We start from the raw sequence: 126,527 nt of genomic DNA, 5'->3' as shown, positions 1-126,527 counted from the left end.
TGTTTGATGCATTTAAAACTAAACATTGTTAATGAATCGATCTGTTTATGATGAATCTGAGAAAATGTTGTAGAAAACTTCTTGAGATATTACATAAATTAAGATATTCTTTAATGCCCATAAGGTTTAAATACTCAGCGACTCTGTCTTCAGTACTCATATTAAAAGAATGCTTCGTTTCAGTAAAAAATTTCCTTATATTAATTGCAATTTAACCATTTTCACTTTAATTCAAAGCATAAATTCTACGGAAACTTACAGAAAATTAGAGAGATACATATTACGTTATGGCTGAAGGCCTTTATAATATTATGAATGAATTATATGCCTATCAAAATTTGAAGCTTTAAAATATTTTGATGAAGAAGCTATTAAAATAAGAGTTACATAAAATATTTAATTATTAAAATTTTTACGAGCATTAAGATTGGCGAACCGGCTGGTCGCCAAAGGCGGCTAGTTATATATATATATTTATTGGTCTCTAACAGAATTTGGATGGAAAATTAAAAAAAATTATTTCCAAATATTTAATCTATTTTTTTATGAAATTACACAAGTTGGTGCTACTGATATTAGCTGATTTCATTTTCCTAAATTGTTAACTATATGAAATATTGCGTTTGCATGCATGCAAAAATACAGACGACAGACGGAGGCAATTCCAGATTTAATACGGATCTATATTTTGAATACCTAACTTTGTACCAATTTTATTTATTTAGTTCTTTACGTTTTGTGGTATTGTGTTCACTTGTAATTCCACAACAGGACAGACAAGTTAAATATATGCAAATTCGGTCCATTTACCAAATTTTATTAATATAGTTCCAAATATTATCATATTAACTGACAGACAGATGTGATTAATTATTTTTTTTAACACAAGGATATCTCATATTTAAAAAATCGTCAAAATCTCGAGTTCGAATTGTTTGACAATTTCAGTAGTTTTTCTTTGTATATCAAGTAAGTTTATTAGCTTTTAAAATGAAAGTGAAACACGCAATTAAATCTTTAGAAAAGCAATGGAAACTATTTAAATTTCATTGCAGCCCCTAGCTGCTGAGAATAACACACACAAAAAATTGAAAATTTATTGAAATTAGGGGGTTTTGAAAGACAATTAAATTGACTTCATTATAAATATAATTTTTTGACTTTTAAAGTTATGTAAAAAAAAAGTCTTATTTCTGTGGTAGTATTTCTGGATATTATCAACGAGAAACGACATTTTACTTCATTTTTAAGTAATTAAAATGAAAAAAAATTTACATTTTCACTCTCATATGTAAGTGTCAAAATTTGTAGCTGCAGGTCTAACAGTTTGATCTGTGACCAACAAAAGATACACATTCGCTTTTATTGTTAGAAGAGATAAACACGCGAGTAAAATTTTTAAAGATAAGAGATTGGGCATAATAGCAAACAATACAGTAAATATTAGTTTTGAATCTATAAAGTTTTGGTTTTATTTCTACAAATACATTTGGAAAAACCCTTTTTTACAATGAACTTCTGCTTTAACGTTTCATTTGAGTATTGCAAGATTTAATTAGTATATTTGGAGAAGAACTTTAAAAGTAAAAGATTTTTAAAAAGCGTACATCGCAAGTGGAATTAAAAATCTAAGCTGGATTCCAACGATCTGGTACTATGCATGTTGATGCAGTAGGCATGCTATGAATATATTATAATATAATTTAAAGAGGCAGAAGGGGAAAGTTGACTCCATTGAAAGTTGAATCCAATTATGGTTACTTTTTAATTGTGTAACATTTTGCGTAATCCTTTCGCTCCAGATTTAGATAGCTTCCGTTTGATATTTTCCTTCTTACGATATATTTTTGTTATTTCTAAACTTGTTCCTTTCAAGTGACCGCCTGATCACGTGATTTCGAATCTAGATAAGTTTCAACTCAATGTCAGAATTGTTGTTCAAGTAATATTTTATTAAAATTAAAAACAGCATATCAATTCCTTCTTTAAATAGAAATATTTCTATGCTGTAACGGGTTATTTATATATTAATTATAAATTCCTTTGACACAAATATTAATGCTTAGTCATTTTTGTTTTCAGAATAAATTAATTTATGCACATTTAGACTAATGAGATATGCCTTTTCATGTCACGTATTTATATAAAAATGAAACTCGCTTTCTCAATCAATCATACAAATACAGTATTTACTATAATTTTTCTTCTAAAACAATAATGTTAGTATTATACAATTGATGCAAGTTTTAAAGAATAGAAAATATATAAAGTTTGATTCTACAATAAAATATACTTTTGTTATATTATCATATTTACACTGTGTCGTGTGTATTGCGCCTTGTAAATTTTATTTTGCTATATAAAATTAAATATAAAACGTCATGTTATATTTTTAGGTCCTTATTTTAAAAAAAGATGAAAAAATGAAAAAATAAACAAACTAAAATTTATAAATAGAAAGAAAATAAAGTTTAAGCAATTTTTCTTTCAACAAATCTGTTCACAAAATGTATACTGATTTATAATTCTAGTACTAAAATTATATGCCGCATTTCATATATATGTATGTAATGATATTTTAAAATCTAATTTGAATTTTAAGTAATTTCCAAAGTTTTATTTTAATTTAGCCCATATCAAATTCATTCTAAAATGTTCTCTTATTTCCTGATCCAATTCCACTTTTTTATTTAATTAATTCAAAACGAGCTATAAATTGCTGAAGTCGACAAGTTCCCACACTCCGAGGGAACAATAAAACTGTCAAGCTAAGCGAATTCTTTTTAAAAGATGCCTAGATTTCCCTATCGACACGTGTAAAGGAATTCCTATAAAAATCTCACAGTATATAATCATGGGGATAAATATTTCATTAGCTTTTCTTCTTTCCGCTTTTTTGTCGTTCTACGTTGATGTGCCTCGTCGCTTCTGCTTGTACATAAATTATGCCTCCAGAGATGGAATAAAAGCTAAGTTTAAAAATTCGAAAGTGTCTTCTCTCTTCGGTCACAACTCAAAATTATATATATAAACATAATTTTTTGAAAGCAGAAGGCAGTTTTGAAGACAGAAAGACACTTTGAATTTTTAACTTCGTTTTATTTCCATCCCGGGAGGCACAAGCAGCACGGTCAAAGCACCACAAAAGCAGAAGGTAAAAAGAGGAAGAAATTAATTATCCCTGGTCTTATATACCATGAGAATTTTATAGGAAAAATATTTATTCACAGTGCTTATGTACAATGAGATTTCGATAGGGATATATCTACACACGTCGATTTTGATAAGGGAAACCCAGGGATCTTTTAGAAGAATTTGTTTAGATCAGCAATTTTGCATCCCTTCACTCAAAGTATGGGAACCGCTGACGAAACATTTTTACAAAGCTTCAGTTGAATTAATTAAGTAGAAAAGGTGGAATGGGTTAGGAAATAAGAGAATATTTTAAAATGATTTTGATATGGGCTAAATTAAACTGAAAGTGAGGAAATTAATTGTTTAAATTAGATTTTAAAATATCATTACATATATATGATGATGAATTATTATAGCTTTTTTATTTATAAAGATGAACAGAAAAACATATTTCATAGATGAATTGCATAGAAATCCCCAATTTCGATGCAGAAACCTTGCACCAAATTTCATACGTTTAATTCATTCCATATTTGCATTATTGTTTTAATTCTAAAAATAAGTCCATCGACTTTCGGAGAATCCAAAATGCGGAATGTCTTCAAGGTCTCATGATCCAATTGTTTGAATGCAATGCTGTTTTTTCTCATGAATTTTGTTTGCACAAAAAAAAGCAAATTTGTATTTAAAACACCAATTTGCAAATAGAATTGGAGATGCATCTTCAGAATTAAACATGGAATTTGTAAATAGCATAGCTCGTTTCCTCATTAATCCCATTAAACTGTCTGAATCCAACTTGGCATCAGAATACGAACTGTTTTCTATAAAGCCTCAGATTTTCTGAACTTCAGCTCCTTGGGGACGAATGGCGCATATGTGCGTTTGCGTTGGACTCTCCGGGCCGAAAACCGCATCTTGGCGTCTGGCTTTTGGAACAAAATTATTTCTTTTAGATGGCGTTACTAATCCATGATTTTATCAAAAGATTGGTCCCCAGGATTAGTATTTCTCTTTCCGAAATCAAATAACTGTGTTCCGTTAGATTTTTACAAATGTAAACTGAAACGCTTGTTTGGCAATGTAAAGAAAAACATATGCATTTTAAAGCGACCGTTATAATTTATACTTTCAATGGAAATAGGATGTTATTCTAGCAAGGGTTTTATTTTTCACAGTGTCATGGCTACAAAACCGCTTATCTTGTGAGGGGGAAGTTAGTATTTAAATTTATGATTGATCGATCTGTGGGCTTTTATGATATTAGTAGCAAATTATTTACAAATTTCTTTAAGGTAAAATAAGTGATTAAAAACTTAAAATATGCCCAGTTTCCTTGAAGTAAGATTAAAAAAAAAAAATACAAGACATTGCCTATGAATATAAATTGTGCAATGTCGCCTGTCTCGATATTGTTTTGCGTTTCGAAATTTTTCATATGGATTTGAAGCATTAATTCTTACAAATTTTGTGAAATATTTTAAAATTTTAAATGCAAATAATAATTTTTCTTTTGTTTTTATATTTTGCATCAATAATCTAGTGTTACTTTAAGTATTATCGATCATAATGTACTATATATTTTAATTTTTTAGTATTTTAAATATTAAGCATTTTAATTAATATTTTAATAAAGACCGAAAACATGATATCACACATTTATTTTACTGTCACAAATTTAAAAATTGTTTAATTTCTATGCAAAGAGTACTTTTGGCGAATAATTATGTACATTTTTATGAAATGCTCGTTAGGCTTACTGGGGAGAATGTATTCTGGTTTGTTTGTGCACTTCTTCCTGCACGCAAAGGGATTAATTCTGGATATTTTTAAACTAAGGGGCACAACTCGACAAGCTGAGATGGAAGACAAAAACAGGATAGTTAATTAATTAATAAAATAAAGGCAATTTATTAGTTAATTATTAAAAAATGCCAAAATCAAATTCTAAAGACATCAAAAGTTGGTTATTTGATAGATAAAATATAAACAATTTATTTATCAATTATTAAAAGATGATTAAATAAAATTCGAAAAAGATCAAGAAGTATAATTACAGTAATTTATTTCAATATTACTTTAACAGATTTTCCTTTAAGCTGCTGCAGCGGTGGTTTTCCATTAAGGCAAACTAGACAGCTACCCAGAGCTGCTAGGTTGAGAGAGGGCTGCAAGCAGGCCGATTAAAAACTTAATATTCCCAAATGTGAAATAGATAAGTTTTTTTAAAAAATTTAAATTGTGATACAACATCATGTACAAATTGTGTAAACATTTTGATACTATTAACATTTTATCAAATACATTTGGTCATCTTTTCAAATGCTTCATTATGTTCACTAAGTCATTTAAATATCTTTTTTAATTTTTTTGCTTATGTGGATGTCGAAAAACCTGGAGTCAAAATAGATAAATAAAAAACTAATGCATATTCAGAAAATTAATCATAAAAATATTTAAATTAAAGTAATTCATTAGCTTGTTAAAAATGTGAAATTAAAGCGGTCTGTTTATTAAAGGGTCTAGAAACTTGAATTGCATAGGATCGCAAAATTTCTAAATCTTCCACAATGTCCTAGTTCGGGTAACCAAATTTTACTAATAGTATTTCAAGGAAAGGAGAATTCGTCAGAAAAACCTTTTTTAAAAAAATGAAATCCTTTCAGAGCTCTTTTGTTTAACACGATTTATTAAGGATTTTATTTATTAATGTGATTTATTTATATAATCTATTTATTGATTTCTGAATGAAGATATAATACAGGACAATCCATATAAGTTTGATCGTGAATAAAATTATCTTCTATTAATATTCTAGATTTCTAAGAAAAATATTCTAATTCTTACAAAATGTATATAATATTCTACTAGAAATCAAATATTCTAGTTCACATTAATAATCTTCTTATTCTAAGAATATATATTTTAATTCTCATTTTCTCATAATATTTTTAATGCCTTAATTAATTTCTTGATTAATTCTTTAATTAATTTCTTAATTAACTTCTTAATTTCATTAATTAATGTCTTAATTTTAATTAAAAATAGGGACAGCAAAACAAGGCATTATATCCTAAAATTAAAAGAGGAATAAAAGAAATTTTATTAGAAAAAGTATGAAGTTTTAATTACATTTATTAATCAATAGATTTAATATATTGTAACTTCTGCTTGCTAAATATAATATATTTTAACTTCTAATGAATATCTGGAATTCTTCCCGATTTTTTATTAGGTCTTAATTTCAAGAAATATCATTAGATTTTCGATTTTTTTTCTATTTCCTTGCACTAATTAAGTGTATTTAAAAACGTTTTATTTTCTATTATTTTCTGCTCATTAGTTTTTTTAAATGTTTTATAATTCATATTTTATAAATATAGTGGTACCTATACAAATATATGGAAAACTTTTCGAAATGAATTCTGGACGGCACCACTTCTGTAAAATTAATTTTAACTAAATTAATTTATATTAATTGATAGTTAAGAGCTCTAAAATTAATAAAATATTCTATTGTCATTGATACCTCATAATTAAACAAAATTCCAGAACTCTAGTACATGAGAGAGTAAGTAAAAATTTATTACAAAATCCAACCCTTATAAAAATGAAACATGCGAAATGTAAGCTTAAAAAAATTCTCATCTGTTTCTTATTGTGAAATGAACTTTCAGGAATCTTTAATGGCTCAATACTTCCCGCCAACTGGTAACTATTTTTAAAAGCCTAATTCCCCTGATATATGTGAGCTCTCACTCAAATCGAGCTTTAAAAATGCATAATTCGGTTTGTTCTTATACTATCAATTCTTATACTACAATTTATCAATTCCAATTATCGTCCTTTTATCTTCATCTGTGATACAAAAATTTGAAGAGTGCTTTCCGTTGAAGCGAGTTCCCCTTTTCTTGGATGAGGCTTCCAGTAATCAAATTTTGCTAACATAATAACTTTAGTCCATTACATTTAGTCCATAACATTAGAAACCATTTTAAGAAAATTCCTGAATTGCAAAGAAATTTTATTCTTTACATTAGCTCAGATTTTAATAAAAATCTTTTAATTTTAATGAATTTAGGGTTTAATTAATAAAAATAGATTTGTTTTTGTGGATAAGAACCTTTAGAAAAACGTTCTTTTCTTTTAAATAAAATTAACTAAATTTGTACTTCCTAATACTTTTATTCAAGCCTGTGCCCTGTCTATTCTACTCTCCTATTCTGTCTGTCCTCAAACTATGTCATTAAATTTATGGCACATAATATTTTTATAAAAAGAACCTGAGAAGAACAAAAAATATTAAGCTTAAAATGCTATTGTTAGCCCACCTTTAAATATCTTTCAGAAAATGGTAAGCTAGATCCAAACTATCACATTAAAAGAAAAGTATACACATATTTTCCTCACTTTTGCAGTACTAAATTTCTATTGACATATAATCTTTTAATAGTTAACATTTAGTCTCATCGTGAAAATCACGTGATCAGAAAATGCAACGACAGAAATGAATTCAATTTTAAAAGTTTGATAACCATCTTTTATCAGGGAGAGTCGCATTTTTATGTTACAATTTAGTTTTATTTCCAAATCATCAGCTGCCTCGATGTGTATTCGAGATTTTTCTGTCTGTCTTTCCAATCTATCAGAGCTGACCTTGATTCTAAAATATTAACAAAAATCAAAACTACCTAGAAACTTAACGAATTATCTATAACAAACTCCGCCTACGTTCATAGATATGTTGACTTCAATTGCATAAAATAACATTAAATTAAAGACTGAAAAATATATTAATAATATTTTTAAAAGATGAGGAAGCTCTTGTTTTGTAGCATTCACCTTTAAAATAGGTTTACTAAATTTATATACGCAAAATAATGAACTATATACAAAATAAGGACATTAATTTATATTTAAAAAGAATATTTTTCACTTATGTATGGGCTTTTGCGAAAATATTATATGCATTTTTATTTATTTATTATACATTCAATTCACATCCAAAAAAATTCTACATTCTATGTTATGTCTTCTAACATTGGATGACACTTACTATAACGGGTTATCCATATTTTTTTTAAAAAAAATTATTTCTTGTATAAATGAAGCGGTATTCTTGTTTGCATACTTATTAATGTGCACTTGTGTAGTTTTAATAATGGCTACTAAGGCTATTATGTGTTTTTTAGTTTATAGTAGTTAGATAACTGTTCCTCTTTGAAATTACAAGAGAGTTATTTTGAGAAGGACAGCGGACAGAGGACGAGGACAGCATATCAATCGACACCCCCCTTCCAAAACTTCTGCAACACATCAATATTTAGGTATTTTTGAAACTGATCTCAGTTATTCATTAGGAATCGATGAATGGAATTAGAAGGCTCTGCTGCCGTTAACTTGTTCGTTAAATCAGTTAAAAATGAAGACAGAACTAGAAAAAATTCCATCAATTACAAAATGTATAAAGTAATAAGATTTTTGAGAGGGAAAAAACATCCGATAGTTGCTATTCTTCGCAGACTGCGCTATATTTATGGGCTCAGACCAGCCATTCAATACAAATGCACTTCACGATGCAGTTACAAGATGGCTTAGTTTTTGATTAAAAGCGTTTTGATAGGCTTTTCATTTTAAAAGTCGATTATGTCAAAAAGTAAAGAACTGCTGCAATTTTTTTGGTGTATAGAATGAAACTTCTGTTTCCAACTGTGTCTGTCATTAACCAGCAAAATGGACTTGTTTTCTGAATTGCCCTTATAGAAGGAAAAACGAAGTGAAACAAAAGTTTTGTTATTGATGGAATTTTTTGCTATTATAAATCTCTGAATTGTTTTCAAAAAATGAATTGCATAAATTTTTTGAACTGAAAATGCGCGACTCGAAAAATTTTAAATTCCAAATTTTTTTTACTCTTAAATATAGATTTTCAATATTATTTGGGTTCATTTTATTTAAATATTGTTTATCAAGAAATCGCAGTATGTAAAATGAAGGAAACTTATTAATTCAAACGGAAGAAGCAAGGGCAAAATTGATTGAATAACAGATGACTTTCAAAATAATATACAATCTGAGCTGTTGAAAAAAACTGGTTTAAAAATACGAAAAACTGATATAATACAACCCTTATTTTAATATATAAATATTTAAGTTGATTTTTGAATAAATGAAGTATATACAAATTAAAACTGCTGTGTTTTCCTGTTAAAACTAACTACTGTATTTTCCGTGCTACAATCCTGCATTTGGCTGTCCTTGAACCAACATAACGGTTATATTTAGATGCCAATCATTCATTGAAGCTTTTATAATTCTTGAACGCCTTGACCTATTCTCTGACACATTTTACCTTGCTATGCTTCGTCTTTATAAGTTTACCGAAAACAAAGGCCCTCACGAAATCCCAACATAATAAAGATAATATAATACTAGTATTTTTGTAGATATCTAGCTGTCATTGGCATCACGTGTCAGTCTACAAGGATTTGTTTACACTCGTGGCCAACATAATGAAAATTTCATTTGGAGCTTTTATTACATTTGTTTTATCAAACCTTTTCACGTGCAGTCAGTTCCGTTTAGTTATATACCGTAAAAACAAACATGCTGTTAATTCTAAGCGTCTTCTGTAGTTGAACCTAGGTTGTTATTTTTCTGAGCTTCGGAAATTTTCAGATGCTATTTAATATTCGTATTAAGGAAAAGGACGTAGGCATTGACACTCAAAAAATATCTCAATCACATAATAAATGAATTTTTTGGATCGAAAATAGCCTAATAGATTTGATGTTATCCCCTCTCCTTATTTAGAATATTTCAATTATTGTTTTATGCCGAAAAAAGGAAGATAATTTAATATGTAAAAACGTGAGAGAGAAATTTATAAAGGTCAAACCATCCCTGTTTTGCTATTGATGGAGCTAAAAAAAATTAGAATTTTTTTTCTCCTTCTTAATTCTACGTGTCTTGGATATATATTGAAAAAAAAACCGAATCAGATAATTTGGTTTTAGTTATATAAATTAAGCCATTTTAGTAATATTTCCTTCCAATTCATGCATTTTATTCCTTCATTTTATGCATGCTCTAACGTAATAGATTTTATCAAAATGTTTTGGTATTCTTTGATCTGTGAAAGGTAAATTGAAAAGCTCTGTTCTGATAAACATGAAAAAAAAAATTAATTTTAAAATATGTAAAAGGACATCCTGAGGAAATGAAATTTCGGAAAGGAAGATCTTAATTTTGATTTTCTTGAATACGTAATACAGAAGCTAAAAATATTACAATCGTCAAATATTCGACTTCAAGCTTTGGATACATCTTCACCAAAAATAAAAATAAAATTATTTTGGAAATTATGTTAGTTTCCCAGTCAGTCAATCCGTCCAACTCTAAAAGCAGCAAATTAAACACACAACGAGTTAAAAGGATAAAATTTAATAAACAGTTCAAAAATATGAATTTCTATAAAATTCTGAGCAAATTTGAAATGCCTAACTCAATATAGCAACAGAGTAGATGAATGAAACCAAATTTTTAAAAAGTCCATCATAGTCTGAAATATCTGCCAATATGTTTATACACTGGTAAGTGAACAAAATTATTCAAAAATATAATAAAACCAAGCTAATTTAGTATGTGATCATATCGTAACAGTAAAATTTTATATTATTTTCCGATTTTTGCACAAATGGACCGAAAAGAATAGGAGAGTACAGAAGTTTGTACAGAAGTAAAACTTACGCGCTGAACTCACGTTTTACCTGAGTTTTTGGCGTACAGATGATATTAAGATAAGCGTTGTGTCATATTAAAAAAACTATTCGAAAGCAATCCAATAAAACCATTGGAATTTTGGATTCGAAATGGTTTCTAAACATGTAAATTAAGATAATTATACTCCTAACATTTTATAAATCTTTCAAAATCATACACTTATGGAATAATATATTCTGTATTTCATATTAATAATATATTTTGCATTTAAACTCTGATTGTTTCTATGTACTTGCCATTAAATCGATTGGAACTTGTCTGACTGCAGATCGCAAAGATTTGAAATTTATGCTTGTTGATGGCTCAAAAGATATATCGCCAAAAGAGAAATAAACGCTTAAAAGAAATATTTTCTTTTCTTGTGTGTATTTCTCTAAATAAGAATATAATTTAATTTGAATATATCTTCGATTTAGAATCAAAACTCCTTTCGTAAATAAATTTTTTTTCATTAATCAATGAAGCCGCAAAATAATACTAGACAAACTCCGAGGAGGGCTCACCATGTCCCAAAGAGTCCATTGTGAGAAGAAAGTAAATGTAAAAGAAATCAAAAAACAGACAGTAAATAGAAGGTTTAATCAAACACGAATAAGTTTAACATGTCATCAGATGGGTTATTGCCATGACATGGAAATTGATCATCACATTTTCTAAAAGTACTATTCATATTTTTAAATTACAATGAAACAAAGAATAACATTTTTAATGATATCAATTTCATTTCCCTTCAATTTTTCTTTATTTTAATAAATTTTAAAAATTTAATTTCATGCACGATCTATAATAATGTTTTTAATGTTATGATGAAATTCAAACTCAGTTATCAAAATATTTAATCACGTGCTTTGGTCAATATTAAAATTAAGATTAAATGTTGATTTCTTGTGCATTAACTTCGAAATAAAATTTTCACCTCCAATTTTATTTCGTATTGATTCAATTAAATTCATCTTTTTCAATCGTGCCAAAAAACAAGGTAAAACTTTAAAAAAAACTTTAAAAATCAATAACCTAGGTGAATCAGTTGGTCTCCAAAAGCGTCTAATCTATAACCGATGTTATATCGGTTATAGATATGCAACCGATATATATGTAACCGGTTAGTTAGAAAGAAAACTTCTTAAGCTATATTAAATTTGCTGTACTCCGTCATAGTTAAAGTATGATGTAGATTTCATATTGTTGAATTGATTCTTAATTTTCCAATAGTAAATAAAAAGAATTCGATATGTTACACAGTTACATATTGAACAATTGATCTACACCAAGAAATGGTCATTAAAAGAGCTATTAATTGTCCTTTAAGGACAATATTTTTTTCTACTTATCAAATTTAACGACAAAGTGAATCATAGTGCTTGGGAATTGCTATAAAAACTTTATTGGGCATTAAAGCGAATGCATTAAAAATTTTCATGGTTGTTTATTTTGTAAAAGTATTACAATAACGTGAGATCAATAAATAAATTTAAAGAGAAGAAGATGTCACCTGCCCATAATGCGTAGGCTGATGGTTATAAATGCTTCATATAGGCTATAAATCTAATATCAAAATACTCATTCCGATTTTTTATACCATCCATATTATTTCTACGATTGCCTTTCAGTATTTTTTTTATCTGTTTAATCTACACTTACTGAGGCAATAATTTTGGAACTATTTACAGTGCTACTAAGCAGCATAATAAAATAGAACTTCGTTATCAAATTTTTTGGGGTAAATGTTGAAATATAGATAAGCTGTGTACAGTTTTTTAAATATATTAGAGATATTTAGATAAGTACAGTTGGATTATAGATAAACTATCTACTCGATAAGCTCTTCGATTGAGATTTTAGATTCAGAACATATTTGTTAAAAAGTGAGAAAAATTTGAAACGGAGAAGACAAGAAATAATAGGATTGCAATAAAAAAGATTTTGCTGACTGTATTTTTTCCGTACTTCTCATTACTGATATAGCAGTGATCGGCTTTATAAAGAACACACAAGCAATCAGATCTGGAAAATTCTGATTCATTATCGTCTCTTATTTGCTACAATTTTCTCATTGTATCATGTGCATATGGCGTCGCGCTGCCAAATTCTCAGAGCCAGGCTATAATGCTTTTGTTGTTACATCTGAGGATCAGGCTGATAGCAGAGAAATAGAAATTACGATGTTATAATTGATTCTAAAAGGCCTTACATCCACATTATCACATTGGATTTAAAATATAATTCATAAGAGTATTAAGCAAAATGAAAAGTTTTGATACTATCAAATAGTTAGAGCAATACAAATAGTGAGCAAATACAATGGGATAAAGATGAAAATTATGTTAGAAAAGAGAACGAAATTATTTAAAGATCCCTAAAAAGGTTTCGTGCTGTGTTCAGAGTGTCTCTCACTTCCGTGTCTTAATCATTAACGGAGTCTGTACTCATTAAATGAGTGCGGAAATTTTTTTACGAGTGAAGAAAAGAATAAATTGAAGTAGGTACTAATTAGAAGCTCACGTAAATGATCACAAAGCTCACAATACATTACGTTTATAATAATTAGAAGCGATTTCGTGATTTTTAAGTGGATGAAATTTAAAACAGCATTTAGGAGTCGAAGGTTCTCTTGGGAAATAGAGAGAGATGAGGAATTTCGAATGAACAATTCAAAATAGTAGTATATCTTTTCTTTTCAATAATTCTTTCAATTTTAATTGCCGCTTTCCAAGTCTCCAAGAGATTATATTATTAATTATTTAGTTAATAAATTAATTAATTTGATACAATTAATTAATTAATTAATTAAATTATTAAAGTAATCTTGCTGTTTATGTGAATGTTAATACCATATAGCTTTTCCCAGAATTTTATAAAATTTTTAGTTCCTATGCAAATTACGTACCAATGCAATCTTTCAACAAATTCAATTATCTATATCTATACTTATAATAAAGCTCAATGTGTGTGTGTGTGTGTGTGTGTGTGTGTGTGTGTGTGTGTGTGTGTGTGTGTGTGTTGGCGCTCTACAGGCCAGACCGTTTGACATACAGCTACCAAATTTGGTACATGTATACCTTGGAGGTTGGGAATGTGCACCTGGGGTTTCTTTTTTCGAATTTTTAATTAGAATTTTAATTATTAATTAAAAACTAACTTTCCCGCCAAAAAAATCTTCCATTTTCCCCACCGCCAACTTTTCCGCCAAAAAAATCTTCCATTATCCCCAGCGCCAAACGAGAAAGTCTTCAGTTTTTTTTCTCCCAACAGTAATGAGGCTAGGGTTAAAATTTTTCGGCGGATTATTTCAATCGGTTCTGTTTATTTTCTTAATGTTTGATGCATTTAAAATTAAACATTGTTAATGAATCAATCTTTCAGATTCATTCTGAAGTACTTTTGAATTAAAATAAAACAGAATAAAGGAAATTAAAAATTTCTAATCCGCATAGCGTTATCCCAACTGGCATAGAAAAAATCACGTATTTGCGTTACGTAACCGGCGAAGAAAATTCACGCATGCGCATTCTGTTCTGATTGTTGCCATGACAACGTTATCAATGGATGATTTAAATTATTTTTGGGTTAGTTGCATGCTTTTGTAAGTAAATTGTATTTATGTTAGTTATATATTTTTTGTATATGCTTATAGTTTTAAGTACATCGTTTTTTAAGTAGTTTTTTTAAAACCTGTTTTCAACCGTTTATTTTAAACGATTCGTTTTATTTTCTTAGTGTTTGATTCTTTTAAATTTAAACATTGTTAATTAATCGATCTGCTCATAATGAATCTAAGAAAATTTTGTTGACCAACTCTTGAGATATTACATAAATTAAAAAAGATATTCTTTAGTGCCCATAAAGTTTAAACGCTGAGTGACTCTATTTTCAGTAATCAGATTATAAAAAAATGCTTTGTTTCAGTAAAAAATATTATTATATTAATTGAAGATAAATTCTTTCCACTTTAATTTAAAGCATAAATTCTACGGGTGCTAACAGAAAATGAGAGAGATACATATTACGTTATGACTGAAGGCCTTTATAATATTATGAATGAATTATATGATAATCAAAATTTGAAGTTTTAAAATATTTTGATGAAGAAGCTATTAAAGTAGAAATTGCATAAAATATTTAATTATTAAAATTTTAACGAACATTAAGATTGGCGAACCGGCTGGTCGTCAAAGGCGGCTAGTAGAACAATAAATGGAAAGATAGAAATAATGAAGCATTAAATTTGAAAGATATTTAAATAATTTTTTCTCAGATAAATATTTTCTGATGGATTGCAATTAATTTTAAATGCTCCCTAAAATTGGTTCGAGTCAGAGGTAGCTTTACTTCAAATGTTGTTTTTTTCATTTATGTCGAGATTATTCGAATTTAAAATTCATTTAAAATTTCTTCATTTATATTTGATATTTGAATTTAAGTAGCGAATAATCGCATTCATTTATCTATTATCTAAATCGCAAATGATTTATCTATTTAATTTTTGAATTGATGTAACTGGAGATTTCTGTTTTTACTTTTTGGTTTCAGTTTAAGTTAATTTCATTTTTAATTTCAAAATTAACGTTCTCATATCAAAAGCATTAAAAATTAGAGATTTTAAATATTTTATTTGGTTTATAGTGTTCAATCATCTTTCGGTAATAATAGTTTAATACGTTCCACGTTATTTATATAAATTATAAAATAACAATTTGTAAATTTTAAAATTGATTGATAAAATTGGATTATTAAAATTAATAAGCTGAGTAAACCAACTAGAACTGAAGACTCTAGTCAGTAAATATATGCACAGATAACTAAGTTTCAATTTCTAAATATGACAATAAAAGCATTTTTTTCTATGGTATTATTCTTATAAATGATGTTACGTAATCCTCTTAAAATTTATTGGAAATATTGTTCATAAAATATTTTTAAAAAGTCTATATGGAGTTGTGCTCAAAATATTTATGCTTGTAGTATAAGTGCTTCTACGTTCTTTTACGCTTTTGAAAGATAAGTATTCCAGAATTTATTGATATTACATCTAGTGAAGAATTTTATTTTACCTCCTGATACTTATGTTATTTTTTTCCGTTTACGTGAAAGATATTTCATGTTTTATGCAGTCTGACATCAGCTAACAGCTTTCACCTGAACGTTTCATGAAAGAATTGACAAAACCAACTTCCTATTTTAAGTACAACATTTTATCATGAATTGATATCCTTTAGGAAATGATGTCTTCAATAGAAAAATATTAAACGGTTAACATTAGTTCGGGAATATTTCCCCGCCTACGAAGTTCGAAAGTATTAATTTCATATTAAATATTTTGAAAAATATTGGTTGAAAAATAATTGTTTGAAATATTTTTCATAAATTTTTTCAAGTTATATAAAGAATTCAAAATATTTCTTAACATTTCATAACATAACAAAATATTCTTTAACATTTCTCGCTTTTTAAATTTGTATAACATACTTTTATATGACATAATTTTTTCTCAATAGATTCTTTTTTTCACTGATAACATTTTTTATTTCTATATGATATTGATAAATATAAAATATTAAGTGATAATTAGTTTGTTACACATTTACATGAAATAAAATGTTTCACATTTTTAAATGGAAACTAAATTCTAAACTAATAAAAAAATTTCGCGCTGATGTCTATGCAATACTAAAAGAGTTTTCACTGTAGAATTGATCATTGAAATGAATAAAAAAGTGGGACGAATTTTTCATGAAATAGTCATTTTAACTTAGGAAAATACATTAGGTACTCTTCATTTAGTTTGAAGATATATATTAGATAACTAATAAATCGATAAAAAATGATACAAAAACTATTTTTTTATTAATTTAAAGTTTAGTTTCCATTTAAAAATGAAAAAAAATATTTCAGATAGATGTGTAACAAACTAATTATTAATGAATATTTTATATCATTCAAAGATACACGATGTTGGAATAAAAACGCGAAAGTTTTAATTTTCATACATTTATTGTTATGAACTCTTAATTTGACTTTTGCTTTTTATTAAATGAAGGATATATAGAAAATGTAAAAAAAAGGAAGAAAGTGATGCAATCGTTAAAAATTCAATTGCGAGATTTTGGAGAATTTCTCTCTAGACCTCTCTAGAAATTTAAGATTTGTTTAAACCCCAAAAACATATTCGTGGAATTATTTTTCAGTACATTAACACCGAATTTGTATATTTCTATAATATGCTTAGCAATTCCATCAGGAAGAAGTTTGTCTGTCTTGCCATGCTCAAGTGAATAGGATAATTTTAAAAAAATCAAGTTTCTTAGTGGTTATGTTTGGTACATAGGTTTTATCATCAGAATTGTACATCTATCTGAAAATGTGAGTAAAACAAGTTAATGAGTTTACCATATATTTGAACAAATGTCAACGTGGTAATAATTCAAAAACGAAATGTCTTAAATAAATGAAAAGTGGTCCTATACCAAAAATTATGAATGTAAGTCGAATTTTTGCTTCAACTAATCGAAAAGAAAGCTTCCAAAATGCACACACTATTTTCTTCCTTATACTAAAATGCCACATATTATGTTAACATACTTAAACCCTTTCGATCCAATTTTTGCAGGCTTAAAATTTTGAATTCCATGTAAAAATGATTCTTTCTTTAATAATCCATGTAAAAGAAGAATTTATTTACCCCATACGGGATTAAATCAGATTCCGATGCTTTAAAATACTATTGAAAAATATTTGCATTTGATTTAAATAAAAAAAATATTAAAATTTTAGAAAATTTTAATTTAATTTTTAAATAAAAATTCATCGAATTATTTAGAAAATGTTCTAAGATAGATGCGCACTTTTCTCAAGGCATTCTATATTTGATTGTTTTTTATGTGTATGAAAAGGCAATAAAATACCTACAGAAGCATTAAATGCTTAGTTAGCGATTATTTCTTATTATTTTCAAAGATTGTTTATTAAGGTCACCTGCCTTTTATGATTGTATTAAATAATGTATAAGACTTTAAGAACTATGAAAATATTTGTTAGAGATATCTTTTTAAAGCTTTTCCTAAACTGTACCGTGAAAGAGTTTAGAACTAAGCAAACATACATCAAATAGAAATCCCTTATTACTCACAATACGAATGTAGAAAATTGGCCATATATGGCCTAAACCGGTTTCCGATGCCAATAAAAAAGTTATTTTAGAATCTAATAAATTTATTTTTAATTTTATAGCTACATCTAAAATATTTTCCAATATTTTTCTCAATAATATTCTTTTACTCGTGCCAACTTTCGAATCTTAATATACGATCATAAATTGCAACTTTTGAACAATTTCTTAAACAACATGCCTGCATCGACATTTTGAAATAAAGTACCTCTATCTTATATTTATTTTTGCATCAATATATTATTTTGATTTAAATTTAAGCTATAAACTTTTATCTTTAATATTTGAGGGTTGTAAATATGAAAAGAACCATATGAACAAATTTTGTGAATCGAAATGCTTTCCTTCTTCTATGAGACTCCTTTTACTAGTATCCCTCTGTATGTTTTTGTACTGTTGTTCAATCTATAATACATTAATGTGCAAAACTTCCCTTTGGATTGGATTGGTGGAAAAGGATTATTTGTGATCTTTAGAATAAAGATCAACTTAGGAGAAAAAGCATATTTAAATGAATATTGCCGAAGAGTTTGGAATTGATAAAAGTGTTGATTCATGAGCTTGGAAAATTTTTTTATGCAGAGGTACATAGTAAGAAAGATTGGTGGTCAACGGATATAGAAAAACAATAATGACTGACAGTTATATTGCCGTTTTGGCGAAAAAAGACCGAAACTTAACAGCAGGAAACATTGTTCAGAATTTGTGTACAGTATCCAGACAACAGGTGTTCGGGTTTACTACGGTCAGACGATGGCATAAAAGTAGCCTTATCGGCTGGTATTAAGAATGCATCATATCATTAACAGCAGGAGTGCCATTTACAAGAGTGAAACGAACACGTAGACATCTTTTCAATAAAGTCTTGCCCTCTTTATGGATTAAAGTCGTTTTAATTTCACAAATTATTATCTATACCATTTGATATGGAAACGCGTTTTCGTCTCACTAACATTAGAGAAAAAAAGTGTCTTAGATAAAGATCGTCTTAGTGCACTTATATGAGGATGCAAAATGATGGATCACCACTTTTTCGACGGATTTAGTGTACGTTATTTTAATGAAAACGTACGTAATGTACGTACGTTATTTTAATGAAGTTTTCCTCGCCTACGCTCACCGGCGATCCATTGGTCCAGATTTTGTAAGCATGGAAAATAACACATTCCCACACAAGTCTCTTGCTTATCAGGGATTTTCTGAAAACTGAGAATTTCTGTTAAATTAATGAATTAATTAGCTTTCTACCCTGATTTAAATTCAATTGAACATGTTTGGAAAAATTTGGAGAAACATCTGGCGGCACAGTCACGGAGACCAACAGATAACTCATACAAATGCTCATTGAGAGATGGGCACTCTTGACTCAAGAATTAATGTATATTATGGTTTTGAATATGAACAAACGATGCTAAGTAATCATTGTAATTATGGGAGGTAATATCCATTGAAAAGGGACATCCTTTGGTTGTTGTTCTTCTCTGGAATCACGTAATGTCACAATGTTGATTTTGGATCACAGTATTCTGAGATGGTGAACGGAGAGAGCAAGTATTGTAACTCCCTAGTAAATGATAGTTATAGTGATACATTTCAATGCCCATCGGGAATGTCTCCTTACTTCAACAAAGTCACAAGCACTTAACACACGTCAGATCCACTACCCCAATTTAATTTTGAAATCAGATCATATGTTTTATTTACGGGATGCTTGTGTGTCTTAGCACAACAATAAACAATGTACTGTTACGTGTTCGATGAAAAATATATTTATTTTCTACACATAACAGTGACTTCTCGTGAAACTGACTGAATCGTGATGCGTAATCTTTGATAGAAATGTACAAGGTGCGGCAAAAAAACTCGGACAAAGTTATTACATCATAGAATACAAGTTAATTAATTTCTTTTTAATTTTTATTCATTTCTTATTGTCTACCATTTCAATTATAACATATTTTATAATGTATCTTTTAGTTTATGTACTGATTTTTGACCTTTTTACGATGTCAAGCAAAAGATATGCCATTTTAAAGTTGGAAACGAACAGTATGAAGTCGTTCCTTTGCTTAATGTGCCTCGGCAAACAGTTTCTGATACAATCTATCATTTCAAAGAGCTTGGGAATGATAGCTTGGACTGAAGCCTTACAAGGTTCGGAAAGTTCAGCTTCTCATTGAAAAGAACAAACTCGTGCGGCTCAAAAGACGCTGAAAACTTTTAAAATGGGCCGCATGTCCACAATAAGGGATTCCTTTTCACTAATTACCGTCCAAAAGCTCGTAATGCCTAGAACTATTGGATCTGGTCTGTAGACGCACCAAGCGCTTCAGCAATCGTTGAACATCGCAAAAATTCAAAGTCAATCATGGTCAGGGGAGAAATTTGCGAAAGCTGCAAAACATCTCTGGTTTTTGTGGATGAAGGAGCTAAAATAATTCAAAAAGTTTACCAGTAGAACATTATAGAAGCTTTTATATTTTCGTGGGCCAAAACGCACTTCGGCAGTGCAAAGTGGGAGCTTCAACAAGATCTGCATCAGCTCACAGGGCTAAAAAGACAGAAGAGTGATGGGAGAAACATTTTCCGGACTTGATATCATCTAAAGAATGGGCACAATACTCACCAAATCTCAATCCCATGATTAAAGTGTATGGTCCATTTTGAAGTTTAGGGCTTTGCACTAAACGATATAAAAATTTGGACTCTCTAAAGCAATGGCTTCTGCGGGAATGGGATGGATTATAGGAAGAGGATTTGCGACCCATTGCTGAAAATTTCAATGAGCGTTTGCGCCTCTGCATCGCTGCAAAAGCCGGCCACTTAACAATTTAAATTATAATAACAAATAATAATAAGTCTACTCTTATTATAATTTGTTATATTTTGTTAATTTATTTATTTTTAATCAAGTTATATTAAAATTTGTTTGTCCGGGTTTTTCTGCTGTACCCTGTATATCTCTTACATTCTCCTTAAATTTTTCACATTTTCAAAATACTGTAATCTTATTTTGCTTTTCTTTTGATTTTTCTAAAATTACTGATTATTCTAAACTCTCTTAAATGAACTTCTGCAATTCAACTTTTTTTAATGTAAATACACGGCTGAATCAATGACATTTAAAACAATTTTGGGGGAAGTTTCTTGAAAAAATTTAAGAGAAAAGTCTTAAGTTAATATTTAAATTAACGAATGAGCCAGATACAGAGTTTAGTTACTATACGTTACTACATTAGTTAAATTTTTTAATGGTACAAATCAGTGTGTACAATCATTCAATGTTAATAAGCCCCATTTCTACTAGTAAGAAACAGAAGGATTTCTTACTAGATTACTTTCCCAGATTTTTCTGACAAACACCAAAAAAAAAAGTTAATATTATTTTTGACTATTTTATAAGAAAAGCAATGATATGGAGGAACATCTGTTATGGCTAGCAACGACGGAGAAGGAAACAGGAAATTCCAAAAGTTACAAGAGTTCTACTAGATAGTTAAAAGTACAGAAATAAAGAAGAAAGTGACTTTTCAGCTACTGGGGGGTCATAAGATGTGGAAGAGGGTAAAAGTAAATAAACTAAAGAGCTGCAGCAAAAAAGAAATTGACATTAAAGTGCTATAATTGTTAAAAAATATTTTAATTTTAAAAAGCATTAGTTATATATATTAGCTAGCATTACATAAAACAACTGACCATTGACATCTACAAAAGAACGAAAAAACTATTAAACGATCCTTTATAAATAGATATTCAATAATTTTTTTAAGTAGTCCTTAAGTTTCCCTTCAAGACACAAATAAAGCAAATGATATGAAATGGCTATGGAGAAAGTATAACAAATTTATTTTAAAAATTCATACTTTTTTAAAGAGAAACATCTTATGAAGAAAACGTGTATATTAAATTCCTCATTAAGTAAAAATTGATTTGAACAATCGAATTACATCGAAGAGTACCGAATATTATCCTAACCACCCTATTCTTTCAAAACATTAATCAATTATTGATTGATAATTATTCTTTTTAAAAATATTTATGAGAATTTAGAGTCTATAACCTTTTATTAGTAAAGTTTAAATTAATTATGTTTAACCTTAAATAAATCAAAATCTGTGATTTCTTTCTTTTTTTTTTTATAAATTCAAAAGTCAATTTCAAAAATTTCAGAGGTGATGTGAACTAGAGCTAAATAAGCACTGAGATATTCTGTTTTGAAATTAAATAATTGTAGCAAGTCAATAAAAAGCATTAAAAGCACTGTTAGTGTATTGCAGAGGTTGAGGCCAGCTTTTATTTCACTTACAAATACATTAAAAATATTAAAACTTTAACTTTCAACCATTAGGCCAGTATTTAAATATTGTTAAATAATGTAAGCACACACTAGAAGCAAAAAAAATCTTCTTCTTTATTATTTCTAAATTTTAAAGGGTAAACTCCTACTTATTTAAATCAATTTACCAATTGATACTTTACTCCAACTAAATGAAAAACTGGGTAACTATGACAACGAGATTTATAAATGAATTTTTACGCTTAAGTGATTAGTTTCGAAAATTTTTATATACCGATTTAAGAGGTAAAGTCTACTGAATATATTGTCTAAGAAAGGAAAATTATTGTGGTAAAATACTTCAATTTCAGGAAATTCTTTGTAATGTAGTAAAAGCGGTATCTGTTCGCGTCACCTTATTTTAAATATTTGTTAATGCTTATAAATGATGTGGAAATGAAAAGCTACAGAGATCTATCTATAAGGATTACTCTTGTCCCTAGTTTATCAAGAATTTTGTATCCTTTTTATTAAAATTTTCCTAATAATTAATGAAATAAATATCTTTGTACTAAAAATATAGTTTGCAAATAACATTTGCATTGCGATTTTTCTTCTGGCATACTTTAATTCTAATTTCAATTAAGAAAATTTAAGTGTCTAAAATTTTAGAAACAGAACCTTTGCAATAAGGCAAATATAAAATTATAACATTTGCTTTATTGCAAAAGGCACTTTTTTAATATTGCAGCCCTATTTACCTATAAATAAGACAAATATAAAATTCTTTCGGAATACTGCTCTATATTACTTTTAAAAACCTCAATAAATGTAATATTTAATAAAATATGTAATACTTACCCAAGGCTTTTCGATAGTTACGGCATCAACAAAGCTTCTCCTTGTAAGTAGAAATAAAGTTAAATACCTAAGAAAAAAAGATTAATCACTCGTAAATTAATTTATTTTATGTATATAATAACTCATCATCGTCAAATCTTATAATTAAATGAAAAATTAAATATTATGTAGAATTTGACGCTACTTAAAGTTCCTTCAAACGCTAATAGTTTACATCTTAAAATTAAAAGAAGATTTAATTTTTGTGAGTTGATTAGATTTACTCGAATATGTGAATTGATATGATTAATTTCATTTTTGAAGTATAATATTATAAATAACAAATTATAAAAAATTCAGGAAATTATAATTAAATAAAAAAAATGTGCAAAATGATATGTGACAATATAGAAAATGAATTTGTGAATAGCACAGGACATACAAATGAATTTCAGCCTGCTTCAGACGATCATCCATTTGGTTAAACCAAACGTTTTCGCTCAGTTTTCTTCTTTAAATTTGATAATATGATTCGAATAAATATATATGACTGTTTCATGTGTTTTCATTTTCAGCCATATTATTTTTAATACGTTTGTTTGATTCCAGTAATAAACCATTAATAAGCATTTTAAGTTTAATAGCCCATTATAGTATCTTCTAGAAGCATAAACTTAGGACCAGAGATAAAATATTTATTTATCTTCGATACTCTTATCGACAGTTCGGTTACTATGAATCAGAATTCGTGCATTTTTAATCTAAATCACGTTAATGAGGAAATAAAGTAAAAAATCTAGAGCTTTATTTACGATAGATAAACTATCAATTTCTGCAAATTATTTTCATTTTATAAAATGAATATGATAAAACATCTTTCAATGTATGATCGTTCAATGGAATTGTTAACTTATATTAGTTACCTTTGACGACTATTTAGCTCTCTGGGAGTAATGGTTGTGTTTAATTGAAAATAAAACTTTTGTGTCGAAAGATATTCATGGTTAGTTCTACAAAGTATAATTTAAAGTTAAGTTAGATATTTAGCTGTCTTATTTTCAAAAATTTACTCCTGTTTTTTTTATTGTGTGCATGTGTCTTTTTAAAAAAAACCAGATGAATGAAGCTCATAGTCGTCTGAAAAAACTATCCGGATAATCTATTATCAATGTTGTTTCATGCTTTATTTAATTCTTCTATCGTTTTCAGTTATTCCTTATCCGTAATAGAATTCAATGGCACACCACATCTTATGTATATGAATAAGTCCAGTAGCATGCAAGGTGACTTGAAAATTAATTAAAAAAAGTATTAAAGAATAGCAAGTAAAACAATTCAATATATTGGATGTATACTTAACATCTAAAAGAGTTTTTATTATAGGCTGTATATAAAAAAAGAATGAGATAAAATAAGAAAGTAAAACTTTATTACGACAGTGGCAGTAAACATGAAAGAAAAATATTAACTGAATTTTCATTCCAAAACTTTCAACGGGGGAAAAATTACGCGATTACAAAATTGTACAAGCTATGAAAGAAACTTAAAATATATTGAAACAATGGAGAGTATTGTAGAAACATAAAAATATATTTATTTTTTTAATTTTCGAAATGCAGCAAAAAATATCTCGAAAATTAACTGACATCTTTAAAAAAAATATTTTTTTAAATTTCTAATTTTGAAGCTGAAAATGTTAAAATCCTTTTAGCGTATTAATATTTTCTGAAGTTATTAAATAAAAATGTCTATTTAAATTTTAGTTTATTAAAATTCATACTAATTTTTTTAAAAAAACACCCCACGCCATTTACCACTTTTCAAAGCATAGTTATGTCAATATAGTACGAAAAACTCTAAATGTACATTGTGATTCAAATCGGACTCTAAACTCATTCCACACCTCTTGTGGCGTTCTTTTAATTTAATTATTTATCTAACCCTCGCTAGTTCTGCCACCCAAAAGGACGCGAAATACAGGTAAGTTAATTTATTTGATTTGAAAATCAATCAGTTTCAACACTTTTAAAACTGTTATTTAAGAAATATATAATTTACAGGTGATTGTCTAGATTTTATCTAAACTGGAAGTAAATACCGTTGAATTAATGAAACTCTATGTTCACCACACGTTATCGACCACAACTTTTATTTTTGAAGAGGCGCTTATCATTTCACCAATTTGAATGCGTGAACTTCATCTATTGAAAGGATAAATTCCGTATTTGTGACAAAATAATTCATTATAAATGTAACTACTATTCTATTATCGCTAATTCTGTAAATTTTTTTACATAATCAGTCTATCGGAAAATTATCAAAATTTCTTTAAACAGTGACTACTGATTAATATGACAATATATTTGATTCTTGCATATTATGACAGAAGTGTATAAATAACTTCATGCTGACCATAAAAAATTTAACAGTTTTATAAAAAAATTATAATATATATACATTAATAATCTTTCACAATGAAAACAATAAAAATATATATAATATGCATCCAACTGATTAACTCGTTTTAAAAATTAATCTCGTAAGAAACATAAATAAAAGATAGCATTTAGATCTAAGAATTGCTATTTAATTTGGTACAAAACAATCTCATCATACAAAAAGTTCTTTCATATTCCTTACTTAATTAAATAATTACTGAAGAATTATATATTGTTTGAATATATTTCCCTATTATATTTTCCTGTTTATTATTAGTTTTGTGTGTGTGTGTGTCAGAGGCGATAACATATTGCAAAAACAGCGGTTCAATGAGAGATTATGGGTTTTTTTTCCATGAGCTTGATAAATGCTATTGATACTTTTCTATGATACAAAAAAGTAATATAGTAATAAAAGTGTAATTAGTACAACTTTTCAAACATCTTAAAATATAATAGAAACCTTTAAGTGTGATAATGTACTATTATCAGATGCTTTAAGTGTGATAACATACTGTAAACAGATGATTGCCATTCCTAGACAAAACATATTTTGAACAATCTCGTTTGACTTCACTTAAACCGTTAGATACTAAAAAAATATACCTATATCGTAAAATTAACGTACAGACACATTTTTCATTTAACTATTCAAACAACTATATTTAAAAAGTAATTTAGAGAATGATCAATGCAATGCAAATATCTATGTTCATTGTCTTTTAAACATTTAAAAAATTAATGTTTTTCAAAAACACAGAAAACTGACCGTTTTTCTTATATGAACCTTATCAAGTTCAGTGACTAAAAACGACATAGAAATATGAAATATGAAACTTATGAGAAATTTTAATAGAGAATAGAGAAATTTTAATAATGAAATTTAATGACAATTTCATTCTATGAACGATTAATACTGATCATACAGAGTTCAATTAGTGGATGACTTTCTAAAGAAGAAAGCTAAATGATGGCCTTAATAAGATCATTGGGTCTCATTCTCATATAGGATCTATGGATATTTTCAATAAAGCCATTTACGGTATATATTCTCACATACGAAATTCCGGATTGAAAATCCTCTTTTATAGGAATTTGTTGCTCAATGGGATCAATAGCCTCATTTTTAACGCAAATTATAAAGTTATCTGCGATGGCCTAATTTTTTTTATCAGCTGAATGATTCTGAATGTATTAGATGTCTTTCTCTGTGTATTCTTAGTCTTATTTAAATGTTTGAAAAAAAAGTTTAATTTTTTTCTCAGTATTATTTTACAATTAGCTTCTTGACATATTGAATATCTATTATAAAATTTACACGCAAAACGATTCTTGTTCGAGATATCACATGTTTATTGTTTCTAACTTTTTGTTTTAACTAGTTATTTGTGCTCTTCTATTCACATTAAATAAAAAAAATATTTACATTTTCTTATTGAATGTGGATGCAAGTAATGGTGTAAATAAACAATGTTATTATTAGTTATTATGTTTTTAACTTAATAATATTTGTAATATGGCATTCTATTGTCAATTACGACATCCATAATCCAATGACATCTTTCAGAATGTTCTATAGGGCCTGGCCGAGAACAGACAGTAAGCTATTTTAATTTAACAGACACTACTATTAAATTTGGCAGGCAATTACCTACTTCTTGGCAGTAGGTAATAGGTTACTAAAAATAAAGAGTGACGAAGAAAAAATTTTCAAAATTTTAATTCGAATATTTAGTAAAAATGAATCAAAATCTTAATTATTCACAAAAATGTTTGATTATAATAACACTGAATAAATATTGTTCTACTTCTCAAAAATATGAAAAAATAGTTTTTTAGTAGTATTATTTTTTAATTTAAATATATTTTCAAAATTAATCTGTTTAAATTTTTTTCTTTATTTAACTTAATTTTCGCGTGCAACAAAATAGTAAAACTGAATAATCAGTGGAAGAATCTCAATGTTTTTAATGCAACAAAACAAAAATAAGGATTATATATTTCCAATTTATTACTAACTAATGCTTTAAAATAGGAAAAGGTCCTTTTACAAACATTCCTTCCACCATTTATGTGATGTAAAAATCATTGGCAACAGAATGCAATGGCTGATACAATTAAGATTTGAATCAAATCTAAAATATTTGCATAGAATGATGATTCGAATTAGAAGTTCTAATCCCTTTCCTCATATTTTCAATTACCATTGCCACTCGGTCCTACGAAAATATTTTTAAAAATTTATTTTCGTGGATGTTATTATAAATTCATCGAAAGCAAACAATAATTAGATGAACTTCCGAAAACTGAAACAATCAAATAAATCAACATGAGAATCAAATTTATAACATTAGTTTTTTAATCGCAAGGTAGTGTAAATGTAATTTTCTTTTGATAATATAAAAATATACTAGAAATATTCAAAGGTAAGAAAAAAAGTGTAACAACAGTTTAATCATAATCTAAAAATATGTGTAGAAATTTCTCCTAAATTTTATCAAGAGATTCAATGCATTATATCAAGGCAGTTCCTAGTAAGAATCTGTCTAAAAAAATATTTTTTTAAAGTTATTTTCATGGATGTTATTATAAATTCATCGAAAGCAAACAATAATTAGATGAACTTCCGAAAACTGAAACAATCAAATAAATCAACATGAGAATCAAATTTATAACATTAGTTTTTTAATCGCAAGATAGTGTAAATGTAATTTTCTTTTGATAATATAAAAATATACTAGAAATATTCAAAGGTAAGAAAAAAAGTGTAACAACAGTTTAATCATAATCTAAAAATGTGTGTAGAAATTTCTCCTAAATTTTATCAAGAGATTCAATGCATTATATCAAGGCAGTTCCTAGTAAGAATCTGTCTAAAAAAATATTTTTTTAAAGTTATTTTCATGGATGTTATTATAAATTCATCGAAAGCAAACAATAATTAGATGAACTTCCGAAAACTGAAACAATCAAATAAATCAACATGAGAATCAAATTTATAACATTAGTTTTTTAATCGCAAGATAGTGTAAATGTAATTTTCTTTTGATAATATAAAAATATACTAGAAATATTCAAAGGTAAGAAAAAAAATGTAACAACAGTTTAATCATAATCTAAAAATGTGTGTAGAAATTTCTCCGAAATTTTATCAAGAGATTCAATGCATTATATCAAGGCAGTTCCTAGTAAGAATCTGTCTAAAAAAATATTTTTTTAAAGTTATTTTCATGGATGTTATTATAAATTCATCGAAAGCAAACAATAATTAGATGAACTTCCGAAAACTGAAACAATCAAATAAATCAACATGAGAATCAAATTTATAACATTAGTTTTTTAATCGCAAGATAGTGTAAATGTAATTTTCTTTTGATAATATAAAAATATACTAGAAATATTCAAAGGTAAGAAAAAAAATGTAACAACAGTTTAATCATAATCTAAAAATGTGTGTAGAAATTTCTCCTAAATTTTATCAAGAGATTCAATGCATTATATCAAGGCAGTTCCTAGTAAGAATCTGTCTAAAAAAATATTTTTTTAAAGTTATTTTCATGGATGTTATTATAAATTCATCGAAAGCAAACAATAATTAGATGAACTTCCGAAAACTGAAACAATCAAATAAATCAACATGAGAATCAAATTTATAACATTAGTTTTTTAATCGCAAGATAGTGTAAATGTAATTTTCTTTTGATAATATAAAAATATACTAGAAATATTCAAAGGTAAGAAAAAAAAATGTAACAACAGTTTAATCATAATCTAAAAATGTGTGTAGAAATTTCTCCGAAATTTTATCAAGAGATTCAATGCATTATATCAAGGCAGTTCCTAGTAAGAATCTGTCTAAAAAAATATTTTTTTAAAGTTATTTTCATGGATGTTATTATAAATTCATCGAAAGCAAACAATAATTAGATGAACTTCCGAAAACTGAAACAATCAAATAAATCAACATGAGAATCAAATTTATAACATTAGTTTTTTAATCGCAAGATAGTGTAAATGTAATTTTCTTTTGATAATATAAAAATATACTAGAAATATTCAAAGGTAAGAAAAAAAATGTAACAACAGTTTAATCATAATCTAAAAATGTGTGTAGAAATGTCTCCGAAATTTTATCAAGAGATTCAATGCATTATATCAAGGCAGTTCCTAGTAAGAATCTGTCTAAAAATTTTTTTTGTAAATTTATTTAATTTTTGTTATTTTTCATAACTGCGCATCATTCCTTTTCACCAAAACCGAATACCAAAACAATTCTTACTACAGCTGTCAACAATCACAAGAAAAATACGTCCTTTTTAATTCACGTGTCTCTTTGTGTTTAAATAAAACCCTGATACGTATCAGATCAAATAGGCAAAGGCTTTAAAATCACGCAATTGTTTAAAACTCACATTCTGCCAAACATATTTTCCATTTTCTGGACCAAGTTTAAGGTGAGAAAGAGTCATAAAAGGAACATTTAAACTGAGATCGTATAATTTTTACTAAGGATGTTTGTTTGACTTGCAATTCTATTAAATAATACGGTTTTCGTTTTTATATATCGAATGTATGTCATAATTTCAGGAAAAAATGGCGGAGAGTTTAGAAATAGACGGAATATCTCGTAGCACGAATCAGAATATCTGCAGAGCCTGTAGGATTCGGGCGCCTTCCGCTGTTTGTGATGCTTTTATAGATCTACGTGTTATCAGGTTTTAAGGCCGAAGTTCGAAGGTATCTTGAAGAATCCAGTGCTACTTTTACGTCTTGAACAGTTCTTTTCTTTCTAGTGAATTTTGATTTAATTCCTTGGCCATAAAGGTAAATAGAAATGATTTTGGAAGTAATATACTCTAAAATCATAAGGACTTCATATACTAAATTGAAGAGTATGAATGCATGGCATGCAAATGAATTTTGATTCTGGAATAAACGTTTAGTTAACAAATGAGCATCACGCATTGGGAACAAAATATGTATCGCATTAAATAAGTTTCTAGATTTAAAATTTGTTAAATTCTTGAACCTTAAAAAGATTTCTTGAGAATAAAAATCAATACTCTACGCCAGCTACAAAATGAAATATTATTTCAATATTAGCTATTTTATTTCCAAGTTAAACTGCCAATACCTATTTATCTATTTTCACTAAATAATGGATATTATAGCAACTAATACAATGGTGTTGCAAGGATAAATACACTAATCGACCAAAATCTTGTGAAATAATCATTGCATTAATGCTTATTTCCATGGTATTAATGTTTCTAACTGATAATCAGATAGTAAAGGCAGAAATGCGTCTTTTGTATGAAATATTTCTCGTACGGAAAATATTTCTCAAGAATGAATGGGAAGAGTTATTATATAGACTTCTTATTACGTTTTCATTCTACATAAAATTTAAGTAAAGAAGGTCTTCTGAACTCCAAATGATGATGATCAATTGGATAACCACTGATCTTCAAAGGCCTAAATGTAAAGCCAATAGTAAAACAAATAAAGCTAATATTAAATCGTTAATGTTTATAAAAGATGAGACCAGAAATTAAAATAATTTAAAAAAGAATTGTATAAAACGATATGAAAAAGTTAAATAATTAAACAAAAAAAGAATAATATCAATGAAAAAAATTTTTTTTTAAACAGTATAAGCTTTCTTTCAATCCAATTCGATGTTAACAGGATTTTTTTAAATATTTAATACCAATTCTTATATTTAACATGAATTGAATTTTAAATACAATTACTGTTGATCATTTTTTCAGTACATATTGCGTTATTGAATCTCAGAAAATGTTATTGTGTTTTTATTTTTATTTAGGTACCTACAAAGTTATCTGAAAAATCATGATGATATTTGAGGATATTCTAAAAGATGTCGGAGGCTTCGGACCTTACCAAAAATTCCTTATTGTTATTTTTCTGATACCCAGCTCCATAGTCATACCATGGTTCTCCATGAGCTCAATATTTCTGGCTAGCATACCCGACCACTGGTGTTATGTACCAGCAGTTTCTACTTCTAATTTATCCACAGAAACACAAAGACAACTGATAAGTCCACCGCATGATCACCATTGCTCGATGTATGACATCGATTATGCAAGCCTTATGGAATCAAAAAATTATTCCATTGATCCAAACTGGCCTATTAAGGAATGTGCCAATGGCTGGCAATTTGACAAGACGAACTACGACGAAACCTCTGTTTCAAGAGTGAGTTTTTTTTTTTTTTTTAAATATTTAATGCATAAAAACTATCTTAAAAACGTTATTTATTTATTTCTGATACATTTTGTCTATCTTCATAAAAGGAGTTCTGAATACTATGAAGAATGATATTATACTAAAAAGATTGTTCTCATATTTTATGAACATTTTAAATGAATGAAAAATCGTTTGATTTAAAAGAGTTTTGTTTTAATAAAAAAATTAAATTATAACATGTTATAAAATTTATTTAACTATCAAACTCTATTTGTAATTAAAGAATAGATAATAGGTTATGTTGTTTCTTTTTTTCATTTTTAATAGAAATATGCCTGTTTTATTTTTCGAAAATGCTATGGGACCGATGCATCTATAGACAAAATCATTAACAATAAAGGGAAAGAATATAAAATTTGGAATATACTGAAAAAAATATCAACTTTGCATCTAAGAACAAGACGAATTCTGCAAATTCTAAGAAAATAGTTTATTTTCGGTAGAAAGTATTTAACGGAACTGTTGCAAAATTTTAAATTGCCCTAAAGTAGATTTGTAAATAAAAAGAAAAATAATGATTTCAATCTATAAATAAAATTTGCGAATTATCCATATATAATGATATTGCCATTTCACAATATTAGAATATCAGGGCTCAATGAGTACACTTGCTTAATATGTGTTAAAGATTGATTTCCTTTCACCATACAAGGTTATCATAACGCGAATTCTTATGATAAATATCATTTACATATAAAATGCACTTTAGGTAAATAAACAGAAATGACCTTTAAATCACCGCTTAATATTTTTTTAATCATTATTACGTAGAATTCACATCTTTTAGCTGCTTTTAAAAGCTCTTTTTAAATCATAGCTAGAAACCCGAGCCACCCTCACCATACTGAGAGTAAATGAAGGCGCAGTCAAAGAATGTATACCTTTAATAAAGAAATTTGCCAAAATCTAGTGGAGGAAGTATTTTATTTTATGCACATGGTTTTCATGTGATTTCAGTTTAATGTTGGACTGTTAAAGTAATACAAATTAGAATAAAGAAGAAAAGTAAAGAGAAATCTTAAAAATAAAAGCGAAAAGCTAGAAGCTAAATGAATGAAGTTTCAATTCAAGTAGTTACAAAAAAAAACAATTTTTAGAAGCGTGAATAAATTCAACTCATAGTATATATATATCATTGTTTTTTTTTAAATTTCAAATACGTGCAGTCTGAATGAGTTACTGAGAATTCTCCGAAAAAAATGTAATATCAATCTCTTGATTTCAATACATTTTTTTGTTTTTATTGGGAAATATTATTATCGAAGTATAAAGTCTTTGGCGAAAAAAATCAAAAAATATAATCTACTACGTTTGAAGTATTCTTCATGGTTCAACAAACTTGAAATTTTATCTAAGACAAAAGTAATCCGTTTACAATTATAATTTTAAAAGGTAAACTACCTGTGAAGAAAAAAATCCTACCGTACGCAAGCAAATATTTTGAAATAAAGAAAGTTTCGAGTAAAAACTAACATTTTAATGTTATTTGCACAGTTCAAGTTTGAAGAAACTCACATGAATAATAATCTAATCATAATTTTTAATTTACTCGAAACTTTAATTTTCTTCCGTACATTGCTCTCTTTGGAGATTTCATATAATAAAATAACTAAATTCGAAAGGAAATACCGAATAATATATATTATGCATTTGATTTAAGAAGTTATGAACTAGTGAATAAAGTGGCTATAAATATTCAGTGTTCTCAGGAATAATTCTTATGTATATTTTAAAAATTGAATGAAAACTATTTATGTATAAACTCCTCCATAGTAGAGTTTACACATAAACTCCCATACAGCTTCAACTGAATAATGAGTGTACTATATTAATCTATAAAGTAAAATTCTTTTTTTAGAATTCATTTCTTAATTATTTATGTTTTGAACTCAATTTACATCATGAAAGTTTTTATCTATTTAGGAACATGAATTAATTTTAAAAAAATAAACAAAGCGATTCCAGAAGTGACATGTCAAATAAAGAAAAAACTAGTACAAATATAAATTAATATAAGGCAGCAATAATGCAGAAAAAAAATTATTTAGGAGCAAAAGGAAATTACTTGATTTATAAGATTTAATAGTGCGAACTTACCAATTTATCATTCTATTGATAATTAAACAGAAATTATCTCTAAACAAATGAATACCTTAAGGAATAACTTAATGCAAAGAAAAACAAGATAATGTATTCTAAAAATAATGAGAAATTGAAAATGTGAATATATATATATAATTACACAGTATGTTCATGATTTAAGGATTTAATCTCATAACTTTTTATTTATCTGGTTTATTTTTATTTATGTTATTTGAGCCTTAGGATGAAATATTTCATGTTCTGGCATAAATTATTCCATCAAAGGCAAAAAAAGAGTGTAATTTTCTTTCTGATAAAAGAATGATATGGAACCTTTTTTCATTTGATTCTGCTGTTATATTGATAGTTTTTCTTATACGTCTTCTTCGTTTTCAGCGTTTGCTTTGCATTTTGTCTAATTTTCCGAAAATTATTCGTTTTCTTTTCGGAATATTTTTAGTGGAACATGGTTTGCAAAGACGATCATTACAGCAGTCTTGTCCTTAGTTTGATGTTTGTCGGCATAACAGTGGGAACGCCACTCTTTGGCCTCATGTCAGACAGGTATGATCATATAAATAATAAACAAAAATTACGAAATTACATTTGTTTTAAAAGTGGGTACATTTCCAAAAGTCCGCCGATTTCATTATAATTGTGTTAAAAAATCAACTTTAAACTTTTAAATTATTAAACTATTAAATTTAAACTTTACAAATAAAATTTTTTGTTCTAATTACAAACGGAGTGTTTTTTGCAAAGCCTGAATCAACAAACGCGGCAGATAGAAAGATTAAGAAGAAAATCTTTCTTTGAAGATTATACTTTTTTTTAAATCTACAAATAATTACGTGGCTTGAATTTAACATTTAAATAAAAAATTTATAAAACATGAATGGTTAAAAGATTCTTTTTCTTTATTTCAAAATTTGTAAATGCGCATATTTTGAAAGTCAAGTTCTAATAAAGGAATTCTACAAAAGAATATAACATAACAAAGCATTTCATCCATGAAGAAATATATATCAAATAATTTCAACTAATTTCTTTTAATGGAATAAAGCATGTTTCATTTGCTCTTTACTTTCTGCTGTGATGCTAAACTGACGTTCTTTCTAGATTAATAAATGAATCAAAATGTATAAATTATTGTATTTAAATATGTGAAATTAAATTTTTAACAGTTGAATAATTTTTATTGAAAAATTAATCAAGAAAAAAAAACACCACTCTTTTTTTAAATAATTCTTAATATTTTTAAAGACAGAGCCGAATAAATTTCGATAGTTCGCCAGCAGAAATGCATTTATCGCATCTATATTGATATTTTTATGTTGGCTGAATTGTGATTATGAAAACTGAGACATGTGTAAAATGATACTTTTCAATATTTTCTTGCTATGATTGTGTATTATGAATTAATGATTTACATTCTTTTATTATTTGAGTGTCGAAAGTTAGAAAGTTGTAAATCTCGTAAAGTATAGCGAGTAATAGTAACCGTTTTATGAATCAATGAAAAAACTGACGTGTAAAACTAAGAACCTAGCTAAACGAGAACATTTATGAACAATATAAGTTGATGAAATAAGTCTATTGAACTTGAATCAAGCATTACTGTTTTATGAACTTGGATTGATTCTTTATTGTTTTCGTGATTTTTTTTATTATTTATTTATTATTTTTGCGGAAGAAATATTTGATGTAACATTTTATTTCCCTGATAAAATATAACCCCAAAACAGTAAAAATTCGACAAACCGATACAAATTTTTCTACAAAATGAATTATTAATTTTCTTCCTTTTTCTCATAAATGATTGACTCTTCACAAGTTTAAAAGTTATTTAATATTGCTTAAACTTTTATAAAAAAAAAGATAAAAGAATTTTTCAATAAGGTCTATAAACTGTATTTCGGGTTGCAATTTAGGAAAAAGTTAATTTGTACTAAATATAAATGAAACTTGCTATCTAAAAATCGTAGTACCATTATAATAATCCTTTATCCTTCGTTTTTAAATTGATAAGAAAATGATTAAAATACAAATCGTAAATATTCAGATTGCGAAAAATTCCAAATTTCTCTACAAGTAAGCCCTGAATGCTTCTATTAAAATAACTTTTAAACGTTTTTCCCCTTAATAAAGCTTCAGCTATATTTATCTTAAATTATTTTTTTTTCAATTTATTTTAAATAACAAGTGTAACACATATGAATTCGAAGGCATTAAGCAATATCTCAAATTTTCATCTCAAAACTAAAAATAAGCTTTTATGTGGAAATTTTTGTTTAAACATTAAAAATTGGCTGTCTCATATTTATGGAATAAAATATATATGTACGTCCATTTATATCTAACCTTTAAATTCTTTTATACCATGTAATAAAAATCCATTTCATTCATGATTAATGTGGCAGCTTTTACATTCATCTTTGAGTTGGTATCCTCAATTTTCATTCAGTTGGTACAAATAGCTAAAAAATATTTGCATATTTTAAGCCTTCATAACGGTGATTGATTATTGCACAAATATTTTCTTTAAGCCTGAACATTTTTTTTATTGATTTAAACTGCTTGTAAGAAATAAACGCAACCTACATGCAACTTCGTAACTGCAGGAAAAGATGAAATAATAGTCGTGATTAAAACAGAGAAATTGCTGCAATCGTCTGTTTAGATTTTTGAATAACAACAATATTCTATCATATTTGTCAAGATAGATTCAATTTTTTAAAATTCAATCAGATGGAATAATTTAGCTTGCTTCCTTATACAAGTTATGCTCAGAGCAATAAAACTGTATCTATTGCCAGTCACTTGCTGTACTAGACAAAGCTCGCTCGACTATGATTCTACCAGTAGATACAGATAACATGGCCATTCTATAGCACAGAATTGAAATAATTAACTTACCGAAAGCTGTAAATGCTTGAATAATATAGAATTAACCAAGAATATCTTAAGAGCATACTATCTCTCTTGAGATCAAGAGAAGGGCCGGAATAGCACATAAAAGGATAAAACTTTTTAAGAGTAGATGTGTCATTTGAAATTTTGCTTTAAGCGTCATAAAAAAAATTGTTAGATAGATTTGTTTTTCATTTGCAAAGAAAATACTGAGCTAAATACAATGCCATTTTATATACAAACTACTCAAAGTATCATCGAAATCGTCAAATGTATAGTATGGAATAGTGGAAATTGAATCAAAAATAAAAATAGAAACAACTTCCGCCACCAATGGCAAAAGAGGTGCTGTATGCTGTAGAGCAGTAAAATTGTCGTAAAACCTATATAAAGAAACATTTTATGTGGTTGAAAAAAAATTTATTAGTCATTTTAACATAGAAATAAATTTTGAGAATTTCATTTCTTTTTTAATAGTTGACAAATATTTTATATGTTTAGAATAAAGTGCAATCGTTTTACAATTCCACTTTTATTTTTTACAGCTTTGTGTCTTGTATTTCATAAGTTAGTTTACAAAATATGTTTCCTTTGAGTATGTTGTTTGTTATTCTTTAAATGACAATAAATCATTACCGATAGGACTCACGTGCTACAATCTTGCACATTTTTTTTATTTGAATAAATTAGCCTCATTTATATTTTAAATGGTCCCATAATCAAAATTCCTTGGGAATCGAGCGAACAAAAATTTGTGTAATCCATATCATATTGAAAAAACAAATTGCAAATTTTAAAGTGCAAACGTAACTGTTAAAACATTCTATGTTTAAAATATCCATTAAATATTAGATAATCAGGTAAAACGCCCTTTTTCTTTAGTTCAATCTGAAGGACCGAATTTGGGCAATAAATAAGACTGATTTTTCATTTTCTTTTTAAAGATCCCTTTTTTAACTGTTCATATTTTAATGTTTCAGTGTACTCTTTTAACAAAATTAACACTTATTTTTAAAACCTTTTATTAATTTATTTATTTAAACAAGTTCTTGCAGATACAAATGTAATTATGCAAATCCTTTTTTGAGAGACTACTTCTAATATTTTATTTCATTCTTTTATTTTAAGGTGGGGACGGAAACCTACATTCTTGTTGACGGCTTTCGTGATAGCGGTGACTGATATTGGATCAACACTTAGTCCATACTTTGAACTTTATCTTGTGTTGAGAACTCTCAATGGACTCTGCATTACTACAATATACACATTAGCGTTTATTTTACGTAAGTTTTTAATGAAGTAAATTCCATTCCTGTTTATTATTCTTTTAAAATATTTACTGAATTGATTAAAACATTGACTACGGAAAAAGACAATGAAATTAACCTAAAGTTTTGAGCATCTTATCTCATACCACATGATGAATGTGATGTGATATGGTGTGTGTGTGTGTGTGTGTGTGTGTGTGTGTGTGTGTGATAATGATGAGTAAAATGATGCATTCAAGTGATATAAATATTTTTCACTTGTTAATTCTGATGAGAACATTAGCGCCGAAAATAAATATTCAAAGAAACAGATCATGCTAAAAATGGTTTTGAAAACTAAGTTCAAACTGGTTTTTTTTAACTATGTTAATTAAAGGTTTGTGAAAATTTAGATTGGATAAATGCTTCTAATTTGAAACATTGTTTTATAAAAGCATATAAAAAGGTAACGCGTATGTGACACAAGCGTGGTTTACTGAATTAGAAATTAAGTAATTATCTAATGATAGAAAGATTAAACGAAAATTCCGAATTACTTCTTCAACGAAACATTTTAATTTTTATACAGATTAAATGAAATACACACATCTTTGATTAATCTACTGGAAGTTGGATTATCCGGAAAAAGTTTTCGTACAGAGTAGATGCTATCTTTTGAGACATGAATTGTAAACTTATTCACTATTTTCCCTATTTTTCCTCATTATTTTCACCTTGTAATTCATTGTAATTTTTTATTATAAAATTATTAAAATTCTTCATCAAATTTCCCAATGTCACTTTTATAAAATAAAAATTCCATGTATTTAAATAATGCAGAGCACTGAGTAAAAATATTTCTTCTATTACAATTGATACTATGAATGGAAATTAGCAATTTCAGATCTTAAATATTTTTCATTAAAATTCTTTATCCTAAAGCATCAATACATTTAAACATCTAATACAAAAAAAAATATTGCCAAAACTAAACATACCTGATATATGAATAATTTATATAAATAATTCTTTTATAACGATCTTTTTAAATGAATTACACAAATTCTGATATAAGGAAAAGCATTCTGCCATAATGAGATGTATCAATTGAAATCATATTTTAAAAAATTAAATATTTACTTATGTTTGCTATCAGCACAACTCCTCGGTAAGCATAAAAACTGAAATGTTTTATACATATTTCATTTTGGCAAAGCAAATATTTTGACGTAAAAAAATCCTTTAATTAAAGATAATGATAATATTTTTTTCAAGATATCACTTCAATTACATTTTTCATTCTGGTTTATTAAAAAGTAAAGAACCATATCTGTGACAAATGTATTTATGTAACAAATTTGTTTAGAATTATTTTTTTAAATTGTTTAGTTTGCATTCAATTCTATAATTATTTGAAATTTTAAACTGTTCAAAAGCATTAACATGTTATTTTCCTTAACAGTTTTAGAACTGGTCAGTCCTGATATAAGAGCCAGGGTAAACGGTTTAGCAACTACAGCCTGGACAATAGGCATGTGCACGTTGCCACTGATTGCTTGGCTCACACGAAACTGGCTATATCTTAGCATCACCACAACAGCAGCTACATTTTGTCTTCTGCTTTATTGGAGGTTAGTAAAATCCAAAATTTTATTCAATCAGGATATATGAAATTACTTTGAAAATGAAACGTGATCTACATATTAAGAATTATTTCAAGCAATATATCGCTGGCATTTTAATCTCTGATTACTATTAGCTTATCTAATAGCCCTGTCACTTAAATACATAAAAAGCACATATTTACGATCTCTTATTTGTTAATCTATATGAAAGGCTTATATATTCTAGACGTTATCCAGTAACCAATTTCAAAACCATTAGAGGTAGGCATATGGTTCAAATAGGAGAAAATGCTTTAATTGAGATAATAATGAATTTGGTTTAATACCTATGCACTTCAAAAATTCTAATCTTAATAAAGCTGGATTCAGTAGGATGTATGTTCACACTGGGTATTCAATTATATACGATAAGAATTGGTTCGCTCGTTTTCTTAACTTAATTGAAATTACGGAATGCGAAATCTGCTACATATGAAATTTTTAAATCATAATATAATTTAATACTTGCATTCAACTAGCCACCTTTAGAGACCAGCTTATTTGCCTAAAATACTGGCTTTTCCTGCTGTTAAACTCTTAGTATGGAAAGCATTTATTTAAAATAAGAAGGATATAAATTTAATGAAATTTTCTTGCTACAAATTATCCATGTGCAAACTAAAAGGCGTATATACTATGAAATAAATGCTGAACTGTCTGAAAAAAGCAAATTCTTTTATTATATTTAACATTTTCAAAAGAAGAGACTGAACAAAAAACAACAAATTGGTTTGAATTTCATTATAACAATAAAATATATTGCTATAAAAGGCGCTTCAAATTAAATTTTTAAAAAATATTAAATTCAGAAAAAAAATTGTACAGCAATTGCTATTATTAAAAAACTAGTTTTTTTTATTTTGCCATAGTATAAAAATAGCATTTGTGAGATAATAATTTTGGAAAATATAGTTGAAAAACACTAAAAACTTGATTACTTTTAAATTAGCGTATTTTAACGTAACTTTTGATCTTTGCAGAATTGACAATGGATTCACATATGTTTTGAAGAGCACTTACACCAAATTTTATAAAGACCTGGCAAACAGTTCTTTATAAACAACATCTTTATTTATTTAAAAATCATCTTTAAAACACATAATAATTATATGTATATATATTTTTGATTGATTTCTTTGCTATTCCTTAATTTTACAACCATTACTCATGAATAATGTGCATTAGTTAGTTTATAATCAAATCACTTAAAATATTTTTATACTTAGGGTGCTTCCCGAATCTCCAAGTTGGTTAATCTCACAAGGGAGATACGAAGAAGCCCATACTATCTTATCCAAGATAAGCAAGTCTAATTCTAAAACTGTGCATCAAACGGATCATCTTATGGAAGCAATAAAGGTGAACTATTTTTCTCAAATTTGATGACATTTATAATAAAGTTTTTAAAAATTATTTTTGCCTGAGTTTTACTTCCGTATGGAAGCTTTCTTTTATTTTAGATGAATAAACATCTTTTCATTTTCTTCACCTCAGAGCAAACTCCTAAAATTGTTTTTAAAATTAGACAATAACTATGTAGCACGAGCTAAAAAAAAAATGATTGCTCATAAATCAAATATCTTGTCTTACCTACTCGCATTCTTTGCTTTCTAAACTATTTCAACAAGTAATATTTTGCAGGAAAAAATACTTCTTAATCAAAATTGTTGAAAACTGCGCGGAAAAATTTAAGAGTTTCCAGTATTTGAACACGTTATTTTTTTTTCTTAGAACATTTCATTGATGCATCATTATTAAGCAAAAGTCTATCGTGTGCATCTCTAATAACAGAAAAATTCTAAAGTCATATCTTGAATATACGAGAAAATTTCATCTGGATTTAAAAACTTAAATCGTGTTTTCATTCTGTTCACTAGAATTCCTTCTTATTTAATGAATAGTTTACAAACATAAATCTATATATTTTTCTGAATCAAAATATACACATATAATAATTAGAATTCTCTTTGAAATATCCCGAAGTGATGTAAAAGTGCTAAAAGTTATTGTTTTGATTAAATAAATCCTATTTATTTAAATTTTCAGAAATTGGGCGATCAGTTGCAGAATCAACAAAGTGCCGAAGAGAAAGCTTCTCCCTTAGACTTCTTTAAATATCCAAAGTTAAGGATGAGATTTTTACTCATCACGATTTGTTGGTAAATATACTCTCATTACATATGCTTTAAAACTTCATTAACTTAAAAGCTATTCTTTTATAATGGTCAAGTTTTGAAAAGAAAAGTTTGAGGATTGATGAGTTAGATTTTTATCATAAAACTATTTCATTGTTATTTACACACTTTGGAATAGAATTATTTCATCATTTTTACTTCGAAATTTACATAATTAATTCCTTAACTGTCAGAGATTTCATGTTATAAATATGATGCATATAATGATTCTATAATTATGAAGTTCATAACATATTTGACATTAAGTATCAAAAACTTCCTCCTAAAAAAGGTAAGCCAACACTTTTTTTTTTTTTCAAAAAATGTTTTGTTTAGCTATGCTGATGAAAAGTTGCGAGATGTTCAAAAATGTAATGAAGGGAAAATTAATAAAATATCCCATTCTCTCATTAATAAAAGTTTAAAAAAAACAATTATCTGTTTCTCATTATATTTCAGTTTTAAAATTTTTGTCAATCTATTTATTGTAGAATTAGCTATTAAATATTCATCTTCTTTTAAGAGACATTAAAATTATTTTCTTAGAATCTGTCTACACTTTTCGACTGCATATTCCTTAAAAAGTAGCAAAAGTATGGGAAATTATTTCAGTATTCAATTTTCAACTCCTAATCATCACTATAAACTTCATGCATCATCATAAAAAACGAATTACAATAATTCAATATGCAACAAAATATGCACGATTTGCACAACTCAAAATATATAACTTTATTTAGATATTAAAAAAAACTTGGGTTTTTTTTTGTTTATTTATGACAACACATTACACTTAGAATAGCATTTATTAACAAAGAACGAACAGCATGAATAAAGAAGTTAATAAAAACCAAGATACCTTTAAGAAAACATTTCTACTATTAAAACAGAAGTGTGTTAATCTGCCAAGAGCACAAATTCCCAGTTATTCAGTACAATTTATCGATTTTATGACACCTGAAGCATTGAGAAAAATAATTTTGATCCTTGTTGTTTTCGGGATCCTATGTTGATCGGGAATTAGATATCGAATGCCCGTTTTCTTCAATAAATAAGCCTTCCAGTTATCATAAAATGACAAGGAAAAGTAAAATGCCAGCTGAAATTTTTCTTAGCATCAATATGTCTTATTAGTGGAAGTGTATTTATAAAAGTTCCCTTAATTTTCATTATCTATATTCATCCTATTCATTCTTCATTCTTTACCAGAAGATATTCTAATTTTGGAACTTAATATTGCTTTGCGTTAGCATAAATCAAGAAAATCAACGAAATTGGTATTTTTTAGACCTAAATAACGTTATGTTCTGCATATTATAATACCTTATTATGCATAAGTACTGTAATTCATCGATAAAATGTGGCCTGAAGATTGTAATGAAGATCAGGAGCTAAAAATTGCGTAACGAAATAATTTCGCATATTTTTTTGCATGGGATATGACATTAAAAAGTATAGAAATATTTTAATAAAATAAACTTTGTTACTCTTAAGGAAGTAAATAATTTATAGCTAATGCTGTAATAATCAATATACAAAAAAATTTAAATTTTAAATATAATGAAAAACAATTTATTTTCTTCACATTTTGTGGCTTTTTTAATTAAAATTCAAAATTAATTCAATGCAACAATAAATTATAATTTAATATTTATTCTGAAAGTATATTTGTTTCTGAATCTGATTATTATTATGAGAATCCTGTCAGAAGTAACTGCTTACTTACTAAGATATATTTTACGAAAATCAATAATTAATATCTAAATAGATCACTACAGATCTATCAATAAAATTTGCTAACGTTTGCGTGTAAACTTCTAAAATTTTAACTTCGATTTATTTCATCCCGAGATGCATAATTTTTATAAGGAAGAAACGATGATAAAAAGACATCTATTCACATCGCACTACAAGAGCAAAGAGATATAATTTTTTCCCTTTAGTGGTCTTATCATTAAATTCCGATAGGGATTTTGTTGAGACGTGTCGACTTAGGAAAGGGAATATTAGATATCTTTGGAACGCCTGCATAGGCACCAGGAATTCTTTTCCCTTTGCTCGTGGCATGGGGGGGGTGGAATTTTTTAGAGCGCGTTTTGGGAATAATTAAATAAAAAAAAGTGGGATTTTGATCAATTTTAGAATAAAGAAGTATGGACTAATTTAAGATAGAAAAATAGAAAATTAATTGAAAATGAAATTAAAGAAATACTATCATATACATATATATATATATATATATATATATATATATATATATATATTTCTGGATACCATTCATTTATTCCTTGCTTTTCCTGGATTATTTAGTAATAGAATACTAACTATCTTTAATCTTTATATATATTCTGCCCATAATAATAGCAAATCTAAACATGAAGAGGAAAAAAAGATTTCAAAAAGAATGAAAAAAATAATTTACATTAACTTTGATACATTAAGAGTTTCAAACTTAATAAATTTCTGGATGCTAAAGTGCATTCAGAAACTTATTAAGTTTGAAGATTTACATTTGCTTAAATTATAAAATTATAATTGTGAACATTATAAAAATATTAATTTAAGTGTGTACTAGCAGTGTATTTCATATATTGTTTAATGAAATCTCGATTACAGATTGTGTAAAAAAAAGCTATTAAAAAACTAAAAACTTCATAATAAAGAGCATTTTTCTGCCATTAATAAAAACTTTACATTACATTAAAAACAAATTAAGAGAAAGAATAAAAAAAAGTGTAATTACATGCTGTTCTTCATTTAAATCCACTCGCCCGAACTTCGATCTTTCATTGTGCATTAAATTAAAATAAAAAAGTTGATTAAAACGAATTATTAATAAGTAATTAATCTATTATGTATTTCTAAAGGATAAGTGGATGTTTGCCATACTATGGACATCAAGTGAATGCTCGAAATTTGGCTGGAAATGAGTTCCTGAACTTTCTATATCTGTCGGCCGTGGAAATACCAGCAACTCTGTTTGCATGGGCAATGATGGAAAGCATGGGAAGAAAGTGGTGTTCTATTGTTTCTTTCTCATTGGCAACATTTGCTTGTATTCTACCTATGGTGTTTCCAGCAGGTAATTAAAATTTTGGATAATTTTTTGAAATATCTTGTAAAAACAAGAACTTTACTTAACATAGGAATTCAAATATTCAGTTGTTTATAATGCACCGATAACGTATTCAAAATTACAAAATGTTGTATGTTTTCGAGCTATTTTTATCTGGAGAATTCAGATATATATTGATATATATGAAGTCTGGTATTACTGTTCAAAAAGGTTGAGTTTGAATAAATTTAAATATGGATACGACCCTTTACATGAGAACGCGTTCCCTTATATATATTTCTGAAGCGATAGGCTTTTTAAGCTTTTAATGTATGGTAATTAATTTCAAAAGAAAAAGTAGTGTCCGGATTTTTTTTTTTGACAGTTGATTTCGCATTAATTTTATTTATAAAAACATGAGTGTGTGTGGCTTCTGTGATTTTAAAAACAAAAATAAATATACGGAACACAAAATCAATATAACAATTATAATAAATATCTAAAGAATCTTAAAAAAAGAAAAATAAATTCAGAACTCCTTTTTTTTTCTTTTACAAACGATAAAGAGAAAAAGTTTTGAGCAGATCGACATAAATTCGATGAAATTCAATTCAAAATTCACATTTACCAGAAACCATGACGATATCTATAGATGTAATTATCTATAGGTAAAGCGGTTTCCTTTATAATTTATCTGAAAAATTTAAGCAAGAAAAAAATGCTATTTTTATCCAGTAATATAAGCTATTAATTCTCTTTTCAGAAATGGCAATGATTGGAGTTATAGCTGCTTTACTTGCAAAAGCTGGAACTTCTGCAGCTTATATGACAGTATACATCCAAGCACCAGAATTATTTCCAACCAGTCTGAGAGCAGTTGGAATGGGCATGTGTTCTACAATAGGCAGTGGATCAACACTATTAGCACCATATATTGTCTACTTGGTAAGAAATTCATCAGTATTCAAAATATGATTACTTTTTATCCTAAGAAGTAAATTATATGTTTTAAATACCTACGATTTTTGTACTCTGAGATAAATAAAGAAAAAGGATAACAATATAAACGGTTGTGTAAATTTAAAATGTAAATTATTACAATAGAATTCTTATTTCCCCATAATAATCGACTTTATTATTTTTAAAAAAATTTTACTTTCTATTTCTTTGAAAGTTTGCTTCCTTTCTATCAATAAATTACGTACGGTTTGTCAAAAAACCTTCAAAGATAAAGGTTTTCATTCCTTTTGCGGAAAGTAATGTACAATTCCAGGTGAGGGAGCAGAAATGATGCAAATAAACGCTTGACAATTGTATAATTGAATTTTAACAAATTTAAAAAATCCCCATTTTTTAAAGTTTATGAAATTTAATCAATTTTAAAAAGTTATATCTGTCAATATGTCACAATAGAATATATATTTGATCAAAGATTTATCAAATAGTAATACTTGCTTTCACGTAATTCACAATAGTTGCTTAATATATTGAAAACTATTGTATACTATTAAAAACTATAATATGTAATAAACTTGTGTATTGAAAACTATAATATGTAATAAACTTGTGTATTGAAAACTATAATATATTGCAACTCATTTATCGAAAAATTAATAAGAATTTTAAGTTGTTATGAACCATACAGTTAGTTGACAAAAATAATATTATTTCAAAGATATAGATGAAAAATGAAGTAGTGATACTCTATATCATCCATGTCCATGTCTATGTCTATTTTATTTGCATAAGATGATCAAAATATGTTTGCATCAATTATATAATCAGAATACAGTCTATTATAGAGTCAAAGTATCATTCTTACGTTCATTCATGAAGAATGGACGAATATAAAGACGCATGAGACATAACATGTTTCTTTACTGAAGCTTAGTTTGCAGCATTTTTGCCGTCAAAAATAGAAAGAGTTAATGCACCATTTATTAGATATTAATATTAAAAATTATTTTAAAAGATACTTAAAAATACCTCCAATATTACTTTTACGAACCTTCATATGCAAATCATAGTTTAATGTTAACTTAATATATATTTTTCTAGGCAAAATTTGGAGCCAATATACCATTTATATGTTTTGCTGTCATAGCGCTTTGTGGTGTAATTGCGGCTTTGTTTTTGCCCGAAACTCTGGACCAAAAACTTCCTCAAACTGTAACAGATGTAGAAGAATTTGTTTCCAAACGACCATTTTTCGCCTGTGGCAGGTAAGTTTTAGAGAACCAATTACCATTCTGAATTAGATAATTTATAAGGTGTTTTCATTTATATCTAGTGTCGTAGCATTTATTTTACGTTTTCTATTTTACGATTATACTTTTAATAATTCACAAAACCATTCATTAAACATATATTTGTACATTTTATATTTCAAAATTCTGTCGAAATCAATAAAGTTATATGAATGGAATCAATTCATGTGACTTCACAATCATATGAAAACTGCAACATCGAAATATGATATTAAGTGCTGCACTGTGATAGAGCGAGCATGTCTCCGCCACTTAAAATCGTATGCACACTTTGCACAAACTTTTGATTAGAAAAATCTTTATTATTCATTTTTTATTGCTAAAACTTTGAAACTTAAGAAAAGTAAATAACTATTGTATGCAAACATTTTTAAAATTTATATTTAACAATTCCAAATGATTAAAAGAATGGAATGTGAAAATTCGAAAGGAAGTTTTAACCTTGTATAGTACTGAGGTAGTTAAGGTGCAAAGATTTTCCAATACACCATTATATAGGCATTCACAAACAAAAAAAATCCAACAAATAATTTGAGTAAAGCAAACTAAATATATTTCATTCTATTACAAAAAAAAACTTTAATACATTTAACTTAGACTTACTCTGAAAATGACATACACGCGGATATTATTGCGGAAAGTAGAAAACGGTAATACGTAAATAGATGAAGTTTTATGCCTAATGACAAAATAAGAAAAACTCATTTCAAATGCTGATTTAAAAAAATATAGAATTACATCAAAGAAAAAAATTATTATTTCAAACAGTAAACAAATTGTACTAACCATTGCAGTTGTATACTCAAAATTCGATTTCACTCGTGTTCGCTTCTCGTTTATCATATAAGCATAATTTATCGCCCATTGAAAAGAAATGTGCTCATATGGAACGATTTTTTAATAGAATAACGGTTCAATAGTTAATGGGTGTGAGTAAGTGGATGTGACACATATGTATCTTACCTTGAAGGACAGAAACGTGCATCTCGGAGCAATATTTTTGAAATTTTAAATTAAAAATGCAGCTGAATTTTTTTCGTTTTTCCGTGATAATTTCCGAAAATATTATCGCAAGAAAATAAATTTTACATCATTTCAAAATTTTAAAATATTGTCTTTGTAATGATACTAATTTAGCAGTGGCTCAAATATTTTAGGAATTTTGCCAATTATTTAAAAATATTCTTTGTTTATTTTTTTCAACAATAGATTATATTGTTATCCTAAAATTCAAACAATTTCATTGTTTCTTCAAATATTTTAGCCAGTGATTTTCTTCTATTGTTGAAAACTAAATAAGAGAAATTCTGTTTAACATTTGTGCACTTTATAAGAGGAATAAAAAGTACAAAATTTAATACAAAAGATAGATGAACCACATATTTGCACTTTTAAAAGCGTCATGAGACTGGTCACCATTGGAGAGGTTTGCTTATAGAATGAAGAGAACACATGCAAGACAATTGAAATAACATGTCTTTAACGGCTAGCAATTTAACGGAAAGATGGACATGAAAATATATCTAAACGATTTAAGTGGAATTAAATATAAACATTATCTCCAGCAAACCAGTTGGTCGCCAAAGACGACAGGTCAACGAATACAAAACGAAGTTACAGTACCAAGAAATTTAGATCATAGATGAATAAGACAATTAAGTTATTAATAGCATTCTGATATCATGGAATTGGTTTCCATTAGAAAAGTTCATGTACATAATTATCAGAACATGCGTAAAATAATTTCGTGCCTAAAGTTAGTTTGTTGATAGAATAATGGAGTAATAATAATTTCTAATATCTATAAGAAAGTTAAATTAAATTAAATGGAAGCAGTATCCCTGGCGAACCAGCTGATGCTAACGATGACTATAAATATAATAAATTTTCTTGAAATTAGGTTTTTCGTCAGTTTCACAAACAGAGGGAACTACAAGTATATAATTACAATATGATTAAGCTAATCTTAAATTGATAATTAATTAATTTTTGAAAATAGTATATTGGTATCGCAAAGATACAAATGTGAAATATTTTAAAATTTTGATCAGGAAATAAACGAAAAGTTGATATAAAATGCCATCTTTACAAATATGAAGCAAGCTATAAAGTGCAAAGCATTTTGGCTAATATGCTCTTTGCATTTAACAAAAGAATTACGAAAATATGCTACCTTCATTATTTTGATTCATTATGCCGTTTTAGTTTATAATAATCACCTTTGATTTTAGCAATTAGTAAAATATTTAAAATACCTAGAAATATGCATTTATTACTTGCAAAAAAATTGTATGGAAGATAATAATAATTTTTTTAACTTTTTCATCTAGGTTTGAAGATGCTGAGGACCCTGAACCATACCCTCCATTCCAGCCAATTATAGGAGCGAGATCCTCTATTATGAGAAAACGCTGGATTGATCCTATAGAAATCCGATGTGTAACCAAAAGGAACTCAATGGATTCCGTCATGGGAGTTTTTGTTCTTCCAGCGCCAGAAGTCAAAACCCTTCATGTCTGAACACACAGAGCACATTTTGATTTTGTATGCCAACAGAAAAAAGAATTTTGAAGAGCCAAAATATCACAACTGAAATTTGTCTTTTAATGAAATAGTGATCAAATTCTATGATAATGAGACTTCACAACTCTATCCAACTGCCTTTCTCATGCAAATAGACTACTTAAACATTATCAATGCGTTTAGCTGAAATCCTCGTACTAGAATCAAAATATTAAACTATATTGCTCTGAAGTTTGCGTTATGAACTTTTAGGTTCAGAGTAATAAACATTCACCGGATAATGTTGAAGTCTAAGGCAATATCTGTAGTAAATTTTCATCTCAGATGAATAATAAGAATGTAAGCTTCTCGCCTAGTTTTGAATGATTTGATTGTACGCTCAACACGCTCAAAACAAAATATCATTTGGAAAGAAGAAAGAAGAAGGAGTCATTTTCATCGCTTACAGAACTGTTTACAAAAGGCATCGATATTCTCTGTCTCTATTAACAAAGATGTATATTATCTTTTACATCTTTTTTGAACAAACATTCATACTGTATGTATTTTATTATGTGCTGTCTACCCATTTCAAACAAATATGAATATTTGTGTGCATTTTCAATTGATATGGAAGAAGCATTAAATGTGTACAAAGTTTGATGCACCAGCTTCTAGGATTAAGCAAAATTAAATCCCTTAGAATTTAACATGTTTTTATGTTATTCATTCTTCAAAACTAACAGAAATATTTATGAGTTACAATTCTCTGGTACAGAAATGAAAGAATTAATTGCATCAACATAATTCATGTCATTCATTCATTTGCATGTGTCTTCTATTAAATAAAAGAATGCTTAAATTTATGTTTTCAGCATTTATGTTTATTTTGTGTATCAATGTTTTATATTATTCTGAATAATTCTTCCTATTCACACTGTAGGGTATTTTTTTACTTTCATTGTTTTGTCTCGTTATTTGTTAGAGAATGATATCTAAACAACCAATAAATGTTTTTGTGCATTCATTTGAGTTTGTCTCTATAAAGTAATTTAAAGTGGAGAGAATGGGAGAAAAACATCCTACACATTTAAATATATGCTTAAATATAAGTTCTAGCTTTTTTTTTCTTAATATATTTTGCAAGTTAATAAATATAAGTTCTCGGGGGGGGGGGTTGCCAGGATATTTTACAAGTTTATTTTTATTATTAATTTTCTTAGTAATACGATTTTTAATATACTGTATTTGAGCTTAAATATAAATAATAATAATTACAAAACATATTCATTTATAATTTTACATCATGATCTGATGCTCCAAAGGACAAAAATTGCAAAAGATAAAAATTATTTTACTCGTCATATAATCGAGAATTAAAAATCTATTCTTTAATTACGTCTTTTTGTAATGGTCGATGGTCAATGGATTTCATTGATCATTGGGGCTCGTGGAAGATCGTGTTCAAGAGATTGTCCCTCTAAGGATCACTTCTATCATTTGAATACTATTCTGCATTTGGAGTATTAGACTGCACTGATTCCAATATTCCAATTAGACTGCGCCTAATTTTCTCATTAAAGCATTTGCTGGTACACAGAATTTGTGTGTGTGTGTGTGTGTGTGTGTGTGTGTGTGTGTGTGTGTGTGTGTGTGTGTGTGTGTGTGTGTGTGTGTGTGTGTGTGTGTGTGAAAATCTAATTGAATTGAATTCAAACGTGTTTATTTTCACAAAAAAATTCTGTTTTTATCTTTATATTTAATTAACTTCAACAAAAGAAATCTGCTCAAACAAAGAAGCCAACCAAAGAAGAAAAAGAGAAAGTTACTATTACCTGTCAAAAGCGATATAGTAGTTTTCAAAAGTAGATTCATATATATGCTTTTAATGACACATTTAATCAGAGATTTGCTTTTACTATATTTTTGAGATTATCGAATAAATGTACACTATACGCTATCCAACATTATAAAACATATACTACGTATGTTACAGTATTAAATTTCAATTTGATGGCTTGAAATTTCCTCCAGTTAGTTTTAAATGTAAATTTTTCAATTTCTGGCCTAAGTATTCGAAACCATTTTTATAGAGTTTATTTAATGTATTCGCATTATCTAAATTATATAAAATACTTTAACTAACATTTATTAACACATTTCAATAATATACTGATCATAATCTTATTGTAAAATTTATATTTTGCACTTTATGTCATTTTTTTTCTATTCACAGATAGCATTTCTTTACGAGAGGAAAAAAAGCGAATTATTTCTATATTGCAATATTTAATTTGATTGAATTATTATAAGAACAGATTTAAAATTTTAAAAGAACACTCGAAACATTTTGTCCATTTCAAGTTTGTCATTTCGACTAATAAAACAAATTGTATTTTAAATTTCTCAACTACAATCTATTTGAAAAAACTAATTATATAATTTATTAGTTTCTGTAAATTCTTTAGTTAAATGTTAACAAAGTATAAAATTAGCAATAATTATTTTAAAGTTGCAATTATTTTCAATTAATCTGATTTATTTATTTGTTTTCTATAAATGTTAGAATGCTTCTCCTGGATGTAAGAATTCTAGATTTTTTTATCTTACGATTGTCAAAACAAATTTTTTAAAAATTAAATAAAAAAATCTATTTGAAGTTCTTATATTTTTTAAGTGAGAATAAAAACATTGCTTTCAGAACACATTTTGAAAAAAATGATTTCAAGATGCTTTTTCTAAATTAAACTATCGCATAATCTACACAAACTTTCAAAACCGCCAAATATTTTTAAGAACAAATGAAAATTTTGAGTAAAAGTTTTATTGGAATTTTCCTTAAATTAAATCCAAAAATCTTTATTTAGTCTGTTTTAATGAAAGCATAAAAACCTTATATCCAAATATTTTATTAAATAAAGGTGGCTTAATTATTTCTCAAGCAAAAAAAAAATCATTTCTTCTCTAAGAAATGAGCGAATACAATGCATCATTTTATGTCGTAAAAGTTCAAAGAAAATTTGTATTAAATTTGTAACTTAATTTAACATTTCGGTAGTTAAAATATTATTAAAATATAATAAAACCTTTGAATTAATGCTAAAAACTAATCATTTTAACTTTTTGCATCGTATTTTTGTATAAACTTTTGCTCCAAAATTCTATTATGTAAGAAATCTAAGAAAAATCTAAGAAATCTAACCTGTATTCATCCCATAGAACTCTTTCACTCTTCCTCTGTATTCTTCATATTCCATGAACTACTTTTTCTCCTTGTTACATCTTAATTAATTTCAGTGAATTCAAGTTATCATATTTTCACAACAAAACTGAGATCAAGTAGAAGTTTAATATTAAAATTATCGTCTGCATTTTTTCTAGGCAGATTAAAAAACTATTTAAATTTTTTATAGGAAATTAAAGATATCAGAAAATAAAACATAAAATGGTTATTCTTAATATATTCAAACACTTTGTATTCTTTTTCTATTACATAAAAATTTTATCAATGTTCAGTTCTTAAGAAACGCACGAATTTTGTTTTAAAGGAATTTTTATGTTCAAAATTGAATTAATGTCAAGTAAAATAATAAAAATAAAATTATCGTCTGCTGATTTTTATCAGAAAATGTAATTTATAATTTTTAAATATTTTTTCATATTACTAGAAAGTATTTTCAACATTAATATTTATGATATTAAAAAAGTTGATGACTAATGTATAGGTTCTAAAAATTATTCCCCACTATTATAATGTCATTATTTTTCCATTACTAAAGAATTTAAAAAAACTGTAAACAATTATTAGTTAGTACTTCAAATATTTTTAAATCATCTTTAATCTATTAAATCCATACATTTTTTTACTAATATATGCTTTAAATTTAAGTCACAGAGAAGGAGATCTCTTTCTCTGTGATCTAAGTGTCTATATCTTAGATTATTATCTATATTCTTAAATTTTTTTCTAGAATGGCAACGGCATCAAGATAAATGTACTCACAGATATGAGGATATTTATAATAGTTTTTAAATGATTGCATTATTCTAAAAAAAAAAAAAAATCGAGTTTTGATTTTTGTGAACCCGGCACAAGCTAAGAATCCGTTCAGGAGCATACGCCGGAAAACAAACCTCATTCATTCCCTATTCTAAAAAATAATTTAAATTTTGTTTTATGTTCAGTACAATAAAAACAATTAAGTTCGGCCAAAAATACGATTTTTTTTTTTTTTTTTTTAAGCTTAAATTGGTAATCTAGAGTTTTGAAGATAAAATTCGCCTTCGAACAAGGAGCGAAAATGTTACTTTGGGAAAAAAAATTGGTAAATTTTTTTCCAGACCATTGTAAATAAATTAAATGAAAATGTGAATTCTAAAACGGATTCTGAAAAACGATAATAATTTGAATTGTTTATTTCAAATTAACATTTTTAAATGGGAAATTTTGACTTTATTTTTTATTTTTATAAATAAAATATTATTTATCACTTGAGGACAAATAAGATAATGCCTAAATATCTCTATTGGCATTAATAAAAAATTCTTTAAAAATATTAGTTGTTTAGACTGCTTGGCAATAAATTCTATAATATTGAAAAAATGCACTTAATAAAATAATTATTGAAAAAATGTACTTATATAATTAACATTTAAAACATTATTTTTTCATTGCTTTACATATTAGTTTTTCTGGTTTTCGCAATGTTTCATGTCAATTTTTTTTAAATTACAGTCATTATTTACAGCCAATAACGAGCGCATAAGTGAACGTATTTAAAATTTTATAAGTAGAATGTATCAGTCCGAATGTAAATTTATTTATTATACAGAATGATAACGGTTTTGACAAGCTCAAATTTTGTAGCATTATTTATTATAAACAAAAAGAGAAGAAATTAAACAGTTATAAGCAAAACTACTAAAATGAAAACAAAACGATTTTTTTAAAGTAACGTTAACAAAAAAAGAGAGGGGAAATGGACATTTATAAATCAATATTAAACAGAGATAATGATGAAGTGTACAATTAAAATTCTTGCAGAACGGGAAGAAATTTTTAAGTGCTTTTAATTTGGCCGCTATATTATTAACCAAATTTAACCTGCTTTAGTGACAAGCGTGTCTTAATAGGGTACAGATTTGAAATTTCTTTCAAGAGCCTGGAATCGTGGATAATAGAACCTTGAACAATGAAAAATAAAATTTTTAAAACAATTTGAACTATTAGTTTAAAACATCATAACATCTGAATGTTTTAGAACTTTATATTATTAACTTCATATTATTATTTTTTTTTTTCATTATTCTTAATCAAGCAAAAATAATGTGCACACAAAAAATGTATTTAAATTCTTAGAATACGTTTGTATATAAATGCGTATTAATACAGTGAAAAATGTTAATGTAAAACATACTATTTTTAAATTTTTTTTTAATAAAGATTGAAAACTGTGTGGAAATGAAATTGATAGCACTGTGAAGCTAATTTCCTGAATTTTAATGTAGTACAAAAATGGTTTTTAAACAATAATATAATTCTAAATTATTGAGAGAAAATATAACAATTTTCATTAATTTTTTTTATTAAAAGTCTGATTTAAATTTTAAAAATGCTTTCTTAATTAAAATCTATCCAAACCATATAGCTCTAAGTCCAACATTTGCAATGTAAAGCATTGCACACGATTTTTAATCTGGCAGGCTGCATGTTATATTTTATAGATAATAGGTCAGTATATAAATATTTCGTATTAAAAAAGACATTAAAAATTCGTATTAATTTCTTCGGCATGAACATAAAATTCGCACTTAGGAGAAGGGATAATACTGAATTTATGAAATTACTTTTTACGAGGAAACGAATTGCTGAAGAGAATATCATGTTTTGAATTCAAATGTTTATTTTGAAAAGATAAAGATAAAGCATAAATATAAATTTTTTAATGTCCTCAAAGGATGTACGGTAGTTAGGTTTCAAAATATCTGCAAGTGAAAGATTCTGAGTATTCAAGCATTTTGCAATTGTATAATGTGAAGAACATGACACTATAGAATAAGAATTACAAATATGTCTAGATTTTGGATATTTATGATAGCCACACTAAATACAGACATTAGTTTCTTAAAATCTAGTTCATCATAAAAAAATCCACTTATTTTATAAAATGGCATTTCCATCATCTTAACATCGTCTTACAAAATATTTATGTTAATGAATTGCCGAAAAACATTGGGCGTGAATAAATACAATTGAAGCTGGAGAAATTAAAATATTTTGCATTGCAGTCGCAGTTAACTAGATATTCAAGAAGAAAATATTGTTAATAATATTAATAATGCAAATGTAGTAAAATAAAAATTACACAGTCAAACAAACAGTTAATGAATTAAAAAGAGTTTGTTAATTTTATTACAGCAACTTTGCTAGATATGTAAAAAATATTCACCCAAGAATTTAAAGAAATAATAACTAAAAAAATGAAGACAATGTTGTCTTTGAATGTGAATGGAAACGCACTAGCAAATAAATAAAGAAATTGAAAACATGCATTATATTTTTCTAAACATGATTCATAACTTGCATCTGTAAAATATCGCAGACTTGATGCTTTTTGTGTTAAGTTGTATAATCCAAAAAAGTCAAAAATTGCAATAATATCATTAAAGAAAATTAATAAATAAAAAAATAAATTAGTTGAAATGGTAGAAGAGCTACTCGTAATGTGAAATGCGGCATTTCTAAAATGAGCAGCTGAATATAAATTTGATTAATGAAACGCACTTTTAGGAGAGTACAAATGTATTCAAAATGATGTACATGTAATTAAAGATCGATAGTGGGTACTCAATTTTGTAAAAAGGATCAGGATTATCTGAGATCGCAATCGGTTGTTTCTGCAGTCTTATTATTAAAGCATTAGCTTTAATCAAAACGTTTTTATGATATTTAATTCCTTATAAATATTGCTTTATTTTTTTTATTTAAAACAAGTGTTTTTAAGAATGGCAACAAAGCTGTTAATTGGTAAATAAAAAGTTATGTTACACCGTCGCGGCCTTTATGCAAAGGTATGAATTCCTTTTTTTAATTAAATAATATTTAGTTGAAAAATACAATTTACAATGAAAAATTTATCTTTCCATCATATATATTCATTAAATAAATTTATTTTGTTGTTATTTTTTATTTATAAAGTTAATTATACAAAGGTTACCCGATAGCAATAACCTTACTGTGGGTAATCTTACTATACGAAAGACATGATTATTCATAAATCCATATATAAAGGGCAGTTGCACTAAAAAGAGCAACTATCTAAGCAAATCTAATTATCAAATTTTTTGCTCCCTTTAATGCGACTGAAATTAACAGTTAATCATATGTGACACGCTCAAAACAATATGTTAATTTTGGATATTTTTACATCTTTACCTTGTATAACTATTAAATAGTTTTTATTTTTCAGATACAACAACAAAGAAAAGAGTTGAAAAGGTTAAAAGGAAAACGTATGTCATTTGCTGCCATCTTAAGAGATATTGGCGACTTTGGCCCTTACCAGAAAATTCTTTTATTGCTCTTTTTCATACCATGCTTCACCGTAATACCGTTTTTCTCCATGCATGTAATCTTCTTGACAGGCATACCAGATCACTGGTGTTATGTACCAGAAGTAGCAAAATCGAATTTGTCTCTCGTTGTACAGAAAACACTCATAAGTCCACCATCAGACCCACATTGTTCGATGTACGATGTCAACTACACTGAGATTTTAATGTCGGAGGAGTCAGATTATAATGAAAATACACCTACGAAATCTTGTGATAAAGGATGGTATTACGAGAAATCAGAATTTGACGAAACAGCAGTTACAAAAGTAAGATTGCTTCTAGATATAGATAATCTAAAGAACTGACAAAAAGTTTGATTCTGATTTTAAAAATTAATTGTATAAAAATTTTATTATTAGGAGCATGCTTCTTTTATTAAATTGTAAATTCCTTAATTAAATTTATAATTAGATCATTTAGTTTACCAAGTTTCGATGTGCATTCGCTTTGTTATATAAAAAATGTTATTTTGTTATTTTAATTCTTTCGCTATTCTTGCTTAACATTTATTATGTAACATTAGATACTGCATCTGATATCCTAGTCTTCATTGCTTGGTTATCAAGAAATGATATAGTATATATATATATATATATATATCCATAAAAGTGTTTTAATTTCCCTTGGGTTGAGTTGATATGAGAAAAAGCATAAGGCTTCTTGTGATTTCTTGAAATGACCGGTTATATTTCAAGAAATCACAAGAAGCCTTGTGTTTTTTCTCTTATTAACTGAATTTTGTTGAACATAAAAATTTCCTTCAACCTTACATGTATGGCTTAGCTGTGCCATTTGTTCACTGATACGAAAAAGAACAGAATTATACAATTACAAAATTTTTGTAATATTATCTTCAACGATTATTCGTAATAACATCTTGTAATTAGGGAATGGCTATGGATACACCCTATTTATTTAGTTATTTATTCATTTGCGAATAATCTATTTCATACCAGAATGAACTACCAAATCTAGCCAGAAGGAAATAATATCACTTTCATTTAGCATCTGAATTCGCATATGTCGTCAACTTGTGTATTTTAATTAATTACCTGACTGTTATTTAAGTTTCTCTTTTACCTGATACAAACTTTAATTTCCTCAAATTCAATACCTTACCGCAATAAAGTTACATATACCAATTTAAATTTGGGGCCCATTGTGAATACTTGGAACTTTAAGAACAATTCTTCTGCCTGTTGAAATAATTGCTCAAATTTTACTTAGCAATATCATCCTAGAGTTTTAATTTAATTGGGGGGGGGGTAATTTTTAAATAATTCATTTAAAATCCTTTTTTTATTTTAAACATTACAGTCATTCTGATTCAGCATTATCAGAGAAAATTTAATTATTACTTAAACTATTTAGTTTTTTTAATTTCTAATAATTTATTTAAATTATTTGTTAAATCATTTTTATGAGCAAATATGTACACAAATATGTTAGTACATATTTGTTGGTCAATATGGCTGGTACATTGATTGGTATATGGGTAAATCTTTATACATAAAAGAACATACTACACTGCAGAAAGTAGTATTAAAATCTTTTTCGAATTTTCACAGTTCGTGCTTTTAATTACTCAGGACTATTACACCTAAATTTGAAAATCGTTTTGATTCTGAAATCTGCATTTGCAGATATTTTAGGGAGAGAAATATGGCAAATTCAGTTTTTCCCCATAGTTGCAATATATAGTCGAGAAAGTTCATTGAGTAGGTATTACTATATTCTGCTACACTTCCATTACGAATGACTTTCGGAATCCTCAATAGTCAGTAATTCTTTAGAAATCTAAAAAAAAATTTGCAACAAAATATGTAAATATTCTCTGTAAAGATTTTTATAAAATAATTTATTCTATTTCAGTGGAACTTGGTATGCAAAGACGATCATTACGTGCCTCTCATTCTTGCTACTACATTCATTGGAAATTTCATAGGTGCACAGTTCTTCTCATCTTTAGCCAATAAGTAAGAATTTATTTCTCTAGATTTACAATTTGTACTTCATTCGATTTCTGAAATTTTAGCGAGGTCAATATCTTTTCAAATGAAAATGTTTTACGACAATGCCAGTTTAAGCAAATACAAATCTAGAAAATGTTTTCTACAAATTATTGTAAGAAAGGTGTTCTGGTGAGAAAAACTACATTGTACTTATTTATTTGTAGATATTTGAAACGAAAATTTCTCAAATGATAGATTGATAGAAAAAAAAATTCTCTAGTTCTTCATCATTCATAACTAGGAAGCTCTGATCTAGTTAACTGGGATTTTTACTTTCTCGTATATGTAGTATAAAGAAAGTATAGTAACCGTCAAAAAATTCGAATGCGAATTTTGACTAACCTCCCTAAGTTCGAAAAATATATTTTTAGAAAATGTCCGTCTGTCTATCTGCGTCAAAGATTACTCAGAAATGCTTTGAGCTAGGACAGCGTTTCTCAACCCTTCAGTATTCGTGGCCGAGTTTTCAATCATAATTTTCATCTCGTCCCCCCCCCCGCTTACAATAAAAAGTATACAACAATAATGTATATTGAGTATTTTGTATTGTTTTTAAATTATTTTTAACTCACTGCCAAAACAAGAGTAAAAGCGAGCCAACGTTGGCGAGAAACCACATCTGGCATTTTGCAAAGCGGGCAGTGAACAGATGAAGCTAATGAAAGCGGGTAAAATTTAAATATTATGTTTGAAATGAAAGCAAGACAGGGAGATAACGTTAAAAGAATATGGAAGTAGAAAAATTCGTTAATTAAAGCTAACCTAGACGGGGTGAGCTAAATTTAGAAACTGGGAATACATTTTTTCGAATAATAAAAGAAATAAAACAGAAGCATGACTAAACAAAAGAGAAAAAAATAAGCAATGTTTGTGGAAGAGAATCCACACGACCGATGCCGTCTCGAGCATGCGCAGATGTTTTCTCATAAGAAGAAGGGAAATGTTTGATACCGCAAGTTTCAATTCCAGCCAGTCTCATTCGAGTCGATTAAGCGGAAGTAAGCGAGCATTAGACGACAGTCAAGCATCAATAAGTACACAGACGAGCGTGGTTCCGAAAATAAAATCAAGAAAATATTCTAAAGATTGCTTAAATTTTGGATTTACCAGTACTGAAGTAAATGAAGAAGAAAGGCCCCTGTGCATCATTTGCTCAAAAATGTTGATCACAGGCAGCATGAAACCTAATAAACTTAAACGACATTTGGAAACGCTTCATAGTGAGTAAGTCAACAAACCCAGAGAATTCTTCGAATTAAAAGTAGAATCATATAAAAAGCAAAAATCATTTTTTAAAGAAATTTTGTCTATGAATAAAAAATGCTTTAATTGCATCTTACAAAGCTTCATATAAAATAGCCAGATGTAAAAAACCTCACACCATTGGTGAAGAGCTTATTTTGTCAGCAGCAATTGTGATTGTAGAAACTATGTTTGGAGATAATTTTTCAAAACAATTGCAGTCCGTACCTGTTTCAAATGATGCTGTTGCTCGTCGAATTGGTGATATAGCTGAAGATGTACAGTGTCAGCTTTTTTCGAAGTTGCGTGACAAATTGTTTTCAATAGAGCTTGATGAAGCAACAGATAGTAATAAAGATGCTCATTTAATTGCCTATGTTCGATTTTGTGATAATATGTCAGAAGTAGAACTACTTTTCTGCAAACCAATAGTACTCAAAACAACGGCCCTCGCATTATTTGCTATTTTAAAGGATTTTGTGAACGAGGTAAACATAGAATGGAAAAAGTGAGTCGGAATATGCACCGATGGTGCTCATTCAATGTCCGGAAGATTCCAATGTTTACAAGCACTTGTAAAACAAAAATCGCCTCAGTGCGTCTGTACATATTGCATGATCCACAGAGAAGCTTTGGCTTTGAAAGAAATGAGTCCTGGTCAGAATATTGTGTTAACTACAGCTGTAACCGTAGTAAATTATATAAAAATGAGACCCCCTGAAATCGAGAATCTTTGTAAAGTCATGGGTTCAGCACATTCAGCTTTACTATTTTATTGCTAGGCAAGATGGTTATCAGCTAGCTAGTTATTGCTAGGCAAGATGGGAAATTTTTGCAACGTGTTTATGAATTAATAGAAGAAAGCGAAATTTTCCTAGAAGAAGAAAACATACCGGAGGCCGAGAATTTTCGCGATGGTTTATTTGTGATGAAATTGAGCTACTTGGTCGACATATTCGAGTAATTAAATAACTTGAATCTTCAACTCCAATTAGCAAATACACATATGTTGGATAGGAATGATAAAGTCAATGCTTTTTGTGGAAAATTGGAATTGTGGAGTAGAAATTTAAAGCAAAGAAATCTAAAAAGAAAGAATCTAACAAAGAAATCTAAATCTAAAGATTGTACTTAAACTTACAAGGCTGAAGAAGAACATGTAAAAGTTGTTTTTGTAACAACTGAAAATCATCTAGCCATGTTGGCAAAGAATTTTAAAAAGTATTTTCTTGCTGAAGACAAACTGATAGCAAGTTACGAGTGAGTTAGGGATCCATTTCATAAGACTCCTGAAGGACTCTCAATTGATGAGAAAGAAAAATTCACGGCAAGTGGCGAAACTAGACGACAATTTAGTAATAAATCACTATTTGAATTTTGGGCAGGAGTAGAGGATGATTTTAATTGCACTAAAAGCAAGGGCATTTCGCATTCTATTACCATTTTCAACATCCTACCTTTGTGAAACTGTATTTTCTGCTGTGGCTACTTTGAAGACAAAATATAGATCTCTGCAGAACTAATTCTAATATTAAGAACTAATTCTAATAACTATTTCTAATATTAAGCTTTCCTTCGAAAAATTTTTCTCTACAAGACAGGCCCCAGGAAGTCACTAATAATTATTTAATTTGTTTTAATTTAGTATGTTTTGATTAAGTAAGTTGTTTTATTTTAATAAGTTATCAAATATGTCGAAATGTATTTTGTTTTCTATGAGTATGGGTGCTTTCCTTTCAGTCAGCTAATCAATTTTTTTTAAATAATTTTTTTCTTGGATATTCTCGCCCTCCCTCTAGTGTGTTCGCGCCCCCCTAGGGGGTCGCGCCCCACAGGTTGAGAATCGCTGAGCTAGGTGGTTGAAATTTGGTACCCGGTACACTCTCCTCTATGAAGCTATGCATCGCATGATCCTCTATTTACTGTCGTTCATTATAGATAAATATTTAAATTACACTTTCTTTTTTAAATAACCCTTTATTAGAATCATTCAAAAATATTCCTAAGTTAAATCTAAGCGACATTGACGTTTTTAAAATTATAATACATTGAGTCGTCGCTAAATTATTCATTAAAGCATTTTCTTATAATGCATCTATACAAATATGCCGAAGAAAATTCGTGGCTAAAAGAACACAATGTAATGAGGCTGGACAATTTCTTTTAAAATTTAAGAGTTCATTCTTGTAATAAGTCAAAACATTAAGTGCAATCTTGAAAACCATTTTCGAATGTCAATCATATTTCTCTAACGTTAATGCATTTGTTTCTATCTAAAAAGGCTGCAAACATTCCGCAACAAATAACGCAAAAATGAAATAAAATAAAAAATTTACTTTTACATTTGCACATAAGATTAGCGTTTACATTTACATTTACATGTAAATTTAACGTCTTGTTTTTAGACCAAATGCGTCTTGCGCATCTAATTTAAATGGAGCAAATTGTCGCACTATGTGGTATACAACTTATGCTCTTCAAATCTAACTCTTATGATGTGTTCGCATTTTTACATTATTAAATTTGTATTTTACTTTATTACATTTATATTTTATATTATTACATTTACATTTACACGTTAGTAGTGTGATGCCAAATAGATCACCGCCCCCAAAAGGGCTCTAAGGAATATTTTATTAAAATTGGTTTTCACTCAGTAGAGCGTTTTAATTTGTTTTTGAGAATCTCATTAAAAAAATACGAAAATCCAGAAATTGCTGAAATGTAAAATGTAAATATAATAATGTAAAAATCCAGACACATGTAAGATGTTAAATTTCAGGAGGGAAAGTTATATATTACAGAATGCATCATTTTGTTCAGTTTATATTAAATTCACCAAGGCGCATCTAATCTAAAAACAAGACACTTATTACATGATAATGACATCACATTCGCTTAACACCTTTTTTACTGATTCACAGAAATTGAATATTTGTGTTCTTTAAAAATTAAAATCGGCTTCCAAGCAACAGATCTTTCTAGAAAACAATCTTATTTTCCACTCCAAATCTTTTCCATTGTGGACTGAATGATATTTCTAGAAAACTTTTTCTTTCAGGATAGGCCGAATAACTACATTCAAAATAACTGCACTTATTATAACAGTAGCTGATATTGGATCATCTCTCAGCACCACTTTCTGGATGGTCATCTTTCTTCGGATAATACAAGGAACGGCAATATCAACGATTTACTCGACACCTTACGCTTTGCGTGAGTATGATTTCCGTCAGAATATTTCTATCGATAATTTTTAGTTTATTAACCAGATTATGAAAACGAGTATCTATCCAAAGTCTGCATCTAGGGTTCAAAATACTATAACTCTACAACTGTTGATTGCAGAAAAATGTCTTGAAACAGAAGATTGTCAAGTTTCTTTTTACATTGCGTTGAGAGGTAGGTCTCCTAAGAGACCTTTAAATAGTACCTAATCAGATGCCATTTAAAATCGAAGAATACATTGAGGAGATTTTTTTCAGGCACAACATCATCACTGAAATATGTTTAAAAACTATCGGTAATTGATTATTCTTTCAATTACAATCTAACGGAGATGGTTTTGTATTACAACAGATAGAGATGAAGCATCCCTAATTTGTAAGCTAAGCGCATTAGGACTCAATTTTTTTATAATTCAGTCAGGGATACCTCATTTTCTTCTACTAAATATCAGTATTTTTTTTTTTTTTTCGCTTGGGAGTTTGTTAAGGTTAATGTCTATGTCTAATGTTAATTTTTAAACTAGGCAGGCGTATTGGGGCTCAAACTTTTTATAATTCATTCGTGAATACCTCATTTTCTATAACTAAATATCAATAATTTTTGTTTTGTGCTTCGTTAATGTTTATAACAATGACATGGAGACCAACTAGCAAAGGGTTATAAATACCCCTTCAGGGTTATAAATACCCCTTCAGGGTTATAAATATCCCTACAGGGTTATAATACCCCAAAAACATAAAATATTAGTGCGAAAAGACCATCTTTATGCCACTTAAGACAAATATAATTAAAAGGAGAAGGAATAATACAATCACTGGGCGCTCTTTAGCCTTTTCAAACGACTGTTAATGATTAGGAAGAAAATTATTAGGATATAATGTTCTGGGTGCCACTAACTTTCACAACCCAACTGGTTTTCTATACCATTTCTCCTCGTAAATTTGGTTTAAAAGCATGGGTCAAAATTTGAGTCACAATTGATATAAACAAAATTATATCAGTCATGCTCTAGAAGGAAATAGATCGAACTAAAAGCATTAGTTACTGTACCAAAATTTGAGTACAACATGAATCTTTTACAATTTATCCAGCAGCTCTGTGGCGAATTCTAGAAATGAAGGGTTTGTTTGTTTGTTTTTTCAAATTGGTTGGAAAAATTTAAAGCATTCTGTTTCCGCATCATTTGCATTCTTTCTTATTATCCAAGATTTTATAAATATAAAAAATTTGAAGAATATTTTTTAATCAGTCTTCTTTTTCCTGAAAGCAAATAGTTTATGTATTTCCAATTTTTCTCATTATATAACATTGAATACAATTGCATTGAAGGTAGGTGTAATTGTTACGCAGCTTGTATGATCACTAAAGGTATCCACACGCCTAATTAAACACACCGTGAAATGTTAGATTTCAGGAACATAAGTTGTATATTACAGAGTGCATCATTTTGTTTGGTTTAGATTAGATGCGTCTTGGGGCATGTAATCTAAATCACCATCGGTTACTAATAACTATCATTCATAATAATTGAAAATTTTAATACAGTCCAATTTTCTATCAATCTTTTTATTTGGATAATAAATATCATTATTCTTTTTTTTTATTCGACAATAATCAGATTTTTTTATTTTTAGATACAGATATTTATCAGATTTTACTCCATTCTAATTTAGAATTCCTTAAATATTGTTACATCTTATGCTATCTTCCAACCATGAAACAAACCACAAACGATGCTGAAGAATTCTTGGTTTAGAAATAATTTAATTTACAGTAAAAAGTCGCAACTTCAAAAGTGTTCAGAAGTACGCATATATGACTCCAAAAAGTCGCAAAAACACGAATAACTGCACGGACCACAGATTTCGCTGTGTCGCGTTCGATTACTCAACCTATTCTGAAATTGTGGAGCAGCTATACACTTTTATAGCATGGTAATATGAGAGCTCGAACACTCTGAAGGTTTCCTCGTAATCGTGAGTCAAGTTCCAAGATCTCACATATTCCAAATAAATATTTGACCATCTAGTCGCCAAGATGTTGCTAAGTTTCGGGACCTCACATTTTCCAAATAAGTATTTCGTCGTCTAATTGCAGATGCTGTTTTGTCTGAATCACCGTAACTATCATGACACAGCAACAACTCTTTTCTTTTGGACACAAATAGATATTTACTTCCAAATTTAATGACACCAGTTCATGCTCAAATTACATATATCAAGTGCAATGCTCAAATTTAGCATTGGGACCGTTATGTATTTTATATTTTTTGATTGTAATATTAGGACATTGCATAGCATAAGGCATTGTACAATTAAATGCCAGGAGTTATATTTACTGCCACAAGTCTTAACATCAAATAGAAAAATTCTATTTCTTAACATTCCCAGGAAACTTGTGGATCTGTTAAAATGAATTTCATTTAGTTTCGGTATAATTAGATTTGAATCAGTTACTTCCTTAAATATTGATATTTTAAGTTAATAAAGCAACGGAAATTGCATAATGCATCATTTTAGTCGTTAAAAGAACCCTTCCTGGCTCATATCAAGCAATCTAAAAACATTTGATTTAGGACAGAATTTAGTTTTAACCTGTTAACTGAGTATGACGAAATATTTCAATGCGAAACGAGTTGAATATGTTAATTACCCAGTTAACAGGTTAAGTTTTTGCTAGATTATGATAAATGATTGGTAAAAACTTTACTTCATCATTAGTTCTAGAATTGGTGCGCCCTGATCTGAGGACTTGGATGAATGAAGTTTCATCAATATCTTGGACGGCAGGCTTGTGTCTTGTCCCTATGCTCGCATGGATGACTCGGAACTGGGTGGCTCTATCTGGAGTTAATTCAGTCTGCGCTTTTGTTCTTTTCTTATGTTCTCAGTAAGAAAAATATTTTTTAATTATTTCTATAATCGATGACAATTTCAATCAAGTTGAAACCAGTGGGAGTGGTATCCACAAAACATTCTCGTTTACTCTCTAATAAAGATGTTATCCCAGAGAATTCTTACATGTGTAACATTCCCCGTTTCCCAGTACTCATAAGACATTTACAGCCAGCTGTGTAATCACTGTTACTTACTAAACTCCTCGAGATAGCCAGATGGTGGATCTTTTCACCTGAGTGGTCTCGCATCTGTTCATTAGCGACTACAGTGAAAAACCACAAGTGGGAATTCCTCATCCAAGAGATATTGAGATTTCCTTCAAAGCGAAAGGGGTGTCCATACATCTGGATGCTAAATGTTTCTCATTGTGAAAGGTCTATGATAACTCCGTGTTCCAGAATAGTCAGTTATGAAAGGTGCATCACACAAAGGACCTTCCCACGACCGACTGGCGCCGTTGAGAGAGCATATTGCTGAACTTCGATTGGCCGAAAGGGAGCTCAAATGACCAATGTAAATTAAGAGGCGGAGATTGTCGCCGAAATAAAGTGCGGAGATTTTTTTTAGGAGGAGAAGAAATGAATTGCATGGGGACTGTTGGACTACGCCCACGAGTTCGGAGTCCAAGAATCAGCTGAGTTTCAAGAAAATCCTTCGACTTCGACTTTGTGTCTCCTACTACAGGTGTAAATAACTATTTATTTAACCAAGATTAGAACAAGTTGTTCTTTTGTATATATAGGGCTGTAAAATAAAGAATTGTCTGGAAATTCTGCTTCGTTATTTGATCAGTCTAGATCAAGACATTATACATGGCATTGGTGATAATAGTAACGAATATCATCCGTCTAGACCAAAGCGTTTTGGAGTTATCTCTGTCACAGAAAGATAGATGGTCATTTTCCAAAAGTATGTTTTTCGAACTCAGAGAGATCTCAGTGCAGAAGTTTGGAGATGGGGTATCAGCTCAGTTGTTGTCCTCGTCATCTAACCAAGAGTTCTAATCAAAATTACGATGTCCGTCCCAAAATAGCCCTAGCGTTGCTTTAAAATGGGACGTTAATATAACTTTATTAACTTGATATTCATTGAAGATTATTCATAATAATTCAAGCAAAGCAACAACAAAAAAATGACAGAATAATGAATTTTTGCTTTCATTATTTCGCGTTTCTTGTCAATTTCTTCTATTTTGATGTTTTTTAATTCTACAGAATTAATTTTTCATGGAAATTAAACTTAAAACAATTATAGATACATTTGTTTTTCAGAATAATAAACAAGTCTTTATATTGTTAAGCATTGAATTACTCTTCCGAATGGCAAGGGGTAAAAACTTAAGTGCCTGATTCAGCACAAAAATAGTGTTGTATATTTTTACGATTCGGTCCAATATTCTGAACGCAGAAAAAATATTGCGAAGATATAGTAACTATATTGTAGAGTATCTTCTGCTATTTGGAAAGAAAATAATTTTTCAAAGTTGAAATCACATATATATTTTTGTAACTTTAAGATAACTTCACAACTGTAATTTTAGGAGTATTCCAGAATCTCCGTTGTGGTTAATATCTCAGAAGAGGTTTGTGAAAGCCACTGATGTCCTGAAAATGATTGGCAAATTCAACAGAGATTCACTCCCTGAAGATAATCAGTTATTGCAAAGAGTGAAGGTGAGGATACAACTCCTGTAAATAGTTATAGTAAACTGTTATTAACTCTTTCAAATATACGCGGCTAAAAATGAACTTTAGAAGTATAAGATATTATTGCATACAAGAAGCAGAAAGAAAATTATTGTCGATAAGCCGAAAGAAAGGCTAATTTCCAGTTTAAGAATAATTATTTATCAACTTGCATTACATAAAAGTAAAATATTGTAAAAACTTTGGTAAGCTTTTTTGCAAAGTTATTATTATTTTTTTTTAATTTAATGTTCTTATTTTTTGAACAGGTTTCTTTATAAAACAATAAGAATTTGGTTTCTAGGTCTATTTTTTGGGAAGTTACATTGATTTTTATTTTTCACTAGCCGCCTTTGGCGACCAGCCGGTTCGCCAATCTTAATGTTCGTTAACATTTTAATAATTAAATATTTTAGGCAATTCCAACTTTAATAGATTCTTCATCAAAATATTTTAAAACTTCAAATTTTGATAGTCATATAATTCACTCATAATATTATAAAGGCCTTCAGTCATAACGTGATATGTATCTCTCTCATTTTCTGTTACCCCTCGTAGAATTTATGCTTTAAATTAAAGAGTAAATGATTAATCTGCAATTAATATAATAATATTTTTTACTGAAACAAAGCATTTTTTTTAATAATATGATTACTGATAATAGTCACTGAGCGTTTAAACTTTATGGGCACTAAAGAATATCTTTCTTAATTTATGTAATATCGCAAGAATTTGTCAACAAAATTTTCTCAGATTCATCATGAACAGATCGATTAATGAACAATGTTTCATTTTAAATGCATTAAACACTAAGAAATTAAAATGAATCGTTTAAAATAATCGGTCTAAAACAGGTTTATAAAAACTACTTAAAAAACGATGTACTTAAAACTATAAGCATATACAAAAAAATATATAACTAACATAAATACAATTTAATTACAAAAACATGCAACTAACCTAAAAACAATTTAAATCATTGAAAACAGGTTAAAAAAACTACTTTAAAAACGATGTACTTAAAACTATAAGCATATACAAAAAATATATAACTAACATAAATACAATTTACTTACAAAAGCATGCAACTAACCTAAAAATAATTTAAATCATTCGTTGAAAGTGGTTGTCATGACAACAATCAGAACAATGCGCGTGCGTGAATTTTCTTCGCCAGTTAGGTAACGCAAATGCGTGAATTTTTCTACGCCAGTTGGGGTAACGCTATGCAGATTATACATTTTTAATTTCCTTTATTCTGTGTTATTTTAATTCAAAAGTACTTCAGAATGAATCTGAAACATGGATTAATTAACAATGTTTAATTTTAAATGCATAAAACATTAAGAAAATAAACAGAATCGTTTAAAATAATCCACCGAAAAATATTAACCTTAGCCTCATTACTGTTGGGAGAAAAAAGAAACTGAAGCCTTACTCATTTGGCGGTGGGGAAAATGGAAGATTTTTTTTGGCGGAAAAGTTGGCGGTGGGGAAAATGGAAGATTTTTTTGGCGGGAAAGTTAGTTTTTAATTAATAATTAAAATTCTAATTAAAATTTCAAAAAAAGGGACCCCAGGTGCACATTCCCGACCTCTAAGGTATACATGTACCAAATTTGATAGCTGTATGTCAAATGACCTGGCCTGTAGAGCGCCAACACACACACACACACACATTGAGCTTTATTATAAGTATAGATATAGATTTAGATAAGTTTTTAATGTTATTTTGCATCTTCAGATGCATTTCCCCAAATTCTAATCTTAGATAGAATTTTCTTATGAAAAATCTCATAAATGAAACTCTAATTCATATATATATATATATATTTTTTTTTTTTTTTTTTCAAATTTGGTATAATAATACCTCAATATGTTCTGTAGTTCCTGAACTGGAGAATAAGTAAACTGTTCATTTAGAAATATTTTCTAGTACTTTTGTGCTTCACAATGCAAAAAAATTGTGTTATTTATCATTTGAACCCAAATATTTAAAGATTGGATACAAATACAGCTTATTTTTTTAGTTCAGGAACTAGATGATATATTTCTTAAGCTATCTGCTAACTTTTAAGTAAATCATCCGATAAACCTCTCAACTAGAAGATTTTTGCTTTATACCTCTTTTTAACATAAAACCCCTTTTTTTTTCAATTTCTTTTTTAATTGCGACTTAAATGGTATATTTTGGTTTCATAGATCTTTTGTCAATCTTTTTTTATGCAAAATTCAAAAATATAACTATTTTCGAATGTTTTTGAAAAAAATTCACTCCGAACGAAGTCACATACCTTAATTAAAACATGTTGTTGTTTCTGATCCCAGGTGGTATAGCTGGGCTATACTACCAACATGAAATCAAAGATCTCTAAAAAGTCCAAAAACAATAGCGGATCTCTTAAAATCTCAAAAATCGTAAAATTCAAACATTTAAGAATATAATTGGGAGAGGCTTGGTCCGCCTTGCACCTAAGACATTCCTCCTTCCATGTTGGAAGGTGAGGAATTTGGTGTGTCCACTCAAAAAGAGAGAGAGAGCCGTTTGCTGTTTTCTAGAAATATTCAAACGGTGACACCAACCGGGACTCTTACCAAAATATCAAGGGTGAGAAGGTAGGACTCTCCAATGTGCACTAGACTCTATCTTTTTGATAGAGGTAATTAAAACATTCACTATTGAAACAATACAAGGGTCAGTGAAAGAGTATTTCGTATGTTTGGACCGTTGTTGAATGAGAAGTATGACACTTAGATTGGCCACTCTAGATCAAAGAAGGGACATTTGACTCTCGATAAATTTTAGATGGTATATAACATTACCAAATTTTACTATTTTCTTTGGTATTTTCCCACCAGATGTTTCGTTCCGTGGAGGTACATCTCAATTGATTTTAAATTGGACGAGGTTTGGTTTTTGTATGCCCTTAGATCATATGTAAATGGATCTTCTGTGACCTTGGAATTTCAAGTCACATTCCTCCGATCTCTGAGACAAAACTAGGCTACAAGGTCACTGTGGCCTCATGCTACTGATGTTCTTAAGTTGATACAAACAATGGCAATTAAATGAATTGAGAAATATTGTACAAAAACTCAACCCACCGCCGTGAGGAAAGAATTGCATAAGAAAATTACCGCTAAGGCTGGTGACTCAACAATTATATAAGCCTCTGTGACTGGTTTGTCAAGGCATTTGGCTTATATGGCTAATAAGAATATGAAAAAAATGCACCGTCTTACATAATATTTAATTTAGTCTCGTTTCGTGAGATAATTCCGGTTTGAAACCACACGAAGAATATTCTAAGATTAACTTCGACATTTTGAAGCTTCGAGCCATCTTGATATCAACCAAACTTCAAATATTCGAAACTGCTATATTTCTATCTGTCAAAAGATTGACAAATAGCATTTTTTTTCAACAAGTTCCTGAAATTTTATTTTGCTTTGAATTTACTCTTCAGTTTTTGGATACTGATTATAAATTTTCTTAGCTGTGCTCAAGTTAGTTATAAATAGTATTTAATTTAGGATTTTGGAGATGAATATCAGAGAGCTGTGGAAGATCAAACGGTGAACTCTCCTAGAGATTTTTTCATTTACCCTATACTTAGAAAAAGATGTGCTCTTGTTGCTTTGATCTGGTAAGTTACACTGCAAAAACACTACTGCGGTCGAATATATATAACTGATAACAATATTTTTAACCAGAAAAAAAGTATAAAAAATTATTCTTAAACTTCTAATCTTAAAAGATTAATTTGAATTGTGAATAACTGTTTAATTTATAATTGCGGATTTATAATCTGATCGAGGGAATGGAATAATTTTTTAAAATAAATAAAGAAAGAAGTATAATATTATGAAAATCATTGGAATTTCCGAAACAGACTGACGCTTTTTAAACTGGTATTATAAAAAAAAGCGACAACGTTATTTGAATTGTCCATGTAAAAAATTAATGTGTGAAGTCAAAAATGTTAAAAATATTCCTAACTTAGCAAACGTCAACAGTTGGCGACACTTAGGATCAAGTAGCTGTCAATGACAACAAAAACTATTGGAAATCCAATAAAAATAACTTAACGTATAAAACAAATAATTGTATGAGCAGTGGTATCTCACTGAAGTTCCATTGGTGTAGGGGGAAAAGTGAATTCAAGTTATAAGTTAATAAATTCACAGATTTCATTTTTTATTACAATCCTTAATGTCTGGGATTTATTAATCTGGACCAAACAGTTTTGGGCAAGATATGCGCAGGCCTCATCGGAATGGTATGGTCTCTTTCATCGAAACATTATTCAGCAAGAGAACCATAAAAAAACTTTCTCGTTTTTATTCAACAGAGGAATCAAAACTTTCTTTCTTATTCACAAATTAGGCTCTCCACCCCACCCCGTATAAAATTATGGCCCTTGTGGTAAGATCGCAGATACCTTACATGGCATTGTCAAACAATTCTTACGTAATACAGATATTTGTCTTGAATCTAGCATTTTTATTAAATCTATTGGGCGAATATGTATTTTTTCCGACTGATCGAAATTAAAATTTAATTGAAACTACAGTTGTAAAAATTACAAAAACAGTATACCAAATTAATTTGATTTACGTCATTGTGGCTCTGAGTTATTGCGTTAATATGCATGCGAATTACAGAATGTCAAACCTTTGACAGAATTGGTTCGAAATTCGATACAATCTATATTTTAAATGCTAAACATAAGTATCAAATTTTATCTATCAAGCTCTTTGCGTTTTGTATTTATCGAGCTTATCTGTATTCGAGATGAATAGACTTCTTCTGAATGGATTTCGTTCAAAATTTGTTAGTAATCTACAAACTTTCTGTAAAAACGCCATAAATTGAATTTCATCCGTCTTGCTTACAGCGTTTTTGAGTTATCATGTATACCTGCAAACATAATTCCAAAAATTTGTTTTTCGACCTCAGATAGATCTGAAAAGTGAACATTCTTCAACATCTCGATTTCGAATATTTTTGACAATTGCAATGCTTTCTCTATGAGAGAAAATAAAAATGTGTTGTGCGAGCGCTAGGGCTTACTGTCCAATAGTATAGCTGGTAGAATTTATATTTTATCGGAATTGAGATAACAGTGGATATAACAATTGAGATAATTATTCATATAGTCGTGTGTGGTTCATCTAAAGCAAAACTGCATTACTTGATGTTGATGAATTTAACATCTTCTGTGTAATATTCGGTTTTCTGTTCCTGTTTAAATCAGGATATATCAGTTTTATAAAATTGATAAATCCAACATAGGGAGAAAAACTGTTAGAGAATCTGTCTTTCACATATTGCTGAGTCAATAGTCTATATTATTTCGTGCATGATTTTACAAATAGCAAAATTTATATTTCTTTCCCTTCTACATTCCCAAATCTAAAAAATATAGAAGCTCTATTTTAAATTATACTTATGAAACATAGAACATCCTGATTGGTTCGTTATGCTCACAAAGTGATAAAATTAATTGATGCATAAAATTATCGAAAGTCTAATCATCAAGATTTTATTTTAAGATATCTCTAGGAAATAGAGAGGCCAGTTGACCATTAATGACGTATCATGCTTTCAAATGAAATCAATTAAGTGATTATGATTGAGGCTATAATATGATTTTTCCCATTACAAATGTACGATAAAATGTATTTTTGATATTTCTTTCGAAAACTGGGATTGGTAGGAAATAAGCAACCATTCCAGTAGAAGCAAGCGACCTGCGTTTATGTTTAGGTTGTTTGGTTTCCCTTATTGTTTTAAATATATGGTTGACATACGGATATCCCACTAATAATATATATAAATTCTATATTTTAATTGGGAATGTTTGGAAACGAGAAGAATTCTTTAAAAGGCCTTAACAAACTAGTGATTTGCTGGCGTTTAAGAGTACAAGTGCAATTATTTTTCCCCCTCTTCCACGTAGGTTACTGAATAGCGTGCCGTACTTCGGACTCCAGATGAACACAAGGTACCTGGAGGGAAATAAATTCGTCAACTTTTTTTTAGCATCTATCGTGGAAGTGCCAGCTCACTTTGCAACCTGGATTTGTTTGGCACGCTACGGTAGAAGGGGCTGTCTCCTCAGCACATTTGTTACTGCTTCCATTTCATGTTTCTTGCCATTTCCCTTCCAGAGTGAGTGATTTCTTCGTTTCTAATTTCAAACATTTAGCAAAATGCTGCAAGATTTTGCTAAATGTAGCGTTCTTAATAGAGCGCTGTGAAAGTACTTACTTATTATTAAAATGAGTGAATCAAACAAATTTATTACTAGTAAATCTGAATAGAGTTTACATCTTAGACAACATAAATATTTGAAGTCAGGGGCATCTCGTGTATAGGCCCAGACACCAAATTTTTCAATATAAAATTGATCAATTTATTTAATTATGCACTTAATATTTAAACCCTTCATTTACGTTCTAACGTAGTTTACAAACTATTGTTTTAAATTTAATACAAAAAATAAAAATCGCAATGCTTGGAGAGGGAATCACAGCCGTTGATGATGGTAATCTGTGAAGGCGTAACTTTACCCTCATAGTTAGTTTCTCCTTCCTTTGATGCATAGAAGCCAGTTTTCAAAACTGCCTTTCAATACGAAGATAAGTCCAATAAGTATTTGCCTTCAGTTCTTATAATTTATTGAAGGAACAATTCGAAATTTACAACCTTTTTCAACAAAGATTTTTTTTTTTCCAATGCACTTGGTCATTTGCTAACTAACTTTCTGATACCCTTAGAAATAACTGCTTTCGATAAAGCAGCAAACTAATACTGTGCAGACTAACTGCATATAGTTTTTCTGTAAAAAAAAAAATAATAAAGCTACATATTCTAATATATAAAGAAGTGTGCTTATATTATTCAAAACTCAATAGCATTTGAACACAAACTATATAATAGCACAAATCGCAAGGCCTAACAAGGATCGGCTGGTTTAAAACAAACTTCATCGCTGCTGTCCGCCTTTTATAGTCTGGCGACGTAAGCGATTGAAATTTCTGGTTATCCCTTCGTATCTTGAGAACCAAGTTTTAATGACCTCGCACATCCCAAATATGCATTTGGCACCAAATTCCCAAAAACTTCAAAATCGTCACAACGGCATACACTGTCTATTTCAGCATTTGATTGGAGGTAAATCGACGGCCACTTGAAGCAGTTTTTAGTGAATGCATCAAATACACGATAAACTGTAAGGACGAAACCGAAACTATATGTGAGGTGCTCAAGAATTTCGAAATGCAAATTCTGATAAGTATGAGCAATGTAGGCGATATATATATATATATGATTTGGTGTTTGCTCAAGACTTTGAAATGATTAGTCCACATATTATCTCTCTTTTCAGTGCACTAAAATCTTCTGTAAGTTTCATTTCCTTGTACATCTTCATATTCCAAATATAGAAAGCTATCTTTTTTTTTTGGGGGGGGGGGGTCATGAAAACGGGAAGACGAGCAGTCATATTAATTTCCCAACAACGCAAAACGAACTGAAACGAAAACTCTGGAAGCGAAGAAACTGGCGACTTTCAGTATTTGGCGAATGCGCGAAGCATTACAGTATACAAATGATTATAGCTAAAGTGACAGATATTTATTGATACACCTTGAAAAAAGAGCTACTATTGATTGAAATTTTCAATTTCTACAGTTACAGCTTAAATTTTAACTGCAAACAATGTCTCTTCAGCGGGATAAATTTTTCACGATGCTAAAATTTTAAAATAAATAAATGGAGTATTGGTGAATGACAAATAAAAAAAACTGATTTACAATAGTTGTTTTTTATAGCTAAATATCAACTAGTTTTTTCTAACCTAAATTATTTTTCCAATAATTTTAAGCTTATAATCATTGGAAAGTATTAATTGAGAAGTCGCTGTGATATAAAGATTCATTAATTTGTTTCTTATAAAAAAAGTCGCATTGAGAATTAACATTCAGATATTTTTACTGAAATTTTATGGAAATGCTATTTATTTCAAGTAAAGTTTCAGAATTTTTATTAAGTCTGATATAAAACAATATACATAAAAATATTCCAACTTTCAAAAAACGCCTGAAGATATGGTTTATATTTTTTAAGCTCTATTCTTCACTAAGATTTATGAATGTCTATTTCAGCTTATAAAGCGGTTCATGTGCTAGTAACCTTTATTGTAAAAGGCTGCACCAGTTCAGCATACATAACACTTTATATCCAAGGACCAGAACTGTTTCCACTAATTTTGAGAGCAGCTGGAATAGGAATGTGTTGTACAGTTGGATCAATTGGTGGAATTATAGCGCCATATGCGGTTTATTTGGTAAGTATTTAGCTGTTCAAAGATAAATTGAACGAGAAGCCAACCCATATAAATTTATAGACCTCTCCTTCATTTCTCTATGCACGACGTTCTACACTCGATTCAAAAAGAAACCAGAGAGCGTGGTTTCCCCGAAATTTTCTCTTATATTTTTTAATAAATGTATTTATATATTAACCCATGCTTTTGGCGAATAATGGCTAATCAAACATATTAACATGCAATATTTTGCATTTTTATTGGTGATTAATCGCTGAGATACAATTAATAAAAATAACCAAAACACCGAATATGTATTTTGGAAGCCTTTTCTTCGACCAATTAAAATAAAACTATAATTGTAGTCACATACTAAATTTTATATATTTAAGTTATTTCATTTACAAACTTGTGAAAATACAGATCGACAGATTGTCAACTCCTTGATAGATTTGATTCTAAATTTCGTAGGAATTAAACTTTAGATGTTAAATCTCTATGCTAAACTTTATTCTTCTGGCTCTCCTTATTTTATAGCTATCGTATCAATTTAGGGCCGCAGTGGCTTTTTGGTAAGGTTTCGGTTCGAAGCCGGAGGTTTCATTTTCGTTACCCGATTCCACCGAAGAACCGTCATGTAAGCGGATCTTGTGCAGGTTAAATTCGTCTGGGTCAAACGTCCTCCCACTGGTATGGTGTGATGTAGAGAGAGGGTGACAGCTCAGGTGTCGTCCTCGTCATCTGACCGCGGTTCAAAATTACGAAGTCCGTCCCAAAAATAGCCCTAGTGTAGCTTTAAAACGGCACGTTAATATAACTAAACTATCATATCAATTTATAATCAGACAGTTAAATTTTCTCTAAATGGATTTCTTTCACAATTTATCAGAAATCTACAGATTTGGTGCAAAGACCATATGCCAAATTTCATTGTTGGTCAAAACATTTTTGAGCTATCATGTTCACAAATAGACAGACGAACAGAGAGTAAACATTATTCCAAAAATGTATTTTTCGAACTCAAGAAAGTTTTTAACATGTAGATTCGTCAAAATTTCTAGCTCAAATTTTGTGACGATTGTAATACTTTCTCTATATTATACTTCGGAAGCGAGAGAAAAAAATTATAAAAATTTATTGTAATGTTACAAACTTACCAGAGTATTTTTTTGTATTTATTTTACCTGATGAAAATAATATATCTAATTAAAAATTAAGAAATATACATACAATTACATAATTTTTTCTGCCACTAAGCACTAGATAAATTATAATAAAATTTTCAGCAAACTTGCAGATGCCATAATGAAACCAGTATAAGTGATATCCCCAAACCTTTATCTCTAATAAAAGTCTATTCTATTCCCCCGCAAAAAATTCTAGACTTTGGATTAAGACCGCGAATGCCTTGCTTGATTTAGGCGAACGGTAATTGCGAAATATTGATATGTGACGTGAATATTTTTACTAAATCTATCATGTGATCTTTGGCGTTTTTAAGTGATTAATTCCTGGCATGGTATTAATAATAACCAAAAATCGAATTTATGTTTTAGACGCGATTTTTTCCAACTGATTATAGCCAAAATGTGACACGGTATTTATTATAATTGTTGCTACAAAATCACATAGCAAATTTGATATATTTATGCCATTGAAGTTATGTTTATTATCATTTTGAGTTATCACGATTGCATATATACAGATAGACAGACGGACAATGTCTTGTTGCATATGCACAAAAATTGATAAGTATCTACACTATAAATGCTAAATCTGTGTACGGAATTTTATCCATGTACGTTAGTTTGAAAAAATACATTTTTCAAACATCCGGACGGACGGACTTCCTAAGAAGAGATTTTACTCAAAATTTCATAGAATCTACAAATTTGGTGTAAAGACTAAATATCAAATTTCATCCATCCAGCTTAAAAGAGTTTCGAGTTATTATCTATGTCATAAACAGATATACATAATGCTAAAAATATATTTTTCGAATTCAGGGTGTTCTAAAACGTGGAGATTAAACTAAACTAAACTAAACTAAGCTAGCCATAACTAAAAGACACAATATGATCCAAAAATAATGCTACAAGAAAGTTTTTTAAAAGCTTTAAAAAAGAATTAAATTTGTTTGAAATTTTCATGAAAAAAATCGAGCTGTAAAAAAGAATTTCGCATTTTTTTTTTAATTCTTAAAAATAAATTTAATTCCAATGTCTCTCTTGCAGTATAAATACGCCGATTATGCACCATTCCTTGTGTTCTCAGCAGCAATGGCTATAGCTGCCTTTTGTGCCAGTTGCTTGCCAGAAACGGTTGGGAGAAATCTTCCTGTGAGTGCCATCGAAGCTGAAAATTTCGAGAGAGACTGGAAGTATTTTGACTGTGCAGGGTAAGATCGCAAATGATTTCATAGTAATCAAAAATATTCCAAACATCTTTGTAAATCAAGAAGTGAAGGGAAAAAAAAACCAAGCTGAAGTGGTTTCCCTAAAGCTTCCTCGCATACTCTCTAATACTGTTCAGCAACGGATTATAAAACCCTCCGCGCTTTAGCGCATGCATTAGGATGGGTTTAATCCATCAAAATAGGGGTGAAAGGAAAGATAAAAGGAGGAGATGTTTACATTTACTAGTATCTAATAGGGGAAATCCAAGGTCAAAGGGAATTCCGGAAATGAACTCATCGTTCCGCGTTCCACCCCTTAATCAGATGGAGTCGTCTCAGAATCCATTCACGAACAGTAAACTTGTCATGCAAGATAACACCTTACATGGCATTGGCGTAAATAGTTACGAAATATTAACTTTTGGCGTAAATTTAATATTTTTATTGAATCTATCATGTCATACCTGGCAAGTCATTAAGCGATTAATCCCTGGCATGCAGTTAATGTATACGAAAATTGAATTTGTGTTTTAGATACATTTTTCACAACTGATTTAAACAAAAATTTGACACAAAACTGCATTTATAGTCATAAAATCTCGTACCAAATTTGATATATTGAAGTCATTGCATTTTTGAATCATCGAATCGGTCTTTTCTGAAAGTAAAGACCGACAGATGATGAATTCCTTGATGATATAATAATGTACAGTGAAATAGCATGCTTTCGATCTCCCTCGGAAACGGAGGATGGAGGGTACATATTTATTATTACATAAAAAATTTTGAAATCGGTCCAGTAATTGGAACGATATATTCTGGGAATTCTGTCGCGAGATTTTCCCATACAGAATATGCTGTAAAGTAGAGCTATTTCCAATTCTTTCAAAAATGGGAAAAAGGCGACTATTGATGACATTTCTAGAGATCATAAACTTTCATATAAAACAAAAATTGGCGCAATCGGATCGGTGACTGGCTCTGCGCGCCTGAATCATGAGTTTTTCCTTATTATTTTTAATATTTTGATTAACTGACCTGATTATTTTTGTTCCACTATAGAAATTAATCTAAGGAGATTAACCTACAGTAATTAATGTTAAATTTGTTTTTGAAAATATCGAATACATGTATTTGGAGTTACATATAAATCCTTTTTCTTTTTTTCCCCATCACAGATACAGAAGAATTACTATACAAGATACAGCTGATGATAAAGGCATAAAAATGTTATAATAATTATCGATTAATTATGTACAGGGTGGTTATAATTAAACTTCCCTTATAAACAGCAATCATGCAAAGCATACGAGTTGCAATGAAATTTGGTATATAAACTATACACGAGATGCGCTCACGGAATCTCGAAAAAAGAAAAAAATCCACCATAAGGCACTTTTCGGGAAAATCATTAATTTTAACACAATAAACGACCAAAACGGAATACATAAACAATATTAACATTTATTGACTAGTTTCTGATCACCTTGACATCGAACCACATTAAGTAAAGGTAAGGGGAAAATAACAGAACTCGGTTTGAGGAGGGGGGGGGGGAACAGTTCAGTGTGCAGAAACAAGAACAGATTTGGACGAAATTGCACAAGAGAAGCAGTTGTTAATCATATCCAGGACGATGTAGGAAAGGGTGCTCCATGTGACCACCCTCATTTACCTGCAAAATTTCAAGTCGGTGGACAGTGTGTTCAACAGCAGATAGTAACTGATCAGTTGTGATGCTTCGCACATGAAGCGTTATGGAGTTCTTTAAGTCATTCAACTTCGCAACAAGATACCATCATCACATTACAGCCAGTAACATCGACATAAAACATGACAACGACTGCAAACGTTTCTTACCCTAACCTGTTTTGCATAAAGCTTCCTCTTCTTCGCAAGCATGCAGATCTTGACACTTTTTCCTAGATCTGATTTTCCCAGTTTTACATTTTATTACTCATAATTCTTGTTCTGGATTGTTAATATTTTTTTCTGTATTCCGTTTTGATCGTTTATTGTGTTAAATTTAATGTTTTTCCGGAAAAAGCGCCCTCTGGTGGACATTTTGGAACCCCCCCCCCCCCGAAATTTCTTGAGCCCATCTCGTGTATAGTCTATACACTAAATTTTGCTACATTCCTTTCATCCGCGTTGTAAGATGCTGTTTATAGAGGAAGTTTAATTATAACCACCCCGTACATATGATAGATGCCAAAAATAAGACAATGGCTGGAGAGCTAGAAAAACTGGTTACAGGAAGACTGTTTGTCAAAAATCAATTTAAATCCACAGAATGTCAAATATTAAATTAAATAATTTCACATAAGTGCATTCAATCAATGTTTTCGTGATCTCCAAATCTCCTCTTTGAATTAAGCATCTGCAAAGGTGTTTACATTTTGGTTACGAATGAATATAAATAATTCTCTATTTTACCAAATTTTTCAAGATAAGATGGTTAAGAATATTTTAAAAAATATTAATTTAGTTTTTCTTACACATGAGACAATAAAACATTTGGATATTAATGTTAGAACTTCTTTTTTCAGTTGTCCGAAAGTCGATAAAGTACCATTAAATCAAGAAGCAGTTTTCCCCCTTCATGAAACAGAAGAGTACAGAAGACGTTCAACAATCCATAAGGCTTTTACAGCATTATTTAATAACAAATCAGAGACGGCTATCTTAATGAGAAATACTTTGTAAAAGACTATGGGGTTGTGTTTAACACTTAGAGTTCAATAAATCACAAGATTGTATATTAGAAATCATCATATTGTCCCCAATCTTATTCTGTTTAATAAATCAATATCTGTTCAACTTAGATGCCACTGCATATGAGACTATTAAATTCACATTGGATAACACAAAAATATTGTCAAACAAAGTTGAGAATTTAATAAAATTTTTGCAATGCAAACTTTCTCCAATAATTTTATAATAATAAAATTAATAAATAAAATTCTCCAATAATTTTATAATAATAAAAGTAATAAATAAAATTCTCCAATAATTTTATAATAATAAAATTAATAAATAAAATTATCCAATAATTTTAATAATAATTTAGACCATAATTGTTTCAGAAGTGCATTTATTGATTGAAATGAAATATTATTTACTGCATTTAAATCTTTTTGAAGATAAAATTGAATTTTATGATGAATCAGAAAAGTTTCGAGATAACAGTGAAGTACCCTTATTGGCAGCCATCATGCAGCTATTTGATCTAATTATGAACAAGCTACCACTTCATAAACACATTTATGCTTTAGTTGAAATGATTTTTTTTTAATTGATAACCCATAAGAATCTTTATCCTTGCTTTTGATCAACATATGGTAGAATGAAGATTGAAATGCAAGAGAAGTATGCAACTTTTTATTTATATTTAAACTAATAAACTAAAAAGAATATACTATTTAAAATATTTTAAATTTGCAGTTTAAGCCTTAATTTCTAAAACTATACTTGGTTCTTGTACAAAATATTAAAAATGTTTCAGTAATTTTAATCATTGACAAGGAGTGGCAGATTTTTTGTAACAAATTTAAACTTTTGTTGACAGAAATTTATCCTTAGATAAATTCTCAATGAATAAGACAATAACCCAACAAGACAGAAATATGTTATGTTCAAATATTTTGATTATTCATTCGGCAACAGCTGCATTCTATAGGAACTTAAGACAGCCTTCCCTCCTCAATGGAGAATCCTTGAAAAAATTCTACGCATTAAAAAAGAGGTTAGAATTACATAAGGACGATTTTGCCATGTCTAAATGAATTGTTGACAACATGATTATAGCTCATAACATTTATTAATAATTTTGAAGTAATAGTGTTTCAATATTGTTATTTTAGTAAATAAATTCCTACTGATAATGTTGAAATTTTTTTATTAAATATTTTTATAAGCATAGCTTAAAATAACTCCAAAGGTGATATAAAAACTAAAATTTTGTATAAAAACTATACAGCTGAGAAAAAATATGCACATAAATAGTAGGCACTTGCATTATGAATTATACATTAGGTGAAAAGGACATAAGATCTCCTTTTAATGATTGTCTCATGATGGAAGCTCTGGATTTATTCGGAGGAGTATATAAAAGACTGACTTTCCCTGAGCGAGTAGTACGAGAATGAATTTCTTCCTACAAAAAGAAAGTTCTCATTAATTAATCTCATTTCTACGTTCATATAACATGTATGTAAGCAATGTAATGCATTACATACATAATAATTACTATCTACATTTTACATTTATTTGTCTAGAATATCCCATTTCTGATGCCATATTACAGCATAATAAAATTTTGAAAAATTGTCATTAAAACTTATTTAAAAATAGAATCTTAAAACATAACAAATTCAAGAAGAAAAAAATGAATGATAAAACCAGGGACAACCAAAATTTTTCTTTCCCTCCCAATGCTTGAATAAGTAAATAAAAATTACATAAATATATTTTAAATAAAATTAATAATTTAAAGTTATTCATGAGGAAATTTGCAATAGAGCAAGAAAAAAAATTCAAAGTAAAGTCACAAGCATAAGCATGATGTCAAAAATAATAATTACTTCTGTTTCTGAAGATAATCTGTCAAAGTCATATGTCACTCTAGAGCTCAGTTTTGGTGCAATTTCATCTAAAATGAAAGGTATCATATATAATAATAATGTTGGATATAAATGAGCATATTATTTTTGTTTCAACATTCAATATCATTGTGTAGTTCAAATGCATGAATGCTGAAAGTTCAAATGCTGCAATTTTGAATGTTCCTAAACTTCAAAACTCAGGCATTCATATTCATGTAAATTATTCATGTCAACTGTAAATTATTCATGTCAACATGTTCATTCATGTAAATTATTCTATTTCGAAAATGTCAACTGTTTTCAATAACTAGCATTCATTTATTAATCCTATTAACAATAAATAATATTTTTTATCTTGGATATTTACAATTTCAACAAAAAAAAAATTGTTTCATGGTATATTCCATATGCAAAAAAGGAAAATATTCATTTTACAAAAAGAGAGGAGGATCTTTGATGGGGAAGTTTCACTAGTAAATTAAATGATTTACATGATGGATTCTAATCAGTTATACAATTTTATCACCTTTCTAATTGTAAAAATTATTGAAAATTTTTATTTTCTCTTTTTAATCTAAAAGAAATTTTTAGTGGTCACTGGATACATCAAAATGAAGATAAAATGAAGAACAATTAAATTTATTTTAAATTATCTTTATTCATAAAATTGTATTTACTTTTAGTTATTTGGAAATGCTACCAGAAACTCTTTTGACTCTATATGAAATTGCAATCCATAATTTAGAAGCTCTGATAAATACATATTAATTGAAACTTTATATTAAAGAATGCTTCAAATTCAATAATTGTTCATTTCACAATTAGAAATTAAAAGGCGTTTTAATAAATTTTCATTTAAAGGATTGCCTTACATATCTATGAAATTATACTCCATGCACAGTTTAAAATTTAAGAAATCAATAATAATAAGTTACAAATATATTTTTAATGCTTTGCATTCTTTTCTATTTAAGATCAGAATAATAAAATTAAACATTAAAAGTTTAATATTTCACATGAAAGTTAGTAGATAGTTAAATCTTACAATAAATGGTTTTTTAGTAGCTCTGCAATATTCATAGCATATATAAATACAACATTTAATACCTAATATTTTTACAAACCATAAAAGAAATATTTCAAAGCCTACAAATAAGTGAATCAATATTAGCAAAAGCTCATAGAAATGTATTATCAGGCCCATTTTTTCCTGAAAATAACAACAATTTGATAATTTTACTTCATAGAAAGCAATGTAATTAATTCTGCTTTTACTCTGCCATCAAAATGTTAAGCAGATGTTTAAAGTGGTCAACAACCTATGAATGCATGTTTATATAAATGTATGAAAGTTTCTTTAAAATAACACTAAATGAATTGGATATCTATTATTTCGTCTCAGCAGTAGCTTACAGCTTTTAACACTTCCTGTTTTAGAAAATTTATCGCAAATGTCTCAATGATGCACTTTTAATAATGAAATGACAAATTCACTAATTAAGTAGGAAAGGTTAAATCTGCAAGTCAAATAAAGCACAAACTAAATTTCATTCAATCAAATTATGACAAAAACAAAATACTAGAATGAGACAGAATTCTATTCAAGTAGCTTCTCCAATTGTATAGACTCTGAAAACAATAGAATGCTCAACATCTACATTTTATGCTTTTATTCAATTTACCTTCATCAGGGGGAGTGCCATAAAGTGTAGGTCTTCTTATATCAAACAAGTTTTCAGCTGAGTTAAATTCAGTAGAAAACTTAGAAAGCCTAAGAGAGCGACGGGGTGTGAAGCTTTCTTTTAAACCTGCTTTATCTAAATAGGATATAAAAATTATTCTTATATTAAATTAATTGGTGAAAAAATAAAACTAATAACAATGAGCAATAAGCATCCAATTTTTACCCTTCTCTTCTTTCGGTTTAGGAGAAACTAGCAGATTTTCTAGGGAGTTGAAATTTCCAGAAAGTTTTGCAAGTCTCAAGGAGCGCCGTGGTGTGAAAACATTATCTAAAAATTTTTTTTTCAGGGCTGATTTTGGAGTATTTTCTAAGCTTTCATTGATGCTTGCAAGTGTAGGTTTTTGACTTTGTCTGAACCTTTGACTTGTTACTTCCGGAACTGAAAAAGCAATCATGAGAAAGAACAAAATTAGTGTTTAATATTGATCACTAAAATTTTAAAGGCTGCATTAGCATCTAAACCAATAAAATTATTTTTTATTATTATTATTACAGATGTAATATGCAACAACTCTTAAAATACATTTCACAAGATGTCGTAATCATAAATGGTTTGTATTTCATTAAGATTGTTTCTATAACCAAATGTTTAAAAAGATCTATTAGTAATCATATTTCTTAATAAATTGGTTACTAAAATGCCTATTTTTTATACAATTTCTTGAAAATAAAAATTAAGTAATATTCAATGGCCCTTTAAGTTCTCAGACATTTCAAAAACCTCAGTAAATGTTTTCTATGTTTATATCTTAATACTATATACTTTCATCTAAATTTCAGTGAAAGTAAAACAAGAATTAAACTGCAGAAAAATCAATTATATTCCTTATCATTATTTATGCATTATTCAGTTTTCATAAGAGCCAAATAAAAGAGGAACAATAAAAGCAATATACAAGATGAATTTATATAATCTGTCAAATGAAGGAGGATAATGGAAGAGTTTGTGTGGAGCATAAAACCATATGGGGGTTAATGTGTTGTTAATGTTATATTGTGTTTCATGGGATCATAAAACAAAAAAACCACTCCTATTTCTTATCTCTTGCAAGCAACGGTGGATAGAGTGCTTATGATACCAATTGGCAAAATCCTAATTTAAAATGTTTGTTATGCATCTACACATAAAAAAAAGGACCTATTGAGAAAGAATAGAAAAATCCCTATAAAATGACATCATTATCATCAGGATATTTAGATTTAAAGTTATCAAGTTACAAGCATTGAAACATTGGTGAAATGCTAAATCGAAATATCACCAAAGTCTTTAAATTAGACAATTAAGTTGAAAAGTCATTTTTTTAATTAAATATTCTTAATGTTTGAACAGGCTTTTTATAAAACCATTAGAATTTGGTTTTTAAGTCGTTTGGGGGAGGAGAGTGGGGGGGGGGTCTTATTAAACATGAACTAATGAAATTTTACATATTTAGATGCTATTTTCTTAAATTCTAATCTTTGTTAGAATTTTCTCTAGGAAATTTTCATCAATTCTTCATCAATAATTGTTGTTAATATTTGTAGTAGGCATGATTTTTAAAAATTTCAGTTAAAGATTACTTCATTTGTTTTCATTGATGATTTCAACTACTGATTAAATATATCTAGCATCATTTTTATAGATGTGAGACCAAGAATATAACACTTTTAAGAATAAGGTTCAATTTATTTTACCATGGGAGGATAATAATTTGTACATGGATCACATTTGTTTTGCACCAAAGCAGATTTTACTAAGATATTCTAGTAGGGAATTTTTGATATGTGTCCGTTTACAAAAGAGAATTTTAGGTATCTTTGAAAGGAAAATATTAGTGTTTGGGATTTTTATCTCTTCACTCTGAGTGATTGCAATAGTCAATTTTTTAGAGCAGGAAAAAAAGAAATGTAAAGAAATAATTATATAAAAAAAATTGGGATTTAGATAAGGAAATAATGAAAAATTTTAGAATGAAATAGCATAGGATAATTTAATATAAAAATTAGGAAATTAATTAGGATTTAAATTAAATTAAAAGATATCATTATACACATAATATATATATATATATATATATATATATATATATATATATATATATATATATATATATAATTTGGGAGAGGATAAGAGTATAAGTTATAACAAATAAAAGTAATAATAAAAGATATTTTATAGTCAAAGAGTTTCAGAATGGACTTCTTCAAAAAATATTTTTGAAAAAAAGAAAGGGAGAGGGGTTGAAATCTAAACGGAATCAGGAAGAGCTTAATAACTTTTTTGTTGTTTGTTTGTTCTTGTTAAATAATTCAATCACAATTCCCAAATAATTTTTTAAAAACCCTGTAAATTTATATTACTAATAAAATTTCATTCAAATAAATAACTATACTTAATTTAATCATTTTAAACATCTATATTTCATTTTATACTATAGTAGCTATTACCCGCGACTTCGCTCGCGTGGAAATTTTGATGTATATGTATGAGAACTGACCTAGGCATCTTGCGCCTTAATCAGTACCTAAGCTGAGTTAATGATTAGGTTATTGTGAGTGCTATCCAACCTATGCACGATATCTTCTGATAAAGCGTCCTTGTATTTATCCCACAGCTTAAAGGGGTTTGATAATCCGCAAGTGCTCACTAAAATTGCAAACAGATCATTGTGAGCAAAACAGCAACATCGCCCATCATCGCCTGTTTGCCACAAATGTCCTGTAGGCTGTTGGTTAACGGCTCTAATGCATGCTTGTGCGACATTGTGCACTCGTCCCATAATATTAACTTGCACTGCTTCAAAAGGACTCCCCAGCCGCTGTTTTTGATGAAGTTGCATATTGGGGTATCTTTGCTTGCAAGATTAAACGACAGTTTGAAAACGGAATGTGCCGTCCGGCCACCACTAAGCAAAGTTGCAGCAATGCCCGAGGAAGCTACAGCAAGAGCTATAATTGCGGTCCTTGCAGAGTAGTTGGGCTAGCAGAAGATTCAAATCAAGTCCGTATTTTTTTTTTAAATCAAGTTTATTTTATTTATCGATTGAGATAGCTATAACAGTATAATTTTTCAACTTTTAATTAAAATGAAAATACAGTTGTCAGCAATAAAAACAAACTGTGCATGCGTGAATTTTCTACACCAATTGGAGTAACGCAATGCAGATTACCAATTTTTAATTTCCTTTATTCTGTTTTATTTTAATTCAAAAGTACTTCAGAATCAATCCAAAAGATCGATAAATTAACAATGTTTAATCAGTCGAAAAATGTTAAGCCTAACTTCGTTAATGTGGGGAGGGGAAGACTGAAGCCTTACTCATTTGGCGGTGGGGAAATGAAAAGATTTTTGGCAGGAAAGTTAGTTTTTAATTAATAAAAAATTAACCGGAATAAATAGTAGCCTATGTCCTATTCCAGACTATAATCTAGCTCTGTGCTAAATTTCATCCAATTCCGTTCAGCCATTTTGACGTGATTGACTAACAAACAGAGGTAAACAAAGAAATGTATCATCTATGCATACCACAGCTCTTGCTATTACGCGGAATAATTAAAATCGCAATTATAAAACTTCTTTATATATGACTTTAATGTACTAAAACCTTCCCCAATAAATGCTCTACAAAATGGTATAAATTTCTCCAATATCTGTTAACTATTTCTTGAGTTTTTGTGGTTCCAACATACAGACGCTTTCAGAAGACTTCATTTTATACTATATATTATATATATATACACACACTTATACTTACGAGTCATAATACTTGTTAATGAAAACAGAGTCATTATTATTGTTTAAACCATAAAGAAGGCTAAAATTGTAAAACTAAGATTCACATTTTAACTGTATTACACTTAGGCAAATTCAAGCACCGAGTGCTTTAAAAGAAACATTAAATAACTAACATAGAATCTCTTACTTTTAAGAAGGCCAATTTCTTGCTTTTGTAGAAAGCCATTTGTTATACCTTGGATTTTTTTGGCTATTTCATCTGGTTCAATGTGTGTTGAATCTGATGTTTCTTTATCTTCACAGCCAACAGAATCAATTTTAGAGAAAATTGCAGAAATTTTGCCATCATCTGCGGAAGCAGCATCAGTAAAATTTATCTCAGTTTTGTCAGTCTCTACTAAATCAAATAGAATAGGTAGTTTAACATTATCAATAGGAGAGGATTCTGTAGCCATTGAACATTCAGGATGAATAGCTTTAGATGGCAAAAGCATCTCTTCATGACTCTGTATTGAGCCAACTTCTGGAAATTCAAATTTAAGGGATTGTTTGCAATTAGTAAATTTCATGTCATTTAAAACAACTGATTCAAGTGAAGAACTTAAAATAGCTTCAAAATCGTTTTTATTTAAAGGACCAAATTCTTTATTTGTATCCTTGGAATAGTGAGAATTTTCATTCTTTGAACATTGGGTATCTTCATTTCTTGAACAAGAGATAGCTTCATTCTTTGAAGATTGGGCATTTTCATTCTTTGAACAAGGGATATCTTCATTCTTTAAACAAGGGATATCTTCATTCTTTAAACAAGGGATATCTTCATTCTTTAAACAAGGGATATCTTCATTCTTTAAACAAGGGATATCTTCATTCTTTAAACAAGGGATATCTTCATTCTTTGAACAACGGATATCTTCATTCTTTGAACAAGGGATATCTTCATTCTTTGAACAAGGGATATTTTCCTTCTTTGAACACTTGGTATCTTTCTCTGAATGCTGGTTATCTTCTTTCTCTGAATGCTGGGTAATTTCCTTCTCTAAACACTGAATATCTTCTTTCTTTAAACACTGGACTGGAGAATTCTTTAGACTTTCTATATCTTTGTCCATGAGACATTCATTTTCTTCAACTTTGGGGCTGAATTGCTTATTTGAAGGACTTTGCTTAGGCGTAGAACTGTAAATAATAAATAAATGTTTGAAAAATACATAAAAATTCTGTAAAATATATTTTTATTACATCCAAATACACATTTCCAAGTAGATTTTCAAAAAGAGATAGAAACAAAACTTTAATCTGCATGCATGTAAAAATGTAATTCTGATTATAGAAAAAAATTTATTTAAGGAAAACTTAGGGATTATAAATATAAATCGATAGCATTCTCCGTATGGTATCCAATTATAGCCTTGGTTATAGCAATGAGGAATTATGATCAACGCAAAACTTGATTTCCCTAATTTTTAAACAAGTCTCGATTTTTGCAATTTGAAATACAAATAAGACACAAATTATTTCTAATATTCACATCTAAAAATTAAATTATTATCTGAATTATAGACAGAAATCAATCTGAAATGTGAAAAAAATTTGAGTATCATGATTAAACTGTTGCATTTAATACATCAGCTTACAAGGTTCAAGAATATAAGGTTCTATTTATTTCTTTATCTTAACCACATGACATCAGAAATAAGATTTGTGCACATTCAAAAACATAATAAAATAAAATAAAAATAAAGGCAATTCAAATTTTTCACTTTATTCAAAGCAAAGTCACTTTATTCGTTCCCTGAAACATACAAAACAATCTAAATACCTTAAATTCATTTTAAAAAAGCAATAGTCTTCTAAAAACAAGCAAAATTTTTCTGATAATTGTACCAAATAAAATATCACAGAAAAAAAATCAATTAAAAATCATATCATATTTGCTTCAATATATCTCATTATGTCTTTTAGACATCAGCAAAATCAGGTATTGGATTCTATTTCCTCATATATAAAGTGTGCAGAGAAAAAATATTGAAACTGAAAGAAAAAAAATCAATTTCAAAATTCTGTTGAATCTCCACTTTTAGATTTTCTTGAATCTAAAAAGCATGTTTTTTGGAATAATATCCATGAATATATGAGCACAACTAAAATATGTAAGAAATAAAATGGAAGAAATTTGATTAGTGATCTGTGCACAAAAACTGCAAATTTGTATAAAATTCCAAAAAAATTTGCAAAGAGAAGGTGGTTACTTTTCCAAAATGCATATACTGTGAAATTATATAAGAAAGTTGAGGACAAAATATCCCCAATTTCTTTTTAAATGAAACTTACGTTCTAAGAAACTGATTTTTCATCCTCATGAAAATTGCTGAAGGCCCATCCTCTAAGAATAAAGAAGTACTGAGTTCTGCAGGAGGTTGAAACATGAATCCTTCTGGAGCAAATGAGGATTTTTTTGACTCTTTGACAGGCTCTATGTGGCTAAGTTCACATTCAAATGAGTTTAAATTAAAGTCATTGTTAGGCTTATTTGACACATTAGATTCTGGTTTCTTTGTTTTCACAGAGATATCATTACCTTTAAAGAAATAAAATTGAAAAGAGATATTCTCATGTTAGTGATTTGAGATTTAAAACATTTCAGTTAAATCATTCATGTTATTTACTTACCTTTTGCAACCATGATTCTTTAAAAAAAATTTTAAATTGGAATCAGAATAACAAAAAAGAAGAAAAAAGAATGTGAATTTTTAAAGAAATAAACATAATTACATCCAAAAAATTCTAAAGTTTAAAATTCAAAATATCACATATTAAATTATTTCATGGAACATTTAACTGCTCAGTAAAACAATCAAAAATCCCATGAATAGCATTCATTTAAAATAAGAAAGATTGAATTTCAAAAGAAAAATAATTATTTCTTGTCTAGAAAATTCTTTTTAATTTGATTGAAGCTTATTATTTCTTATACAAGGCTAATAAATTCAATAAGCTAGTAGACAACATAAGAGAGAGGGATTTAAAATGAGAATTGAATGCAAAATCACTAAAAGAATTAAAATTTAAAATAAATATTTTTGCATCTCAAGGCGATTTAAAAGCAATTATTACTCAACAGAATGAGAATTTTATCAGTAACTTACTCACATATTTAATGAATTTGAAGATATATTGACTCCACACTAAATAAATATATTATCAATAGAAAATGAAGTTTCTTGGTCTTTATAAACCTTTCTAAAATTTGAAACTTGATTATAAGTGAAAAGAAATTAAGATTGATCATTATAAATTCAGTATAAATTTATACATAGAATAAGAAAGTTTGTAAACAATATTGCAACCCTGGAAATGTTACCAATGATTTAGAATATGACAAAAAAATATTTTCTATCAAAAACTTGCATACAAATTGAACAGTATCATTTCAAAATTCTGTATAATTAACAACATTAAAATTCTCCAGTTTTAATAACAAGTCTTGGAATAATAATGATATAGTATATATAATGATTCTGTAATAAACATTAATCTACAAATGTAATGATAATAGAAGAATGCTAATTTAATTAATCTTTTCAAACATTAACATTTACATAAAATAAACATTAGAAACATTTCTTGGTTAAAAATATTATGCATTTCAAGGGCAATTCTAAAATTAGTATTTTTTTATCAATAACATATAAAAGCTATTGAATTCTAGAGTGAAATGAAAAAAAAAAAAATTAACTATACACAACATGCCAGGATTTACTTACCTCTCTGTTGAGGCACGACAATTTTGGAAAATTTGGGTATACTTTTAACATTCTTTTTTACAGGAATTTGCTGCAATAGATATTTAAATGCTTTTTTAAAGGAAATTCTAATGTTATTTTAGTTTATAAAAGAATTCAGTTTTCAGTTCAAAAATAAACAAAAAAATATCTTTGAAACTCTAATTAAAAACATTCTTAAGCATTAATAAAAAATAGAAGGAAAAAATAATCACGTATGTAAACAAAGGTGTACTTAAATTGAGTTATTTTGATAAATAATATGAAAATTATTATAAACTATTTGAAATTTTAGAAGGAAGGGAACAAAATTTCAAAATTCACAAAAGTTAATTATTTCGTAATGGAAAATATGTTTTTTTTTAAATTATTATTCTGATAATCATTCCATTCTCAACAACACTTCAGAATTTGCTTTGATTTTTACTTTACTTTTAATTACTTGCATAATTTTCAACTTGCTCATATAGATTAGAAAAATTGCTCAGACAGTTTTCTTTCATGTAATTAGACAATGTAAGCTTCTCTATGCTTTCTCTTTCTATATATATAATAAAATACTTTCAATATTTAATGATTATCTTTATTAAGTTATAAATATATATAATAAATAATGCCTTCACATGTCCCATGGTTTAGTATTAATTTTGATGAAGAAATTGAGTATTTTAGATTTATAGATAAATTTTATTTTACAAGAATTCAATGAAATATAAGCATCTTGTATTACTTAATCTAGAAAATTTAATTTAAAAGGAAACATATTTAAGTATTATTTACTCAATTTTCAACAACTCATTATTTGCCTCTTATCCTTCTAATTTTGAAAAAGTAATTTTTCTCCAAATAAATTCTGTTTTTTAATTTACAACAGAATTTCTTAACATTATTGAGGGAAAAAAAATTCTATTATACCATTTTTGATAGAAATTTTGCTGCTTTACATACTAAATCAATAATTAAGAAGAAGGAAATTATTTAGTAATAAGATGTACCTTCTAAATGGGTTGCTATCCTGCTAAAAAATACCCCAGATATGATTGTTGCAGATTAACAAACAAAAGCTGTAGGTAATCTCATGCATATGGGCACATTGCTTAAGAAATTTTTTTAAAATTATTATTTTCAATACACTTTAGATATATAGTTGCATCAAAAGCTCTATTTCTTTGCAGCGATGCTCATGAAACTCAAATGAGAATTAATCGCTAAAACATGTTTGAAACGAATAGTAACAGGAAAAAAAAAAAAATGCCATCCAAATACAAAATAAAAATAATACTGAATGAAAATATCAGTAATAATCTATATATGAATTGAGATTATTATGAATTAGCTCACTTCAGCTTATTAAACTTTGTAACAATCCAACATTAATAGAAAATGATTTAATAACTATTTTTTATCCTATATATAACACTCATGAACATGCAAAACTAATTATTAACTCCAATTGAAACAAATAGTTAATATAATAAAAAATGATTGCCAAATGCAAAATTTAAAAAAAAAACTGGTGAAAGAAAGTAATAAAAATAACTTGCAGTTATCACAAAGCAAGAATAGAATGAATAGGTATATGGTGACTCATAAAGCACAAAGCAAGAATAGATTGAAATATAACATGGAACTACAATCTAATAATATTTTTAGACCAAAAATTTCCCCATCTATTTTTTATCAAGTACTTTAATGTACTTGATGGAATTGCCATAAACTCTTCTGGGATCTGTTTGGGATAAAATGCAAACTTGCATAATAAAAATTGCTGAACTCGGCTCATTGATCTTTACTGCAATCAAAATTTTTAAAAATGTAAATAAACATAAAATTACAATAATTATTATTCATACTTAGGTTTTATTTGCACAATTAAAATAAACTTTCTGAGTCACCACATACCAAAATAGAAACTGAATAGAAGCAAAAACAGTGAAAGATTGTACATATATATATACATACTAACCGCCTTTGGCGACCAGCCTGTTCGCCAATCTTAATGTTCGTTAAAATTTTAATAATTAAATATTTTATGCAATTCCTACTTTAATAGCTTCATCAAAATATTTTAAAACTTCAAATTTTGATAGTCATATAATTCACTCATAATATTATAAAGGCCTTCAGTCATAACGTAATATGTATCTCTCTAATTTTCTGTTAGCTCCAGTAGAATTTATTCCTTAAATTAAAGTGGAAAGGATTAATCTGCAATTAATATAATAATATTTTTTATTGGAACAAAGCATTTTTTTATGATATGATTACTGAAAACAATGTCACTGAGCGTTTAAACTTGATGGGCACTAAAGAATATCTTTCTTAATTTATATAATATCTCAAGAATTTGTCAACAAAATTTTCTCAGCTCCTTATGAGCAGATCGATTAACTAATGATGTTTAATTTTAAATGCATAACACGAAGAAAATAAAACGAATCGTTTAAAATAATCGGTTGAAAACCGGTTAAAAAAACTACTTAAAAATCGATGTACTTAGAACTATAAGCTTATACAAAATATATATGACTAAGATAAATCCAATTTAATTTCAAAAGCATACAACCAAACTAAAAATAATTTAAATGAAATCCGCATCCGTTCTCAACAATCAGAACACAATGCGCTTGCGTGAATTTTCATCGCCAGTTACGATAATGTTTAATTTTAAATGCATCAAACATTAAGAAAATAAACAGAATCGTTTGAAATAATCGGCCCAAAAATCTTAACCCTAGCCTCATTACTGTTGGGGGGGGGGGGGGGGGAAACTGAAGCCTTACTCCATTTGGCGGTTGGCAAAATGAAGATTTTTTTGGCGGGAAAGTTAGTTTTTAATTAATAATTAAAATTCTAATTCAAAATTCAAAAAAAAGGAAACCCAGGTGCACATTCCCGACCTCCAAGGCATACATGTACCAAATTTGGTAGCTGTAGGTGAAACGGTCTGGTCTGTAGAGCGCCAACACACACACACATATTGAGCTTTATATATATATATATATATATATATATATATATATATATATATATATATATATATATATATATATATATATATATATATATGTTGGAAGATTTTATTCGTATAATAATAAAATTATAAAGAGAATCAATTTAAAAATTGTGATTTCATAAAATTACACAAAATCCTTTAAAACAAGATTTTTAAAAATTATTTTGAAAAAATCTGAATGTTTTGTGTGTATTTTTGCATTTTTGATTGGGAAAACAATCCACTGTTTCAAGGACCCTGGTTTAGATTTAAAATTATATAGTATTTATGTAAAGACTGCCTAACAATAAAGAAATAAATGTTTGTTTGCAACCTTTGCAAGAACTTAACATGAGAATTCTTGCATCACTTTTTATCAAAATGCAGTAGCTAACAATTTTAAATATTCTAAAAAATAGATTTTAGAATTAGAATCAATTTCATTTATAATGCAGCATGTTTTTAAAAAATCCAAACACATCTTATAAGATAATCAAGCCTAAATCTGTTTACTTTTTCAACCAACCAATCACTAATATAACTTCAATTTCAAAAATTAATATACATTCAATAATGAAAGAAATTTTAAACAAATCATAATAGCTTGTTCCATAAAAGCACATTCATAATTTGTCTGCACTTAAAAAGTAAAATATTTGGTAATTCCAAGCACACTGTAGATCATAACATCATAAATTTCATAACAGAGATGCTAACATATTTGTTACATTATGAACAATATGCTTTGAGCTATTGTGGAATGGGCAATATTGAGCTTTCACCTCATTATAGAAAATGTACTGCACTTTCTACTGATGTCCTTGATAAAACACTTTTAATGAACTTGCTTTTTCCCTTCCAATAGAATTTTTTTGGAATTTAAAACTGTATAAAATAAAAGTAACTGAAGTAAAATTCCAGCTATGAATAAATAAAATTTTTAAAATATTGATTAAATAAATTATTTGTTCATGCTATCAAAATTTATATTTCACATGCTAAATAAATAATCAAATTCACATGCATGATCATTGTAATTAAAACATCTTCTAACTTTAACATATTTTGAAGAAGGAAACAAAAATATTGGCTCATAAAAAAGAAAAACAGATACCTGATTAGGAACTTTACTCAGAGTTCTAGATATGGTGGGTTTAGGTAAACCAGATGAGGGAATCTGTAAAGACATTAATAAAAAATTTTTGAAGAAAACTAAAGCACATGTGAAACTTTTATTAATAATTCTAAAAACATTAATGAGCAGACAATCATGTGAATTATTATGAAAGTCCAAAAATATTACCACTATTGCCAAGACAAAGCCATTTATTCATAATTAAAGCTAAATTATAATCTAGATATGGCTTTATTCTGTGAATAGTTCTGTTATGTGTCCCATTTTAGAAAAACCGATATTTCAGACCTAAAATCAATAGAACTATTAAATCAAAACTTAAGTCTTATTTTGAAAAGTTGACTGATGCATGAACTTTTTTATACAACATTTTCAATTGCAATTTAGAAAATCATTAATAAGTTCATGAAAATTATTGAAAAAAATTATTATTAATTTTAAAAAGCCATAGAATGAATTGAAACTCAAACAGTTAAATTCTTTGCTGGAGAAATATTTTTACATTTACCAATTACAGGATTATTTTTCACAGTTATATAACATAGCATTAAAATTTTTATACTATATAACATTATTTATATTTAAGATAATAAATAGAAGTACAATTATTTTAAAAGTGTAGATTAACTCACAGTGCTTTTTCCATCCCTTGCAAATGAAGAGATTTTAGAACTTGCATTCAAAGGTTGAAGTCGAGATTCCTATAAATATTCATTAAGTTTAGTATTACTTTACAATATTAGTTACTACTAAATATTATTTTAACAATACAGTATTTAGACATGCTATTCATACAAGTTTGCATGACGGAAAAGATTTAATTTGTTGTAGATGTTCGCATTTAACACATTTTTAATTATATCTTTTTTTTTAATAGGAAGGACAATAATATATATATTATTAATTTAAAAAGACAAATTATAAGCGATGCTACATTTTGTATTTGGAATTCTTTTAATGCTAAAAAGACAATAGGAAACAGTATTTCAAATTTAACATGTAAATAAATGTAAAAATTTGATTTTTCAAAGCATTTTTCTTATTGTGCATTTTCAATTCACAATTTTCATTGCATATGTAATCAATTACTCTTTCATCCTAAAAAACAATAATTCCAAATACATAAAAAATATATATAGCCCATCAGGAATAATAAGTTCATTCAGAGAATATGAATAGGAATAAAGATATAAAAATACTTCCCCCCCCCAAAAAAAAAATATAACTAATTTTGAATTAATCTGGGAGTAAAATAGCAAGTTTAAAATAACAAATATTAAAATTCCAGAACAGGAAAAAAAAAATGAATTTACAATTTAAATTATAAAAACATTTTTTTAAATCTAAATTCAAGCGATATACGGATGAAAACAGATAATTTCGTTATTAATATTTAAATTAGCTAATTATTTATATAATATTACAGACTTTTTAATTATTCCAAACAAATATAGCAAATTCCTTCATTATCAATCTTAATATTAAAACAAGGTCATGTATTTCCAATTAAAGAATATTCCTTTTTTTAATTATTTTATAACTAGAAAAATGCATACAGTATAATCATTTTAGAAACATAAAATCCAGTGGTTTTTAAACCAAAACTTTTTTCCAAACTTTTATCATTTATATTACTTTTAAACTTTTTTTTTCAGGTAACTGACATTTGTGTATTATTATGCTCTTCTATCATTTAACTGTCCTACAGACAACTATATAGTATGAAAAATGAATATCAGAAATGTATAAATCATTGTTTTTAACATATAATCAAATCCTTCAAATCTAAATAATACATTACTAATGAAGTTTTCAGATAATATATATTTGTATACATAAATTATATATTTTTGAATAGAAAGAAAAAAATGTTTTTAAAAATTATTTATATTGCTTGGTATATCAAAATGATTACAGAAGTAGGAAAAGTTAATGTGCTATACATTTAAAAGCATTCAGTAATGTAGGAATAATTGAATAATATATCACCCCCCCCCCCCCCCCCCGTTTTTATGAAGGAATTTTACTTGCACAGTTTTAGTCTTCCAAAAAATGTAAGGCGGCAATTAGATTTAGAGGGAGGATTCTTATCATAATGTGCATTTTAAAGCAAAATAATAAAAATATGCATTTCAGCTCCAACATCGAATCTTATGTTAACAGGAATTGAATTAAACTGAGAATAAGACAAATTATAATACAATAAGATAGGCTGTATATGAATCAATTATTAAAATACGATTCATTTGTTTCAAATAATATTTGCACAGACTTTACAACTAAGGCATTCATGCTGATCAAACAATGCAACAAGATAAAGACTATCTCATGATCAAAACAAACACTTTTAATAACTCACTTAAATATTCAAAAATATTTTATATATATATATATAATTGACTTGTGAATGCTCCTGCATGATTAAGGTTTCCCCCTCCCCTTTTCTTTTACCTGAAAAATGTGTTTTAAACACATCTAAAAAGTTAAGTACAGATAGGAAGAATAACAATCAAAACATACACAAGACAAGTTTATAAGCTTTCCTTAAACCCTTTGTTTTAAATATACATTAATTTCTTTTATACATAAATGCTGATTTCCAGCATAATACCTTAAAACAAATTTTGAAAAATAAAAACAAAACCTTTTTAGCCTCCAGTGGTTTTGAAATTATTATTGGCTGCTTTCTAATGCCAGATAATTCATCCTATTAAAGAAAATCGAATTACATATCAAATACTAGAACAATATTGAAAGCAAATGTTATAATACAATCAAGATGAAATTCAATTATTAAAATTAATAATGTAGAAATAAAATTTTCATTTCAAACAAAGCTAAAATTAATTACAATGTTTAATCTACATATATAAAATGATGCTGTTTACAAAAATTCAAAATAATACAATTGCAAGATTCATATTCCTAAAGAATGAGTGAAGAAGCATGTATGAAGAAATTCTACCTTATTCACAACTTTTGATGTTGCATCAACTTTAGATTTCACACTGAAGGATTGAATGCCAGAATCCTATAAAAAAATATTAAAGAATTTTATCAAGGAAAAATACATAAAATTAATTATTTTTGAATATTACCAAAATTATTAACCCTAGACTCTTAACAGTTCTATAATTATTTCCCCAAAAAATAATAATGGTAATTTATTAAACTGAAATCTGATTTAACCAAATTGAAAATTCAAACAATTATAAAAATTGGGAAAGAGAGGTGATTTAGTAATACTATTGAAACTTTAACTATGCACCAAATGAAATAATAAACTTCTCTCACCCATAAATAAACAAAGATAAACTTCTCTCACCCATTTCAGAATTTAACAACAGTCTTTTTAAATTCCAATGCTAGATTATTTGAAAAGTGATAGATATTAAAACATACTCACATATTTAAAATTAACAAGTATTTTAAACGAATTCAAAAAATGCCTTTAAATGAAGAAGCTTAACAGAAGCATATTTCGGCAGCATGCTAAAAATTTGTGCAGATTAGAATTGCATGTTGTCAGAAAATTTGTTATGGACTACATGATACTTTTAAGTTTGTTTTTAACATTTGTAAACTGGTATGCTATCTATAAAGTGCTAGATGAGTCTTGTGAAAACCATTCATTGATACAAATAAAAAAATAACACTATAAAGAATTGTTGTAAGAATGACAGCAGGATGGATATTATTTCTATTACACAACATCAATACATTCTATTACATATTACATTCAATTAGCAGTTGAACAAACACAAACAAAACAAGCCTAGCACATTATCATGTTATAATTTTTCAAATTATAAGTTCAAAATTACATTTTTACACAATTTCAACTGCAAAGAGAATACTATATAAATCTGGGAGAATAATTTAAAGAATATTCTTAAAATATCTTCCACTTAATCAAAGAAATTTATGAATGAGTACTCAACATAAAACCACTGAATATGTAAATAACAGCTATAAGTTCATTTTCTCATTTAAATATTAGATAACTTACAGGGTGTTAAAAAAATAATGCAGATTTTTTTAAATTATTAGTTTATTTACTTGCAAACAACTGCAAGCAAAGAGTAAAAATTGATTATGCATTCGTACGATCAATTAAATTTTATTTCAAATGTTGTTTGTTCAATCAATAGCAATCAAATTTTGTTTAAGTGGAAAAAACCATTAATTTTTTTTTAAAGAAACAAAATTTATGATAACTTAAAATTGTTCGCTATCAAAATAAATTTAACCTTTAGCTAATTGTGACATATATTACAACTGTTTAAGCTTGCATTTCATGAAGAGTATACCTATAAATACAAATAAATTTAATATATGGTGTGTCGTCGATGCACATGAAAAGAACTCAAACTCAATAAATAATTGCGGACTCATTTAGCGGACTGTAATTCACTTTTAATCCACACTCAATAACTTGACGAGAGCCAATGGTACACACATCTCTTCTCGGCTGCTCGCCACTCAACTCACTGTTTTACACAAAAACTCTTTTTTCATACAGATGGTGCGACGGTAATATGCGCAGATACATGGTGCCTCAAAAAATGGCCATTGCATATAGACTGTAAGAATTTTATAATACTTGCCAATATGTTTAAAACTATTTGGGGGTACACGCACACATTTTTGGATTCCAGCATTTTAGCATGTCAACTTCGTTCCACGCAAAAATTTTACTGTGCTACAATTCACTTTTTCACCAAATTCATATTCAAAAATTCATTTTAAAAATATTGAATTTGTGTTATATACGCATTTATTCTATGATTTACAAAATAAGACTATTTTCTTTAAGTGAGTGAAAAAACTAATGAAATATTTCATAATTTCCAAATTATCATAGAAGTTCCATATTACTGGGTTAAAATTTGATATATTTTTCCAATTTTCAAACTGGAAGATAATTTCAAGAGTTATAAATTCTACAACTCTTGAAATTATCTTCAGAATTCCATAAAATTTTATTGGGAGGTTAACTTCACGATTGTAAATCAATTCAACAAAAAAATTGAGAGCTGCAATGGAAAAATTTCAAGATAGTTAATCAATAACTATCTCGAAATTAATTACTATGTTAATTAACTCTGTTTTGGACCAAAGATGACCCTTTGAATAATTTCCATCAATATATCAATTTTATGAAAATGTAATAAAGAAACAGAGGCATTCCTTTTATTGTTGTTGTTGTTGTCAACTCTACAAATAGTTATACTACTTAACAAAATCAAAACTTTTTAGTTTATAAAAAAATTTTGCTGAAAATACAAAAATAAGAAGTGCTAATGATATACAAGCAGAGCACTTAGCAATTACAAAAGTTAATATTTTTTCAATCAAATATATGATTACTTTGTTTTTAGTCCATTTGGACTCGGGCTTGCTGGGAGCCAATTTGCTTGGCTGGAATTTCATGTCCTGTTAAAAGAAAGTTGTTATTAGCAAATTTCATGTTATACAAAGGAGTACTATATATTATTTAACTAAGATCATGTAAAGTAATGTATACTGCTCTTTCTATAATTTATTCAAATAAGTAAACAAAAAAAATGAGAAAATTTTAAAGAACCTGTACCCCTAGTTTATGATGAAGCATTTAATAATGAATTGAAAATTACTTCATTACTTTCAATATATACGTTCTCACAGTTGATAATAATATACCAGAATAGTTAAGCAATATAATTCTAAAAAATTAATAGAAGATGAAAAACAATTATAAAGGCTGGAAAATAAGCTTTGAGAGTCCATCATAAATTCAAAATTACTTTTATCTATATATTCAAAAGGCATTTTATGGCAATTTTCTTTCATTAAATTTATTTTAAAGAATTTAAATTCATTGAATTTTTCCTTATTCTCTTCTATTATATGCCAAACAAACTATTCGTGAACATTTAAATAATTTTAACATATTTCCTGAAAGAATAAAAATTATTTTAAAAAGCATATGCAGCAATAAATCTTTTTTTTTTTTTATTTGGCATGCTAATTTTACTCAAACTCTATAATAATAATTTGAATGCAGTTAACAACCAAAAAAAAATGTTTAGCTACTTTTGCTAAAAAATATATGTATTGTATTTGTTATGTATTTGTTAACTGAGAGCAATGTCAGCAAGTTTTTTATGAAAACAAAGTTTGTAAAAATACTTTTATAAGTGTGTTAAAAAGTAGAATTTCTAAAAAATTATTTCTTACTTTAATTTTTTTATTCATATACTTAAGGAATCAAAATTTATTTAAATTAATTAATAATTAAAATACAATGATCAATATAATATGAGAATTAAATAATAATAAAAATATTAAAGTAATGTAAAGAAATCACAAGTGCACAAAAATGTTAAACTTTAGTAATTTAAGAAGTGAGCAAAAAATTGATTACAAAATGTTGGCAACTATGGAACAAATCAAACTACATTAGCAGGATTCATTACATTTTTTTTTTTTTTTTTTTTTTTTTGTATATCCCTTAACTTTGACCTTTTTTATTCTTCTTCTATATACCTGCAAACTATGAATCTTAGGTGCATGCAAACTGTGAACCTCCCTCTCTCATATTAGTTGTAGATAATACGAGGCAGAGATTTTGTTTGTACACTGAGAAACAGAAACACAAGTGGATTGTCTCCTCCAACTTTCAGCCTCATGTAGAGCGGCAGAGTCCTGCACAAGAGCACCTTTACTTTGTAGTACAGTGAAGAAAATGGAGTATGCATTTAGATATCGTCTTTTCAAAAGATTTAAAAACAAATTTGATACAATTTTAGAAGCTTTGCAATAATTTTCTTTAATCTAAGTCATTGTGTTTTTAAGTTATTGTACTTATATATGTTCATGCATACAAACCAACAAAGAGTCGACACTTTTTTTTATGGATTTTATCCAAAATTTTATCCACAGTTTTTTTTATCCTGTAATGTTGTCATTTAATGAGGTTATAGGTAATAAAAAATGGAATAAATATCTAAAAATAAAGACGATCTAAAAAAGGAAAAAGGGACAATGAAATTAGAATATTTGCCACAAATGATGCTATTAGAATTTAAATTATATAAAAATAACTAAAGGGTTACACCCATTGTTCACACTACTGACCAGCTATTTCCAACATCAGCAAACTTCATGGCTTTAAGTACAATACATTTCTTTGGACATCACAGACACACACATATATACACAGGCGCTTTCATTTATATGAATAAATTAACCAACATCTACATTTCTAGCAGTAAAACTATGTAGAAAGATTCATCTGTTTACCTCTATATATTTTTGAATTATCAAGTTTCTATGAATTCAGAACAGAACAAATATTCTGCAGTCAGATTTCATCTCAAAATTTAATAAAATCTCCATGCAAAAACAATATACTAAATTTCAATTTTTTTTTTAATTCAAAGCATTTTTGAATTATTATAGGTTTATAGTTACACCAACAAAGACATTATCCTAAAATCTTGTTTTCAAGACCCAAGAAGATCTTCATTCAACTCTTCATATCAAGTGTTTCAATATTTACAGTACACTCCATCTGTATATTTTGTATACAAGTAATAGAAATTCCTAAAAATAGATCTGCATAAAAATATATGATAAATTATTATTAGTTTGGTTTCAAAAACCATATATACTTGCACTTTTTAAGCCTATTAATGATCATTTATTATTATACTGCTGCTGCTTATTTCAGATTTTTACCAGGTATATTTATTAGCAAGTTAATATTTTAATGAATATATCGGACAATCATAAAATATTCACAATAGCATGAAACTATTTTGTATTCTTAAATGACCATACTGCTGCAAATAATATGGATAGTATGAACAATACAAAATAGCTTCCTATAAACACAAAACCTTAGGTAACGCATACACCTTAGGTAAGTATGTCCCATCATCATAATAGGACTATAGATCTTACAGTGAACATGATACATTAACTTCTCATCCTCAAAGTGCCTCTAGAGAAAACAATATCAAAGAATGTTAGTTCAATTTAAAAAGGTTTAATTGCATATATTTATAATGCAAAAAAAAATATATATAGTAAATTTCAATTAAATATAATTAATTACTAAACATATGCTAATATATATATTATATATATTTTTTTTTGAAATTTTTTATAAAAACTACAGCTTACTTCAACACACACCCTAATTTTGAGTACTTGACCTTTATAGACATGCCTTGATATACACAAATACATTTAAAATTTCTTCATATTTATAGATCAATTCATCTCATAAAATATGCAATTGATTCCATATTACAACACCATTCAATAAAGATAAAGCTTAGATGCTGATTAAGGAATTTTATATTATTTATTTGGTATTAAAACACAGTTTAGTTAGCTAATGAAGAAAAACAGAGCACAAAATTTTAAATTATATAATTGTATAATCATGCAATAAATATTTAAATTGTCTTTTTCATTCTTAATGTAATTCATAAATTCATATATTCATGTTTCATAAATTAAAATATTTATTACACAAAAAATTTTCAGAAGTTTTATTAAAATTAATATATAAGATATTTTTACAAAATGATAAAATGATTCAAAATTACCTTGGCACTAATCTTTGTATTAACTGTAGCAATTTCTGTTTTTTTAGCAGATGACTGGAAAAAATAAAATTAATTTTTAAAACAGAATTATTCAATTTTAAATAAACTATAAAAATCAATAAAGAATTAAAATATCAGACAATTATCAATAGAATATATATATCGGGAAAAATTCTATATGACCAGTATTTGCATACTCCTTTATTTTTCAATAAAAAAAATCAATTAATCTAAAGAAATTTCTTCATATATATAAGGTCATACAGGTTAGAAGCTCATTCAGTTAGATTTCAAAATTTAAGACAAAGACTGATGAACATTGAATTTTTTATTCCAAATACTCCTGTTGTGTTTCTAGGAAACTAAATATTAATTTTAAGAAAGTTCAAAATGTAAAATATAATCCAATTAAATGATGATGGCAGTTATAATTAAATGAAAATTAAAGCTGCATAATTAAGAAATATTCCAACAGTTCTTTTTTTTACTCTGTTTTTACATAAACAAAATGCCATCAAAAACATAACTTGTAAAAAAAAACCAAGTCTCGCAACTCAGTTCTTCTATAGTAAAAAGTTGTGAGATCCATGTAATACCAAGTCAGTCAATTTATTCAATCTCTACTTAAGGGTCCTTCTGTCTTAAGTTATTACGCAATTAGCTAACCTAACAACATCTTTTAGTGACCATATCAATATTAAAAATCTTTTCTGGTTTAAATAAATAGATTGACTTGGCCATCGCATGAAAACACAATGCATCTTTACATTAAATTAGATTACATTAACATATTATATTAAATTAGATTGTTTAGTGCGATTCCCAAGTCAATCTATTTATTTAAACCATTAAAGATTTTTAATATTGATATGGTCACTATAAGATGTTGGTAGGTTAGCTAATTACGTAATAACTTAAGACAGAAGGACCCTTAAGTAGAGACTGAATAAATTGACCGACTTGGTATTACATGGATCTCACAACTTTTTACTATAGAAGAACTGAGTTGCGAGACTTGGTTTTATTTACAAGTTATGTTTTTGATGGCATCTCATTACTTTTTGTAGATAGTCCATTTCTTATTTTTGTATGTAGTCTTCCACTTTTTCTTTTCCGGTACTATTTCTTGAGCTTCAGCTACAGTTTTTCTCATAGCCCACTCCCTGTATCTATGGGTTTTCTCGTAAGCTTTGATGTTACAATTTTTGACAAGTCTGAACGGTAAATGCTTCTTAGTCTGTTGTATTCACAAATTGGGGATTCCTGCACTTTAATACTTCCAAAGTTGACATTTATTAGATGTAAGCCGTTCAGACTTATAATTCTCGAAATTGCCACGTAAGCTTGACCGGATGTGAATACTGCAGAACCGATATTCATCAGTGCATTATTTAGATTTAGGCTCTGACTTTTGTGTATAATTATAGCATAGGCTATACATATGGGAAACTGTTCGTGATGAACATAAGCTCTATTAATAATTTAAAATTTAATTTTGACCGGACTAAGTTCGTAAACATGTTCTTTATTAAATGTAATATATATTTTCTTAATAATTTTTGTATTTTTCGGATCAACCTTTACTTTTTGCACTATACCGATAGAACCCTGAACTAAACCAAGACTCGCGTCAATATTTCACCTTAACATGACTTTTGCTCCTATTTTTATAATTATGTTCTCTTCCAGGGTTGCAGTCGTAGAAGCGTCTTCATATTTTTTTATGCATTCAGGAGCTGTTTTTGTGAGGTATCTGGGGCAATCTATGCTATCTACAGCTGTAAGTTTTATTTCGAGATATGGAAGAGATTTAAGCATTGCAGTATTTAATTGTTGACGCATGTTCTTTGTAGGTAATAAGCAAACGGTATCATCAGGAAGTTTCGAGAGGTGTTCAATTATTTCAATTAATCTGTTTTCATTTGAATTGGATTTTAGAGTTATTAATCTAGTAGAGAGTAAAGTCAGAATCATTGAGCTGTCGCATGTTAATTGTAAGTTCATCGTATATGAATAGTTCAATCCGCAGATTCGGTATCCTGAGGGAACCTAACAACTTATTAGTTTCAGCAGTTGGTAGTTTTTTAAAAGGTGACTTTTCTCTTACTGGCGGAAGCTGTAAGAGATCTCCGAAAACTACAAGATGTTTTTCTACAAACCACCCATTCTGATCATCGCTTGTGACGAATATTTCAGGTAAGCATAAATGAATATATGTTAAAGTAACATTGGATATCTTGACACTTTGTCTATGATAAACAACACTACTTCTTTCAAATCAGATCTCAGAATTTGGAGCACTTCATCAGAAAGTGGCTTGTACTTCGGTGTTTGCTTGTGTTCTACAGGAAGCTGCAATAGTCTATGTATAGTCAGTCCATTCACATTGAATGCAGCTATTCCTGTTGGAGCACTAACTGCCACTTTTTTGTTTAAATACGTTTTAACCCAAACTTTCAGAGTTTTTATTAACACGCTCTTTCCAGTGCCACCAGTTCCACTCACAAAACAGCGTAAAACGTCAGCGTTATTATCAGTTGTGCCCATTTTATTTGTGATCATATCGAAGACTCTTTTTTGATCGGCATTAAGTTTTACGATCATACTTTGATCAGTTTGCTCTTCTTCCACCAGATTGATTCTCTGAAAGTCACCAATTGCGTTTGCATCTTCCACGGCTTCAAATTGAATTATTTCAAATTAGATATTGTTACAAACCTGTAATTTTGCTTCCCAGAGCAAATAGTGTCATCATAAGAAAGACTGTTTTACAGTAATCTGTATTGGATGCTGTCGAATGCCGAGCCAGTGATCCCAGAGCTTGGAGACAAACTTGGCGACGAATTTGCCAACAAAAGGGATAATGCTCGAAACTTCGAAAAATTTATCGATACGTCCATTATTACATGGATATTTTAGTTTTTCCTTGATTTATACACTAAGCACTAATTGTATTCTAAATTTGAAGCTTCTATGTCTGCTAGAAGTGCCTTAGAGTTTTGATGATCGGTCAGTCAGTCAGTCAGTGACAAAATTCACAAACTTTGACTAGTTATAATTCTTAAACTACAGGTTCAAATTTAATGAAATTTGAAATATACCATATTTATATAATGCCTGCTTGGTTACTGAAAATTCAGGCTTCTAGTTTTATCCATAACAAAGTTATAGGGGGTCGAAAATGGCCTGAACTGCTTCGAGAAAAGGATAGTACGGCCGTGCCGCTTGTTTTTGCTCGACTTGGCGGGGGCACTGTCGTGCCCCCAGATAAAAACTAACAGAATAATATTATCTAACCTACAACATAATTATTTTCTTTCAACTGGAATATTTAAATCAACAACACAGACTGCTTTAAAAAATAAACAAATAAATAAAACTTTAGCATTACCTTATTAGCATTTGTCTTTGTTTTAGATGAATTAAGATTTTCTTGTTTCTTACTAAATAACATTGAGTTTGATACCTAATTTAAAGGAAAAAAAATTAGTTAATTCAAAATCAATGGTTAAATTAATTTTTAAATATAATTCTGAAAGCAATGAAAACATTAAAAAACATATTCCCCTTCAATGAATAGTGGCTGTTACTTAGTTTACATTCATTCAATAGTAACTGTTACTTAGCTTACATTTTGATGAAAAATGTCACTTTGTTCATGTTGCAGGTAGTGAATATATACTACTGACGGCATGCAGATGCCTTACACTTCAAGGTTGGTGAAAAGACCCTTTCATGATTTTAAGAATTAACAATTTGGGCATATTTTGACATTTATCAAGCAATAGGAAAGTACCTATAAAATATGCTGATAAACAATATACACAGATTTTGTAGATAATGAAAACCAACACAATATTGGTGTAACTAATTTCTGCTGTAGATTTCTAAACACAGTACTGCTGCAAAACTTAAATTTTGTTGTCATGTAATAACTTACCAAATTCAAAGTTAAATTTAACAATATTAAGACTTAACAGTTGAAAGCATCTTTCTAATAATTTTCACAATTATTTTTAAAATTAAGATCATTTTCCCCCCCAATGCATAAATGAAGTTTTACCCTAACCTCATTTAAATTTAAATATAAGAGAAATTATTTGCTTTTTATTTATTTATTTATTTTTGAAAATTTGCTTTTTCAACTACATGCAAAAATAAACTTCTTATTTTAGCATTAAAAAAATAACAAAAAATTGTGATTTTATGTTTTATGAAGCAATAAAATGATCTAACAATACCTAGTTTGTATAAATAATGGAAATAAATTCCTGAAGACAAAAAAGATGCCACCTCTATAGTTAGAAGCAAAATGAAAATAAAAAATGTAATTTGATACATTCTTAAAAAGTATTATTTGAAACCAATGCAAGACAAACTGCATTGCTTCAAAATTTAACACTTACTAAGTGAAGAATCTTATTAAATGAACTGCTGCAAGTTTTTAAGTTTAAATTAAAGAAAGCAATTTTTTATTACAGTGTAAATAATGGTAGAATCATGTGGCTTACATTTCAATAAAGCAATGCTGTTTTTCTAATTATATTCCAATAAAAATAATTTTTATAACTTGCATCCAAAACTAATTTTTCAAAAATTTCTAAAGAAAAAAATTCATTCATTGAAATAAAATTGATATCATTTTAAAAGCCACTTTATTTTTTAACTTAGACAGTGTAAAAATAATTTTTGTGCAATAATATACTTTAATGTTGTGGCAGAAACCCATTAAAATTCTGTTTTTATATTATAATTAAACTTCTGAATATAAGTTTGAAACTTCTATTCTTAATGGGCCCCAAGACACAATTCCCTTCCAAATTTTATATTCCTAGTTCCAATGATTTATGCTGTGTGGTGTTTTCTATACAGATGTTTACCCAAATTTGTATAAAAAAATTTCACTGGAAAATAAATTTTATAAAAGTCACAAAAAGAGAAAAAGCAAAAAATTGCTAAAAGATGGAATCTGAACCAGGGGGAGTAAAATGTTTGAAAACTTTAAATTATTTCTTCAAAAAAATTTTAATGGCAGATCTAGCAGAATCCTTGTAATGTATAAAACTCAAATTTGGCAAAATTGGTCCAACGAATATTAATTACCAAATGAATGGGAACATTTAAAAAAAAAGCATTGTGAAAGAAATGGCAATTATTGAAAACTTTTGGTTTCAAGTTAAAATTACATCATACTGCATTTTACACAATCAATTAACATAATTACACACTGCAATGAAATACAATTCAATATAGTATAGTAAAATCCCTTTAATAGATCATTCAAAGCATTGTTCCAAAACAACAAATTAAGAAGAATGATTATCAAATGCATAACATACTAAAAAGGCTTTACTGAATGTGTTTTTAGAACCATTTCCAGTATATTTCTTTGGCATATCAAATTTATTTTGCTTTATTCTTATTTTACATTGAAAGTATAAATCTTATTTTTTGAACGCATAAAATGTTAAACACACATTTATCAACCCTAATTAAATTTTCATCATCTTAAACATTAAAAAGTGAAATTCAAACACTTTTCGAATCACAACAGCATATAGTTCGTAGTACATTTCGGTATACCATTCCAGTATTTCAATAAGTGGCAATGCACATTGTCATAGAAAGAGGCAGTAGAAAAATAAAAGTCATTAAGCATTATCTTAATATGTGCTGGCACCCCTTTATTTATTTTATTCTGGATTCGTTCGCTGAAGTTCTTCTCTTTAGTTATTTTCTTTCTCGACACAAATATGATAATGATTTTGATTTATCATATTCAACATCTGGGGTAATAAAAACAAGAAATTTTTCTACGCAATTTGAAAAAATTAAACACTTTTAAGGTGCTTAAAAGTGGTTTTCAACTTTAAGTGCTTTTTATGATGCTATACATCCTGTTTATATTATAAATAGTGGTTGGATAAATCATTTCAAAATATTCACAAGATAGAAATATTAATACTTAGAATTTGTGTTAAGTAAAAAAGAGCATGAAATAAAAAGCAAAAATATAATGATCTTGTCAGTACATTACAAAATAAACACCCTAAATAATCAATAAAATTTACAGATTTCATTATTGCATCAATTATATTTTCCAAGTACTTAAGTGCATTTTAAAAAGTTTGATAATTCATCCTTTTTAATTGAAAGTACAATTCATAGCCAAGTACAGTTTAAAGGGTGATCAAATTAAGATTATGGAAGGGTTTTTTAAGCCTTTATTTTTAAGAGTAAATTGATTTTTAAATAAATTATTATCAGAAGATAAAATGATTCAAGTATATAAAATACTCCTTTCAAAAAATAAATTAACAACTTACATCAGTTGGAATTTTCATTTAAAAATTCTATACTATTAGAAATTGGAAATAAAATTTACTTTAGTTTAATAAATGTGGATATTTTTTAATGAAAATAAAATGAAAAAATTTAAGTAAAACATTTTACCTGAAAACTTGATTTGTATAATCTATTTGATGTGTCTAGCGCAAACAGAGGTTTGTTGCCAACAGAAGGTGAAGGATTGGGTTTATTTACACCAACCTTAAAAGCAGGCTTTTTTAATTTGGATTCCTGCTGTTTCTTCACCATTTTTTCTTGCTTCCATTTTTGAAGCAATTCAACTCGAGAATTAGCCCGAATATCAGGCTTGCCTGAAAAAAAAAAAAAAAAGGAAAATATTATAAAGTTTAAGAAAATTCTAAAAATATGCTTGTTTTAAAGAAAAGTGTGTACTATAAGAATCAAGAAGTCAGTAATTTGTTTACTTTTGTACAATACACAATAGGTATGGATTAATTAAATTTCAATATTTGTTTGCTAGACTGATTGTTTATTGATTTGCAAAGCAATTTTTCATCACATTTACAATATATCAAAATAAGCCTGAAGCTTTTAATTTGCAAAATGCATTTTAATAAAATAACAGATACATCTTAAGTATAATGCAGAAATTTTTGAGTATATAATAAAAAAACTGAAAAGTTTATATTTACTGTTGTTTATATTTATATTTCATTATATTGACATGTTTTTATCTTATTTATTATCAAGTAAAATGAATTTAAGCTTCAAAATTAAATTTTCATACATAAAAATGTTTTTATTACAATTGCAGATTAGAAAGTAAATTAATATATTTCATTTTGAAGAAAATAAAACATAAGGAACATAAGCATAAATATTATATTAGGATAGGATACATAAGTTTACATAATAAGGATACACAAAAATAAAAATCATTAGCAAAGGTGAAAATAATTAGTCAATTAGATATTTAATGATAAATGCAAAAACTTTTACAAAATGTCTTTCATCAATGCAATAAAAATGTGAAATAATTTTTGCATCAAATATTTGGAGTTAAGACAAAATCGCAAAAGATGGGATGTGAATAGAAATTTTTAAGTAATTTGTAATTGTAATAACTTTTATAAAGTATTTTAATTTTTACAAAATGAATTTTAAGAAAGTTCTATATCTTGACATATTTATTAGTATTTTATATCTTTTTCTTTGTTTTCTGTATCTCACATTTTCAGTTCTTGCTAGAACCCCCCCCCCCAAAAAAAATTTTTTTTTTTTTATTATTATTATTATTTTTAATTTCTAAACACAACCATTTTTTAAAAAAGTTTTTATAATTTGTTTTTTTTAATACATTCATTATTATTAATCACTTTCTTGAACTAATTGATAATAGCAATCAGGTTTTCCCTTTGATAACATGCCTTAGACTTATTAAAAAAATCAAATACAGTCCTTTTTAGAATTGCAACATCCCATCCAAAACACCTCTCCAAAGTGGATTCTTTTTAAAAGTCTACATCCATATCTTAAGCAATTCTACACAATTGGATTAATATCATTGGTTTCTAATGCCAAATAGTCTAAATCACACACACAGACATATATAATCTGTATATTCAATACTCCGCTAAGATATTAAATATTTATGTTTCTTATATTTTTATTTTTTATCATTCTTTCCCAGAGCAAGTGTGAAATTCTGATAAAAAATACTATCAATTGGATTTAATCAATTTATAATTATTTTTTACTTTAATGAATATGAAAAATTTTACTCTAGTGATATCCATTGTATCTTTTTTTTTTTTTACTTTTTACTCCTTATTATATTTCAAAATTATAAATAGTAGTTCTGCAAATAAAATATCTCAAATTAATTATTAAATGGTACCATTTGCATAACATCAAAATTTAGTTAAATATATTGACTTATAGTTCTAAAATTAATAAATATTTTATTGGCATAAGGAACAAATAACTATTCAAAAGTTTAAAATTTTAGTATATATTAATATTTATATATAAAGATCCAAGTGAAAAATCAACATGAAAATTTTGTTTTTACAAACATGAAACAAAAGTTTAAAAAAGTAAGTAATATGATGCCATTCCTTAAGTGCATTAAATAGAAACTAAACTTTATGTCGCTTTAAACATTTTTTTTTTTTTTTTTTTTTACTTACTCTTAAAAGTAACAAACCCATCTCTGTCTGCACATTTTAATCTTTTCTTTAAACCCATACTGTTTATATTATCACTTTCTGTATTACTATAAAATGTTCTAACAAGTTCTGTAATTCTCTGTTAATGATTTCACTTCTAAACAGCAGCAGCGTAGCAACTGGAGACTAGATGGGTATAGATATTCTGAGCACCAGTCTTGGGTACTCGGGTGTCATGAAAAGAGAACATCAGTTCATTTATACTACTTTTTAAAGTAAAATACTGTAAATGGCTTTAAAAAAACACAACTGGACACCACTAACCCCTGCAAAATCAGTGATAACAACTAGGAGTAAAAAAAAAAAATCATTATGCTTTGGATACCAAATATCCTTATTATGCCACTGATCATATTATTAATGCTCATTCCTTAATTAATAAGTTTTATATTCTGGCTGATTGGTCAAAACAAATATTACAGTTCAATATAAAAGGTAATATGGCAAATGAGTTTCTTATACTAACATTAATGAAATTAGAATTTTTTTTTTTTAAACTTTAATATATACAAGCAAGAAATATCTGCTTATTAAAGGATATAAATATTTATGCCTTCTTATTTTATAAAAATTATTTTTTCTTAAAAATTATGATCTTAAAAATAACTCATTCTCTTTAAAACAAAACATAATACAAAATAACATTCCCATAACACAAAAAATTAAAGCTTAATTGTTTCAATAAAGAAAATTCTTCCATTGTAAAAGCATGATTTTTATTCCTTTACAATTAAGGACAGAATATTTTCTTTGGAATAAAAAAAAGATGCATTTATCTACATACAGATGCACTTATTTAAGAAGCATTTATGCTTTATTATGCATTTTAATAAATAGGAAAAAGATGTACATTGCATAATATTTGTACTTTTTGAACAATTTTAAAATAAACAAATAAATTCATGGATATGAATCAATATATTAAAATACATAAAAATCAAGGTAAAAAATATACTGTTTATAATATAAATATAAACCTAATTATTCGTGATATCTTTTAAAAAACACTAATATGGGAATATTTTTTTCGTTATTAATGTAAATAAAAGATTATGTTAGCTACATTTATATACCTATTGTAGGAATCTTGCTGTTATTCTCCTTTTTTTCTTCTAAGATGCTTTCGTCATCTAAAGGTCGAATAATACTAAAACGTTGATGCCGTGAAAGGCATCTTTGATTATCTCTTTGGTTTTTTCGCAATTCTCGCGAAAAACCCATAAAATTTAAGGACTTCTTTTTATATTTCTCCATAATGATGAAAAATGGATAAAGAGAAGCTTTAAAAATTCAAAAACATACGAAGACAAAAATGCCAGTACTAAAGTCAAATTCAGTTAACTTTTTCAAGAAAACCGCTCGTTTGCGTAAACATTTCGTTAGCAATCATCCCAAAACTGCGCATGCGCATTCCTTTAGCAAAAAAATGAGCAACGGACTACGACCTTCGTAAAAATATACTATACATAAGTGATCCCATTTTACCTATCACCAAAACATTCATTTTTTAAATAACGTATTTCAGATAATACCATATTTTGATAAATTCAATGTGCTCCTTTTAATGTCGTCAAGGTACCAATAATACCAAGTTATTGAAGTAGCAGGTATACAACTCAACAAAGCAAAAAATGAATGTTTACAAAGGAACAACTATCTTTTGATTGTTTTGGCGAGAAACTCAAATGGCATATTAAAATTAATTTTCAAGCAAATTTTTTTAACAAATAAGATCAGTTACTTCTATACTTACGTTTCGTAATAATATCTTAATACATATGCATTACAGATTTTCATAAATTAATCTTACGTAATAGAAAATCTGAATTTTTTCTATATGATTGCAAACTAAGTAATACATGTGTTGTATATAGAATATGTTAAGTAATATTTATACTTGAGCAATATTAGATGTGAATGTTTGATAAGCTAAAGAAAATTACTCATAATTTGTCAACCTTGCAGTTTCTTTAACGTACATGCAAAAAAGAAAGAGGTTTTTTGTAAAAAAAAGTTTCAATTTCATATTATATAAAATAAGAAATAGTTCTTTTTTTTCTTTTTTTTTTTTTTGAACTTAAAAATATTTATATAACCATTTTGAAGAAACGATAGAGAGCAAAATGCAGAAACATATTAATCTTTGGGGTTCAACAATCTAAAATGTATGACATCACAATCAAACTGTGAGGCTTTTCTGCTGTCTCTTATAGAAAGTGTAGAGTAAGTAATTGTCAAATATTCGAACTCTAGATTTTGACGAATCTCTACGTTTCAAGCCTCGATGTGTTCTAAAAACACATTTTTGGAAAATATCTGCCTGTCTATGACAGAGATTACTCATAAAAGCTTTGAGCTAGACGGATGAAATTTGATATACGGTCTCTACATTAAATTAATAGATTTTTATCAAATTGAGAGCAAAATCTGTTCAGAGGAAGTCTGTCAATCCGGCTATTCGAATATAAATTAAAATGATGACTACAAAACCAAAAGAGCAATATGGATAAAATTCGATACATACATTTAGCATCCAGAGTATACATGCCTATCAAATTTTGATCGAAATTGATAGATAAATCAAACAAAGGCTGGATCATCTGTCGGTCTGTATTTTCTGAAAAATGTAAACGCGATAACTCAAGAAAGCAAATGCTTAAATATATCAAATTTGGTATATGATTTTGTCATAACAAGTATTCTGTATCAAATTGTTCAAATTTTGTTCAATCGATTTGGAAAAATGCATCTAAAACACAAATTCGATTTTCGCATACTATTACTGCACGACAAGATTAATCGTCAAACGCCATGTGTCACACAATAGCTAAATTCACATCTAAAATTAATATTTCGTAACTACTGCACGCAGAGCCGGCCTTCTCTATAAAGAGGCCGGGTGCAAAAAATCATTTGTTGCCCTAACTTTTTTGCAAATTAAGGGGAAAAAATTACAAACACTGCATATATTGCTAATGCATGTATTAATACTTTCCTCTTTTTTTTTCCGATGCTCAATATAGCAAGTGCATTTAAGCATTTTGCATACACGCTTGAACGAAAATAATTCTTTATTAATTTTAATTTGCTGAAAGAACATTTAGCATTTGCTATAGTAACTGACAACGTAAAGAAAAGTTTAAACACAATTAATAAATTTAGAAATAACACATTATAATTATTATTTAATATATATTGCAATATGTCTTGTGCGTTATTTACAGCCTTTTCATTCAGACTCACATTTCCTGAATTAGGCTTTCATTTGCATCTTTGTTATAAAACTTTACAAAGATTTCTTTTTTCTAGTTTAACGTTTTTCTTAAGTTCTTATATCAGTGATTAATTTAAATCAGAATACTGTTTAGTGTTCTTTTAAATCTATCTTCTACTTGAACAAGAACAGTATCAATTACCATATTAAAAAATAACATATAAATGCTTATATCGGGTTTTCCGTAACTTCATCTTCTCCTATTTCGTAACATAAACTTTTTCGACTTCGTTTTAAGCAAAATGTTCTAAAACATTCAAATTACATTCTAGTACTTTTGCTTCGTTTAAAAGTATATTACAATTTGTTCTTAAATTTTGGATTTCAATTTTAATTTTATTAACTAAATTAAAAACCGAATCAAGAAAGACTGTTTTTGCTCCTTCTCTGTGGCTTAAATAGTGTTAATTTTTGAAAATATTGCAAATTATACTATGAAACATAAAATAAATGACATTTCTTATTGAACCTAATAGACTTTTAGCTTCAGATGCCGCTGCATTATTCGGTTCTTACATCAATAAATTCTTCTAAGGCATTGCAAGTTTGTTCAAACTGTCTATACATTTAACCGAATCTATTTTGGCTTCCCAACGAATGTCGCATAATGGTTTAAAAGTAATGTTTAAATATTTCTGTAGAATTTCTCATCTTTTTGCAGATGCAGAAAATAAACAATATAAACGTAGCAATATCCAAAAAAAGACAAAAACAGTATATACTGCTAGAAGTGGTATCTCAAATTGATAAATTAAAGGAGTATGATAAGCAAGGCACATAAATTGCATGAAGGCTTAGATCAATTATTCTATATTCTACATCTTTATATTCAATTCCCTTTCATGTTGCTGCCGTTATTCGTTTGCCTGCCCTCTACAATTCATAATATCTAAATCAAGTTCCCTTAATCTTTTCAGTATAGCTTATGCTAGTCCTTCTCCATTTACTTCAATAAACCCTATAAATGACTCATACACATTCAATATTTTCCCTTCAAAATTTACCTACCTAATAATGATTGAAGTTTGTTTCTTATGGGGAATATCAGGAGTAGAAACCCTTTGATATTAAGTATGTGGCTGCTTTCATATCGCTTTTTAATTTGATTAATGACGTTATTTCCTAACGGCGTCAGAAGCCGCATGGAAACAAACTAGTATGTATACTTTCAGTACGTGTGAGCACTATTATTGTTCAGAATATTATTTTAGTTTTTGATCATTATGGGGACACCTCAATCTTGGGCCCCGGTGCATAGCATCCGTCGCATCCCCTAGATGGCCAGCATGACTGCAAGCCAGTGCTAAGGTGTTCTCTAGTATTTATCCTATACCTGGGTAAACCACGTCGAGTTGCATTGAAGCTTAAGTCGACCACGGATGACGATACATTCCGCGTCGTCCTTTAAACATTGTATCCTTGTGTAACACTTCTTTCAGAGTATCTGCGAAAAAAGTTTATAAAGGTCACGACGTAGTCCCATCTAGATCACATGACTCCATTAATGACAAATTTTTTCAAAAATCATCATTTAGTGTTAAAAAAAACTGTAATTTTAACTTTAGCCAAATAAGCGGACGGATTTTTAAAAGTATTTTCTCCTCTCTTTAAATATTTTTTTTTTTTTGTCGTTCTGCTTACAACAGAAAATACACCTGCTGATCAGTGGCGTATAGAAGGTATAGGGTATTCGGGGCCAAATAAGATATTTTCGTACCCGGTCCAGTCGTTATCAATGGTTTAGCAAGAATAAATGACACTTGGTGCATGATATTGTATTCCATACCATAATGATATTTATCCTTAAAAAGAGCCATAAATGCGATGTTATATCTCCATGACAACTCCTAAGATTGATTTCCGAGAAATCTATATTTCTCTTGCCCTTCCAGGTCATATGCCACTCCATCCATTATTCAGAGAAAATATTTAAGAAAGGTGACTACATTGTAAAGTCGATTTTTTTCCGAAAAATCTGAATATATGAAAGATTTCCGAATGTCTAAAAATTTCTAATGTCTGAAAAATTTCCTTCACAAAACCGTTTGAATTTTGTTTCTAAGTCGATTTTTCAGGAGAAGTTACATTGATATTTATATTTATATACATTTTAATGTTATTTTATAACTTTAAAAGCTATTTTCACAAATTTTAATCTTTAGTAGAATTTTCTTACGAAAAAATCTCCTAAATTAAAATAATGCATATGTTTTTGTTCAAATTTGGTTTAATAATTTCTCAATGTGTTCTGCAGTTCCTGAATTAGTAGAATAAGTAATCTATTCATTCGTAAATATTCTTTGTTGTTTTAATATTTCACAATGCTGTTATTTATTAGTCCAACCCCAGTATTTAAAGAATGGATAAAAATACAGATTGTTTTTTATTTTAAGATGTAGGTTTTGTATTTCTTAAGCCATCTGCGAAATTTTCAACATATCATTTGATAAACTTCTAGAATAAAAAATTTTTGATGTCTCTTTTTTAATAATAAAAAAAAACTTACATAAGAGAAAACTTAGGTGTCATCAATATTTTTAATGCAAAATATTAAAAATATAACTATTTTAGAGTTTTCCAAAAAATTCTTCCCTAACGTAATCGCATAACTAATTGCAATTTGGTGTGCATAACCAAAATGCACACCAAAAAACATTCAAGGGTGTTCTTCCCTCAATTTTCTAATGTATTTACAGAATAAGACGTGTTTTTCTTCCTTCCTTCCTTTCTTTCTTTCTTTCTTTTTTTTTCATAGTACAAAGAATTAAATATAATACGAGATTCGTTTAACTTCCTGCTCAATAACTGAGATCAAAATGTGTTATGTAATGTATATACTATTACCACATTATCAAATTATATTTGTATTTTCTTCCCTTTTAGAGTTTTCACGTCCACATACTTACATATTATACATGCTTTATACATAAGTCTACGTACTTACATACTTTAGATAGATATGCTTAATTTTAAATGTTTAGTTATTTTCGTTTTCGAGTTATCGTATTCACATAGACACTGAAGAGTGAAAAGATAAATCTGCATCTAAAATTTATCAAAAAATAAAATGTGATGGGAAAGCTACATATCAAATTTCATGCTTATTATTCTTCGCATATTTTAGTTATCGTGTTCTCAAATCGACAAACTTAATTCTAAAAATATATTTTTCAGATTCTGAGAAAAGAAGGTTCATTAAAATCTCGAAAACAGATTTTCTTCCATCACAATACATCCTCTTTAAATATTTCGGGAAAGTAAAAAATCGCTGCATAATTAATTCTTTTATTGTTCAATAACATCAAGAATGGCTCTAGAAATTTTCAAACCTAAAACCAACATCCATTTTGGCGCCTAATAAATCTCACAAGTTAATAATAATTCTTCCCTTCCCCACTAGAAAAATAAATAAAAACAAGAGGGAAAAAAAATTTAAAAAGAATATGACCAACATGCATCTCATCAAACTCTTAACGAATACAAATAACTTTTATAGTTACTCGAAAGGATAGGAAGCATTTAGTCTAATCATTCGAAAATTACAAAAATATTTATGAAGAATATAGAAAAAAAAATTTAATAGGAGAAAGAAATGTCATTGCAAAAATTAATACCATAAAATTAAACCATTTGACAAAGAATAACAAAAAAAGATATTTACATTGTAAATTGGTAACTGATATCATTAATATCAACTGTATACATAAAAATATTTTTATAATGAAAACAATTTTATAAATATATGTATTGCCAAAGAATGTAATATAAATAAAATAATAATGATATAATTATAATAAAGATACATACAAGAGCAAAAAAATTTACAACGAAATGTTATAAACCAGAACTAAGTCGACAATAATTAAATGCAAGTTTTTATTTTAAACGAACTTGCTTATCTGATTTTTGACAATGAAAATTTGTCAATAAAATTAACATGAACAGAATTCATGATTTCTTGGGTTAAAATATTGAAAGCAAAGCAAAACAGATCTTGTGACATGGCGATCTCAAATAAGTCTAAGATTTAATTTTAAAATTCATTCTGCACTTGCAATAGAAATGGAACATGGCTAATAAAATTCTCAAACTTGTCGTTAAATTACTAAAAATTTGATGAGGTATTTATTTTCTGGAAGTATGAAGCGAGTAATATCTCATTTCATTTATATCTCATTTCGCTTTAAACAAAAGAACGTCTTTGAACTTTTGACAATTTTCTAAAACAGTAAACAGTAGAGGTAACAATGAACTGATTTTGATTTTTTTTTTCATGAGGAAGATCATAACCCCTGAATATATTATCAGATGACGGCTACCTTCATCATTCTCCATTTTCGTGAATTATTGGAAAAACAATATGAATTGTCTATGAGGAAAATTTGAACGAGAGTACGACAGCCATAACCATTCTACCAAACTCTAAAATTTTTAATATGAATATTTCTAAACCCTTGCTAAGTCACCAATTTATCGTTTATCCCCTTTTCTTTTCAGATACATCGCTAAATAACACATTGATAGAATCCTCCGTCCTTCCTCTCTCAAAATTCGACCCCTTAATTAGCCAATTAATTTTGACGCTTTAATGTATCCAAGACAAAGGAAATCGACCAATCCGTAATGAATATGTGGGGAACCATTTTAAAATATTCAGAATGCTCTAAAATTATTTTATGATAATTTAAATAACCTTTTCATTTATCTAGATAAATTGTGATTATCATTAGCAAAAGCAAGCAGAAAGAAGGATCAATTATTGAATTACCATGACCCTCAGATGTTTTAAAGAAAGATGAAAGATAAAGATGAAAATTTCTATATTTGTATTCCAGGATTAGAAAAAAAATTATATCTTTGGTGGTAACAATTTACTTTTCCAACGCACGTTTTGCATCGTTGCTTCAAAATATTCTGTTAAGAAATAGGCCTTTTCATAAACATAAATTTCAAGGATTTTTTTTTTTTTTTTGGACCAGAGAGAATGGGAAACTTTTTCGTATATTTTCAAATAAAGGTATTATTTCCTTCCTTCCTGTATAAAATTGTGGGCCTTGTAAATACATTCTAATGGAAGGCAGTTCTTTAGGAGATGCTGATTTAGTGCAAGAAAGTGAACACCAAGAGTGTTCAGATTTCAATTTTCAGAGTCCCACACATGAGAGATACATGCTTTGTAGTTTAGTTAATGTCTACAGATTAGTTTAGTTACATTAACGTCCCGTTTTTAAAGCAGCACTAGGGCTATTTTGGGACGGACCTCGAAATTTTGAACCTCAATCAGATGACGAGGACGACACATGAGCTCGCATCCCCCCTTTCCAAACTTCCACACCACACCAGCGGGAGGACGTTTGAGCCCAATGGATTTAACTTGCACTAAACCCGTTTACACAATGGTTCTTGATTGTGTGTAAACTGCTCGCTATTGGTGAACAATTGTTAGGGAGAACTTACACTCAGTCAGCTACAAACTATCCAATAAGACCACGCATGGGCAGAAACTATACAGTAGCAAGTACTTGTCCGATCGTGACAAGAACTTTTATTGTCCACTCTCTCAGCGCATGTGCAATCTTCCTTTACTAGAATTACTGGAATCTTATAATCTCCAGAGTGTAAGTAAACCCATCTTTACAAAAGAAATTATAAGCGGGCGACCTTTGATGATCACGGTAATCCATTTAATACCTTACTAGAAATCCGAATATATATTTCAGACGATTTTTTTCCAATAGATTGAAACCAAAATTTGATTTATAATTATAATTGTAAAAACAAGATCACATATAAATTTCATTTATTAAAATTATTTGCGTTTTTCAGCACTTGAGCTTAAGTATGTGAAAAAGTACAGATGTGCGTACAGCACAGAAGGTATAGAACGATAGTTAATTCCTTGAAGTTACAGTTCAGAATTTGATAAAGATCTAAACTTTAGGTACTAAGATTGCGAATGAGATTTCATTTATCTAAGCAATTAAATTTTCGAATTATCGCATTTACATGTATACAAAAGTATAGACAGACAGATGGCCAAATTCTTAACGGACTTGGTTCAAAATTTGATACACATCTACACATTAAATCTTAAATCTGTGCACCAAATTTTCTGTATCTAGCTCTTTTCGTTTGTAATGATTGTAATAATTTGCATGCGGACAACTAGACAGACAGATTTCCTTTAAATGGTCTTCTTTAAAAATGTAAGGAAATCTATTAGTTACATATAAAGACAATACATCAAATTTTATTCTTCTTGCTCAAACCTCATTTGAGGTATTGATTTTGATAGACAAAGTAACATACATACATAATTCGAAAAATAATTTATCGGGCACAAGGAAATTTGAAATGTGGAGATTCATCAAATTAATTTTTTGACGATTACAATACTTTCTCCCTGAGAAATTGATAAATGGGGAAAAAAAAAGAAAAAAAGGCTGGAGTATTTTTTTCATAAACTTTCTAGGCTTTTTTCAGATAAAGATTTTATTTTCCTTCTCCCCCGTATAAAATTGTGGGTCTTGTGCAAGACCTTGAACATTAAGAGTGTTCAGATTTCCATTCTCAGAGTCCCTCACATAAAATTTGTATGCTACGCAATTTATAAAGAAAATCGACACTTGTGAGTTAACTGCATACTTTTGGGGTACGAAAGATTGATCTTTGACACTAATCTAACATTTTCAATAAATTTAGAGTGAGATTGGTAGAGATTTCACTCGCTGGCATGTGATTAATATACAAGTACCAGAATAATCAAAAATGTATTTTCGATGTTTCTTCTTCTTCTTTTTTTTTTTTTTTTTTTTTGCCGCCAATTTGAAATCACAATTTGGCATGGAACTACATATGAATCTGAAAATAAAATATCGAATTTATTTATTTAAGTCTTTGTATTTTTGAGTTATCTCATCTAGAAGTTATCGAAAGTACAGACCGACAGACAATCAACCTTTTGACAGATTCGGTTTGGAATTTGATAAAAATCTACAATTTAGATCCATAATCTTGAATCAAATTTCATCTTGTTACATTTTTGAAATATCGCCTTTGCTTGCATTGTAAATATCTTCTTGGAGGGAGGGTATGGATGTATATTTTAAATGCTGAATCGTGCATCAAATTTTATTCACCTTGCTTTTACATTTTATTATTATCGTGTTTAAGTGTAATTAGATGGTCAGACAGGTCTTTTCCCCGAATGTATGATCAGACATTTTCTCTGAATGTATTTTAACCAAAATTTGACAGAAGTCTGTAAATTTGGTGTGAAGCCCATATAAATAAATTTCACCCGTCTAGCTCAAATCGTCAAATCGTTTTTTAATAATTATGTTCACAGACAGACGAATATACATAATTCCAGAAATGCATTTTTCGGACGCAGAATGATCTAAAACATAATGATTTGTCATGTATTCTTTCACGAAAGCAAATTTTTTGAAGATTGCAATGTTTTCGCATAGTATATTTATTATACGAGAACGTAAAGAACGAGGGAGAGTGATCCATTTTTATTACCGAATATCAGGATTTATGTGAAATTTTGAATAACATTTTACTGGCTGGCCGAGAATAGATGAACACGATAATTATGAGATGTAAAAAGTTATATAGATAAAATTTAGTACTCTGTTTTCAAATCTAAAGCGTAAATACGTGTCAAAATATGAACTAATGGGATATGGTAAATGAGATTAGAAACACTTGCAGATATATAAAGCTTCTGCTGATGCGATGCCGTTAATACAAAACTAGACAAAAATTGAAGCTTTTTTCTCCCAAATGATAAAAATCAAAATTCGACACGGAGCACATACCAAAATTCAGCTAGATGCATGCAGAAGTACAGACCAATAAATGGTCAATGCTTTGACGGATTGGAATCAAAGTTTGATAAGCATCTATATTTTGGATGTTAAATTTATGACATATATGCAAAGGTACAAGCTTACAGACGGTCAGTCTCCTGACTTACTATATTTTCAAAATTTAATATCGATATATATTTTAGATGCTACGCCCATGTATCAAATTTTATCTATCTACTTATGTATTGTTGTTTATGTGCTCACATGCATTCGGGCAGCTGGACAGACAGACTTCTCCTGAATGGAACTCGAAATAATTTCAAACTCCCTCAAATTTTGATAGAAATCTACAAATTTGATATAAAGTTCATTTATCAAATTTCAGCCGCTCAACACGAAGTGTTTTAAAGTTATAATCTTATAACAGGCAGACAGACAGAGCGATAGACAAAAAGAATTTACAACTTGTGCTTTTCGAACATTCTTCTAACCAACAACAAGAGTATTGGTTCCAAAATTTTATCTTATACTTTCCAATCTCTCATTTATTCATCTTACTCCAGGCCATGGTTGCCTATTGGTAAGACCTCATTTTCGGGACTAGAGGTTTCCTGGTTCGAGAACCAATTCCACCGAAAAACAGCTGTGTAAGCGGTCTTAGTGCACGTTAAATTCATGGGGTTAAGCTTCCTCCCACTAGTGTGGTGATGAAGTATGGAGAGGAGGGTGCCAACACAGGTGTTGTTCTCATCATCTAATCGTGGTTCAAAATTGCGAAGTCTCCCCAAGATAGCTCTAGTGTCTGTTTAAAACGGTACGTTAATAAAACTAAACTAAACTCACCTTCCTCCGGATGAAATTGTTGACCTTGGGTAAGGCCGTGAATGTCTTCAAGGTATTGTCTAACGATGAATGAAATGCATGTATTTGGCTGGAATCTAGCATTTTTTTCAGAATCTATTGTGAAAACACGCATTGTGGATATTTTTTTGTCGGTCGATTGACAAAATATGATTACATCTGTAGTTATAAGATAACACACCGCATTGATTTAAATCATTGCATTCATGTGAAAATATAGACGGATGGACAATCAACTGCTTGG

At 28.1% G+C, this 126,527-nt stretch overlaps 3 protein-coding genes across 3 annotated transcripts; 2 read left to right on the top strand and 1 right to left on the bottom strand.

Annotated features, from left to right (window-relative positions):
• The first annotated feature begins 30,292 nt into the window (after positions 1-30,292).
• Positions 30,293-50,677, top strand: LOC129975912 (organic cation transporter protein-like). Its single transcript, XM_056089197.1, has 11 exons — positions 30,293-30,460; positions 31,464-31,858; positions 34,452-34,555; positions 38,030-38,184; positions 39,611-39,779; positions 41,039-41,171; positions 41,859-41,971; positions 44,854-45,068; positions 45,805-45,986; positions 47,100-47,263; positions 49,639-50,677. Exons 2-11 carry the CDS (start codon positions 31,490-31,492, stop codon positions 49,826-49,828), a joined length of 1,794 nt encoding a protein of 597 aa, XP_055945172.1. The 5' UTR covers positions 30,293-30,460; positions 31,464-31,489; the 3' UTR covers positions 49,829-50,677.
• Positions 50,678-56,512: 5,835 nt separating this feature from the next.
• LOC129975422 (beta-alanine transporter-like) lies at positions 56,513-81,922 on the top strand. Its single transcript, XM_056088485.1, has 11 exons — positions 56,513-56,530; positions 57,280-57,690; positions 59,297-59,400; positions 63,740-63,894; positions 66,627-66,795; positions 68,344-68,476; positions 72,023-72,135; positions 74,452-74,663; positions 76,661-76,842; positions 79,056-79,219; positions 81,766-81,922. Exons 1-11 carry the CDS (start codon positions 56,513-56,515, stop codon positions 81,920-81,922), a joined length of 1,818 nt encoding a protein of 605 aa, XP_055944460.1.
• A 1,190-nt stretch (positions 81,923-83,112) lies between these two features.
• Positions 83,113-115,828, bottom strand: LOC129975738 (uncharacterized). Its single transcript, XM_056088923.1, has 16 exons — positions 115,405-115,828; positions 112,248-112,453; positions 109,186-109,260; positions 105,795-105,848; positions 102,565-102,630; positions 100,160-100,225; positions 99,839-99,901; positions 97,827-97,895; positions 97,174-97,236; positions 93,047-93,116; positions 91,614-91,860; positions 89,467-90,458; positions 85,728-85,943; positions 85,503-85,637; positions 83,800-83,867; positions 83,113-83,372 (listed from the first exon to the last, which is right to left on the bottom strand). The coding sequence occupies exons 1-16, from the start codon at positions 115,583-115,585 to the stop codon at positions 83,241-83,243; spliced, it is 2,703 nt and encodes a 900-aa protein (XP_055944898.1). The 5' UTR covers positions 115,586-115,828; the 3' UTR covers positions 83,113-83,240.
• Between the last annotated feature and the right edge of the window lie 10,699 nt (positions 115,829-126,527).

The sequence above is a fragment of the Argiope bruennichi genome, chromosome 7 (assembly GCF_947563725.1).
Source record: "Argiope bruennichi chromosome 7, qqArgBrue1.1, whole genome shotgun sequence".
Taxonomy (NCBI): domain Eukaryota; kingdom Metazoa; phylum Arthropoda; class Arachnida; order Araneae; family Araneidae; genus Argiope; species Argiope bruennichi.
The sequence above is the reverse complement of the archived record's forward strand: the minus strand, read 5'-3'. Positions and strand labels throughout refer to the sequence as shown.

Bases quoted from the DNA above. Each gene is read 5' to 3' on its own strand.
- LOC129975738 (XM_056088923.1), bottom strand. From the start codon at position 115,585: ATGGAGAAATATAAAAAGAAGTCCTTAAATTTTATGGGTTTTTCGCGA. The intron at 97,237-97,826 runs GTGAGTTAATCT...ATGTCTTTACAG, and splicing joins CAAGGGATGGAAAAAGCACT to ATTCCCTCATCTGGTTTACC. The intron at 85,638-85,727 runs GTAAAAATTGGA...TATCCTATTTAG, and splicing joins TAAACCGAAAGAAGAGAAGG to ATAAAGCAGGTTTAAAAGAA.
- LOC129975422 (XM_056088485.1), top strand. The intron at 57,691-59,296 runs GTAAGATTGCTT...ATTCTATTTCAG, and splicing joins ACGAAACAGCAGTTACAAAA to TGGAACTTGGTATGCAAAGA. The intron at 68,477-72,022 runs GTGAGGATACAA...TATTTAATTTAG, and splicing joins AGTTATTGCAAAGAGTGAAG to GATTTTGGAGATGAATATCA.
- LOC129975912 (XM_056089197.1), top strand. From the start codon at position 31,490: ATGATGATATTTGAGGATATTCTAAAAGATGTCGGAGGCTTCGGACCT. The intron at 45,069-45,804 runs GTAATTAAAATT...TTCTCTTTTCAG, and splicing joins ACCTATGGTGTTTCCAGCAG to AAATGGCAATGATTGGAGTT. The intron at 45,987-47,099 runs GTAAGAAATTCA...ATATTTTTCTAG, and splicing joins CACCATATATTGTCTACTTG to GCAAAATTTGGAGCCAATAT.